Source organism: the organism of the source record quoted next, unplaced genomic scaffold (genome assembly GCF_019419815.1).
Source record: "Pyrus x bretschneideri cultivar Hongxiangsu unplaced genomic scaffold, Pyrus_bretschneideri_v1 Contig39, whole genome shotgun sequence".
Taxonomy (NCBI): domain Eukaryota; kingdom Viridiplantae; phylum Streptophyta; class Magnoliopsida; order Rosales; family Rosaceae; genus Pyrus; species Pyrus x bretschneideri.
The window spans coordinates 302,478-430,508 of NW_025999712.1; the positions used below are offsets into that span (position 1 = coordinate 302,478).

Consider the following 128,031-nt stretch of genomic DNA (forward strand, 5'->3'; position numbering starts at 1 on the left):
CTCAAAGTTTTCATTGATTAGGAGGTAGTGGAGTGGCCAGCCAATTTGATGGTCAGATTCTGTGGCATATTGCCATGACATCCCATCCTTTTTGTGCCCGAAGTGTCACATATTAACGGCTTGGGATTGTTTCATCGGTAGTTTGATTAGATGCTAACAGTTTAATATCACCATAGACCAGGAAAATGCTTTCCTTTCATCCCCGAAGCTCCACTGCTGCATGTTACAGGCAGTGTGTACTTCTTGTTTTTCCCAAAATTCCAAAGCATACAGGGTGAAATCGGAGTTGTGAATTGAACAAACGCATCTAAGCCTTGAAAGATGGTTAGTGCATAATAATACTTCCCCCATTTTTACAAGTTGCCAATTTACCACACCACTCTATACAAATAAGTTCATCGATCAAAGCTAGATTTCGTAGCAAAAAATACTATAACAGAAAGAAAACAAAACTCATAAACTCAATTATATATTATTTCACCTGGCGATTGTTGTCTTAAATATTTAACCTCTGATAGGTTTGTTTCTAAGATGATTCTTAAAGTGTTTTTTTTCTAATATTCAGTAGTATATTTTGCAATATTCAATCGAAAGGCAAAGGAAAAAAAAAATACAAATGGGCTACTTAATTCTACGATCTAGTGGTATTTCTCTTCACTTGTAACTTGTAAATGAGAGGTCATATGTTCGATTCTCGCCAAAACGAATTTGAACCATATTATTGATAGTCCATTGTGAAACTAAAGCATACATTCTTCTTATAGTGTAGATAATATCGTTTGTTAAAAAAAAAAAAAAAAAAACTTCTCTATCGTAACAGTCAATCAAATTACAATCGTATGATCAATGTCTCCATTCATATTCTATTAACTACATCGAATTTTAAATAAATAACTCCTTCAATTCACAGTCCGATTGAAATAAAAATGATAATATACTTAATATCTTATTTAATAATGTAATTATTTTGGTAAGGATAATATTTTGGTACAAAAGGGTCTGGACCGCACATCCTTATCCAATAGTATGAGTTAATACTAATACAACACATGTCATACCGGCTTTAAAAATAAATTAATAACATATTATTTAATTATTTTCAACCTAGTCATAGATATAGGGTTAGGACCCAAGTATAGTTCTCGTGGAGCAAAAAACGGTATAGTTCTTGTGATAATATAAGAAAAAAATATATCTAATGCAAGGATACACACTAAGAGAGTTTTTAGTATGCATCGATGTATACTACATTGAAATTTATCTGTTAAATTCCTGATTAATGTTTCTCTGGACACAAATTTAACCTTTTATTCATTAATGCACGAGATACACTATCTTACTAAGAGATAGAAGTTTGGTGCCAAAAATTTAAGAAGTGGAAAGAGATGAGGGCAGAGAATAAAAAACAAAGAAGATTTGGATCGGGGAAGTGAGGAGAGATTTTTCAGTATGATCATCACACGAGATGATATATTATGTGTTTTTATATAAATAATGGGTTATGTATGTTAAAAGGTTAATAACTAAAAATTAAAATTTTTTACCATTTAAATAAAAATAAATGATGTATTATTCATGTTCTCGTTCCAACTAAAAATTTCACGGGAAGGGAGTGAAAGTTTGCTGAGGAAAAAAAAAATGGAAAAAGAGGAGAGTGGATTGTGGAAAAAAGGAGGAGGTGCAGAAGGTAGCAGAGCAGTAGTTGTTTTTAGTTTTTTCATTTCTGTGTTTGGGAATTGTTGAAAGACAGTAGAGAAAAGCCTGCAAGAGTATCAAACAGCCAAACATGGCAGTGCTTAGGATGTGACGGCCCTCTTAGATTCACCCTTTCTTTTTCCCCTCTCTCTCTCTCTCTATCTCTCTCTCTCTCTCTCAAACTTGCTTAAATATACCATCCCTCTTTTTAAACCTCCAACACAACTACCCTCACTTAAGGGCTGAGATGACAGTTGCAACAAGGGAACCTAGTTAATCTGAAAAAGGTCCCAGAGAGAAAAATAGCCACAGAGAGAGAGAGAGAGAGCCCAGAAAATATCAGATAAAGTTGCTGTTTTCTTCTGCCATTGGTGGGTTTTTTGAGCTTCCATCTTGCTGTCCATGGAGTTGAAAAGACTTCACAGACTGATAAGGTTCACCACCATCGGCATTTTCTCAATTTATGCACTTTTCACCACCATCAGTTCCACTTCCACTACATGTCCAGGTGAGCTTTTCAACAATCAAATTAATTTCCCATTTTATATTATTTTTTTTAAGAAAAAATTGAATTTTTCACTGAATTAATATTTCATTTAAACAGAATTTAATTATCTACTTGTTTCCAAAATGCAGATAACAACTGTGCCTTCACGGCTAAACTGGATTCATATTTTCAGGTAGGTAGTTCCACAGTTCCACTATACCTATCATATTTTATGGTCCGTGATTTTAACACTCCTTTAGCTTCCTGCTGGCACTCACGAAGTGCCGGAATCTGAATATAGATGACTAACGAGGAGTGCCAAAATCTCTACCTTATTTGATACTTCAACATTCAATGAGCACTAATGCTTCTTTCTTATGTTATTTATTGTTCTCCACATGAATCACATCAATCACCACATATCATGACCTTACAGCAAGTCTCTAGTAGCTTTGACTAACTTTGACCCAAGCTGGGTTTTTGATAAAGACTGCATATGCTTGTATGAAATTGAAAAGACAAAAATAGAACCATATTATTATTGTTATTACTGATCAAGCCACCACCTACCATGGTGCTTTGATAAGTAGCACACACTGACTGAAGGACAGGGTGGTCCTGCTGCTGTTTACCCTGGTCCATACTAAGAAAAATGGTCTTGTAGTACGGCTCAGCCTGCCTAATTAAGAAGCACACAGCACCACAGGCGTAGTTTAGCACACAGCTTTGGCCTTGGAGGACACCTATTTTTATTTGGCTTTTCAGAAGCAAAAGAAAAGGCTTTTGTTGTTCATATTGTCGTCTTCTAAAAATTCTACTGCATCTTGGTAACTTGCGCCTGCTGTGCTCAGCGCCCTACCCGCTCAAACCATGTTGTATAGTGTACTCCCGTGAGCTAAAAATTGTTATCGGGGCCGGCGAACATTAGCATTGGTAGGCGCACTTTAGCACTAAGGATATATGTTGACAAGTCGGCAGACGTTAGCAAACTGTGTGCGCAGAAGGGTTGGTGGATAATTGTGTTATATATAATTGCTAATTTTTGGGAGATTAACTAACTGAAGTGGTGCAGGAATTTGGGAAGCACAGTGACAAAATGAGGGAGCAGAGGATGATGACTTTGAGCTTGGCTAGGAGGTACTTGAGTGGACCTGGATCGTCCCCCCCTCGGTGCACATCCAAGTGCGGCAGGTGCACCCCTTGCAAGCCGGTTCATGTGTCTGTGCCGCCTGGGACGCCGGTGATGTCGGAGTACTACCCGGAGGCTTGGAGGTGCAAATGTGGCAACAAGTTGTACATGCCATGAAATGAAATGAATATGATCATCATAAGCTTTATGATATTTATTTTATTTGTGTTAGTGTCGCGAAGACAAATTCTAGCTAGCTACTTTTCTAGCTTATTATGCTTATTAGTCAGAAAAAATGGATATTTACAGGACTTAAATTTCTGTCGAAATATATATATACACGTTAACATTGACGGAGAGTATCATATGATCAGTATGGAGAATATATGCTGTGTTAAATATTTGGAAATTTATGTTCATAGTAATTGAATGGTTGTTTCCTTCCCTGTAAATCTTCTTGTCAACGACTACTAAAATGAACTCATTCCTACCCCACACCTTTTTTTTAGGCCCAACTGGATAATCATGGAACTAGCTAAGCTAGGAAATAGTAGCACCTGAACTCGTCGAGGTTCTCTACACTTGGAAAGATTCTTACCTACAAATGGAGATATATCCCGATAAGTCAGGAAGAGAAACTCACATGCCACCGGCCGGTTCACTGTCTCGCCCTCCCTCCTCTGCCTCACTTGACTCTGATCACACAATGATTGTTGTAGACTCATCGATATATATATATATATACACACATATATATATACACACACACACACACATATATATATATATATATATATATATCTCTCTCTCTCTCTCTCTCTCTCTCTCTCTCTCTCTCTCTCTACAATAACATAGGAGAATCTCAAGCTAATCCATAAGGTATCGTTTGGTATGCAGACGGGACGGGACGGAACGGAATGGGACGGGACGGGACGAGACAGGACGGAACGGAACGGAGTGGGAGCAAAGATGCCCTCGGATGGAAACAAGGAGGAAGAAGAAGGAGACGGAGAGGTTATAATTTTGTGTTCCACGGATGTGGAACGAGTCGTTCCAGGGGGGTGAGGTGGAACGAAAATTCACCCAAAACTCGTCCCATGGAACAACTCGTTCCACCCGTTTTAGGCGCACCAAACGTGGGACGGAACGCCTTGTCCCAGTCTGTTCCGTCCCGTCCCACGTACCAAACGGTACCTAAAGAACGAAGAAAGTAATTGGCCTTTTTCTTTTTGGGTAGAGACAATGACAAATAGTGAACAATGAAACAGGCTCTGCCTCGCGTACAATTTGAAAACTAGTTTTCCATCAAACAGTGTTCTAAAAATTACCGCCTAGTGCCACCTAGGTCCCGCCTAGTGCCACCTAGGTCCCGCCTAGGCTCTAGACAGCTGGCCACCACTCCAATTAGTCCCTACGCATTTATAAATTAAGAAAGGGCGCCTAAACCCGCTTAAGCGTCTGCCTAGCTGTCCTAGGCCGCCTAAACCCATCTAGGTCGCAATTCCTAGTCAGACAGAAAATCGATAACTTTCATTTTTCATTTTATTTTTTCAATAAAATGTAATAAACTTATTGAATACTTGGATTAACACTCATTATATGTTTGTTCTCCATGTTTTCAATATGTTGTAATACTTTATATATATATGTGTGTGTGTGTGTGTGTGTGTGATTTTATTATGTAATTTATGTATCTCAATATAATTATGTGTTTGTTTCAAAAAAAAAAAAAAAAAAACTTATGTGTTTTTTTAAGTATAAATAGGCACTTATTGATACAATATGTAATGAGTTTACTTAAATCCTCCTAGGCCCCCGTCTAGTTCTCATCTAGCCATCTAGGCGCTAGGCCCTAACCCACCGCCCAACTAGCACCTAGCATCTTTAGAACCTTGCCATCAAGTACTATAAGAATACGAAAGAAAACGTGTAATTTGTTTTCTATGAATCAACAATTATTGTTTATGAAATCTGAACTCATGACGTCTTTTATAAAAGCAGAAATTATGTGCCACTAAATCAAACAGTTATTAGCAATTGTGCACATTGTCTAACTTGAAGCTTTTGCCACTACATTCCTTTTCGTAAATTGATCATGCCATTAGCATATAATAAATGAATTTGATTGTGAAAGAGATGTTGCATACATACGTTGCCTGCCTATACATTAATATTGGAGAGAATTGAACCATAAACGTATTTCAATTCTAACTTATTATCGCACCCTCGTCACTTAGACTTCTTAACAAAGTCAACATTACATTAAATGTCTTAACTTTTCAGTGAAGGAAGGCATCTAATTTCAAGGAAGAACATTGTGGGCTTTTCTTGTCACAAAAGGTCATTATGGGCCTTCTCTAATTTTATTTTGTGAGCTCAATATATAACAAGTTCTACTTAACTTTGGGATAATGCCAGAAGGCAATTTTAAACTAAATTTGTAAACCGATGTCACCAAATCCAGTTTATTTAATTAAAGACTTATTTTATAATACCAAGGTTAATATATAATCAAAATTATTATATTAATGCATAGAAAATGTTAGGGAGATTCTCTCTAAGTGAGACTCTTTATGGAGATTCTGTCATCTCATAATTTAACATTAAGTCTCGTGTAAACAATATAAAACATTGTACCAAAAACATAAGGTGGCAGAAAGTCTATAAAAAATCGCATTATGTAATGGTTAGTGATCATCATTGGTTTTGGAGTATGATTGAAGCCTCTGCCCCCTAACAGATGCTCCTAAACTCCTCTTTGTACTTGCTCCCACCACCTACCAAGGCATAGCCAAAAGCTTATATAATAATGCTTCATTAATATAATTTTTAGCATTTTTTTTTCATTAATAAAAAAAATCAAAGGCTTATATAATTCGTCCTTGATGCATGATTCCCTAGCTCTCAAGGCTTACAACTTCATTAATAAGGGCAAGACATCTGCCACCAAAGAAGAGGAAATGTGTTATATTTGTGGCTCCAATGACTATTGGCCTCACATTCGCTAATCTTCCGCTTAAGTTGTTGTTGAGTATCATTTACGTTGCAAAGCAGTACAGACTAACTTTGTTCAAGTGGATAATCTCTAAGATACAATTATGGAGATTTCTAATTTTTAAGAGGCATATGCACCGAAGATTAGAGTTTCTAGACATGAGCCTATATGTGGCCGAGTTCACCTAGTGGTCGAACCCCTTTAATTTTTTGTTTAAGTTTTGAATAATTTATTTTGTTTTTGGATTATTTGTTTGATGTTTGTTTTAACGTTGTAAGATTCCAAGAATTTATTATCGAAGAAAAGAAATATTTCAAAAAATATGTTGTGCTTATTTATTGAGAAGGTGTTCATGAGAAAAGAGTGGACGTCATTACGAGTTTGTAACATTTTTCGGATTACATTTTAGAACTCAGATGAATTTTTAAGGTGATTTACATGACTAATGAATAAGTGCCATGTGGCAGCCAATGAGTGGCTAGCTTGCCACGTGACAGCAGCTGGAACTAGACAGCCAATTGTGTTGGTGTCAAATGAGCCACACGGTAAGTGATGAAAGGAGGGAAAGAAAATAAGAAAAAAACAAAGGAAGACGAGAAGAGTAATGTTATTCATATCATGTTTTTATACTACATTTCTATACCACATTAGGTAGCATCTGATGTGGACAGCCATATCATTTGAAAAATTTGCAAAACCCAAGGAAATGAATAAGAAATACTCCTCGTATATCACAATTATCATTTAATCAACTAGTTTTTCTTAATTATTAGTTTATTAAATAATGAACTAAATTTAAAAACATGATTAATTCAAATGATGTGGCTGTCTACATCAAATTCCACCTAAGGTGATATGAAAATGTGGTACCAAAACATAATATGAATATCATTACTGAGAAGAGAAATCAAAGTTTTCTTATTACTTTGACACATGGCAGGATGCCATTGGATTAGAAAGCAAAGGGGCTGTGTATGTGTTTGGGAATATAAAGGCAGCGTGCCCTTATTTTTATCTTCTTCACCACAAGGGGTGGGCATGGTCAGATTCGATTTGGTTCTACCCTCAAAAAGAAATCGGAGTCGGAAAATTTCAACGGTTTGGTTCAGTGCGTTTCGGCTTAAATTAATTACTAAAATCGTACAGTTCAGTTCATAACGATTCTGGTTCGATTCATGCCGGTTTACGGTTCTAACCAAAATTATATATATATATATATATATTTTTTTTTTTCTTTCTAATTTTCTACTTCTAATACCAAACACATATTTCAACCACAAATTCAAGTAACTTTGGGTTTCCATTACTAGATCTACAAGATTTGCGATCGAAAGATAGAAAGTGTGCATATAAATATAAACCAAAAGATAAAAAGGCTCATATCAAGACCAAAGTGTAGATCTTAAACTAAAATTAAACTATACATAATGCATAATATACTGGAAAAGAATGGAGAAAAATAATGTAGGGGGAGAAAAATGATAAAACAACAAAGGAGGAGGAGAGAAGTGAAGAAAAATATTGGGCTTATGCACATGGTCTTCTTAAAAAATGTCTTATTTATATAAAAATAATAATAAAACAATCATTTATATTAAAAGCAGTTTGGTCTGGTTCATTCGATTCTAATATTTCCAAACCGGAACAGAAACCGTTTGAAATGGTTCGGTTAAGTTTTTGTTCCAGTTTTGACTTTTTTTGTCAATACCATTTTTTTTTTGTCACGGTTCGATTCAGATTTTCGGTTTGGTGGTTTTTATGTTCGCCCCTATTCACCACCATGAGTAGCTTTGGAGAAATGGAAAAGAGAATGCTCTCTTTTACTCAAAAACCCGAAACAATGTTCCACTGTAACTTTTGATTTACTACTCAGAATTCAACTTCGTTTCAGTTTATGAATTTCTGGAGAAGAGTACCACAAACCAAGGTATCAATTTATGGGTTTATTTCAGATTTCGGAAGTTGGCGTTTTTGGGATTATGTACTGCACATGCTTAATTTCTTGGATTAAACTGTTGTTTATTGTGGATTAGACCTATTGGAGGTTTAAGTGAATGAATTGAGAAAGATATGACTATGGGTTAGCTGTTGTAAACCCTAAACATGCTCATGCTTGTGAACTATAGGGAGTTTGATATTAATCGAATAAATTAAAGCTATACTTCAACTAATTGGATTGTAGAAGTGAGAAGATATGATTTGGGTATGCTTTGGATTCGAAGAACTGATGAATGAATCTGAAAGTAAAGAAAGAAATGTGGAAAAAGAAAAGGAACCTACTGTAATGTTTCTACACAAGGGGTGTTTCGTAGGCATAATGAAGTTTTGGGGGAGATTTACAATTTTCGGAAATATAGGGGACAATTGTAATCACTCTTAAAAGGTTTGGGGCAATTTGGTAATTACTGAAACTGTTGGACAGCTGCATGCTAATTGGACAGCAAGATACACAATTTATTTTTAAGATGTGGGGACCCTTGGAAGGAAACCAAACTGTGACGATGGAAATAAAGGACTATATATTGATTACTACATATGGATTATATAGTTACATGTTGATTTACTGGAGGAAAAGTTTAATGACGGTGTACTGCGACTTGGCGTTGGCATAAGCTTCACTTTGAAATCTCAGGTAGAGGAAATACGGCAAATTTTAAATTGATTTTATTAAATTTTGTGAATTGTTATATTATTGTTAATATTAGTTGACTGATTGAGATTGGATGATAATTGGTTATATGTGTATCATTGCTTGATTCGAGTGTTCATAGAGTTGTGATTGTGAACTGTTGTTGGAATGTTGTGATATACGTGGAATATGAAATCAGATTAATTGTGCATTATTCATGATGTATTATGTGGTTGGAGTTTCGGTGTTGAGAAAGAATTGGAAATGAGGATAGTTAGAAAGGATTTTTTGTGTAGTTGAGCCAAACTCTTAGTAGGTACCAGGTCTCAGGCGAGCCCACAGCGCACAGATTCTTTAAGGGTAATTCGGGAACGGCGACGAAGAATTTAGTCAAGATGACTAACAAAAGGGAAGATTAGGATGATTGAGTTACAGGGGGTTAATTTGTATATTAAACATTCGAACTACCACTGTAGAGGTAAAATGCACGATATGGGAGGTGCAGGTCCACGTGTTTTATTATATAAATTAATGGGTAGAGATGAAGAGTATCACATTGCATTCATGCATTGTTATTGATAATGATTTGGTACTTGATTACATGATTTTATAACACGTAATTTAGTATTGTCAATTTACTGTGGTAAGGTTATGTCCAAATTGAGTTTTTGAAGCTCGCCCCTCAATTGTTATGCAAATTTACGAACTAAACAGTTGAAAGGATAGGCGGAATGAGAATGAATTAGATGTGAGGCTAGAAGTTTAATTTATTCCTTTTCCTTGTAGCTTGGTAAAGAATTCTTGAATTTCTTTTAAATAAGAAGAATTTTTATTTTTCACCCCGTTTCAGTTTTATTTTATTTATTTAGTTTTTAGCTCACGCACTGGATTTAGAGTTATTTTCCACCAACTCCAGGTTCGGGGCAAGACCAAAGTTTTGGACAATTAAATTATGGATGTTATTTCTTCAATGACTAATTAATCAAATGAAATTCAAAATTTTCCTTATACATGTGACCGATTCAATTAGTTTACTTCTAGTTATGTCTTGTAGTGATGTTAGTTGTCTGGATTTGATCGTACAATTACACATATCATCTTTGCATGAACGCCAGTATTTACTAACTTTGTACATAAATGTTCACCTCTGACAACCTTTCAAGCCTATATAACTTGATTGAGGGACACGACACTACTAGTATAATGTGCTTAATGGTATTGAATTAACCATTAAAGAGACACTTTACTCATCTTGTTCCGAAAGAAGGTTGTTGAGCTTCAAAGATATTCAAGATAATAATCATCACGCTTAAACCACTAAAGAAAATGAAGTTGAATTCTTTTGCATCACTTTTTATGAATATGGTCAAAAGCTTATTCATAAGAAAATGGAGCGCTTATGAACATGGCTTTGTTTTGTTGAATAAGTTTGTATTATATGTAATGATAATGTTTTAATGATATTGATGCTCAAGTATATTCGTCAATTATTATATTAGTTTCTTGGAAGATATGTGTAAACCATATTTATGTGTTTGCAACAACTTGCAAGTGAAGATGAAAGAGTGTTTGATGGAAATTATTATTCTGCAAACTTTTGTGTTTTATAATTTCTAGTGACATATTTGTTTGGTACGGTTGTTATTACCTAGCCTGTCACATCCCGGCCCGGGGCGGACCACTTCCCAGGCCCGCTCCACCACCGTAGCATGATATTGTCCGCTTTGGGCTTACCATTCCCTCACGGTTTTGTTTTTGGGAACTCACGAGCAACTTCCCAGTGGGTCACCCATCATGGGATTCCTCTAGCCCCTTTCTCGCTTAACTTCGGAGTTCCTACGGAACCCGAAGCCAGTGAGCTCCCACAAGGCCTCGTGCTAGGTAGGGATGAGAATATACATTTAAGGATCACTCCCCTGGGCGATGTGGGATGTCACAATCCATCCCCCTTAGGGGCCCGACGTCCTCGTCGGCACACCACGGCCAGGGTTAGGCTCTGAGACCAAATTGTCACATCCCGGCCCGGGGCGGACCACTTCCCAGGCCCGCTCCACCACCGTTGCACGATATTGTCCGCTTTGGGCTTACCATTCCCTCACGGTTTTGTTTTTGGGAACTCACGAGCAACTTCCCAGGGGGTCACCCATCATGGGATTGCTCTAGCCCCTTTCTCGCTTAACTTCGGAGTTCCTACGGAACCCGAAGCCAATGAGCTCCCAAAAAGGCCTTGTGCTAGGTAGGGATGAGAATATACATTTAAGGATCACTCCCCTGGACGATGTGGGATGTCACATAGCCAGACAAACAAATTTGCAGCAACACATTTCCAACTTGGGCATTGGCCATTCATCATTTCTTCAGGACCAAAATAATTGACCCCTTCATATATTTTTTTTATATATATATATATTATGGTTGGTCTTACAATTATTATTTAATATGTGTCTCTTGTGTAAATTAACTTAATTAATTGATTGCTTGGTAACATTATTGATGCATAACTTGACCTCAAAAATGTCGTGTTTGTTCGACATGGAGTATATATTTAATTATTCGCCAAATTTTTATATTAATTTTCAAAATTCAGGAAAACTCTGGAAAAGTTTTGGGTAAATTATATTTTGCACTCACAACATTGGATCATAGACCAAACTCATAGCACGTTCTTTTGAAAATTACAATGTCATACCATAAGTTCAGTTAATTAGTGGTTATATATCTCTAAGTACGCATTTGATAGTGAGGAATATTGTTGTGGGATTGTTTCTCAAAAGTTACAATATTTGATGCACATATAAATCTTAGGGATTGGTATAATTCAAGTTCAGTTCATTGTATCCAAGTCTCGATCGACCACTTAGAAGTGCTAAGAATCTGAAGGCATACTTCTGGTTGTTATTAGGCAAAAATTGAGGCCCCAAAACAAAACCCAAGCCTCCTCCAGTTATGCAACAAAGAAGGGATGATATCATATCATTTTTATTAAAAAAAAAAAAATTGGTAAATTAAATCTTAGGGGTCACCATTGTATTAAATTGTATTACTTTGTAATACAATGATTATGGTTGGTGTTATCTAGCTACTGGCTCTTGTAATATAGATTATCCCAAATTATTGACCCCTTCATATATTTTATGGTTGGTGTTACAATTATTATTTAATAAGCATGTAGCTCTTAGAAAAGTGTCATGTTTATTGAACATGGAATATATAGTTAATTATGACCAAGTTTCTATATATTAATGTAACCAATTGTGCACCATGTCATGATTTACTGGTAGACTCTAGAAAAAGTCTTAATAACGTCATATGACAGCGAGCGTGTTAACCCGGTTCACAAAGCCGATAAAGCAACTTCCATGATCCTCATACGAAGACATATGCATGACGCACTACAAACTTGATCAGTACCTCACTTGAGAGTATCTATGAGCTTAATGGCTCACTCTGGCATAAGGCTTCGATCATCAAAAAGACATATTTGCCTGAAACAAGATATGACTGGTAACATTTACGCTTCCAATTCAAGTCTGTGAATGAATGCAATTCTGAAATTTGTTGTATCATATCACTTCTCATGTGCTGCTAAGATGATTTAACTGAACATGATCTCCTCGAGGAGACCTATTGAACTTTTATACCACCAATATTGTCTTGCAGTAACAATATCGAGCACATAAATTTAAGAAATTCTCATATTAGGTCTTTGTCTTACTAGTTGTTGAGAAGCAAAATCAATTTTTGCTGAAGAATCATCAAGTTAGACCTACTAGCACGAGCGTTGCTCCTGAAGCCATGCCAACACATCATGAGGCCAAAATCGGCCGCAACAAACATCATAGCTGTGATAAGGGTTCCAACCCTAAGCTAAAGTCCCAAGGTCAACAGTGTAGATGCTACCTAAGGGAGGAAATCTGTTCCTGAGACACGATTCCCTAGCTCCCAAGGCTTACAATTTCAATAAGGGCAAGACATCTGCCACCAAAGAAGTGAAAATATGTTACCGTTGTGGTTCTAATGACTACTGGTCTTGCACTTGTTGATCTTCTGCTTAAGCTGTTACTGAGTATCATTCATGTTGCAAGGTCGTAAAGATTAAATTTGTTCAAGTGGATAATCTCGAAGATACCATTATGGAGATTATGATTTTCAAGAGGCATATGCACCAATGGAAGATTAGAGTTATTAGACTTGGCCAATATGTGGCCGAGTTCACCCTAGTGGTCGAATCACCTTGATTTTTTGTTTGAGCAATTTCTTTTGTTTTTAGGTTATTTGTTTAATGTTTGTTTTAAGGGTAAATTACATTTTACCCCCCTCAGGTTTGGAGTCAATTTCAATTCCTTACAACATTTTAAAACATTTCAATTTCATACAGTTACACATCATTTTATTTCAATTTCATACATCCGTTAGAAAATCTGTTAAGTTAACCATTAAGTGATGACGTGGCAAATATGGGGTCCCCATTTGTACTGACGTGGCTGCTACATTTGTGCCACGTGGCTAAACACTTAATAAAAAATTTAAAATTATTATTATTATTATTATAAAAAAATATAAAAAAACCGGAAAGGCCTCCAAACACTCCCACACACAGAGAGAAGCAGCACCTTTCAACCTCGAGCTCCGCACTTTGATTCTTTGTAAAAGAACACAATCGAACAGAAGAATTTCAACCAAAGCTTCAAACTTTCCCATTAATTTCACAAATTTGAGAGCCAAAATCCATCGGAGCTTCGACAAAAACCTTGAAACTATCATTATTTACAAGCGTCTTCAATTGTAGAGAGCCAAATGTACGAACCCCACTGGCCATAGTCGAAAACCTAAACCCTAGAACTATGTCGTTGGGACTCGCAGTGACGGAACTTTCAAACCCTAGAAATGGCCAAGCATTGTGTTAGGTGGGTCGTGGCGCAGAAGCGATGGCTTTTAGCTTTCCTCGTCATGTTCTCCCTTTCTACCTTGGTCGCCTTCTTCATCAGAGTCACGTTTGACACCTGCGATCGTGGCGGCCTCGATGTCGTTGATGAGAAGGTTCCGCTGGAGGCGCCCATTGGGACCAGTCCTAGCCCACCGCCGTTGTCACTCTCGGGCCTAGAAGGCCCAACCCAAGCTCGTCGCCACCGTCCAACTAGGTCGCCATGGCCTGCAACAATCTCTCCCTTCTCACCTTCGTTCTTCACTTTCTCGACGACGGGAATGATGAAAATCTTCCATCGCCATTGGATTTGATAGGATGCAAATCGTGGAACAGAGAACGGAGTGGAGGATGGAAGGAAAGGGTTGATCTGGGGAGAGGGAAGGGAGGGGAGGTGAAGATAGTGGAGGAGAATGAGAAGGTGGGTCGGGGAGGTGAAGAGGGAGGAGTGGATCGGAGAAGGGTGGCTCGGGTGGGCAAAGGGTGGGTGATGAGGGATGAGACAAGGGGGTGCTCAGACGAAGGGGATGGAGGGGTGGAGCCGTGGAGGTGGTGGAAGGGATGGATGGGTGCTCGGTGGGGAAGACGAAGTCTGGGTTTTTTTTTTTTTTTAAAATTTAATTTTTATTTAATTTTATTTTAATATTTTAAACTTTTTATTAAGTGTTTAGCCACGTGGCAAAAATGTGGCAGTCACGTCAGCACAAATAGGGACTTCATATTTGTCATGTCATCACTTAACGGTTAACTTAACAGATTTTCTAACGAATGTATGAAATTGAAATAAAATGATAATTAAATGTATGAAATTGAAATGTTTTAAAAATGTTGTAAGGAATTTAAATTGACCCCAAACCTGTGGGGGTAAAATGTAATTTACCATGTTTTAAAGTTTTGGATAATTAACTTATGGATGTTATTTCTCTAATGATTAATTGAGTGAATGATTTGAATTTTTCCTTACACATGTGACTAATTCGATTAATTTACTTCTAGGTAAGTCTGGTCATGAAGTTGGTTGTCAAGAAGATAGTGCAATTAGGCATGCCATCTTTGCGTGAACTCCACTATTTGACTAACTTTTTACCTAAATATTCACCTCTGACAACCTTGCAAGTTCATCTAACGTGATTGAAGGGCATCGCACTACCAGTATAATGTTGTTCAATTGTGCTAAATTAACCATTAAAAAGATAATTTGCTCATCTTGTTTCGGAAAAAGGTTGTTGAGCTTCAAAGATGTTTGAGATAATAATTAACACTCTAAAACTACTAAAGAAAATAGAGTGGAATTCCTTTACATCACTTCCTATGAATATGGGCAAAAACATATTCGTAAAAAGATAAAAGCGCTTATGGACGTGGCTTTATTTTGTTGACCAAGTTTGAATTATATGTAACGATAATATTTGAATGATATTGATGTTTAAGTTTAGTAGTCAATTGTTACATTTTTTTCGGAAAATATATGTAAACGATATTTGTGTCTGCAACAACTTGCAAGTAAAGACGAACGAGTCGGTGGTGGACATTATTATTCCCCAAAATATTGTGTTTTATAGTTTGCTAGTGACATATTTGTTTGGTACGGTTGTTATTACCTGGCCGGACGAACAAATTTACAGCAACTCAAATTCCAACCTTGGCCATTCATCATTTCTTTAGGACCAAAATAATTGACCCCTTTATATATATATATATATATATATATATATATATATATATATATATTGGTTGGTCTTGCAATTATTATTTAATATGTGTCTTTTGTGTAAATTAACTTAATTAATTGATTGTTTGGTAACATTATTGATGCAACACTTGACCTAAAAAAATGTCGTGTTCGTTTGTCATGGAATATATATTTAATTATTGGTCAAAATTTTATATTAATTTTCAGAATTTAGGCAAACTCTAGAAAAGTCTTAAGTAAATTATATTTTGCATTCTTAACTTTGAATCATGTAAGAAACGCATGACACATCTTTTCAACATTGCAATGTCATAACGTTGGATTAAATAACAAACTCATAGCACATCCTTTGAACATTACAATGTCATAACATAACTTTAGTTAATTAGTGGTTATTATCTCTATGTACGTACACATTTTATAGCTGGCAATATTGTTGTGGGATTGTTGCTCAAAAGCTACAAAAAAGTTCAGTTGATTGTATAGAAGTCTCGATCGACCACTTAAAAGTGTTACGAGTCTGAAGGCATACTTGTGGTTGTTGTTAGCCAAAACTTGAGACCATAAACAAAACCTATCCTCCTTCAATTATGCAACAGAGAAGGATAAGAGTTTAACTACATAAAATAAGCAGCAGTAGTGAGATTTTATAGTTGGATTATTGCTTAAATGTTGATTAATGTGCTTATTTCTGTTGGGAATACATCATTTTGTTTGCAAATCTAATTTAAAATTTTAGTATCTCTAACATTTTTCATCAAATTGTATTACTTTATAATACAATAATTATGGATGGTGTTATCTTCTGGCTCTTGTATCATAGATTATCCCAAATAATTGACCCCTTCATATATTTTGGTGTTACAATTATTATTTAATAAGCATGTGGCTCGAGAAAAATGTCGTGTTTGTTGAACATGGAATATATGGTTAATTAAGCTGTTCACCATATCTTGATTTACTGGTAAAGTTTAGAAAAAAGTCTTAATAACTTCATATGCCAGCGAACACATTAACCCAGTTCACGAAGTTGACAAAACAATTGCCATGATCTTCGTACGAGACTTGTGAAGACGCACTACAAACTGAGTAACTCGCTTGAGAGTATCCATGAGCTTTATCACTCGCTCTGACAGAGCATTTCGACCATTAAAAAGATATATTTTTGCTGAAACAAGACCTGACAGCATTTACGCACTCAATATTTTCAAGAGTCATGGGCACTGATGGAAGATTAGAGTTTCTACATATGGGCCTATATGTGGCTGAGCTCACCCTACTGGTCGAAACCCCTTAATTTTTTGTTTGAGTTTTAAACAATTTCGTTTTGTTTTTGGATGATTTATTTTAAAGTTTTGGATAATTAACTTATGGATTTATTTCTCGGATGATTAATTGAATGAATGAAATTTGAATCTTTCCATACACATGTGACTGATTCAATTAATTTGCTTCTCAGTATGTCTTGTAGTGAAGTTAGTTGTCTAGAAAATAGTACAACCATGCATACTATCTTTGCTTAAATGCCACTATTTTACTAACTTTGCACCTAAATACTCACCTCTGACAACCTTTCAAGCCCATCTAACGTGATTGAGGGGCGTGGCACTGCTAGTGTAAGCAATTTACTCATCTCGTTTCTGGAAGAAGGTTGTTGAGCTTCAAAGATATTTGAGATAATAATCATTACGCTTAAACCACTAAAGAAAATGGAACGAAATTCCTTTACATCACTTCTTATGAATATGGCCAGAAACGTATTCATAAGAAGATAGAGCGCTTATGAATATGGCTGTCTTTTGTTGAACAAGTTTGAATTATATGTAACGATAATATTTTAATGATATTGATGTCCAAGTTTAGTCGTCAATTGTTACATTAATTTCTTTTGAAAGATATATGTAAACGATATTTGTGAGCATGCAACAACTTGGAAGTAAAGATGAACGAGTGGTTGGTGGACATTATTATTCTCCAAAATATTGTGTTTTATAGTTTGCTAGTGACATATTTGTTTGGTATGATTGTTATTACCTAGCCAGACGAACAAATTTGCAGCAACTCAAATTCCAACCTTGGCCATTGGCCATTCATCATTTCTTTAGGTCCCAAATAATTGACCCCTTTCATATGTGTATGGTTGGTCTTACAATTATCATTTAATACGTTGCTCTTGTGTAAATTAACTTAGTTAATTGATTGTTTGTTAAGATTATTTATGCAGCATTTGGCTTCAAAAATGTCGTGTTTGTTTGTCATGGAATATATATTTTAATTATTGGCCAAATTTCCATATTAGTATTTGAAATTTTGGACTATACTCAAAGTGTCACATCCCGACCCGAGCTCCACCACATCCCGAGCTCGACTCCGCCGTAGTATGATATTGTTCGCTTTGGGCCCCGACCACGCCCTTACGGTTTTGTTTCTGGGAACTCACACGAGAACTTCCCAGTGAGTCACCCATCCTGAGAATGCTCTCGCCCGAACTCACTTAACTTCGGAGTTCCGACGAACTCCGAAGCCAGTGAGCTCCCAAAATGCCTCGTCTTATAAGAGGTGAGCATACACATATAAGGCATAGAGGATCCTCTCCCCTGAATGATGTGGGACGTTACACAAAACCTCAATGTCATTATTTACCGGCAAACTCTAGAAAAAGTCTTAATAAGTTGACTATTGTATCATATGATTAAAAAGCCTTGGCATCCAACGTTAAGGCATAAAGGAGGTGAGCATGCACTTATAAGGCATCTCCCCTGGGCGATGTGGGATGTTACAGTCCACCCTCCTTAGGGGTCCAACGTCCTCGTCGACACACTTTCGGCTAGGGAGTGGCTTTGATACCAAATTGTCACATCTTGACCCGAGCTCGACTCCGTCGTAGCACGATATTGTCCGCTTTGGACCCCGACCACGCCCTCACGGTTTTGTTTCTGGGAACTCACACAAGAACTTCCCAGTGGATCACCCATCCTAGGAATGCTTACACCCGAACTCACTTAATTTCGGAGTTCCGACGAATTCCAAAGCCAATGAGCTCCCAAAATGCCTCGTCTTATAAGAGGTGAGCATACACATATAAGGCATAGAGAATCCTCTTCCCTGAATGACATGGGACGTTACACAAAGCCTCAATGTTATTATTTACCGGCAAACTCTAGAAAAAGTCTTAATAAGTTGACTATTGTGTCATATGATTAAAAAGCCTTGGCATCCAACGTTAACAAACGGTCCAATAAATTAACTATTGTGTGCAATGTTGCCAACTTGCCACGGGTAGTATTCGTTTCCCTCTAATTTTCGGCCTACTTTCCTTCTAACAGGCAATATATCTTGCTAGCTTAAGATTATTTATTTGATGTTTGTTTTAAAAGTTTTGGATAATTAATTTATGGACGTTATTTCTTAAATGATTAATTGAATGAATGAAATTCAAAATTTTCCTTACACATGTGACTGATTCAATTAATTTACTTCAAGATAAGTCTTTTAGTGAAGTTAGTTGTCTAGAAGATAGTGCAACTACACATACTATCTTTGCGTGAACGACACTATTTTACTTTGTACCTAAATATTCACCTCCAACAACCTTTCAAGCCCATTTAATGTGAATTGAGGAGCATGGCACTGCCAGTATAATATAATGGTACTAAATTAACCATTGAAGAGACAATTTATTCATCATGTTGCGGAAGAAGGTTGTTGAGCTTCAAAGATATTCGAGATAATAATCATCATGCTGAAATCACTAAAGAATAGGAAACGAAATTCCTCTAAATCACTTCTTATAAATAAATATGGCCAGCAGCGTAAGCGTATTCATAAGAAGATGGAGCACTTATGAACATGACTTTGTTTTATTGAACAAATTTGGATTATAGGTAAAGATAATATTTTAGTGATATTGATGTCCAAGATTAGTCGTCAATTGTTACATTAGTTTTTTGGAAGATATGTAAATTATATTTATGAGTCTGCAACAACTTGGAGGTAAAGACGAAAGAGTGGTTGGTGAACATTATTATTCTCCAAAATGTTGTGTTTTATGTTGAGAGTTGTCCCACATTTGTGAGAGACAAGGTTTGCTATGTGCTTATACGGTATTTGGCTACTCCTCATATTACCAATTGGTTTTATGGTAGAACCCCAATTTCATCATGGTATCAGAGTGGGTTGTCCTCGTGTGATGCCAAACGGCCACACGCGCTCCACGTCACCCAGTTGTTGTCCACGTGTAGGCTTGAAAATCTGCTACACATGCGGGGGCGTGTTGAGAGTTGTCCCACATCGGTGAGAGATAAGGTTTGCTATGTGCTTATATGGTCTTGAGTTACTCTTCATATTGACAATCGATTTTATGATGGAACCCTAATTTCATCATTTTATAGTTTGCTAGTGACAAATTTGTTTGGTACAGTTGTTATTACCTAGCCAGACGAACAAATTTGCAACAACTCAAATTCCAACCTTTGCTTGGCCATTCATTCAAATTCCAACCTTGGCCATTGGCCATTCATCATTTCTTTAGGTCCCAAGTAATTGACCCCTTCATATATATATATGGTTGGTCTTACAATTATCATTTAATATGCTGCTCTTGAGTAAATTAACTGTTTGGTAAGATTATTGATGCAGCACTTGACCTAAAAAATGTCAGTGTTTTTTTGTCATTGAATATATGTTTTAATTATTGGCCAAATTTCTATATTGATATTCGAAATTTTGGACTATACTCAAAGCCTCAATGTAACCATCTGTGCACTATGTCATTATTTACCGGCAAATTCTAAGGTCTTAATAAATTAGCTATTGTGTCATAGGATAGAAAAGCCTTCGCGTCCAACATTGACAATCAGTCTAATCACTTAACTATTGTGTGCAATGTTGCCAACTTGCCACGGGTAAGATTTTGTCCCCTCTTTTTCCCTTCTCTTTCCTCTCCTAAAGGGGAGCTCCTCTCATCTCACACTCTTCACTCTCTCTCTCTCTCTCTCTCTCTCTCTCTCTCTCTCTCTCTCTCTAAAAAGTCAACACAAGAGTTGATATGATTTAATCATGACCGTTTCAAATAAAAAAAGAGAGAAGTGAAGAAAAAAAAAAAAAGATGAAAGAATTCTACTCCGCAAGTTTTAAGTGATGGTAACAAGAATGGCAGACCTAGCTTTATTTTAAACAAAAAAAAAATGAAAGAAGTTGCACAATGAGGGCGACTTAAGATTTTTGGCCCCTGCTCCATAACAGGTAAGAAGTTTTCCTCCACTTCATTTAGGATAGCTTATGATTCCACCTTACGGAATTAGAAACCATACAAATTCGCTCAGACGACAACATAAACCCTAAGACTATATATATCTTGCTAGACTTAACAAAAACAAACGAATACAAAACACCTATGTGTAAAGAAAACCACAATAAACTCTAATACTGTTTGGGCCCAAAATAATATTGTTGGGCCGAGCAGCAGGATGTACTCAGCCCAAGGTTATGTCAAATACTATGGGCCGAATAATAAATCTCAGGCCAGTTGGCAAGATCGGTCAAGTCCTATCCTAAGTAGTCCGGATAAAGAGAAAAGGTCGAGGAAGTCCTGGTGCGACCAGGATTCCCGACCGGCAAAGAATAAAGCCTCGAAAAGAAGGAAAATTCAGAATCCCAATGGGAGTAGGTTTGTTCGAGTTAGAGTTGAAATGGGACAAGGATTCCCAATCTAGATCAGGATGCAAATCGGTCTCAAGGCATGGGGTGCTATAAATACAAGAAATCATGCGACAGAAAAGCCCCCTTCAATTCAGCATACAATTGTCCTGCGCAAAACCTCTCAAATACCTTGAGATTTTTCCTTTTCTTTTTCTGCCAACATACCTTCAGTTTGGATAAACAGCACTGCTGCCGCAGAATCAGCCGACCGAGAAGCACCTTCAGTTTGGATAAACAGCACTGCGTCGAGGCCGACCGGTTACCTATCTAAGTCTCGGCCGAGAAGGGTTTTCGAACCCTTGTTGGTAGAGGTCACCTTGCTAGCCTTCCCGACATAGTTAGGTGTTACGAATTGTGTTACTCGGCGTACTGGACGCCGAGTGATTTTATGATTGGATACTCGCAAGTAAGTTTCAGGGTTCGGCATTCCGACGGCCGAACTACATTTACCATCAAGACATACATCACATTTGAGTACCTATGCCCATATAGTTTGGTCTCCATTCGACGTGCTTATACTCTTACGAATATAATCACAGTGACCGAATCGGGCTCCGACGATTTGTGAACTCCGCAGAATTAGTAGCCTTGTCTTCAGGCTATAGAACCCAGATACCGAGAATGTTCATTCCTTGGTCGCAATCGCAAGATAGAGAAGTCAACGACGCGCTCAACGCGACATCAACAAATTTTACTCCTCGGCCAAGCTCGGCCGACGAGTTGGCACGTCCCGCATTCAACCGAAGGACGTAGTTAGCTTATTAGTTACTCGGCCTGCGCGCCATGTAGGTTTTGTAATTTTTAGAGTCAACAAATACTTAACGGGCAATAAATTCTGGAAAAAAAAATGTTACATGTATGATAATCCATATAGTTCACAAATCTAATAACTAACCGGCAATATATTCTAGAAAGAAGTGTTACATATATAATCCACATGGTTCACAAATCTAGCAGCCTTTGATTTGTCAAACATCAAAGGTTCCTCTAAGTGGGAATATGTCGAATACGTATATACATGTGGATGGTGTGTAATCGACTGTAACAAAATTTAAGCTCTCTGTATACACACCGTCCAATTGACGTCCATGTTGATTGTTAGTTTGCTAGTAATGTTATTGAAAAAAGTTGAGATTCTATCACAAAATCAATTAACAATATCGCAAGTAGCCCAACTACTTATAAGCATAAGCATTGTCCCTCCTCTCATCAATATATGATTCATTCCCAACACGTCATTCACATGTGGTGAATTTTTAAGCCTAACACGTGGACAACACAACTCGATTGTCGTGGAGGGCATGTGGCCGTTGGGCTTCACACTTTAGATAATCTGCTCTGATACCATGGAGAAAGTTGAGGTTCAACCATAAAATCAATTGGCTATATGAAAAGTAGCTCAACTACTTATAAGCAACCATTGGCTCTTCATCATTTCTTTAGGGCCTAAATAATTGACCCCTTCATATATTTTGAGGAAAACTAACGAAAAGTAAAAAAAAACTTCTCTTTTAATGAAAAACCCTTTTTAAAGGTATAGTGAATGATACTAGAGAAATGTATAAATGTGGTTTTTCGTTAAAAGTGAACAGTTGTTAAACCTCCCTATATTTTAAGGTTAGTGTTGCAATAATTTAATAAGCGTGTGGCTCTTGTGTAAACTTAATTAATTGATTGAATATATCACTCAATTATGAGAGTTTTAACGAAACATTTCCGATATTATTTACTTTTAACAAAAAAAATCATATTTTTACCTTTTCCTTTTACTATTCACTACATCTTTATTTGCCTTTTTTTCATTAAAACTAAAGCTTTTTTTTTTTTTTCTTTTACTTTTCGGTAGTTTTCTTTCAATTATCATGCACCCCCCTTTTCACGCTATAAAAAGTTAAACCTACCGACGCTTGTTATCTATCATACCATCCTCCATTTCACTTGTATTGTAATTTGTATCCAAGGGAAAAATTCAACACTGTGATTAGCTGAGTTGCAAGGAGTTGAAAGAATGGCATCTGAATTTGTGCTTACTTTTGGTGCGAAGGGAATACTGGAAAAGGTGCTTTCACTTGCTGAGGAAGAATTCAGTCTTGCATGGGGTTTCAAAGCTGAACTCCGAAAGCTTAAAGAGTCATTCACTACCATTGAACTTGTATTGAATGGTGTTGCCTACAAACCACAAGGTAGTATATATTTTTGAATTTGTCTTATAATCTCGCACACACATGCTACAATGACAAGGTATTTTAACTTGTTTTCATTCTCTAACAGCTCTGGCAATAGAGGAATGGGTGAAGAAACTCAAAGGCGTAGCTGAAGATGCTGAGGATGTCTTGGATGAATTCAAGTACGAAGTTGATCGGCGTAAAGTCGAAATCCAAAACCATATGAAGAGAAAGGTTCTGAACTTCTTTTCACTCTCTAATCCACTTGCATTTCGCCTTCAAATGGCGCATAAAATTCAGACGATCAATGCATCCTTGGTGGATCTCGAGAGGAAAGCATCTCCTCTTGGACTAGTTTCCAGGAATACAGATGCAACCCGTCAGAGAATTACATGGGACAGACGAAGCGACTCACTCATTGGCAAAGATGAAATAACCGTTGGAAGGGAAGGTGATGTGTCGAATATAGTTAAAACCTTGACCGACTCCAAATACGACCAAGAGAATATTGCGGTTATGCCATTGTGGGAATGGGAGGCCTCGGAAAAACAACTTTGGCCAAGGCGGTTTACAATGAGGGTTTGATACAAAATTCTTTTGAAGTTAGAATATGGATTTGTGTATCGAACCCTTTCGACGTCAATTTACTTCTGCACCATATGTTAGAACATCTCAATCCCCCACCAGTCCCTTCGAAAGATAACAAGAATGTTCTTCTTATGTCCCTTAAAAGAAAAGTTGAAAGATAAAAAATACTTACTCGTACTTGATGACGTTTGGAATGAAAATCAAGAAATATGGGATAGTTTAATGGAATGTTTGTCAAAGCTTAATTCTGTTGGGGGATCCAAAATTATTGTCACTACTCGCAGTAACAAAGTCGCATCAATCTCAGAAAAGCTACTTCCACGGCATGAATTGGGAGAACTTTCTGTGGATGAATGTTGGTCCATCATGAAAGATAAAGCTTTGCCCATTAGTAGTGCTCCTGAGTTGGAGGAAATTGGAAAAGAGATTGCTAAAAATTGTAATGGTGATCCATTGGCGGCAAAGGTGCGTACTATTATTATATATCATAACATACAAGTAACATCATTTTATTTTTACCTTTTTCACACGTTTTAATTTTTAAATTAGGACAATACTTTCATTTACCCCATGAGGTTCACCACCTTATAAATTAGGACAGGGCCTTATGACAAACGTATTTTGACCATACAAGTGTCTTAACCAAAACCATTCACTATCGTAATCATTAGTAAAAAAATTCATTTCAAATTATAGATATTAACTATATGATATATGTTGGAAAATAATAAGTTTAGAATTTGAACATAGCCCGTTAGAATGAGATTTTTGTCTAGAGATTAAGGTTTAGTTTATTATAAATAGGATGTTTGTTCTTCACTTATGTATAAAGCAGTCACAATGTAGTCTTTAAGCATAGTCGTCTCAACAATCTTTTTTTTTTTTTTTCTGCTAATCTAAATAATATTCGATGTTTGTAATTCGTTTGTTTGTTTGTTTGTTATGCGCACTCTAATATTCAATTTGGTATTAGAGCAGATTTAATCCTTGTTGGATTTGATCTGGTTTGGTTGGTATCTAGCTCCCTACCTATACTGCTATCTGTGGTTTATCATATTCTGAGCCCACTAGTTTGATTCATTAAATTGCTACCTCTCCCACCCCTCCCTCCAATGATCAGGAGAAGTAGCACAAAATACAATTTTGAGTGTTGTTAACTCATATGGATTTCCATTTGTACCTAAATATGCCACTGGCTTCTCACTCATGGCAAGGCGTTTGAATATGTCTTCTCTGTTTATTCGTTTGTCTGGGTTTAGATTGTTTGGATTTGTCGTTGGATAAATTAGATTTTTATCCTTCATTTTTCTTTCTTATTAATTGAAACTTTTTATTTTTCCATTTTTTTATCAAGGTCCTTGACTTTTCTCTATGTCATATTTGAATATATCATATTTGAATATTAAATTATTTACAAGTCAGCATATGTCTTTTAAAAGCGAAAAACTTATTAATCATTTCCCAATATATCTATTTAGTAATTTTTTTCATATGTTTTTATTTATAATTTGTATTTTTTTTCATTTGTAGTAATATTCCTTTAGTTTTAGTTTTAGTTTGTACACATAAATTTGACTTTTAACATGTATCTATTTTTTTTTATTTAATTGGTAACCCTATTTTAATGTACCCATACTAATTATATCTATCTATTTTATGTTTTAAATACATCAATAGTTATTTCTTATAATATATTAATAATTACGTGGGTACATTATTTTTTGGTACAGCTATGTGAAGACCAACATTACTCTATTATGAATTTTTAAGTAATTTTTATATTGTAAAATATTATTTGAATTGAGTTAAATTTTATAATTTGTGGGATGTTGAATACATTGATAAAGGAGTTAAAAACCTTAAATGATGCTAGAGATCTCCATCAAACTATTTAAACAATTAAGCTTTTATTCTAACAATTAGGCTGAGCCAAAATGAGTCTCTATCTAAACTACATTAATAAAGCCTTCTTTGTCAACCAAATAGAATAAAAAGACAATTTTATCTTCTCCTACAAAACAAAATCACAGCTAATAAAGTAAATTCACACAAACTAAATTTTACACTTTTTTTTTTCAAAGCCTCACCCAAAAATGATCTTAACATCATTTAATTTTGAAAAATAAAATATAAAAAAAAAACTTCTCTCTCTAATCCACATTTTTTTCTTTCCCCCTTTCTCATTGCCATTTTAAAATACAAATAAATGTTATTTTCACACACAAAATATGGGGCATATACTAGTCGTTTATTAAAAAAACTGTTTGACAACTGGAGCCGCTGAAATCTATTGGAAGGCTGAAGTCGGAGCCTTAGACCATCTTCAACCGAAGGCTGGCCAAATGGCTCATTTTAACCCTCTGGCCCTCCAAGATATTAATATTTTAATGAACAGTACAAGGCTATATTTGTCTCCGTCTCTAACCGAGGGCCAAAGGTCCAAACATAATTTATTATTTAAATTTAAAAAATACAATAACTTAAATTAAAATCCAACAACTTAAATTTTAAAAACTACAACTTAAATTTAAAAACGACGAATTAAATTTAAAAACTACAAATAAAATTTAAAAACAACATTAACTTGAATTTAAAAACTACAACAACTTAAATTTAATATTCATAATCAACATCATCTTCATCATCCGTCATTGTAGGAGTATAGGCCTTACTCATTGGAGTGTAATTCGAAGTGTTCATTTCCATATTCTTATCATCCATCTCTTCTTGTATTTGTTTGGCCCGTTCTTCATGCCTACTTTTCCTTTCTTCTGCCTCAAGGGCATTTTGATCCGCCATTAATCGCAATGAGGCTGCCACTTCATGTTGAGCGGCGTAATCATCATTTGCCTTGCCCTTTTCCTTCAACCTTCGCGTCTTGTTTCGTCCCATAGTCCTAGGTATGAAACCTTCACCCGAATACGGATTTTCTACCCTTGTTTGTTGAATGGTTGGAGATCCATCTTCATTCATATTTGTAGCTAATGATACAGTTCCGAACGCCGGTGTAGGAGCTCTATGTGGTGAATCTTCAAATAACACTCACCCTTTACAAATTTTCCAACAACTGTGAAACTGAAAGGGTTTCGAGTTGTTCTCCATATACAATTCCTCTGTTTGGCGTACCTAGAAAAAAAATTAAAGGAAATTAATTTATGAAATTAAATATAATATAATTAAATATTTAAAATAAATTATGAAAACACTTACTTCGTCGTAATAATTAGCGCTGCTTTTATGTATATCTGCGACTGCAAGCAATGTCTGATGCCATTTGTTCAAATTTGGCTGAAGATGTTTCTTCCATCTTCAAGAACAACTGTCGTGGTTTCAAATATTCACTGGAGTGGTGCCTTCGTAGAACTCTAAGTATTTTTTGAACACATGAGTCCAAAATCCTTCATTTGTTGGACAATTCTCCCTCACTATGTTTCTGACACTCATTTATAAGCCTTACAAAGAACTTCATTTTCTTTTTGGATCCAAACCCTACCTTTCTTTGTAGACGAGGTCATTTGAAAATTATTGAAAAAATTGAAGAATAGATTTTTGAAAGAAGAAAGAAAATATGATAATTGAAATGGTGTAGAAATAGTGAAGGAATGATTTAAGTATTTATAAGAAAAAAAATTAGAATTTTTTAGAATTCAAAAAAAAAAAAAGGCTAAAATAGAAAACGAATCTAATGGTATTTCACGCCAGCTAACCGTTGAATTCAAATTTCTTTTTAAGCATTTTGTTTATTATAAACTAGATGATTCATGTTTTTTATAGCCAGCCGGGCTGGCTGGATGGATGCAGCCCTTTGCCCTTTCAGATTTTGTGAGCTAGGCCTCGATTGAATACGATTTTCGGATTATTTTCGACCGTCTGGAATCGAAGATGGTTTTACCGGTCTGAAGCCGAGCAGGCCAAGCCGCCAGAGCCGTGAGGCGCTGGAGCCACGCTGCGCTTGCCTCTTGTTGTTGTTGTCTGAAATCGACTCCCACCACCGCATCGAACCACGAACCCGCTGCTGATGCTGCCTGATCATCTTGCCGTCCGCCTGAACCACCGCGAAGCATAGAATCATACCCGCCTGACCAGATCTGCTAAACCCATTAACCCGTACCATACCTGCGTCAGACCCGCCGCCATGCCCACCAGAATCCGCATCGCTACTGATTACCTGACCAACCCCGAACCATATTAGATTGAAACCCAGAAATCACTGCCATGGCCACCGTCTGCCTGAGCATCACGCCTACACCACTGCTCAATCGAACCCTGCTGCTTCACTGCCTGTGCTTGACCGCCTTTGAACCTCTATGTCCTGTCGAAGTCTGCTTGCTTCGCGCCAGCTACCGTGTCGTCGCCCAACCATCTACTGCCGCATGAGCCCACCTTCAGCCCCGATCCATCACCGTTTTGCTGACTGTCCTCAAACCCACATCGCACTACTGCTGCAAAACCCACTTTGTCTTCTGCCTGTAATGCTGCAACTATTATTTTTTAAGAAAGCCAGTATTGCTTCTATTAGAAAAGACAAAAGGACATTGAAACAGAAAGTTGAAAAAGTATTAATAAGTTGCTTTCCATTGGGCCACCTTCTTGGATTGGGCCGATAAAATGTTCCAAGTAATGAAGTTGCTTCTGTTTGAACCATTTGTTGCTGATGTTGGGCTGTACCTCTGTATGGAATCTATTGTGGTCTACCACAACGATTGCTCAAGTACTCAGATTAGGGTCATTCACGTGACGTTGTGTATATGATCATAAATTAGATCGTTTGCTTGTTTGTCTATTCGTGTTGCAGACTCTGCTTGTCTGTTCGACTAACAAATTTTGTATCCACTTTTGCTTATTGGCAAACTCATGTTGTTTAATGCTATGGCTTTGACAAGAGCGTTGGAAAATAATAAGTTAAGGATTTGGGCTCAACCCGTTAGAATTAAGCTTTTGTTTAGAGATTAAGATTTAGTTTACTATAATAGGATGCTTGTTATTCACTTATGTATCAGTCGGTCACAATAAAGACTCAACATGTAACCATCTCGGCAATCCAGTTTCTTTGTTTTTCCGTTAATCAAATAATATTCGTAGGTTGTAATCCGTATGTTTGTCTGTTTGTTATGTGCTCTCTAACGTTCAACATGGAAATTTTAATTGGTACCAACATCATCAATTTGTTTAATAGATATGGATGACCAAACAATCTTCAGTTTGATTGATTTTGATAACAAACAAATTGTTCCAAGCCCATTGAATTTTAGATATATTATTTGCAAAATGATTAAATTGTGTTCAAATTTGGAAACTTCAATTTACATAGATTGGTCTTCCAGAGGAAAAGCACATATATGGAATAGATTCACAACCATGTAGCTTTCCTTATCGAACAATCTATTGCCATGTGCAAGTGTTATGCACATGGTGATGTATTATTGGATCAGGTCACCACTTGGCAGCGAACCTCTCCAAAAGGAAGCAATCTAGTTATAATCATTAAATTAGTTAAGCGGCTTAAGTCAGTTGCATTAAGTTAATCTAGTTACAAACTATTCATTCTTTTTTTTTTTTTCATCTGATAAAAAGGATACGGTGGAGAACATTGTTGCACTTCACATTGATCCAAAAAATCATTGTAGTCATAAGTAATCTACTCAATGATATTTAACAAGAAACTCACTAATCCAATCAACAGGTTTTGGGAGGCATCTTGCAGACTAGAAAAAGTATTGAAGATTGGTCGTCATTTACAAACAATAGAATATGGGGCAACCTATCAAAAGAAGATAAAATTATGTCAATCTTGAAGTTGAGTTTTGACAACTTAGGATCATCATCATTAAAGCAATGTTTGAGAATGATTCAAAAATTCAAAGAAATAGCTTGATTCAACTTTGGATGGCTCAAGGACTACTCCACCCTTCGCCTGGTGAAAGTAAAGATATGAAGATCAAAGGCAATGACTCACCTGGTGAAAGTAAAAATACGGAGGACATAGGCAATGAATATTTTGATATTCTATTGCAGAGCTCCTTATTTCAAGATGCTATAATGGATGATTATGGCATTATTCAGGAATGCAAGATGCACGATCTTGTGCATGATCTTGCAGAACTTGTATACAAATCCGAAAGCTTGACAAGTTACTTAAGTGTCATAGATAATACACTTGAGGTTTGACATGTTGCTCGGGTTTCTATTTCTAAACTAGAATCAATTCCAAAAAAAAGTGCTGAAAAATTACGGTCATTGTTTTTGGACAACGATGAAGTTCCTGTTAACATTCATCTACGGTTCAAGGCTTTACATGTCTTAAAATTTAGTAATATTGAAGAATTTCCAGATTCAATTGGTAGGTTGAAGCATTTGAGGTATCTTGACATTTCCAAAACATTCTTTGAAGCACTCCCCAAGTCTATAGGCAAGCTCTATAACCTTCAGACGTTAAGAGCAACTAAATGTGCCCTTAAAGAGTTTCCAAAAGAACTACTAAACTTGATCAACCTAAGGCATATTCATTTTGGTGAGAGAACGAAACTCCCACAAGGGATAAGGCAGTTGACTTGCCTTCAAACATTATCTTACTTTTCATTGGGTAATGAGATTGGTCGTCAAATCGAAGAGTTGGCTAGCTTGAATCAATTGAGAGGTGAATTAATCATTTGTGATCTGGAGCACGTAGGGAACAGAGAAGAAGCAGAGAAAGCTAAGTTAGAGGAAAAGACGAAAGTATGCCATTTGACATTCCAATGGACGAGATATAGGTTAATAACTGACAACAATAAGGACAATGATGTATTGGAAGGCTTACGACCGCATCCTAAGTTACAGAGCTTAAGTATTGTAAACTTCATGGGCGATAAGTTTCCATTGTGGATGATACGTGGCTCACTATTGTTTGAGAATTTGAGGAAGATTATGTTACGTGGATGCAACAAATGTGACGAGGTCCCACCGCTCGGTCATCTACACAGTCTTACAGAGCTTAGTATTATCGAAATGGCTAACTTGAAATATGTTGGCGCTGAGTTCTGTAGTTCTCTTGAAAGATTGCTTATTGAAAATTGTCGGAAGCTAAGGCATTTGCCGGATGGGCTGCACGCATTCCCTCTCCTTAAGTACATGGATATATCAGAATGTTCTACTCTAGAGTTGATTCCAATTACACAGGGCCTTAAGTACATGCATATATCAAAATGTCCTAGTCTAAAGTCGATTCTGATTACACAGGACATGACATCTCTACAAACATTAAAGATTGAAGATTGTGAAAGATTGTCAGGCCTACCGAGTGGGTTAGACTACTGCACCTCTCTTTGCGAGTTGGATATTTCAGAATGCCATGGATGATCTGCCCCATTGAGTATATGTACCTCTCTTATGGAATTAAGTGTACAGCAGTGCGATAATCTGACATCAATTGAAATTAAAGGCGGCGTGTCCCTCACCTCCTCTAATGTACTTGGATCTTGTTGCTTTCTTATGAGAATAGTTGTTCGTATTTGTAGAAAGCTGAGACATTTGTTCGATGGGCTAGACACACTCCCTCTCCTTGAGGAACTGACTATTAATGGATGTCCTAGTCTAGAGTTGATTCCAATTCAACAGGGCATGGCATCTCTACAGAAATTAGAGATTGAAGATTGTGAACGATTATCACGCCTGCCAAGTGGGTTAAAGAACTGCACCTCTCTTCAGGAATTGAGTATAAAGGAATGCAATGGATTATCAGGCCCATTGAGTTTATGGGCCTCTCTCGTGGAAGTGAGTATAGGGAATTGCAATAATCTGACATCAATTGAAATTAAAGGCAGCGGGTCCCTCACCGACTCTTTTCAGAAATTGACAATCTTTGGGTGCCGTGAATTATCAAGCATACCTGCTCTTCCACAACAATGTCCCTATCTTCAGGAATTGGAGATATATAATTGCCCAAAGCTATCATCGTTTGGTGTCAAAAGTAGCAGAGCTGAGAAGGAGGAGGAGTGCATTAGCCTACAATCTACTTCAGACTTGCGCACCATGACCTCCCTTCGACTTCTGAGGATTGGAAATTGTGAAAGATTAGAAAGTTGGGTGAGCAGCCTACAATTCCCACTCTCTCTTGAGACTCTGTTAATACATGGTATGCCTAATTTACACATTCTTCCAAGTTTAGACAACCTCAGTTCTCTTCGTCATTTGACGATTGGTTCATTCTGGCAAGAGCTCGGTTCCTTCCCCTTCCCTGATTTTGAAGTTGGATCATTAATGCATCTTACACGGTTAGCCTTGTATGGTTGGCCTAAGCTCAAGTCTCTGCCTCAACAAATTCAATATAAAATGCTTGTATGAATATATTTTGTATATTATAGCAGCTGTACATAGGTAGAGATTTATACAAGGATGCGATGTTATTCTAGGTAAAAAGAAAGCTAATTACAATCAATCACTATAATTACTCTAATCCTCTTATTGTGTCCTACAATCACTCTAAGCCATATATGTTAGTTGACTATTTTATTTCCTTTAACACTCCCCCTCAAGTTGGAGTGTGGATATCAATAACACCCAACTTGCCAAGATGCGAATGGAAGATAGGTGCTCTCAATGGCTTTGTAAACATGTCTGCTATTTGACATCCCGTTTGCACATGAGAGGTCTTGACCTCTCCCCTCTGAATCCTTTCACGAACAGTATGACAATCCAGTTCTATGTGTTTGGTTCGTTCATGATACACAGGGTTCGCTGCAATATGTAGAGCAGCTTGATTATCGCAGAACAACCTTGCTGGCTCAGGATGGTTTACACGTAACTCGTTCAACAAATTCCTTAGCCAAGTAAGCTCACAAGTGGTTGCAGCCATGGAGCGATACTCGGCTTTTGCTGAAGATCTTGCCACCATGACTTGCTTTTTACTTTTCCACGACACAAGTGATTTACCAAGGAAGATACAAAAACCTGTCAATGATCGGCGTGTGATCGGACATCTAGCCCAATCCGCATCACAGTAGCCAATCAAATTAAGTTGATTCACCGTAGGAAATAGTAACCCTTGTCCTGGTGCTTCTTTCAGATATTGGAGAAGACGATGTGCTGCCTTAAGGTGATGAAGTGTCGGTTCTTGCATGAATTGACTGAGATTATTTACTGCATACGTAATATCTGGCCTTGTAATGGTAAGATAGATCAATTTTCCAACCAAACGTCGATATCGAGTTAGGTCCTTGAGGGCATCACCACCTGTTGTCGTCAATACTAAATCAGGTTTTATAGGTACCTTGGCAGGTCTTACGCCAAGCAAGCCAGCTTCCTCCAATATGTCCAGGGTATATTTTCGTTGGCAAATGGAGATCCCAGCTTTGGACCGTGCAACTTCGACACCAAGAAAATATTTTAATGGTCCGAGGTCTTTAATTCGAAAACATCCACTAAGAAATTGCTTGAGTTAACTAATGGTTTCCTCATCATTTCCTGCAATGATCATGTCATCGACGTAGAGCAACACCACAGTAATAGAGTGTCCACAAACCTGAGTGAATAACCAGTAATCCGCATGAGACTGTTGAAAGCCAATTTCTTGAATGGTAGATGAAAAACGTTGGAACCAGCTGCGAGATGCTTGTTTGAGTCCGTATAATGACTTGTGAAGTCGACAAACCATAGTCTCCCTCTGTCAACGATAACCAAGAGGTGGTAACATATAGACTTCCTCATGCAGTGCACCGTGAAGGAAAGTTGATTTGGGCTTGATATCTTTTGCAGATGGATGGGTTTGACCAGACAGTGAATGTTAAGGTTATTATGGCTACTAACCGAGCAGACACCTTGGATCCTGTACTTCTACGTCCTGGAAGGCTTGATCCAAAGATTGAGTTTCCTTTGTCCGATAGGAGGCAGAAAAGACTTGTTTTCCAGGTAAAATAACATATTTAAGTATCTTTCAACGAAAGAATTATTACTCGTAGAATGTTGTTTGTAAGCTGTGAAGTATTCCTTTTTCTCATTAGCATAAGATTTGTAGCTTCTGCGGTGTCCGTGCTGTGCCATCCATATCAGTTGACCAGTTACTTCCCTTTATATCTTAATTTTGGACTGAACAGGAGTTGGGCAGGTCAAAACACACCTGCACCCAATGTCTACATGAGATTATCCCATTTAATCCTATGTCAACCTTACGTCTTACCATAGTTATGAAACTTGGCATCAGATTTCTATTTACCATTTCGTCTATATTTTCTCTTGCAATTGTGATGTCTTACTCTTGTTGTCTTCTATATTTTCTCCTGAAATTGTGATGTCTTACTCATGTGGATTTTTTGCAAGCTATAGCAAACAATATAATGTTAATGTACCCGCTTGTCTTGCAGGTTTGCACTGCTAAAATGAACTTGAGTGATGAGGTAGACTTGGAAGATTATGTCTCTCGGCCAGACAAAATCAGTGCTGCTGAGGTGAGACATTAATTTCTTTTGGGAGAGAATATGCTTATAGTTTTAATTCTTCTACCAACGTTAAATCCTGTTACTGTTATGCTGTTGGGATTGTGCTATTATCTTGAAATACTAATATTTGCTTAAAGGTTAGAACAATTATGGCGATAGAAATATACATGTTCTTTTTAACAGTCAAGGTGTTAGACATACAGTTGTTTAGAAGAATTATGGTGTTAAGATTCTTAAGAATATACATGTTTTATATGGGACGGATCTGTATATGTTGCTAGCGTTGGAGACTTTACCATCGTCAAATGGGGTTGGATTTAGCCTTTTAATGGTTGATAACAAAGACCTCAATACGAATGGCCATAAATTTGAATATGAGTTCTCTTATTTGACTTCACCTGCAGTATTCTGTGTCCGAGCGTAAAGATATTGATGCTTTATGGTGGTCTCAGATCTCTAGTCTTTCCTTATAAAAATTGAGTCTTTAGTAACTGTTGTAAATGGTTCGATTTGTACAGATTTCTGCTATATGTCAAGAAGCAGGAATGCATGCAGTCCGGAAGAACCGGTATGACATACTCCCAAAGGACTTTGAGAAGGGTTACCAAACCAACGTGAAGAAGCCCGACACTGACTTTGAATTCTACAAATGATCGGTGCTGGAAGCTCATATGGTAGTTCTGTTTCTCTGGTTGATTAAAAAATGTTCTGTTATGTTTAATTTGGTCACAATCACCACGCAAGCCGCATCGGGAGGTATTGGTTCCTTTGAACAATTGCAGCTCAATGTAGGGATGCCTTTTACGACATTCCGAATTATTGCGGTGATGATGTATGATATCGAGCCATGGAATTGTTTTATTTTCTTTGTCTTTCGGATAATGTGGGTGATTTTTAGTTGGAGAATTGTTTAGGGAAAACTGTAACAAAGTATACTGAAATTTACGTTCCATTCTTACTGTTTGTAGAGATGGCACAGTTTGCAGCACTTTGCTATTCATATTTTCGGCACAGATGTTGGGGTATTATCCCTACCCAATTAAGCATTGCGATGTGTTTATTACTAGTCCACATGGTAGTGCTCGATTTATTTGGGATATCGACATAATGACATCTTAATTACAAGAAAGTTTCTCTCAACTCAATGACAGTGGGGATGTGTTAACCAGACATTTTTAGTCTTCAAGCCTTAAGCCAAAGTATTGCAGTATGGTTTTAAATTTATCTTTGATTATAGGAGAGCAAACTTACATGGAATGGAATAGGATTCTCTCACACGTGGTATCTCATTTAATAATGTAGTAGCATGTGTAAGTTTTTTTTGTTAGATATATAAGATATTATCTACATTAAAACCATTTCCACCCATCGGGCAAGGGCAGCCCAATGACAGTTATCATTTATTTTGAATAGTAATTGTCTTTGTCAACTCCACCTATTTTACCATTGCCAGCACGGTTACTCTTCACAAATATATATATATATATATATATATATTTTTTTTTTCTTTTTTAAATTCACGATTGCCAATTTATCAAGCAAGGATGTAGAAACTGCTGAAAATGAGGGCGAACTTAATCAAGACGGGAAGTTTTTTAGTGTATCAGAATCCAAACTGATAACAAAAAAAGGCTGAAAAATGCATACTACTATACTTTTATTATGTTACGTGGCTTACCGACTCGTATTTATTATGTTTATTAAAAGATGTTTACTAATCCAACACAATAGAGTCACTGAAGGAGGTGGAGCCACCTCTAAAGTAACTTTGTCCTCAATGACTTTTTATTACATGAAACTACCCCTCCATTATTGATTTGAACAAGAAAAAAAGTGTTGTGCGATCCAACTGTCCTACAGAGAAAAAGGGGTGAGAATATAAATTTAAAAAATGGGGGTATAGATAGAAATAGGAGTAATAGGGATTAAATTTATAGTGCATTTATGCGACGATAATGAAAATATAAGAAATTGAATTGAGAATGAATTGAATTGAAGAGGAATTAGAATGAGAAGAAGTCAGAATTAGATTTCTGTTGAAGCTTTTTACTTAAATATTTTAGAATCGAAATAGAATTCTATAAAATTATTTACTAATATACTGTTTAGTAATCGAACACAATCGAGTCACTGAAGGAGGTGGAGCCAGTCTAAAGTAAGTTAGTCCTCAATGACTTTTTATTACAGGTAACCACCCCTCCATTATTGATTTGATCAAGAAAAAAAGTGTTGTGCGATCCAACTGGCCTACAGAGAAAGAAAGGATGAGAATTTAAGTTTAAAAAATGGGGGTATAGATAGAAAAAGGAGTGTTAGGGTTTAAATTTATAGCGCATTTATGAAAATATAAGGAATTGAATTAAGGAGGAATTAAATTGAAGAAGAGTTAGATTAAGGAGAAGTCAGAATCGAATTTCTGTTGAAGTTATTTACTTAAATATTTTGAAATCGGAATAAAATTCTATAAAATTGTTTACTAATTCAACAGAATTGAAATATAAACTAGTATGTTTACTAAAAACTGTTTAGTAATCCAACATAATCGAGTCACGGAAGGAGGTGGAGCCACCTCTAAAGTAAGTTTGTCGTCAATGACTTTTTATTACAGGAAACTACCCCTCCATTATTGATTTGAACAATAAAAAAAGCGTTGTGCGATCCAACTGTCCTCACAAAGAAAGAAATGATGAGAATTTAAGTTTAAAAAATAAAATTTTAACAAAAATTTTACGGTATTGTTCAATTAAAAAAAAATTATATTTTTACATTAAAAAGTTAATTATAGTAATATTTACTTTATCATTTATTTTATCTTTATTATTAAAACTCAAAGTTTTCAAATTTTTTTCTTTAATTTAAAAAAAAATAGAAGTATAGATAGAAAAAGGAGTACTGGGGATTAAATTTAGAATTATTGATTGATATTATTTTTAACTATATGCATAGACTACGTGCTGTTGTTTTCTTATGAAAGCACAATTCCTTTTTCATGATTATTTAATATAAAAAAACGCAGCTTTACGTCGATAACGAAAAGATAAGGCACTACTTACTGTAAAGACAACAAGAAAAAAAAGTTAAAGAAAAAAAACAATTTAGTAAAAGACAAAATTTGAAAAGAAAAAATGAACCAGACACGTATCGATTCCAGCACTCAAAATGTTAAAAGTACTTTTGAGCACTCAAAAGCAACGGAAGGAGATAATTACTTTATAAGAAGTAATTTTTTCTGAAACGAATGTACCCCTCAATTATGGGAGGAATTGTTCATCTGGAATATAAATGGTACACTATATATTATTATATAAATAGTAAAAAATTTAATTTTTTAACATATATATTCTATTATTTATATAATAACACATGATATACCATCTCATATTTCAATCACAATGAAAAATCGTTTCAATTATTACATGCAGCACCATGTTTCTTACGTTAAATTTGTCACACAACCGAACCAGTGAACAAGGAAGAGCCACGTCTAAAGTAAATCTATCCTCAATTATTTGTTTCTGATAGGAATAATATCTCATTCAATTATTATCTATCATCAATTATTTGGACGATGCACAATCTTTTTCACGTCATAAAAAGTTAAACCCACCGGCATCTGTTGTCGATCATATCATTTTCCACTGCTCCTGAATTGTAATCGTAACTTGTATCGAAGAGAGAAGTTAAACACTCTGATTAGCTGAGCTGAGTTGAGTAGGGAGTTGAAGGAATGGCAGCTGAAGTTGTGCTTACTTTTGCTGCGGAGGGAATACTGAACAAGGTGCTTTCACTTGCTGCTCAACCATTCAGTCTTGCATGGGGTTTCAAAGCTGAACTCCGAAAGCTTCGAGACTCATTCACCAGCATTGAACGTTTGTTGAATAATGTTGCCGACAAACCACAAGGTAGTTTATACTTTTGAATTGTCGTATAATCTCGCACATACATGCCACAATGACAAGGTATATAACTAGTTTTCATTCTCCAACAGATCCGTTAATAGAGGCATGGGTGAAGAAACTCAAAGACGTAGCTCATGATGCTGAGGATGTCTTCGATGAACTCGAGTACGAAGGATATCGGCGTAAAGTCGAAATCCGAAACCATATGAAGAAAAAGGTTCTTAACTTCTTTTCAATCTCCAATCCACTTGCATTTCGTCTTCAAATGGCGCGTAAAATTCAGAAGATCAATGCATCCTTGGTGGATCTCAAGAGTGACGCATCTCTTCTTGGACTAGTTTCCAAGAATAAAGATGCAACCTCTCAGGGGATTAGATGGGACAGACAAACCAACGCATTCTTTGGCAAAGATGAAATACCCGTTGGACGGAAAGCTGATGTGTCAAAAATAGTCACAACCTTGACCGACTCCAAATACAGTAAAGAAAATCTTGCGGTCATGGCGATTGTGGGTATGGGAGGCCTCGGAAAGACAACATTGGCCAAGTCAGTTTACAATGAGGATTCGATAGACAAATTATACTTCAAATTTGATAGAAAGGTTATTAGCATGAGTTGAGTGTAATCCTTGCTAGTCATATATTTCAAATTTTTAGGCAATCAAATGATAAACACGATCCCTTCATCTCTTACAACTTCAATTTCAGGTACTCAGCTGAAGAAGAATTTCAAAAAGCAGATGCAGTCTTTGACTTCTTTGGAAATTCCTCGGAGGAGCGATTTGACTTGGGATTCCGCAGAAGCCTTTGTCAAACAGTAACAGTTTGTGACATAAATTTCATTCAATGCCGATCCTTCATTTACACCTTGGATGGTGATTAGGGTTTCAGCTAAGATAATAGACCAGCATGCATTCGGTTGAATATTGATATTCCGGTTGAAGTACAAGTTAGCTCTTCTTAAGCAGACTAAGTTTTCATCGGTGAATTGGTGAATCTCTGGATGGTGAATTATTACAAGGGCTTTCTTCTGCTTTGATCGTTTCTCTCTTGAGATTCAAAGTTGGTTTGAGCTGAGGTCATTGTTTCTCGCTCTTTCATTTTCATTTTTTATTAATATTTTCGAAACAATATTTCTCCATGATAGCAATGCTGGAATAGATATTATATTGTTGTTTGATTAAAAAAAAAAGGGATTCTTTATCTTCTGATGACATCTAACACTCGTAAATTGCAGTTTTGATGGGGCATGGAAGGAAGAGGAAGATAGAGGGGGAATTGGAGTGGTGCTAAGAAACGACACAGGTCAGTTTGTGGCGGCGCTGGCTATGAAACTGGACGGCATCTCTTCACCGTTGTTGGCAGAAATAGAGGTAGCACGTGCTGCAATCTTGCTTGTGCGAGAGTTAAACAAGGAACTGGTGGAACTTGAAGGAGATGCAGCGTTGGTCCTTGCTGCGCTAAATCTAAGATGACATGTCGTTGATGGATAGTATGGTAAATGAGGAGCGCTACTTCCTGCGCTCGACTCCACAAACCAAACTCAAGCATGCTTGCAGGGAGACAAACAAGGTTGCTCACAGATTGGCGCAATTGGGACTCACTCTAGAACAGCGACGAGTTTAGTTCGAGGAATCTCCTGATGTAATCACTGACCTTCTAATAGAGGATAGTTAAGTTTTATATTTCGTGGTGCGGGACGCTCTTTTTCCTGACGTTGGAACCAGCTACGAGATGCTTGTTTGAGTCCGTATAATGACTTGTGAAGTCGACGAACCATAGTCTCCCCCTGTCGACGATAACCAGGAGGTGGTAACATATAGACTTCCTCATGCAGTGCACCGTGAAGGAAAGCATTTTGGACATCCATTTGGTGAAGAGACCAGCTGCGAACAGCAGCAATGGTCAAGAGACATCGGACACGTGAAGAAGCCCGACACTGACTTTGAATTCTACAAATGATCGGTGCTGGAAGCTCATATAGTAGTTCTGTTGCTCTGGTTGATTAAAAATGTTCTGTTATGTTTAATTTGGTCACAATCACCACACAAGCCGCATCGGGAGGTATTGGTTCCTTTGAACAATTGCAGCTCAATGTAGGGATGCCTTTTACGACATTCCGAATTATTGCGGTGATGATGTATGATATCGAGCCATGGAATTGTTTTATTTTCTTTGTCTTTCGGATAATGTGGGTGATTTTTAGTTGGAGAACTGTTTAGGGAAAACTGTAACAAAGTATACTGAAATTTACGTTCCATTCTTACTGTTTGTAGAGATGGCACAGTTTGCAGCAATTTTGCCATTCATATTTTCTTCACAGATGTGGTGGTATTATCCCTACCCAATTAAGCATTGCGATGTGTTTATTACTAGTCCGCATGGTAGTGCTCGATTTACTTGGGATATTGACATAATGACAACTTAATTACAGGAAAGTTTCTCTCAACTCAATGACAGTGGGGATGTGTTAACCAGGCATTTTTAGTCTTCAAGCCTTAAGCCAGCCAAAGTATTGCAGGATGGTTTTAAATTTAAGGAAACTAATGAAAAAAATTTAAAAATTTTGAGTTTTAATAATAAGGATAAAATAAAGGGTAAAGTGAATAGTAATAAGATTGATTTTTTAATATAAAAATATAATTTTTTTGTTAAAATAAATAGTATAGTAAGTTTTTCGTTAAAACTTCTTTAAATTTACCTTTTATTATTATAGGAGGGCAGACTTAGACATCTCAGCAGATAATTTACTTATATCTCGATCATCAATTATTTGGACGGAAGGTGATAATTACTTTATAAAAAGTAATTTTGTGAAAAAGGATCTCTTCCGGATCCATTACATGGGGATATAAGAATCTTCATATTTCAACAGTTTCTCGTGTATTGTGAAGTTAAAAATTATTTGATTTTTAGTATTTGATAAAAATTGATTGCACGATACATAATAAACAGCTGAAAGATGAAAATCTCTAAATTCTCACGTAATGAATCCAGAGAGAATCCTTTTTAGGAATGAATTTGGATCCTCTCCTGAGCTAATGAAGAGGATCCTCCTCATCAATCATCTTGAACTGTTGAATTTTATCCAACGGCTACAATCATTATAACTTTAAAGAGACCCCTTGTTTATAACCATTAGATAAAAATTTAACGGTTCAGGATGATTGATGAGGAGAATCCTTTCCATTAGCTAGAAGAGGATCCAAATTCTTTTGGGAATGTACCCCTCAATTATTGCATGCAGCACCCTCTTTTTGACGTTAAATTTTTCGCACAACCGAACAAGTGAACAAGGAGGAGCCACGTCTAAAGTAACTCTATCCTCAATTATTTGTTTCTGATAGGAATAATATCTCATTCAATTATTATCTATCATCAATTATTTGGACGATGCACCACTTTTTCACCTTATACAAAGAACATAAACCTACCGGCATCTGTTGTCTATCATATCATTTTCCATTGCTCTTGAATTGTCATTGTAATTTAAGAGAGAAGATAAACACTGTGATTAGCTGAGCTGAGTGGAGTAGGGGAATTGTAGGAATGGCAGCTGAAGCTGTGCTTACTTTTGCTGCGAAGGGAATACTGGAAAAGGTGCTTTCACTTGCTGAGAAACAATTCTGTCTTGCATGGGGTTTCAAAGCTGAACTTCGAAAGCTTAGAGAGTCATTCACTACCATTGAACTTTTATTGAATGATGTTGCCCACAAACCACAAGGTAGTATATATTTTTGAATTCTCTTATAATCTCTCGCACAAATGCTACAATGATAAGGTATTTTAACTTGTTTTCATTCTCTAACAGCTCCGGCAATAGAGGAATGGGTGAAGAAACTCAAAGGCGTAGCTGAAGATGCTGAGGATGTCTTGGATGAATTCAAGTACGAAGTTGATCGGCGTAAAGTCGAAATCCAAAACCATATGAAGAGAAAGGTTCTGAACTTCTTTTCAATCTCCAATCCACTTGCATTTCGTCTTCAAATGGCGCGTAAAATCCAGAAGATCAATGCATCCTTGGTGGATCTCAGGAGTGAAGCATCTACTTTTGGACTAGTTTCCAGGAATACAGATGCAACCTCTCAGGGGATTAGATGGGATAGACAAACCAACGCATTCTTTGGCAAAGATGAAATACCCGTTGGAAGGAAAGCTGATGTGTCAAAAATAGTCACAACCTTGACCGACTCCAAATACAATCAAGAAAATCTTGCGGTCATGGCGATTGTGGGTATGGGAGGCCTCGGAAAAACAACATTGGCCAAGTCAGTTTACAATGAGGATTCGATACACAAGTTTTTTGAAAAAAAAATTTGGATTTGTGTATCCGACGCTTTTGACGTCAATTTCATCCTACATCAAATGTCAGAACAGCTTAATCGGGCAAAAGCCCCTTCTAAAGATAATCAGCATACTCTGCTTTTGTCCCTTGATGAAGAGTTGAAAGATAAAAAATACTTACTCGTACTTGATGACGTTTGGAACAAAAATTCCAAACTATGGGAGAGTTTCATGGAATGTTTGGCAAAGCTTAGTTCTACTAAAGGCTCCAAAATTATTGTCACCACTCGCGAAGATGAAGTCGCATCAATCTCAGAAAAGCTACTTCCGCGACATGAATTGGGAAAACTTTCTGTGGATGAATGTTGGTCCATCATGAAAAATAGAGCTTTCACCAATAACATTGATCCTAAGTTTGATACAATTGGAAGGGAGATTGCTGAAAATTGCGGTGGTGTTCCATTGGTGGCAAAGGTATGTATTATTATATATAACGTGAGATTTGCACCTATTTTATATTATTTGAAAATGGTTGAATTGAATTTGAATTTTTAAAGTACAATTGCGTAGAAAGACCTTTTAGATGGTGTGAAAATTTCACTAAAATTATTAATTGACATATCACCACATACACATCACTTATACATTATATAGTATACAAAATGTGGTGTCTCTAACCTTTTTTTTTTTTTTTTTTTCCAAAAACCAACAATAGCAACTTATTGATTTGAACGAGGCAGAAACTAGATAAAATTTGGGTGATTTGGTATAAAATCAATAAAAAGTTACAATATTAACAATATATCAATCATATTTTTGTTAATTATAAATACATCAATCATGTATTGTGATACTTAAATACATTTAAGATAAACAACAATTACAAAATGTGCTATTACAGCTGGCATCCACTTTAAATGACAATCATTTTCTCATATTTTCATATTTTGGAATAAGTCAATACGGATTTAGACACTGTAACGAAATGTCTATGTTCTGATTCTGGTTTTATTGGATTCAGGCATTGCGTTACAGTGTTAGTTTTCTGGTTTTTTTTTGTTTTTTTTTTATCACACACACCTCTTATTTTTCACACCTCACACAACTCCTAATTTTTACATTTGGATTTAGACACTATGTTCGTTTCTTGCTCTGTTTTTTATATTATTTTTACATTTAGACTCAAATACTACAATGCAATGTTCGTTTCCTGGTTCTGTTTTTTATATTTTTATTCAGACACTATAATGCAGTGTTTGTTTCCTGATTCTTTTTTTTTTCTTCTTTTCTTTTTACGTTGTGATTTAGACACTATGTTGCAGTGTCTGTTTTCTGGTTTTTTTTTTCATTTCCTATGCTTTGCACTTGTGCAACCTTTTATATTTAAATTTAAACACACGACGTGTCTGTTTCTTGATTTTGAATTGCAAACTGCAAAACTCTTTGCAAACGCACTTTTAATTCAAGAGGATTTTGATGGACACTACCCTTAAGACAATCTTCATGTCCAAAGCCTTTGAAGATTTGCTGGATATCTATTACATCACTTTTTTTATTTTTTTTTATTTTTTATTTTTTGCTTGCGTTTTGTTTTTGCTGCCGATTGTTGCACTTTTTTTGGAATTTCATTTTTTCCTCTCGCCATTGTGATTGTGTTTGGTAATGGGGAAGTTTCAGAGCACTGGGATTAATCGAACTATTTGTTCAGGTTTGATGGAAGAGAATGAAAGATAGAGAGGCATGGATAGGAGAGATAAACATGAGAGAGTGAAGAGAAAGAAGGGGAGATAGAGACATGATAGAAAATTGGGAGAAAATGAAGTAAATAAGGAGAGTGAAAGAGATAAGGAATGAAATAAAGTGAAGAGAGAAGGGTATAATAGTCAGTTTATAACTAGCTCGTGGCATGCTCTATTGACCTATGCATAATTACTATAAATATTTCATTAATTATGTCTAAAAATAAAATTATCCATTGATATATGGCTAATTAGTAAAGTTTTTATTGACCATTGGCCAAATATCCTATAAAATTAATTCATTATCCCAACAAATCAAGAATAAAACATGTTTTTAAGTTTTAACTACTTAATGGGTACTTTGGGAAATACGTCAAACACCAAAAATAATGGAAGCTAATATATAATTTTGCACATGGCTTAGATTTTGTCCTTTTAGGCAAGGGGATTCATAATTAAGGAAGCCAAAACTTCCAAATTTTATACAAGTCTCGATTTTCTACACTGTTTTCGGACACCTTTGAAACTCACTAATCCAATTAGCATGTTTTAGGAGGCATTTTGCACACCAAAAAAAGTATTGAAGAATGATTGTCATTTGAAAAACAGTATAATATGGAACCGTTCATTTTCATGGTTGTCGTTCAAATTCATTTGTTTGGTAGTAAACAAACAGGTCTAAGCCCCTTGAATTTTAGTTATATTATTTGCAAAATGATGAATTGTGTTCGAATTTGAAGATTCAATTTACATTGGTCTTCCTAGAGGGATAAAAACTTTAGAAAAAGGAACAAGTCTAGTAAAAATCAGTTAAATTAGTTGAAGCGGTTTAAAGCATTTGCATTGTTATTGGATGAATTATTTTGTTATGACTTAAATTGGTATTTTGTTAGGGCATCTCCAATCTAATAGTTTAAAGTTTAAAGTCAATTTAGATCTAAACTACTCCCAGTTTTTCTTGAAATTAAATGAAACTATTCCCTGTTTTTCTTTTTCTTTTCCATCAACTTCAGTTGAACTACTATACCCCGTAGATAATTATGTCATAGAAACTCTCTAATCCAATTAACAGGTTTTGGGAGGCATTTTGCAAACTAAAAGAAGTATTGAAGAATGGTCATCGTTGAAAAACAATAAAATATGGAACAACCTATTAAAAGAAGAAGATAGTAGTATTATGCCAGTCCTGAGGTTGAGTTTTGACAATTTAGAATCATCATCATTGAAGCAATGTTTTGCATATTGCTCAATATTCGAGAAAGACTTAGAAATTCAAAGAGACAACTTGATTCAACTTTGGATGGCTCAAGGACTACTCCGAGCTTCGCATGACGAAAGTAAAGATATGGAGGACACAGGCAATGAGTATTTTGATATTCTATTGCAGAGCTCCTTGTTTCAAGATGCTATGATGGGTGACAATGGCATTGTTACCAAATGCAAGATGCATGATCTTGTGCACGATTTGGCAGAACTTGTGTCCAAATCTGAAAGCTTGATGGGAGACTTATGTGGCAGAGATAATACACTTGAGATTCGACATGTTGCTTGGGTTTCTACTTCTACACTGGAAAATATTTCAGCAAGAAGTGCTTGGAAATTGCGGTCACTGTTTTCCAACAACAGTGAAGTTCCTGCTAACATTCTTCCACGGTTCAAAGCTTTACGCGTCTTGAATTTATGGAATGCTAATATTGAAGAACTTCCAGTTTCAGTTGGTAGGCTGAAACACTTAAGGTATCTTGACATTTCTAAAACAAGATTCAAAGCACTCCCCAAATCTCTAGGCAAGCTCTATAACCTTCAGACATTAAGAGCAGTGAATTGTGCCCTTGAAGAGTTTCCGAAAGAACTGCAAAACTTGATCAACCTGAGACATATCTATTTTGATGAGGATATCAAATTCCCACAAGGGATAGGACGGTTGACTTGCCTTCGAACATTACCTTACTTTCCGGTGGGTAATGAGATTGGTCGTCGAATTGAAGAGTTGGCTGGCTTGAAACAATTGAAGGGTGAATTAATTGTTTGTAATTTGAAGCACGTAAAGAATGGAGAAGAAGCAAAGAAAGCTAAGTTAGAGGATAAGACGAAAGTACGCCATGTGAGCTTCAATTGGACTGAAGATAGGTCAACAACTAACAACAACGTGGAGGAAGATGTCCTAGAAGGCCTTCGACCACATCTTGAGTTGGAAAGCTTAAGTATTGAAAACTTCATGGGCGATAAGTTTCCAACGTGGATGATGAGTGGGTTGCTCAACAACTTGAAGAAGATTAAGTTAAGTGAATGCAACAAATGTAAAGTAGTCCCACCGCTCGGTCATCTACCCAATCTTACGGAGCTTATTATTGGAGGAATGGCTAACTTGAAATGTGTTGGAGCTGAGTTCTATGGTTATGATCTTATCCACAATGTAGCCACGACAAGTGAGGAGATAATTACTTTATTTCCAGCGCTAAAAGTATTATATATTTTTGAGTGTGGTGATCTAAATGAATGGAAGCAAGCACCAACAATGTCAAGAAAAAAAGTTGTGGTTTTTCCTTGTCTTGAGAAGTTGACCGTCAAAAATTGTTGCAAATTGAGAAATGCTCCGAGTCATTTTCCATTTCTCCAAAAGTTGGAGATGTCTTCTTGTGATAGCAGAACACCAATAGAAGAAATGAGCAATGGATTAACAACTCTCACTTCTCTCGAAATAAGTGGTATTAAGGAGCTTACTTGTTTGCCGCCAGGGATTTTGAAGAAGAATAATAATCTCCATTCTTTGGTTATAAAGAATTGCGATGATTTAACTTGTATTACCCCAGATGTAGTTGGTTCTTGCGGTTCTCTTAAAGGATTAGTTATTTCGAATTGTAAAAACCTGAGGCATTTGGCGTATGGGCTAGACACCCTCCCTCTCCTTGAGGAACTGACTATCAAGGGATGTCCTAGTCTAGAGTTGATTCAAATTGAACAGGGCATGGCCTATTTACAGAAATTAGAGATTGAATATTGTGGACGATTGTCACACCTACCGAGTGGGTTAAAGAAGTGCACCTCTCTCCAGAAATTGAGAATATGGGAATGCAATGGATTATCAAGCCCATTGAGTTTATGGGCCTCTCTCGTGGAAGTGAGTATAGAGAATTGCAATAATCTCACATCAATTGAAATTAAAGGCAGCGGGTCCCTCACCGACTCTCTTCAGAAATTGACAATCATTGGGTGCCGTGATTTATCAAGCATACAATGTCCCTCTCTTCAGGAATTGGAGATATATAATTGCCCAAAGCTATCATCGTTTGGTGTCAAAAGTAGCAGAGCTGAGAAGGAGGAGGAGTGCATTAGCCTACAATCTACTTCAGACTTGCGCACCATGACCTCCCTTCGACTTCTGAGGATTGTAAATTGTGAAAGATTAGGAAGTTGGGTGAGCAGCCTACAATTCCCACTCTCTCTTGAGACTCTGTCAATAGGGGATATGCCTAATTTACACATTCTTCCAAGTTTAGACCACCTCCATTCTCTCCGTACTTTGGTGATTTTAAATTGGCGAAACCTAAAATATCTGCCAACGGGGCTACAGTGGCCCAATGGCTTGGAGACATTGACTATCGGTGGGTTCTGGGAGGAGCTCGATTCCTTCCCTGATTTTGAAGTTGGATCATTAATGCATCTTACAAGCTTAGTCTTGTATGGTTGGCCTAAGCTCAAGTCTCTGCCTCAACAAATTCAACACCTCACTTCTCTAACATATTTGTGGATATCTTCATTTGAGGGAGTGGAGACTTTGCCAGAATGGTTGGGTAGCCTTACATCCCTTACACACCTGAGGATTTATTATTGCAAGAATCTGAAGACTATGCAACGCCTCACCAAAATACAATCTCTCCATATTATTAGATGCCATCCCCTTCTAGAGGAAAGATGCAGGAGGGACAGCGGCACAGATTGGCCTAAGATTTCTCACATTCCAGATTTCAGAAGTAAGTTTTAAATTATTGAAATCAAATTAAAGAGCCAACGTTTCTTCTTTTATTTCGTGTCTCCACTAGTACTACACTCAAATTTAAACTAGTATAACATAATTTCTTTATCCTTCTCGCTCTCCTTTTATATCAGTTTGGGGCGGAGACAACTAGTATAAGCATACCTGTTCTTCCACAACAATGTCCATCTCTTCAGGAATTGTGGATAAGAGGATGCGCAAAGCTATTATCGTTTGGTGTCAAAAGTAGCACATATTGGCCTAAGATTTCTCACATTCCAAACTTCAGAAGTAAGTTTTTTAAATTATTGAAATCAAATTACAGAGCTGACGTTATATGTTTATATCCTTTGTTCTTTTATTCAGTGTCTCCCTCTTCTCTTAAATGATCAGTATTCTGAGACAATACTTGGATTGAAATTACGCAACTGGAACGATGTAGTGCAGTAGGTACAAGCAGAGTCCAGGTAATGATGCACAAGATATGTTTTTCCAGAAATATGGTGTTTGTTGTTTTAGATTTTGTTTCATGATTTCATCCTTTCAGCCATTGCATGCTAATAACTTTTTATCCTGATCACAATGGTAGTGGAAGATTTATCGCATTTGTTGCTTCCATCTCTTGCAGTTTGCTTATTCCATTGGTTCCAAACATTTTACCATCAGTTGAAAACTTGAAATTTGTTGTTTATATTTGTTCTTAAGTTGTTTTGGTGTTATCTTTGTACATGCAGAATTGGGATTTCTATCAAAACGCATGCATGGATCAATCTCATTTTTCAACTTCAACCATGTTTCCTTATCATCAAATCTTAATTTGGATACAAATTGGTAATCTTTTATCTTGTCGACTACAACCGTATCAATATTCTTTGTTTGATACTCGTCGCCAAATTGAAATGCATCCTTTCGAGTTTTCACAGAAATTTGAATTCAGTTGATTTTTGCTGTTGTGTGAATCTTTAGAAGCTTGGGCTTCCTAGCATCCTTTGTGCCCTGCATTGGTTCGGAAGGAGAGTGCAAGAAGCAGCCAGCTGTTGAATAGAGGGAGAGCTTGAGATTGGAAGTGAAAAAACCTTTGTACTACCCTAATTTGAAACTCTCTTTCTCTCTTCACTTGCTCTCTAAAAGACTCTCTCATGCTCCTTTTAAAATGTAACCTACATTATTATAGTAAAAATTCTGTACGGACTTAGTGCTGTCTTTAATGAACACAAGAAATTCTGTACGCTTTATTGGGGATGAGAGTCTGTAAAAATAACGTCTTTCCTTTTTCTGCAGTTGTGTTGTGGTGGAGGACATCAGCATAGGCTTTGCAGCAGCCAAAGCTGAAATGAAGTGTATCATAACCAAAAGTGGGTAAATTACTTTTTCTATATGAACAAAAGATTGACCATATATGTTAACTTTCCCGCACCTCCTCTTCCCTTCACTTCTAATTGATCAGTGCATTGTACTGTTGACTTCTGACTTACTATATATGTTGTGTTTTCTAGTGGCATCTATATTTCTTTTGGCATGCTGTGGTGTTTTTCAGGATGCTCAGTAAGTGCAAACTTGGTCCAGGTACTTATGCACAGTATATTAAATTTCTCGCTCTGCCTTCATTTTTTTAATCCTTACCAAGCTAGCCATCCTCTTTTTTTGGTACCATGTGGGCATTCTCCTTTACATATATCTTTCTTAGTTCTGGCAACATCAATTCGATATGTTAAGTTTCTTAGTTCATCTGTAGGATTGCTGAACCACTAGCTTAATAACCCGTTCATGGTATTCAAATCTTGTTAGAAACTTGGAAGAGTTATGCCAAGATTTGTGATCATGTAAAACCATTTTCATATAATATAATATAGATTTACTGCAATTGCTTTCCGTCTATTATTATTCTTACAAAGATTTTGGGCTGATATTTTTATGTTTACTTGTGATTTTTTAACATATTTTTTAATCGTATGAACAGTGATTTGAATTCAGTTGACAATTTAATCGTTATTTCATAACCCTTGGGTAACTTGATGAACTGTCAAATACCTGCATTATTGCAGAAATTGGGTAAAGAACATCAGATGCAATGCTAAGTTAGGGATTTTATAATTTGGCAAATTTAAGAAATCGTGGAAAGGTCTACAAACCCGAAATGGATAAACTTCACCTTCGGTGGGTTCTGGGAGGAGCTCAATTCCATTCCTGATGTTCAAGGTTGATCATGGTAGCTTGAATCGTTACATTTTAAAGGGTGGCCAAAGCTCAAGTCTCTGTCCCATCAAATTAAACACTTCACTTCTTTAACTGCTTTATGTATCAACCACTTGAGGGAGTGGAGGCTTAACACTTCACTTCTTACAAAGACTTGTTGGGTGACCTAACATCCCTTATCGAGCTGGGATTAGGAACTATAAGAATTTGATGAATCAACCCTCTGCCAAAGTTATGCAATGCGTCCGCAGTTTACTGTCGCAGTGAATTAAGCAATGTAAGTTTTTCAAACTCTTTATCTCCTTTGCTCTTCTAGTAATTAAGTTGACTTACTATATATGTTGTGTTTCCAATAGGCATATTTAACTCTTTTAGCATCCCTTGGCATTTTTCATGACGCTCTTACTCAACTGGAACAATGTAGTGCGGTAGGTGCAAACGGAGTCCAGGTACTGATGCACAAGATATGTTTTTCCCAAAAAGTAGTGTTTGTTGGTTTAGATATTGTTTCATCCTTACAATCCTTTTCAAGCTAGCATGTAAATTCTGAATTGCCAATCTAAGCGGATTTGGTTGTTCAACCATCAGTTGATCCATTTTAGTTACACAGGCCCATACTAGTTCTCATTCTGAATCACAATGTTTTGCTCCAAAACTTTTTAAGTGGAATTTTTCTTCTGGGCAGATTGTTATCTTAAAATTATCAGCTCTTGAAATTTAATCCTGATCACAACAGTAGTGGTAGATTTATCACATTTGTTGCATTAGTCTCTTGCAGTTCGCCTATTCTGTTGGTTCCTACACAATGAGCAAATCAAGACTTGTTTTCACGATAACAATGTTGATATAATATGTAGAACTGTTGTAATTGCTTTCTTATGAAGTTTGGACTAATAGTTTTGGGGCTACTTGTAAAATCTGAATTGTATGCACAGTGATTTGAATACTATTGATTTTGTGTCTGCAGTTGATATCGCTCAGTAACTTGATGCACTGTTGAGTACCCATATTATTGCTGAAATTATCGAGAATGATATTACTGTTGATTTTTGTGTCTTTCCTAGCAGAACATTCAAGATTTTGGGACTTTTTGGGGGATTCAGTGAAAATTATCGAGAGTGATATTGTTATTGGTGTGTTCAAATGAGATTAAAATTACGGATTAATGACTTTTTATCCTGATGAAAATTGTAGCACTTTCCTTATTCATCTGATTCTTGCATAACGAGGAAAGTGGGCAAAATAACTGGAATTGCTTTGTCTTTGAATCTTCCATAAAATAAATAGTTATTATTCTTATAAAGATTTTGGACTGAGATTTTTATGATTACAAATATTTAAATTGTATGCAGAGAGATTTGAATTCAGTTCACTTTTCTCTGTGATTGAAACCTCGAGTAACTTGACGAACAGAGTGTACCCACACTATTGATTAGGTAAATGAATCTTCAATTCCAAACATTTTACCATCAGTTGAAAACTTGACATTTGTTGCTTATATTTATTCTTAAGTTGTTTTGGTGTTATCTTTGTACATGCAGAATTGGGATTTCAACCAAAACTCATGCGTGGATCAGTATCATTCTTCAACTTCAATCATGTTTCCTTAGCATCAAATCTTAATTTGGATAGAAATTGGTAATCTTTTATCTTGTCGATTACAACTGGATCAATATCCTTTGTTTGATACTCGTCATCATATCAAAATGCATCCTTATGAGTTTGCACAAGATTTGAATTCAGTTTATTTTTGTGTTGTGTGGATCTTTAGAAGCTTGGGCTTCCTGGCGTCCTTTGTGCCCTGCATTACTGTGAAAGGAGAGTGCAAGAAGCAGCCAGCTGTTGAATGGAGGGAGAGCTTGAGATTTGAAACAACTATTTTACTACCCTAATTGTAACTTGTCTCTCTCTCTTCACTTGCTCTCTTAAAGACTCTCATGCTCCTTTTAAAATGTAACCTACATTATTACAGTAAAAACCACAGAAACTACTAAGCATGGACGTAGGCCAGCTTGCACATATGGAAGGTTCGTACAGTGCTATGGACTTATTACTGTCCTTAATGAAAGAAAGGAATTCTGGATGCTTTATTGGGATCAGAGTCTGTAATATCAGCTCCAGTGTATAAGGTGTGCTATTCTCCTTCTCTTTTACATTGAACAATCTAAGCACATCTGTATTTTTTTTAATTTTTCGGGTTTTCTCCGTTTCATATTCACCGTGAACTTATTAGTCATTATGCCTTGATGATAACGATGTCGTAAGAGTCATTTGTGTTGCGAAACAAGGTTTGCTCTGTTGTTTCTAAGATAGTAAATTATTTTACATGGAATGCCCTGATGATAACGATGTTGTTGTAGGTCCATACTGGGTACTTTGGGTCTCTTCCTGATGGTGTTTACTCACCATTGTCTCCACACCTTAGTATTTTACAGAGTTCTTCGAGCTGTGAAGGTAACACTGTCTTCTTTGAGACACTTTCTTATGCCATTATAAAGGATTAACATTTTTATAGCCGAGAATTAATCGTGTTTATAATAAAATGTGCACTGCAGATATGAAGGAAGTAGTCTCTATTTTAAGCAGAAAATTCAAGCTGAAAACAAGAAGTTACTTGCTCCTACAAACATATGTGCATTCTTTACCCCAAGGTTTATGAAGTGTATGGTAACCAAAAGCGGCATGGGCATGGGCCTTGCAGCAGCCAAAGTTGCTGGAATGAAGTGTTTCGTAACCAAAAGCAGGTAACTTACTTTTACTACATGCACAAAATAAGAGTGCTTCCATATTTCCAACCTTCTTGGTATCGCAGATTATACTTCAAATTTGATAGAAAGGGTATTAGCATGAGTTGAGTGTAATCCTTTCTAGTCATATATTTCAAATTTTTAGGCAATCAAATGATAAACACATTCCCTTCATCTCTTACAACTTCAATTTCAGGTACACAGCTGAAGAAGAATTTCAAAAAGTAGATGCAGTCCTTGACTTCTTTGGAAATTCCATGGAGGAGCGATTTGACTTGGGATTCCGCAGAAGCCTTTGTCAAACAGTAACAGTTTGTGACATAAATTTCATTCAATGCCGATCCTTCATTTACAACACCTTGGATGGTGATTAGGGTTTCAGCTAAGATAATAGACCAGTATGCATTCGGTAGAATATTGATATTCCGGTTGAAGTACAAGTTAGCTCTTCTCAAGCAGACCAAGTTTTCATCGGTGAATTGGTGAATCTCTGGATGGTGAATTATTACAAGGGCTTTCTTCTGCGTTGATCGTTTCTCTCTTGAGATTCAAAGTTGGTTTGAGCTGAGGTCATTGTTTCTCGCTCTTTCATTTTCATTTTTTATTAATATTTTCGAAACAATATTTCTCCATGATAGCAATGCTGGAATAGATATTATATTGTTGTTTGATTAAAAAGAAAAGGATTGTTTATCTTCTGATGACATCTAATACTCGTAAATTGCAGTTTTAATGGGGCATGGAAGGAACAGGAAGATAGGGGGAATTGGAGTGGTGCTAAGAAACGACACAAGTCAGTTTGTGGGGGGCGCTGGCGATGAAACTGGACGGCATCTCTTCACCGTTGTTGGCAGAAATAGAGGCAGCATGTGCTGCAATCTTGCTGGTGGGAGAGTTAAACAAGGAACTGGTGGAACTTGAAGGAGATGCAGCGTTGGTCCTTGCTGCGCTAAATCTAAGATGACATGTCGTTGATGAATAGTATAGTAAATGAGAAGCGCTACTTCCTGCGCTCCACTCCACAAACCAAACTTAAGCATGCTTGCAGGGAGACAAACAAGGTTGCTCACAGATTGGCGCAATTGGGACTCACTCTAGAACAGCGATGAGTTTGGTTCGAGGAATCTCTTGATGTAATCACTGATTTTCTGATAGAGGATAGTTAAGTTTTATATTTTCGTGGTGCGGGACGCTCTTTTTCCCTTCGACTGGGTTGAAATCCCCAGCAAGGTTTTTATCGAGGCCCTATAAAATGCACCCTATCCTACTATCTGTACATATTCTTTCTCGTATCAATGAATATCGTACCTCTTCTAAAAAAATACACAGTAAATTGTCCATGAATGTTCTAACAGCAGAGAAAGTACATGGCCCTTAAATTGTTAAGAGGCCACAAAAGAAAGGAATTTTTCCAAAAGCGTTTAGCTTCCTTCTACGCTGGGCCTTGCAAAAAATCCCTCCGAAAAGTTAATTTATCACAACAAATATTTTAAGTGCACAGCTAAGCTTAGCTGAAATTGAGAAAAAAGAAAAGTAAAAAAGCTCTTTTAAAATTAATTATTTAATAAAACCTAGGAATAATTGGCATGAAAATATAGGAAATAATTCATCTACCAACGTTTATAATATAAGTAGACAAAGCCGAATATGAGGACAAATAAGTTTCTTTACTTAAAACAATAATTCCTCGATTTTCTTCCTTCAAGTTGGATGCATTTATTTTGTTTCTTTCTTCAACATAATTTTAAATATAGTTGGTTATCTATTTCAATCCGTCATAGGGGGAGACCAAATAAGATAAATAAATATGTGCAGTATAGTACAAGATGATTGGATAACACTGTGTAGCGGTGTAAAAATATCTGACATTAGAGGATTGAGGCAGAAATGAGAGTTGAAGTTTGTTTTGCAAGACAAAGATAAAAGCTATAAAGAAAGGGATTGTAGTGCCAATGCCACACTCTCTATCAGACTATAATCACTTGGCTCTTGTAGCTTTGGAACATAAGCTAACTAAGTTTGCTTCCTGATCGGTCGTTGGTTTGGCTCCTGTCAATGGCAGCCATGCATTTCAAAACAAACTATAAATCTTTGGTTTAATTCTTAGCCATTCAATATTTTTGTTGGTCCCAATTAATTGACCCTTCGTATTACTTATGCCCATGCTGCTTTAGCCATTCAATATTTCTGCTAAATAGTCATATTATATTAGGTTAATTACTTGTTGATTTAGTAATCAATTTAGTAAACCCTGTCGTTGTTGCATATAACGTACGTGAAGGAAGCTTTAGCTGGTGGACTCAAACCTAACATTCCAATCAAGTAACGATTGGTTGTTAACACTTATACTGCCATGACTAAATCGTTTCTCATTTAACACCCCACTATTTCACAAGTAACACAATTTTAATGAAGTTTATAAATTTTTTAGCACTGATCGAATTGACAATTTGGCAGAGCTTAAACGAGCGGGATGTAGGTCCGCTGTCTCAAATTTTCTGTCTTCTTTCATGTCTCCTATCTATTTACTTGACACGTGTTATGCAGTTTAACAAAGAGTTAACAGTGTTAAGTATTATTATTTTGTGAGGCCAACCGTGCATGCCTTACATAGAACACTAATCAAATTCGAACATCCGTTAAAACTATTTGATAAGACACGACCAAATGTGCAAGCATAAATTTCACCGATCAAGGTTACATATGTTGGATGAACAAGTTTAAGAGCACTAAGAAATTTTGAGATGACGAATTTCAAATTGATGAAACTTAATGATATTGAATTTCTAAAAATATTTCTTTGACCAAATTGTAATGGTACATAAATGCAAAATTTAAAAATATGCTTTATGAAGACATGATATGTTTGTAAACGAGTGGTGGTGGTTGATGTATAGATGTGAATGGTTGGGACGGTAGAGTGCTAACGATGGTAGTGGCAGTGGTGGTGGAGGAGGGGAGTCACCAAGGATGATAATGGTGACGTTGTTGTTGCTAGGGAAAAGGTAGTAATATGGTGAGAATGGGGTTGGGGTTGGCAGAAGCATCGATGGCGATGGTGGTGGTCGTGGCAGAAGCAGTGAATATGAAAACTGATGGTGGTGGTTGGCAGCGAATTTGAAAACTGATGGTGATGGTGGTCGTTGGCAGCGAATTTGAAAACTGATGGTGGTGGTTGGCAGCAGCATCGATCAATCGTTTATGTACCACATATAGTTTCTGTCGTTTTATTTTTTGTGACATCAGACAAGGAAATTAGGACATTTTAATTTAAAAAAGGTTTGAAGGTTGTTTAAATTCCGAATTTATTTTCCACGCCGGATAATCACCTTTCACTTTTATTATACATGTGATTTATCCAAGAAAAAACAACCATCTGCACTCTATCCCGAGCGCAGAAGCATGATCACATTTTGGCTTCATAAACACACTAACAATTTTTGACACAAATTGTTGTCCCTGACCAATCGATATTCAAATATATTGTGTGTCATTTCAAATGATTATATACCCCATATGGCCAACACCTAAACCTTCATCCAAGATATGTCTTACGCCTTCAAACATTTATCGGATAAGATTGTCCTTCATGCATGCATACATAGTTCCGAAAATTTCAAGTGTGTTACGATGTATTTTATGTATTGAGATATTTGGAGGTTAGATTTTCCCTATTTTCCGTCATTAGGTTGTTTTTACTACATTGCATGCATACATGAATTTGATTTTGGTGATGGTAAATCATATAATGGTGACCAAGGGAGACTAAATGCTCTTGGAAGAGTGAAAAAGCTGAAAAGCTTTTATGAGTCATTTCGGCCTCCGAAAAAATAAATTATAGTGGCCAAGCCACCAACTAATCCTTTAAAAATAAATAAAAAAAAAACTTGGTAGTTTACAACATATTCTATGTACATTGAGATATTTGGTCATTAAAATTAATGCATGCATGCATTTTTTTGGTACCTCTAATATGTTTTAGTGTTACTTTATACATTGGAATATTTTATCATTATTGGTCGTTAAATGATTGATCAGGAATCAAATAACAAAAAATCTCAACTTAGTATACACTAGAACATACTAGAAAACTCTTGTATGATTTCTTATTTGAAAGTAGAAGAAGAATGTTAACGTTGCTATTCCTGTTTAAGCAACCTCTAATCTCAAATTAAATCTTCGCTCCTTGAGTCACTCCATATGGTAAGGGCAATAAAAACATATACAAGTAGGTAGGTAGGTAGGTTACCAACTTCGGAAACTTAAACCCAAGTCAAATGAAATACAAACAAAACAAAAGCATCCCAAAATAACAAATTAAAATGGGCGTTTTGATATAGGCGTCTCGTTTTTTAATTTTTTTAGATTAAACATACACTCCTTTTGAAAGTTTGATCAAATATTTTCCTAAAAATTTGGTTATTAATTTCAATTTTTCACATAAGTTCAATTTTTTTTTTTTAATTTTAGTTTTTCACAACTTCTCTTGGACATTTCATTTTTTTTTTCTTTTCCTATTATCCCTATATTTAAGCGTTTATTATCCATCTCTATGCATTTTTTTTATTGTTTGTTATAATTTTTACTTTTTTTGTGAATATAGTAGAATATTTATAAAAAAAATTGTAAGATTTTATTATTTAGAAGATCCAACACATAATAAAGGTTTGTTTGATTATTTAGCTACGTCTAGTTACCTATAATATGGACACATTTAGTTTTATAATGAATTTGATTTTTTGTATTTCTTGGTACATTTGGAATGTAAATGTACCAAAAAGGGTTATCTGATAGCTAGAGACATTTGGTTTTGTAGTACATTTTGGATTTTTTGTTCATTTGGTCTTTTGGTACATTTGAATTTTTGGTACATTTGGTTTCTCGGTACATTTGAAATCTAAACGTACCAAAAGTTGATACTTTTATTCTCAAATGTACCATAAGTTTTAAGTATATTTTTTATATATCTATACGTGAAAAAAATATGTATTGAAGACTTTTTATTGAGATTTTTTTAATAGAAAGAGATTTTTTTTTTAAATATTGATAATAAGGAAATGAGGAATTAGTTAATTAATTTTTTTATTTTATTTTATTACAAAAATATCATTTAATGCGTAGAAGCGGATTGACGAAATTAAATTCATATATTATACATAATTAGTTGCTAAGCTACCTTATGCTTCTATATAAATGCATTTAAATTAATGACATGAAAATTAAATAAATAAAAAATTATTGAGGTGGCAATTGATCAAAGCACCTTAACCAAATCTTTAAAATGGATGAATGTTTAATCTAATAACTATAGAAAAAATGTAGGGCATTTTAATTTTCCCACAAGAAATTCTAACAACATTTCTCAAAAGTGAAACCATCCAACAAGTAGATTTTTGTTTCTCTTCTTTTAAATAGTTTCATTTTTTAGAAAGAGTGTACATTTCTATGCGTAACTAACAGTATTTCTTTGTACATTTCTTCTAGTTTTCTCTTACGACATTTCATCCACACTTTTTGATTCCCACTAACACAAAAACATTAAACCATAAACTACAAACAAACTGGTTATCAAACGAGTCGTACAATTTAATAAATATACTTAGCTGACCTTATAATTTTTCTAATAACATTCATACCCTTTGTTTGCCTAGTTCTCATTATTCGAGGAGCCCTCGAGCAAAACTCGACCCCCTCTCTAAGAGTAACTCGATCTCATTGAGTGCTTGTCGAGCCATCGATCTCTTGTCTGTTGGGTGTTGTATTTACTTGCTTACATACAATTCAATGTGTGTCAAGATGAGCTTGAGTTGTTCTCGAAATGGCTCAAGTAATACAAATTAAGCAAACAATAGGTTTTGAATACAATTAGAACTACAAGGTCAAATTCATTTCACATATAAATTGAAAGTAGTTGCCAAATAAGAATTTATTTTTCAATTTTCAAAAAATGAAAAACAAAAACTGAAAATGAAATCATTATCAAACGGCCTCTTAATATTTTTCTTAGTAGAAGCTTAAATGTTTGTACAAGGGTTTGTAAGTACTAAAAAGGGTTTTGGCTAAATTAGCTAGAATGCATTACAAATAGACGAGCACTTGAAATGAGTAAATACAATGCATTTAGTCGTTTGCAAATCCCTTATTTATGTCGTCACAATGATCATGCATTGTATTTACTCATTTCAAGTTTTATAGTTCATTTCTTTCTAATTCAGCGTATATTTCTTTGCTCTTGCAAATTACTTGTCCAAATATAGCCTAGCACTATCTTTGAATGTTTGAATGAGAGAAATAAACTTGAAATATTAACAAAAGTCAGAATTTATAAATCGACATGCACCAATTCCCTTTTTTAGATTCATAAACATAGGAATTTAGAATATTCGAATAGAAAAAAAAAACTGAGAATTTGAGACCTTCAGTTCCCGAGTTTAAATTATAATGCAAATAAGTGTCATTTCTAAATTTATATGGGTGAGAGTTTAAAAATAAAAAAAATGTATTCAAGTTTTATTGTTCTTCTAGGTTAACTAAATAAGAAAATTTACAAATTCTAAAAAATAAAATTCCATCATTTCTATTTTCATAATTTTGAAATTCCTTAGTAAGGTTTCAACTAAAAACAGTGTAAGGACTAAGGAGGCTGAAATTGTAATGGTACATAAATGCAAAATTTAAAAATATGCTTTATGAAGACATGATATGTTTGTAAACGAGTGGTGGTGGTTGATGTATAGATGTGAATGGTTGTGATGGTAGAGTGCTAACGATGGTAGTGGCTAGTGGTGGTGGAGGAGGGGAGTCACCAAGGATGATAATGGTGACGTTGTTGTTGCTAGGGAAAAGGTAGTAATAGGGTGAGAATGGGGTTGGGGTTGGCAGAAGCATCGATGGCGAGGGTGGTGGTCGTGGTAGAAGCAGTGAATTTGAAAACTGATGGTGGTGGTTGGTAGCAGCATCGATCAATCGTTTATGTACCACATATAGTTTCTGTAGTTTTATTTTTTGTGACATCAGACAAGGAAATTAGGACATTTTAATTTAAAAAAGGTTTGAAGGTTGTTTAAATGCCGAATTTATTTTCCACGCCCGATAATCACCATTCACTTTTATTATACATGTGATTTATCCAAAAAAACAACCATCTGCACTCTATCCCGAGCGCAGAAGCATGATCACAGCGTATATTTCTTTGCTCTTGCAAATTACTTGTCCAAATATAGTCTAACACTATGTTTGAATGGTTGAACTGAGAGAAATAAATTTGAAATATTAACAAAAGTCATAATTTATAAATTGACATGCACCAACTTCCTTCTTTAGATTCATAAACATAGGATTAGAATATTCGAGTAGGAAAAAAAAAAACTGAGAATTTGAGACCTCCAGTTCCCGAGTTTAAATTCTAATGCAAATAAGTGTCATTTCTAAATTTATATGGGTGAGAGTTTAAAAATAAAAAAAATTGTATTCAAGTTTTATTGTTCTTCTAGATTAACTAAATAAGAAAATTTACAAATTCTAAAAAATAAAATTCCGTCATTTCTATTTTCATAATTTTGAAATTCCTTAGTAATGTTTCATCCAAAAACAGTGTAAGGAGGCTGAAAACGAAATTTATAAACAGATGACCTGTTAGATAACTATTTTGTTTTATGATGTTTTTGTTTCACCCTTTATAATTTCCTACATTTTGAACACAAAAAATAAAAATAAAAACGACAAAAAAAAAAAAAGTTCAAACAAAAAACCGTCTTTTGCTATTTTTTTAATTTTGGTCTCGCAAAACCCAAACAAAAACAAAATAAAACAAAACAAAACTATTCTCTCCCACGTATAGGAAGATATCCCCTTAAAACCCTACAACAGAAAAACTCATCCTCCACCGCAGCTTCCACCGAAAACCTTTCCGTACTTTTCTCTCCTCCTCCTCCCAATTAAAACTCCCGACATTCCTCCTCTGACAAAAACACAAAATCCCCAAATCTTCTCTCCCGTTTTTATTTATCATCTCTCACTCTCTTTTCAACCAATCAAAACCCACAACCCGGACCGACCCGATTCCCCCCGGTTCGGTCTCATCTCGGCATCCCATGATGCCGGAGAGCGAACAACGACAGCCGCTGCTGGCTCCACAGCAGCCGCGCGTCCCTGACAATGCCCTGTTCGGGAAGTACGAGCTCGGCAAGCTCCTCGGGTGCGGCGCCTTCGCCAAAGTCTACCACGCCCGCGACGTCCGCACCGGCCAGAGTGTCGCCGTCAAAGTCATCAACAAGAAGAAGCTCGCCGGCACCAGCCTCATGTCCAACATCAAGCGCGAGATCACCATCATGCGCCGCCTCCGCCACCCCAACATCGTCAAGCTCTACGAGGTCCTCGCCTCGAAGACCAAGATTTACTTCGTCATGGAGTTCGTGAAAGGCGGGGAGCTTTTCGCCAAGGTGTCGAAGGCGCGTTTCTCGGAGAATCTCAGCCGGAAGTACTTCCAGCAGCTCATCTCCGCCGTCGGGTACTGCCACTCTCGCGGCGTCTACCACCGGGATTTGAAGCCCGAGAATTTGCTCGTTGACGAGAACGGGGATTTGAAGGTTTCGGATTTCGGTCTCAGCGCCGTGACCAACCAGATCCGACCCGACGGGCTCCTCCACACGCTATGCGGGACCCCCGCTTACGTGGCCCCGGAGATTTTGACGAAGAAGGGATACGACGGCGCCAAGGTGGATGTGTGGTCGTGCGGCGTGATACTGTACGTTTTGAATGCCGGCTTCCTGCCGTTCAACGACCCAAATCTGATGGCCATGTATAAGAAGATTTACAAGGGAGAATTTCGGTGCCCGAAATGGATGTCGTCGGATCTGAAGCGGTTTTTGGGTCGGCTCATGGATACAAACCCAGCGACCCGGATCACGATCGACGAGATTTTGAAGGATCCGTGGTTTAGAAAAGGCGGGTGCAAGGAGATCAAATTCTACGACGATGATTATTCGATGGACGACGCCAAAATTGGCGGCGGCGAGGAGGAGCAGAAGGGCGTGACGAGCCTGAACGCGTTCGATTTGATTTCGTTCTCGGCCGGGCTGGACCTGTCCGGGTTGTTCGAGCCATCGAGCAGCAGCCCGGCGGAAGACGGCGAGCGATTTATCTCGGAAGATACAGTGGAGAACGTGGTGGATAGAGTGGCGGAGTTTGCAAAGGCGGAGAAGCTGAGGGTGAGGAGGAAGAAGGATTGGGGGCTGGAGATGGAAGGGCAGAATGGGAATTTAACAATCGGGGTGGAGGTTTCCAGATTGACGGAAAATCTAGTGGTGGTGGAGGCCAAGAGGACGGGCGGCGACGCCGGGCCGTACAAGGAGCTGTGGAAGAACAAGCTCAGGCCTTACCTGATTTGCCCAGATGATCAAAGTCCCTCATCGTCAATATCAACTCCTTCCTCCTCCTCGCTCGCTTGCCCAGTCGACGAATGTTGATTGTGGGTGTCGAACGACATGTCGCTTTTTGGAATGGTAATTAAAATTAATCAAGTAATTAATTAATAAAAATTAAAAAAAGAAGAAGATAATGGGTTGTTGTGTTTGTACTGGCAAATGGGATTAATAAAAGATTACTAAACCGATTTTGTAATCTGGGATTAAGACTGGGATTAGGGAAAAGAGATATATGTGCATGTATAATTTATCTATATATAGCCTTTGATAGGGCAATGTACAAGTTAAGTTGTACAGATTATATGAGTAAGTTGATGAGGGCAACAGAGGATGAAGGGTTAGATTTAAATCTAATCAAAACTCTGACTCTTTTGCAATGCATCTTGTATAATTGTATTGATTCTTTCTTCTTTCAATTTTGGTGTTTGTATTTAAAATCTTTGGTCTAATGACGTTTATTTATCTAGAATAAGGGTTAGAAGTGTTTTGATTTCTAACTTTTGTATGTAATTAGAATTTAGAAGTATGTGAGTCTCAGTAATTAGGGTTAGAAGTGTCATATCCCTTATCTTAACCAATGTTCTAAAAAATGGCCTAGGCGCTGAGCAGTGGTGACCCGATGCGTTTTCTTGCAAATCAATTGGAAAAATTAGTTGGGCTCTAGGCCCTATCTAAGTCTAAGTGGTTTAAAATTGTGAACTTGTTGTTCGTGTGTCATCCTACAATACTTCTCACTATGGTTATATGACATATATGCTTAATGGATTTTAAACTTTTGGACTTGTTGGATACTCTTTTTGCATTTTATTGTTCTTTTATTATCTTATCCATGGATTTCATACAAGTATAATTTTTTGTAAGTGTCAATATGCATTTATTTACAAGATATACAAGAAATTTACCTAAATCCGCCTATGCGCCAACCCGTTGCCCGACTAGCGTCTAACGTTTTTTAGAACATTGATCTTAACATATCATGTCGTGGCAAACTCGCTATGTTAACGGGTTTTTATTAGGTGAGCCGATAACGACCCGATTCGTCAACAGATCGTGTTATTTCTTGTCGGGTTAACGAGTATTGTCCAGATTTGAAAAATGATATCTTATGAGGTTCTTAATGGATGACTTGATAACAATCCGACTCGTTAACAGTGACCCGATAAGACCTACATTGATAACAGGTTGATTCGAAACTTATTATGTTTGTGTCAAGTTAATTGATCGTCCAAAAAATTACCAGGCCAAGCCTACTCACAATACAAACTGCGATTGAACACCAATAAACTGATAATTGGTTAAGATAACTAAATATTTTGATTTCCGACTTCTTATATGGAGTAGAAAGTTTGTGAGTCTGACAATTCAAACTGTAATTCAAATTTCAGAACCAAGTATTTCGGTGGGTTATGGGTCGTTGATTCCATACCTTTTCATTATGTTCCTCGTTCATGGCTTTTTCAATTCAAGACTGTATCCATTACAAATAAATAAACACATCAAAATTATATTTTATTCGTCAAAATTATGTTTTATTCTTTCATATTAAAAAGATCTCAAATTTGAATCTTTCGTCCACTAGTGCATCTCAAAAATTTAATTTGACAACTGTAATTTGGTTGCTGTTCACATACTGGGTTGACACGGACCCAAAGAATGGAGTATTTTATACTTATCAATTATGAACTTGCTGCCATTTGCCTACCCATATACATTTTTTTATTTTTTTATATTGAATGGATTAGACACAAGGCATCATAATCATATAATAAATAATGAATGTGACCATATAACAAACTGGTTTAAATTGCTAGCCGACCTCTATATCATGGGCAAAATTATTAAAAATACACATTTAGTGCTCAGACCAAACCAATTATTAACAAGACCTTTCTCTCTACGTTTGGAATCTGCGGACTCGAAAATCTGAGTCGTCTAAGGAAGAAAGAGAGATTCAAACTCTTAATTTGCATGAGATAGGATAATGAACGGATAATTGGGGGTTATGAGATTGGAATAATTGCCAATTTGCAAGATTTTAGGAACCGATTTCAGGTGATAGAGTGCTCTACATCATTTATTTTAGCGAGCTTTAATAAAAAGAGCTTAGATGAAGATTATTTTAACCATAAATCAGCTTAAAATATTGTTTAACAAAAAACTCTTCAAATTTAAATATAGGGAACTTTAACGAAAAAATTTCAGTACTGTTCATTTTAACGGAAAAAAAACCACATTTTTACATTAAAAAATCAATCATGATATTATTTAATTTACTCTTTATTTTATCTTTATCGTTAAAATTCAAAGTTTTCAAATATTTTTTATTATTTTTCCTTTAAATAGAAGGACAAAAACTCTAAATTATAAACGGGCTGAATTACAAAGCCCATCACGCTCAAATGTAACTTTTCAAAATTGCTTTAACAGAAAGAGAAGAAGAAAAGTGTCTCTCACTTCACTCCGACCCCACGTGGCCTCACCCTTTCATATTTAGTTTTTTATTAAATTGTTTTTCAATGAAATTGGAACAGCTAGCATCCCAACATGTTTTAAGAAATTATGTGGTGCCCCACCTCCAACCTTTTATGCGTCACATCCCTTAGCTCTCTCCTTTCTTTTTTTTATTTTATTTTTTATTTTTATAAATTGTTGTTCAAATGCTTTTTACATCATATGTTTTACACTTTTATTTTGTTTTAAATTTACAATAAATTCATATGATTTCTATAAAATATTTCTTAAAGTACTATGGAGTTGTAATTATTTAAATTTTCATTTCATTTTATCAAATAATAAATTTACTTACATTTGTCTAATTCTCCGTCCGACTAGCACCTAACGTCTTTTAGAATCATGAGAAAAAATGTGTGTTCTTCAGTTTTTTAATAAATAATGTATAATTTTGCGATAGTTCTAGCGTGCGTTATTTTTTTTGTTTAAATTCAGAATTAGTGTGGATTATTGTGTTATAGTTCCAGAAATAGTGTTTATTTTATTACCTTTCATAAATAGTATGAGTGATTTTGAACAACTTTCGGAAATAGTGTGGCTTATTATGTTATAGTTATAGTAATAGTATGAGTTATTTTGGGTCACTTTTAGAAATAATGTGAGTTATTATTCTATAGTTCCAGAAATAGTGTGGGTTATGTTTGTTCACTTTCAAAAATAGTGTGTTTTTTTTGCTCACTTTCATAAATAGTGTGGTTTATTATGTTATAGATCCACAAATAGTATGGGTTATTTTGGTGTAGTTTCAGAAATAGTGTGAGTTAATTTGTTATAGTTCTAGAAAAAACGTGAGTTATTTCAGTTCATTTTCAGAAATAGTGTGTAATTTTGTTGTAGTTCCACAAATATGTGGATTATTTTAGTTTAGTTTCAGAAGTAGTATTTGTTATTTTGCTATAGTTTCAGAAATACTGTTTATTTTGTTCCATTTTAGAAATAGTGTGGGTTATTTTGTTGTTGACACACCCCAACCAAGATCAGGGCATGCTGGCCGTCACGTGGAAGTGACGTAGCCATGTGCACAGTGCGGAAGCTAAAAACAGCAATATAAAAGTACGAATAATTTAAAACTAGCAAATATAGTGTGATAAAATATGTGCTAGCGTAATTGAGTTGCTGAGCTCAGAGCCTAAGGCCTACAGCAGTCCAAAAGAAACGATACGACAATAGTGCACCCGAAGGTGTCCCTACATAGGTGAGTGTCTGTTAGAATGCCGGGACGTCCTCTGGGAAAACCACCGAACCCGCTAAGCTACTAGAACCTGGAGGGGCGCAAAACAAAAGCGTGAGTGGGCAAAAACAAATTCTTTGAAAACCAATTCATAAAATACATTCTAACCCCTCGCCGTAAAACCTGTATACTTCCCAGAAAATAAACACATATACGTAGATATGCCAAGTCATACTCAAGGATATGCCAATCATGCTCACAGGTATACCATCACAAAACCTTATAATATCATGCACGTGCTCAGGTATAAATCACATCAATAGCATAATAAACTGGCAGCCGGAGTCCCCTAAGTGACCTGTACGGCTGAATCTAGAGCTCAAATCTCAACTAAATCACTAAACCTGCCCACGAGTCGGAACCACCTATAGTGGTCTGTACGACAGGCCTGGGTGTAATACATATGAACGCTCTAGTGCTACGATCACGTGAAGGCTGTGCGAATAATCGCGGGTCACCTACGAGTCGGAACCACCGATAGTGGTCTGTACGACAGGACTGTGCACCTAACTTGGATTCAAGCTGAGCGTGTGGTGCGGGAGGTGAACAACACGTGAAGGACTGTGCCCTACTCTGGGCGGGAGCACTAACACCGGGGGTGCAGGTTATGAGCTCTCTAAGCATCTCTAACCGCTATTTAATGCAATCGTTAAATAATGCTTACCTGGCTACTTACCTACGCCTCCACAGCACCAACATATATAATGCAATCATAAATGAATATGTACTTAAACGTATATGCCACTAATCATGCATAACCATCAATCATATAAAAAGAATGGCATAAAACAAAGCATTTATACTAATTTCTGGGAATTTATATGTATATAGGTGTATACGGAAAACAAAAGCCCACTCACTGGTATGTGGAAGGGTCGTAGCCCCCCTGCCTCGAATGTGCACGCTCGTCCTCGGGATACGTGTCACCTATATGCGAATTAACTATAAAAACGTTAACTTTAAAGCACATAACCGTCCGTTCAAAATAACTTTTCATACATTGCTCAAAATGGACAAATGAATATACCAACGTGATCTACACAACCTCACGATCACACCCATATTTTTAAAATAATTGTTGGACTTCCCACGCGCCCTCACGTGCCAAGACAGACACGGACCCACGCGCCCCCACGCACGGCCACGTGCCATGCACACTGACGGCGTCAAGTGACGCCGTCAGGAATATTCCGTTAACCCTAAACTGACGCCGTCAACGTCCGTTAGGAATATTCCGTTAAACTTAACGGAATATTCCCCTTTCTTCTCCGGCCAGTCCCCCTCGCCGGCGCCGTCGCCGGAAAACCTGCAACTCGTCATATCTCGCTCGTTTTTCAACCCTTTTTCAAGATTTTTTGCACCATTTTAACCCTTAGGACTAGTAGAACACGATCCTACAAGTTTTAAGGCCTAAAACTACGAGAAAATACCTGTCCAAGTTTCCAAAACTCGGCCAACTTCGAACCAAGCTTTCCCGACGTCCAAATTTGTCCAACGAAGCACTCCCAAGCTCCTGGGAACCTCACAAACACAACTACAAGCTTCAAAAGTCCAAAAACAAGCTAAATTAAGTTTGCATGAATAGTAACCAAAACTGAGCTCGTGAAATCGACGTGAAAACGTCGGAGTTCCTACCTGAAAATGGTACCACTGGACTCCCCTCAGCCTCACGAGTTCGATGGTGAAGTTGGTTCCCCCGATCTGTGCTGGTTTGAGTGAGTTTGGTGTTTGTCCGTACACTCGGAGGAAGAAGAAGAAATAAGGAAGGGAGCTCGGGGGGGGGGGGGGAGAGAGAGAATGTCAGAGGGAGAGGGAGAGAAAGTCAGTGTGGATGTGTGTGTGTGGCCCAACACATGTCCACACCACACAAAACACCAAAAACATAACAAGACAAACTAGGGGTAAAACGGTCAAATCACATGTACGTTTCGATATTTCCGGGACGGGATGTCACAGTTGTAGTTTTAGAAATAATATAGGTTATTTTGGAGTAGTTCCAGAAATTGGATGGATTATTTTGCTTCTAGAAATAGGGAGGATTAATTTGACTCAGTTTTAAAAATAATGTGAATTATTTTGGTTTAATTTTTAAAAGTTCTATAAATAATACAAGATTACTCCACCAAAAAACAAAAAAGAATATGTAATCACACTTTTAGACTTATGTTAAACAAATACTTTATAAAGATTCACTTTTAATTTTAACATTTGACAACAAAAAAAAAATATTTAGTTTGTTTTATTTGTTTTTTAATTTTAAGTTGGCGCAAAGTCACAAGAACCCTACTTGAAAAGATGACTTCAAATTCCAGTAGCAGTGTCTTTGACAGCATGATAACGACGATGACCATGAAATATGACATTTTGGGCTCTCATGCTCTCTCCCTCTCTCTCTCTCTGTATCAAAATCTAAGTAAAATGCATTTCATACATTCGTTAGTTATCAATTTGATCATTAAGTGATGATGTGATAAATATAAAACTTACATATATTTATGATGAGGTAAAAAAATTAATTAAATATTAAAAAACCATTTTAAAAACAAAACTAAATTAAAAGTTATAAGGGACCCACCCACCTACCTTCTTCTCCAAGGAGAGAGATGGCGTCCATCAAACTTTCATTGCAATTTCAAAAATTGCAGCGGGCAGCGAGGTTTCTATCTCATCTTTTCTCGGTCTCTCTCTGCGGGGAGTGCATCCTCTATCTCATCTTCTCTCGATCTCTCTCTCCGCGGGAAGCACATCCTCTATCTCCTCTATCTCATCTTCTCTCGATCTCTCTCTCCGCTGGGAGCGCGGCTTCAATTCCACCATGCGTAACCATGAAATGTAAAGCTTAACAAAAAAAACAACTTTTGTCATTTTTATATGAATGGAGGAAATGCAGCAGAGGTAGGAGGAGGGAGGGACTAAGGAGTCGAGTATTGAGTCATCAAGTTGCTTAGATGTTTATTATAATTCTTTTTTTTTGTAAATTGGTAGATTAGACAAGGGCATAATTGTAATTCTAAGAGTAGTATTTTGCTCATGTATATACTGAAGCACCATTGTAATTTTATCAACATTGAATGAAATGACGGAAGTATATTCGGAAACTGTGTATTCTTAGATTCTACAGGGACAACGTGTTGTGTTGTTGTCAGGGGCAAAAATAGAAACTCAAATTTTGGATTATTTTAATTGGATTGATTTAGAATTGGGCTTTATCCTAATCATTAAATAAAGTTAGTGCATGACTTTTGGTTAAAATTCGAAGTTTTGAAACTCTTTTTATTAATTTTTTTTTAAATTTATTGGAGTAACGTTTTGATGCATTGTTTTGTGTTAATTACTTCAATAATTCATCAAGAAAGTGATTAGGTCAGCCAGCAATTATAGGCAATGATACAACAAGGGACAAAAGCAAAATTATGGGCATCAATCATGAAACGGATAGGTTCAAGTAAAGAATATGAGTAATTGAGAGAAGGGAGAATGGAGTTGGGAGGAAGCTAGCTCTATATTCCATGACGAGAGAATGAGGTTTATGACTCGTTTGAAAATATTTTAAAAATGATTAAAAGTACGTTTGATAAGAAAAATTCATTTTTAATTTAAAAAAAATGTCATTTTTTATAAAAACTTTCAATTGTATTTAACATCTCATTTAAATAGACACAAATGTTCTCAATATATGTGCATAGTTGTTGATTAAAAAATTTCAATACTATAATCAAATGTTGCTCTCACCAATATTTTTATCATTTTTTTTATTTTCTTTGTCAATTGAAGACCGTAGGTTTCTCTCAATTTTATATTTTTAATAAATAGACAAAGAAAGGAGTATCAACATCTTACTTGGCCAGATAGCTTGTTCTTATCCAGCTAGGAATTAACATAATATATATATATATATATATAGCAACAAGTGAACTACCAGAATGAACAAATAAAAATAAATTAAATTTTACTTGTCTCAAATTTAAAGGATTAATGTATAACCAAAATAAACAATACAACAATCCAAATAAAAATTTATTCATTACAGTTCAAATTTAAAAGAGTTCAACAAAGTAGGATGAAGTTGAATCGGATTCCCATCAGTTTTTTTATAATGGTCATTTGAACCACACTTTGAACATTTTCGAGTTGATTTTTCTTCTTCACGTGATGGGAATCTTTTTTTTTTTTTTTTTTTCTCCTATCAGGTCTTCTTCGCGTAATTGGTGGGTAGGACAATTCTTTGCACACAAAAGCAATTTGCAAACAAATGATTTGTATGAGAAGTGTATACTGGTCTGCTACATAACTACGAAGGCAATTTGCATAAAAACTACGGAAGCAATTTGGATAAAAACTACATAAGCAATGATGTTAAAGTTACATTAGGCAATTTACATAAAAACTACATTGCATAAACACTTGAGAACAAATAAAAATGTACCCAAATACATACAGACCAATAGCAAAGAACCACAAAACCGCGAAACCACATTTAAGTACTATCCATTTCTCTCCCAGAATCATCGAAACCAAAGAACCAAAAAAAGATACCGACCAAAACATCGAATGAATCAAAAAATAAAAAGAAATCGTAGATGAGGAAAAATGAAAAAACCATCTATAGTTCTATACCATCGTTTAGGGCTACACAACCAACAATGATGCCTTCAATATGTCTCCACTATTTCTTAGGTTTTGACGTCAGAAATTTATCATATAGGGTTTTTATTTTTTTAGTTTATTTGATTTTAAAATTTAGGGTATTTGTGTCTATTTAAGTGAGATTTTGGATATATTTGAAAATATTATAAAAATTGACATTTTTAAAATTAAGAACTAATATTTGGCTATATTTGATAAATACTGGTTTTTGAAACCAATCATTAATAAAAATTCAAGTAAATTATGAAAAGGAACTTGAAATGCTTTTAAAATGACTAAACATTTTTTATATGAGAGTGCTTTTCAAACCAATTATTAGTAAAAATGTAATTAAATCCTTAAAAAAAAAGCACTTGAAATGCTTACAAAATGACTAAACACTTTTGATGGGAATGCTTTTGGAACCAATCCTTAGTGAAATTGCAAGTGAATCCTAAAAAAAATTTGAAGTGCTTCTTGAATTAACTGATGATTCTTGCAGAAAGTGTTTTCAGTCATTTTAAAACCACTTCCAAACGAGTTCTTAATGAGAAGAGAATTTGTGTGTGCAGGAGTCTCTGTAGGGTACCACACTTAATCAAGCCCAAATAGAGTAAGTTGAGTCCTTTGATGAGAGGTAGCATGAATGACGTGACCCAAAACACCACAAGAATTTCTCCTTAACAAAAGAACAAATGCATAATGTAGTATATCCTTCTCTTACTTTTATCCTGTCTATGGGAATATGGAGTTGTGTCTGTCTAAAATGAAGCAATGAAATCTCTAGTCCCTTATCGTGGAGAAAAGTATAGATTTGTCTGTTCGAGGACCACGCAATTCCAACCTAATTCATATTCTCAGGTCTCAACGATCAGTGCTTCAATTTCCATGTTGGGTTCGCGGATAAGGTAGGAGAATGCTCATGTGATGCAATTTCCATGGTAGGTAAGATCAGCGCTCAGATTATGACAAGTTACCAGACCGGTTTATCAAATTTGTGATGGGGAGAATCTCGTACTCTTGGTCACTCTTAGAAAGTTCATGCAACGGGCAATGCAATGGTATCCTAAATGTGGAAACAAGGAAAAACGATACCTTTTCTTTTGTTTTCTTTTTTCTTTTTTCCAATGATTTTAAGTACGAGAATGAAAGTCTTTCATTTGCGTACTTTAGGAATGAGTATGCGAATTTCCTAAGTGAGACAATAAGTAAGGTTGTTAGCTTCTGTTTGCTTTTTCAGGGAGGTCAAACGTCGGGAAATCATCACTACTTAATGCACTTATCAGACAATGGGGAGTTGTACGAACGTCAGACAAGCCTGGTCTTACTCAGGTCATTAAATAGGCTTCGTTGCAATGATTTCATCAGCTATTCAGCTTGTTGACGATGAATGTGCTTCTTCCGCAGACCATTAATTTCTTCAATCTGGGATCAAAGCTCTGCTTGATTGATTTGCCCGGGTGTGGCTTTGCTTATGCTAAGAAGAAGTTAAGGACGCTTGGGTGGAGCTTGTGAGTATACAACTTTATGTTCTCCTTTTCATTTCTAAAGTGGAATTTGGTGAATAAAACTGTATACTTGCGACTGAATCCAAATATCTAAATCGTATATGTGCCAATATAATTGTTTTTTTGGGCGCTTCGAATTTTGTAGGTGAAGGAGTATGTTTCGACAAGAGTTGGTCTAAAGCGAGTGTGTTTACTTACTGGTACAAAATGGGGAATGAAGCCAAGGGATCATGAGCTCATTGACTTGATGGAAAGGTAGACAACTGATTTTATTAAACCAATGTCAGGATTAACTCATCGGTTACACTGATTCTATGTGGTAAAAGATACCACACATTCCTCTATTGTCTTCGATTGGTGTATACGCACATATGTATCAGATTTTATTAACTAATACGGATTCGGTTTACAGAGCTGAAACTAAATATCAGGTTTTATTGACCAAGACGGATACGGTTTTCCCAATTGATGCGGCACGTCGTGCAATGCAAATTGAAGAGGTCATTATGGCTTATTTATACTGGCATTTCACAATATATAAGCAGCATTTTCTCAGTAAGACTATCTTTTTTAATCAATATATCTGATTTTGCATAGTCTGAAAGCAAATAAGTCTTTGGTCCAACCCGTGGCATGGAGTATGCTGTTATCTGATCAGTTGATAATCACAAGCATACTATTTACGCGTATCAGTGTTGAAAATAATGTAATCACTCCAGATTTGGTTCTTATTTCGGGTGATGGTGAGCTCGAAATCTGGAGCTGGTATTCGAAGTTTAAGAACAGCGCTAGCGAAGATTGCCCGTCTTGCCAAAGTCTAATATGCAGCATCAGGTAAATGTAAACTCTTAATCCAGGGTGCATTTAAGCTCTTTTTTCTTAATGTGAACTCATCTATATTGTTATGTACTTCTAGGCTGTGGCGTGCTGCTTGTACTAATGTTTTGGCTTGGAAGCCAAATTTCTCAAACTCGTAGAGTTGCCGGATGCGTTTGACGCAGATTGTTCGCCTATACAGATTGAGCAGGGCGCGCCGAAATGGTTTGGCAATGCCTGTCTCGATTAGCAGGACGACATTGAGTTGACATTTGGCGAGTTACATGAGAATTAGTTTTGTAGATTCTAGTTTATTTCTTACATCTTAAGTTTTTAAATTGAAGGTTACATTTGATTGCAGACATTTTAAGATAGTGAATGGCTTTTATCGGCTGATTGGCGCAAAATGCAGCCATTGCCGAAGTATTCTCAAGTTATTCCCTTAACACTGCTGTATTAGTGGTTTACGCTAGCGTCAGTCGCCGGCCGTGATGGCCGCCATTGATGATCGTGAGTGCCGCGCTATTGTCGGTCATTTAAAAAGGATAGTGGAAAACCAGTACAAATGCAACATGGTGGACTTTCCATTGTATAATTTTATACTTCCTTGGGATATATAGGGAAGAAAAGCCTTTATACTATTGGTTCGACGATCTCAGTCGAAGAAGCACTTATACACGACGGACACACTAGGGACAGAAGACATGGCAAAGCAGCCCAAGAAGCACTTTCCATACATAATTACTTTTCAATTTGTTGGTTTACATTATGCCAAAGCACTTTAGTAAAGCAAGTAAAACAACAAAAAGCAAAACAAAGATAGAATTCTTGAACACGCAGTTGATTTTTATTGCTAGATTCTACAATGTGGGGTAGGTATTTAAGTTGGTGATTAGGGTAGGGAAGGGGAGACTAATCTAACATTAGGACTATTAAATGAGTTATCATGTCAGTATTACAATCTAATGATATTATTTTCGTAAGTAAGAAGTCTTCAGTTAAATTCTTTTATATGACGAGTTTGATTCCAAGGTAGAACTGACTCAATGTGTGATTTAGTCTAAATCACCTATTCCAATGTTGTATAAAAAAACAATCTCTCCCCATCTTCAATCTATAATCGAGCATCTTCAGATCATATGTCCACGTAAGCATTATAACTTCTAGAGTCAACAAAACTCGATAAACTCAACTAAAACCATTAAGTATAATCTATATCACAAATGTTTGGCAGATTGTGATGCAAATGCTAATCTCCATACGTAAGTTCATAAATGGGAAAAAAACTTTGTGCTTCTTGCCTTTGCAATATATTATGACCATATTATTTAATAACTTTTTTTACTACAAACGATAATCCATCACTTGCATATTTTTTCGTAATATAAATAGAAATTATAAACAATGTTTTATAATTTTCATGATGTATAATTTTTTCTAACAAGGGTGTTGTATAAGGCCTATTTTATATATTAATACTACAACTAAAGTATACAAAAGTCGTCCGTCTATATTATCACATGTTCATTAATAATGACAACACAACATGGCATTGTGACTGGTGCACATGAAAAAAAACAAAATTTAAGCCAAAATAAATTCCCACTCAAAGAGACTCAATTCTTTGTATCAAGGAAAAAAAAAAAACCTTCGAATTCTAGATGCAGACTTGCAAATCAATTTAATTTAAAACATCCATTCTTGCACTCGAGATTTCTAGTTCAATTATCCATTCTCAACATTTGATGCAATTTAATTAAAAACATGCATTCATGCACTCGAGACCTCTAATTCAATTACCCTTCATTCTTTCACCCGAGGTCTCTAGCTCGATTACCCGTCCCTCAACATTAAAGTCATGTTCAAGCAATTGGACAACTAATTTGAGACGTGTGTGTGGATGTGTGTTTGGTTAGGCCAAATGCAATTATCGCAATACTTTGAATTAGTTTAAGTCATGACCTCATTTCCATAACCAAAACAGAATAAAATTGACCATTCCCTCTCCCATTGTCATGCTTCAACCGCACTCCCTCCATTTTCATAACCAACACATTTGTCAATCCTCTCTCTCTCCTCCTCTCTTTCTCTCTCCTCTCCTCTCCTCTCTTTCTCTGTGCATGCTTGAGAGATTGAGAAGGAGAAATGTGTCCCCTGCGGCTGATTCTCATATTCCTCTCCGCCACCCTCGCCGGCTTCTTTGTCCTCAGAAACCTCAAATCCGACGGCCCCCAATTGGAAATGCCGCAAGATGAACAAGAAACCCACCAACTGCAAAACCCCAACAAATCTCCCCACCAATTTTCCAAGGTTCCCAATCCATTTTCTCACTTCAATTCCTGCACCATTTCTGCTTTTCTCTTCTGGGTTTCTCTCCGTTTTAACAAATTTCGCTTCTTTTGTGTCCTTTTGCAGGTTCGCTCCGCCTTGGAATCGGGGTTCTGGACCGTCGTGGACATGGCCAGCGGACGCTACCTCTGGAGGCATTTGGCGTCGTCGACGGCGGCGAAGCAGTCGGATTGATGCTATAATTGCTGGGAATCTGACACGAGTCCAGGTTTGAGATTGACTACTAAGAATCTAAGATGTTGTAATTTTGAAAGGACCCAATTGAAAAGAAATCCGAAATGTTGTATGATGTTTGCAAATGGTGTGCTGTAGCTGTAATTACTACCATTCAGCAACAATATCAATCCAATTTGTATTGTAATTTTGCTATTTTACACTATCTGGTTCTGGTTTCTGTATTAACTAATCAAGTGTGGTGTGGAGAAATTTCACCAAGACATAATCCACCTCTATCTCATGCTATTCCCTGTGCTATGTATAAAGCTAAGGCTTGCGAACTTCGGTGGTTTTCATACATTATACTTTACCTTGCTAATGCTATTTATAAAGAGAGCATGTTGTCAGTTATATAAGAAAGTCTCCTACTTTAACCCGTTTGAGTGTTCATTAATCGATTAGCATAGGTACTATTCTTGATGTTAATGAGAAGGCCGAGAAAGGATTTTATGAAATGCTTGTTTAGAACATCAAAGGCTGGGATACACCAATATTCATGCTTATGCTTGCATTCACAAACATAAGGATAAATTGTCTGTTTATGGTGAGGGATTTTCTGTGTTTTCGTGGTTAGGGATAATGGAAATTGTTGTTTGTCATGGCTGCTGGTTTATGGTTAATTGAGTTTGCAATTTGCAGCCCAATATAGAGATTTTTTCTCTTACATGCCCACATGCGAATGTGTAATCTATGCTGCTGAATGCTGCTGTCGTATCCTATGAGCTAATGTTTGTTGACGATGTTAGGGCATTTGGAAGGGGAGTGTTGTGATGCCATTCGTGTTACCGCTATTTGAGATGTGGATTCTTTGTCTATAGTAATGGTAGTTTGTTTTGCTGGCTTTCTATGTGACTATTGAGGCAAGATTCTACATTTCTGGTATTCTGGCTGTGAACTGTTGATGCTCTCTGCTTGTAATGTGTAATTTTTTTTTTCGTCAAACGAATTGGAATATGATGCTTTTGTAGAGTGGTAATTGCTCCTCGTTAATGCTTCTCTCCTTGTATCTTCCCCTGTCTCAAATCTGTTAGCTATTGTTTCCTTAGTTGATGTCTTCTATGTTGAAAACAGTAATGTCTTGACAAGTCAGAAATGAATTTGATGCATTTTAAGAACATGAACCAACTAGCCAAGTGTAAACGACAAACTTAAGGATAATGTTAGACCTAGGGGTGGTATTGGTACGATTACCGTACCAAAATCCATGTACTAATTACTATACCAAACTTTTGATATGACAAAATCTATTACCATATTACCCTGTCAAATTTTTGATATACCGAATTTTGACATGTAAAATAATTCAGTTGGTATGATATAGTAATTGTAAGTGCCACTTTTTTCGGGCCAAATAGTCAGAGTTGAGTAGCCTAGTTTTTGTGCTTAAATTGTGGTAGGTTTTCTGACTTGGTGATTTGGATTTATTGTTTTGTTGTACTTTTGGGTTCATTATTTCTCTTGATTGGCCAACCTTTTGACTACATGTGGGGCTGGTATTGCTAACTGATTGATCAGTTGGTGGGAGAATGTGACATATTCTAATTATCCAGACATCCACAACTTGATTGATTCAACTCCCTCCCTTCAAAAAGTCAGAATAATGCTCGATAGAAATGGAAAAGGATTTTCGTTGGATTCTTTTCGAATACTTTGCGAACAGTTTTCGTTAAGTGTTATTTATATTTAATTTTAAATTTTTAAATGATTTATGACCGTACGATATATGATGAACGATTTCGATCACAGAATCTTTAAAATTTCTAGAAAAATGATACCTTTTCGTTAGAAATCGAGGTAAACTTATATCAAGATAAACTCCACCTGTATCAAAATAAAGTTAATTTCTATTAGGACATTATTATTTGCATACTTATTTTTACTTCTCACATATTTTTGTTGATTTTCTTCACTTCACTAGATCCGACGATCGAAAATTAAGACGCGTGTGTAAGAAGTAAAAATAGTGTGTGAATAACACTACTCTTTCTATTGTTGAGAGGGATTCAAAATCAATGTTATAACATGAGTGAATAGATTATAATACGGGTCAGTCACAATTAAAAAGGTATTTAAATGAAAGAAAATCAGTCAAACCCCTTCCAAAACTAAAGTAAGAGAATTGCAGAGTGAGGGATTTTTCTGGTTCAAAATGAGAGTGAGGTCAATTTATAGTGGACTTGGTGTTGTAACTCGTACCGCTTCTTGAAGATTTTTTATGGAGTTTTATGGTATAAGATACTTTGGTAATTTTAACGGTTAAAATTTAATTTAAAAATATAAAAATTAAGATCTAATGGTTAAACAATTACACTGGATTTATAGAAGTTTTACTCATCAAATACGTAAAAAATATAAACGGCAAAAACTAAGAGCTTCGATAGCCAAAAATGAAAAAGTATGTAAAAATCAGTCTATTCTTTTTGGGTCCCGTTCTTTTCTTCTAATCCATTAAATTAGGAGATTTTTATTATTAAAATTTGATCTAACGGTTGAAGTTATTATAACTTGTAGGCTCCTTTTTATGACAGTTGAATCAAATTTCAATGATACAGATTTTCTAATTTGATGAATTAAGAATAAAGAATCCGGAGTAGATTAGAAAGAAGGGACCTTGGAGAGGATCCCTTTCGCTTGGTTTCGCTTTCAGCACCACCGACAGATCACGACCGTCGAATGGCGTGGTTTTCAAACAGTCAATAAGGATAAAATATTCCAACGGTCGAATCGTATTCATTCCAATTTCAGTATACCTCTCTGTGTCTGCTTGTGTTCGCAGAGACGAGAGAGAGATGAGGCAGAAGAAAAAGGCAGGATCAGAAATCCCAGAAACCCTAACAGCGATGCCAGAGGAAGAAGAAGAAGGAGATGGTCGATTCTTTGCTTGCTATCTGTTGACCTCTCGCAGCCCTCGCTACAAGGGCCACACTTATATTGGGTAATTTCCCAATTTCCTTAGTTACTTTTATTAATTTTTAATCTCCAATCAGTTCAGAATAATCAGATCATTCTTGATTCAATCATTTTTCCATCTGAATTTCTTTAAATTTTGGAACTTTCTTTTAGAACTGCGATCAATAATTCTGCCCAATTTCACTGTTTGTTCATTTGGCACTATCTGATTTGAATTTATTTGAAATTTGAGACTTTATGTTGCTTTCTTTTATAAATTGGATTAGCAAGTGTCCCCAGTTTGACTGTTTGTTTATCTGGGTGATGCTGAATACAGGTTCACAGTGAATCCGCGGCGGCGAATAAGGCAGCACAACGGAGAAATATCGCAAGGAGCCTGGAGAACGAAGCGAAAACGGCCTTGGGAGATGGTCTTGTGCATCTATGGTTTCCCAACAAACGTTTCTGCTCTCCAGGTCTCTACATTTTTGTCTTTATTTCCTTCCAAATATAGTTAATTTATCAATTATGATTGATTAGGATCAACTTAGATGCAAATTTCTTGAGAATTATATCTTAATTATGTGTCAATTGTGGATATTTCCGATTTGATTGGGACCTACATTGAGTTTGTACTAATTTAGCATCCATTTGGTTCTATTTTTTTTAATTTATTTTATTTATTTGTTGGATTCAAATTTATATGAAGATTTATTAATTGGAATTTGGGAACTTTCAAACTCCAATTTCTTGAGAATTATGTCGTTTTTCTGTTTCATTTGAGGATATCTCCAGTTTTATTGGAACCCGCATTGGGTTGGAACCAATTTTCAAATCAGTTATGTATTAATATTTGGTTGGGATCATGTTAGCTTGGGGATTTCCGATTTATATCGACTGGATTTGGAAATTGCAGTTTGAATGGGCCTGGCAGAATCCAACCGTATCAAAGGCAGTTAGGCAGGCTGCTGCAAGCTTTAAAACCCTTGGAGGACTTGTCAGCAAGATCAAGCTTGCATACACAATGCTTACTCTTCCGCCATGGAACAGGTATCGTTTTATTTGTTAATGCGTGAATTGTGAGTGAATGAGCACACATGCTTTTTTTATAGTACTAATGGGATGTGAAATTTTGTTTGTTTGGATCATCAGCTTGAACCTCACTGTGAACTTCTTTTCGAGCCAGTACACCAAGCATTCTGCTGGCTGTCCACGCCTGCCGGAGCAGGTGAAGGTCAAAGTTTGCTCCATGGATGATCTTCCTTCCTCAACCAAACTATCTGATGACATTTTTGAAAATGAAGATGATTGGTGCAATGAAAGGGAATGTGATCAAGATATGTGTACCAATAGTTCGCCACAGGAAAACACATTATTGGACGTCATGGTTCATAATTCAGCAGGCGATCAGCATAATGATATCGGCAATAAAGTAGGAAGCTATGAGCACTACAATGAAAAAGAATATGATGAATTCTTGTATGACGGCACTCTAGAGCAAGAGCCATTGTCAGATTTTATAGTTCATAGTTCAGAAGATGATCAGAAGGATGATACAGAAAAGACAATTAACAAAGTATATGGAGACAGTCAGCAAGTAAAGGAAGATTGCACAGAGCAATTTGGTTTTATCACATCACCGGTGAGAATGCCATCTTCAAAGCGGCTACCACATCTTCTGATGACAGTAGTGTTGAACTGAGGCATCCTGCAAGGGAACAATTGACAATTACAGTTGCAGACAATGATCAGTCACCGGGTGAAAGCTATCTCAGGCCTTGTGGAGCCGAGGTAATAGATTTGACTACTCCAGCTCCTCAATGTAGAAGCGGTTTATGCAGCGGGAAGAGTAGAGTTGTCACCACTTATCCTCAGATTATTGACTTGACTATGTCTCCAAATTTCATCCAATTATAGTGCTTGACGATCTTGTGGATTTGGTTGAATAATTTAGAGGAACTATTGTCATCTTTACCTGATGGCATATTGTTGTAACACTTCAGTTCTTACAGTTTTAACTGGAATAAAAATCTTCTTTTTACCCACTTGCTACTTTTATTGCTTTTCTTTGATGGCTTGATGAAGATTGTATTTATTCCCCTGCTTTTCACATTTTATCTTTACAAACTGGTTTGGACTACCTTGCATATCAAGGAAGGTTTTCTTTCTTCCTCAAAAGCCTGCTGATGCTTAAACATTTCGAGTTAATCCAGCTTTGTGCTCGAAAAGTTTACGCTTGTTTCTGCAATGCGATTAATTAAGTTGATTTTCAGTTAGACTGTCGACGAGAACTTGCTCTTTTCGTGCAAATTAAAAGGAAACAGTAAACATATAAAACAGAGTAAATATTTGATCAAATTAGCTAATTGAAGAGTAAACTACTATAGTGGAAAGACAAAGTACTTTGATATGGTGCAGATAAATTTTTTGCACCAATGTTGTAAGAAACACTAACTAAACCTGTTCACTAAATCCGATAAAAATTCCGGTACCAAATCTTCGGTACCAACTAAGGCCGATCGCTTCTACAATCCTTAAACATTAAGGTGCTCATCCATAAAAGTGCTTGACCAGAAGTTGTCGCCGTCTAATGACTGCAGTTGGAGACGATCCCAGCAATCATCCATACTTGGATGCAACACTTCTTTGAGTTCAGCATATAATTCCTCAACTCTTCATCACCAGCGACCTCAGAAGCAGTTGGCATAAGCACTTCCTCGGGTTCAGAAAGTAAAAATTGCTTTAAGGCAAAAGCTGTTGGGGAAAGCACTTCCTCTGCTACTGCTCCATCGGTCGGCGCTCTATCTACTATTTCGTTTGATTCGGCAACCGTGATGGTCAATCTCGGATCATTACTTGTTAGACAAGAATTGCCTTGTCCTTCTTCCTCCTCAACAACATCGATCAGATTTATGTTTTGTTTTGATCCTGCTTCTTGATCATCATCACTTTTGATCTCTTCGTTTGCACGCTGCTTCTTCTTCCTCTTGTTTGAAGTGGTCACTTGATCCTCGAATGATGGTGAAGTCGGACACTTTCTCTTGTTAATGCCGTTCTTCGTTGAAGCGGTCACTTGATCATCCTCTGATGATGATGAACTCGGGCACGTCTTCCTCAACCGGCAAAGCACGTAATCAAAATCGTAACTTGTATGGCTCTTGCGCTTCCTTGGAGCCGCAAAGAGACTGTATTCATCTAGTAACCACGCGCCATGGTCCTCTGAGCCTACATTCTTGTAGGAGAAGGTTCTTTTTAGTCCAATACAGGTAGAAGTTCCGTCAGTCCCCTCAACCCATGCGGGGACTGCCTTGCCGTCCCAGTTACCTCCGCTTCTTCCCATCTTTCGCATGATGTTCGAACCCTTGGGGTTTTTCTTCGTGAGCTCAGAGAAGAAGTACAAGGCGGGTTGATCAGCAGCAGCAAGTTGAAGTGCTCCTCCTCCTCCGAAGGCCTCCCAAATCTCAGAGGGTTCTGAGTGGTTGCCGAAGAGGTTGCACTTGTGCATGAAGGTGTGGTGCGGTGGCGGGGGCAGTAGCCGCCGCGTCTCCACCAAAAAGTAGCGAAGGAAGCGACCGATGAGTTCTTGATCGGTGGGTTTGAAGCGGAAACCGGTTGGGACAAGGGAATGATTGATCTCCATTAACACCACACGAGAAGATGAAGTGCAGTACTGGAATAGTTAACTAGGTTCTGTGCGGTGTTGTTGATGGGACAGACAATTAGAGATGGCGCGGTTTGGTTTGGTATTTATAAAGGGATTCAATACAATTTCCTCAAGCAATTAGGATTGATCACAGCTACAGCTACAATTACAACTACGGGTGGAAAGGGGGGGGGGGGGGGGGGGGGAGGAGAGAGTTGCTTGGAGGGTAAGTAAGAAATTAGAAACCCTAACTCTAGGACGTCCTGATTGTATTAGTAAATAGAGAAAATCCCAATTTTAGTAGGACTCTCTTCACATTTATGTCAAAGTTTCATAGCCGTTGTCATTTTAATAAACCACGTGTTTAATTTGTTAAATTCAAGTTTTTGTTCTTTTTTACCCTTATTTTTGGTCGGTTAAAAAAATTGGATTTTGTAAAAAAAAATGCAGACACTAATAAACTGGAAAAAAGGGAAAATTAAAGAAACCAATGATCCATGGAATTTTGTTTGGATAAAAACAAGAGGAGTAATTCAAGAATTTCAAGTTTTGGTATTTACCCAAACCAAAATTGAACTTGGTTTTTTTTTTTTTTTTTTAAAAGAGGACAACTAGTGGCAAGTCACGGTTATCGTCAAAAAACTCAGGCACTTCGTTTTTTTTTTTTTTTAACTTGGCTTCTCGCCACTCCAATTTCTCCAGTGGTTGTTCAGCAGCGCCGCGCCATACAAGGATGAGGACGGACCTGGAAGTTGGAAAGACGGGGCCGGGTCAGTGCTGTGGTATTAATTTAATTTGTGTACGTGATTTGGATTGTGTTGGGTTTTGTTTGTTTTGCATCTCCAGCAGTCCAGATTATGAAGCAAGAGCCATGAATTGGAAGAATACTGCAAATAACTTAGATGTCTTGTACTTGGTATGCATTCTATTATATTTTTATTCCCTTTTACATGTAGTTCAAGGAGATGAATGTCATAGTTACCGCACTGTCGTGTTTGGAAAGCGCGGTAGGTACATTCGTTTTCTCTTCAGGAATTGAGCATCCATTAAACTTAAGACCCCATAAAGTTTTTTAGCCCATGCTATCATCCTTGATTGAACGTTTTCAATCCAATCTTGTTTTAACTTTGAGACTTTCTTTTGCTTTCTTTCAGAACTTGGATTAGTAAGTGAGCCCAATTTGACTGTTCGTTTCTTTGAGTGGTGTTGATGCAGATTCTATGTGAATCCTCGGCGTTCAGTTAAATAGCACAATGGAAAATAGCAAGTAGCTTGGAAAACAAAGCGAAAGAGGAAGAGCGATACAATGAAAAACAAGAAACATTATCGGATTTATTGTTAATGGTTTGACAGATGATAAGCAGGGTGATGCTGGCAAGGTGATCAACAAAGTATATGGTTGCAGTCATAGAGTAAGACAGAATTGTACACAGAAATTTGGTTTTCTCACATCGCTGGTGAATTGCGTCTTCGAACCTGCTGCCTCATTTGATACAGAAGTAACTAAAAATTTAGGCTTGTGTGGATCTTCTAATGTCAGTATGGTTGAATTGTGGCAACCTGCAAGGCAACAATTGACAACTAGAGTTGTGAATGATGAACAATCACCTGGAAGAAGCCACCTTGGGCCTTATACAGCTGAGGTAATAGGCTTGACGATTCCAGCTCCCCCGTGCAGAAGCGATTTATGCGGCTAGAAGAGCAGCGTTACTAGTGCTTACTGTTGGATTATTGACTTGACTGTGTCTCCCAGTTTCATCCAATTGTAGTATGTTCTATGTTGGACATGTCTGGTGATCTTATTGTAATTTGCAAGCAAACGAGTGTGAGCAATCTTTGTTCAAATTTTACAGTTTTTACTGAATCAAAAATCCTTTTTGCCCCACTTGCTTAATTTTATTACCCTGCTTTGATGGCTTGTCTACATTTACTGCACACTGGCTTAAGGTGCCTTGCATCTCAAGTTAGTTTTACTTTCTTTCTCCCAAAACCCGCTTATGCTTTATGCTTAATCGTTAAATCACGTGGTAATTAATTAAGGGCACGGGTTGTGAAGGGCAGTCTGGAGATCCAAATGTTTAAGCTTTGTGTTCGATGATGATTAATTAAAGACAAGAAAATATTTATTTTGTGTAAATTAAAAAGAAAATCCATTATTTGACATCAAATTAACAAATCTAAGAGTACATTGACTGGAAAATCAGACTCAGATCATTGATAACTTTATATATATGATCACCGGGAACAAAACGGACTAAAGCCGATCAAATTTGTATATAGATGTTCAAAACTAAGTTGTACTGGCAGTGGAAAATTAGACAGAACTATTACAATATCTCTTGTGCAATGTTAATGGGTGGCATGAACTGATCTTCCAAACAAGCATTATTCGGGTAGCTGCTGCCGTAATATGATTGGTCGAGGACATTCTCGTAGGCATTTGGATGATAAGCTTCTTGTACTCCTCCATCTGCACCGATCCATTCCTTGTAGAAACTTGGATTCAAAGGCTCCTCTTCATGGGTTTCAAGCAAATATTTCTCTAATAAACTTGGATCCCAAACATTCTCTTCTACTGCTCCATCTGCAGCAATTCCAGAATCTGCTGGCAGTAGCAATTCTTGATCATTATCACCTTCGATCTCTTCGTTTGCGCTCTTCTTCTTCGTCCTCTTGTTCGAAGTGGTCACTTGATCCTCTGATGATGATGAAGTCGGACACTTTCTCTTGTTAATGCTGTTCTTCGTGGAAGCGGTCACTTGATCATCCTCTGATGATGATGTTCTCGGGCACTTTCTGTTGTTATTGTCGGACGTCTTCCTTAACCGACAAAGCACATAATCAAAATCGTAACTTGTATGGCTCTTGCGATTCCTTGGAGCCGCAAAGAGACTGTATTCGTCTAGTAACCACGCGCCATGGTCCTCTGAGCATACATTCTTGTAGCAGAAGGTTCTTTTTAGTCCAATGCAGGTAGAAGTTCCGTCAGTTCCCTCAACTCATGCAGGGACTGCCTTGCCGTCCCATTTACCTCCGTTTCTTCCCATCTTCCGAACGATGTTCGAACCATTGGGGGTTTTCTTCGTGAGCTCAGAGAAGAAATACAAGGCGGGTTGGTCAGGAGCAGCGAGTTGAAGTGCTCCTCCTCCTCCAAAGGCCTCCCAAATCTCAGAGGGTTCTGAGTGGTTGCCGAAGAGGTTGCACTTGTGCATGAAGGTGTGGTGTGGTGGCGGGGGCAGTAGCTGCGGCGTCTCCACCAAAAAGTAGCGGAGGAAGCGACCGATGAGTTCTTGATCGGTGGGTTTGAAGCGGAAACAACTCGGTACAAGGGAATGATTGATCTCCATTAACAATACACGAGAAGATGAAGTGCAGTAGCCGATAGAGTGGTGAACTAGTGCGTTGTTGTTGATGGGACAGACAAAAGCAAGAGAGCAAATAGTGAGTGGTATTATTTATAGATATAGAGAGGGGGAGTGCCAATGGGGCGGTGAGGGTATTGGTTTAGGGTTAATTAGTTGCTTGGAGGGTAAGTAAGAAATAGAAACCCTAAATTAGCCTGACCTATTTGTATTAGGAAATAGAGAAATCTCACTTTTAGTAGGACTCCTACTCTCTTCATTTATGTTAAGTTTCATAGCGGTTGATCATTTTAACCATCTTAATTAGGAAACAATTAAAACCAAATTTTTCTATGCTATTATTATTTTTTAATTCCAAAAAAATTGAAAAAAAAAAATGCAGACACTCGCTAAATTGGAAAAAAAAAAAAGGAAAAGAAAAATTAATTTAATATTAGTCCACTTTTATACCCTAGTATTAGGATTAGCACACTTTTTAGTTATTTTATAATTAGGTCCAATGATTGTAATTCCACAACATTGTCGTTCCTATTTTTTTGGATCATTTTTTATCATCCCAATGTTACCCGTGATCTTAGCATTACTGATAATAATCCTTAATATTAGTCCACTTTTACACCCTAGTATCAGGATAAGTTTATGATAATCCTTAATTTCATGAAAGACTAAAAGATAATTCTCCTGCAAGTGGCCTTTTACCATAGTAGTGAAAATGTGTTGTGCTTTTGCATGATGGAATGAATTTGAACCCTGTCGGTGACTAATCTAACATTTAACTTACTAACGCTATCGTTTCACTAAAAAAAAAAAAAAAGAAGATAATTCTCCTAAATGTTAGCTTATTAAACCATATGCACGTTCGTCTTCTCCACTTTCTTTAATCCGTTTTCCTCCTCTTCTTTAGGTCCATGTCCATTATTTGGAGTACCTGAATAATAGATACTCACTAGTACAAAAAAACACTTTGCGCAACGCAGGTCCTTCGTCGCGCAAAGTCAAAAAACGTCGCGCACAAACCGTCACGGCAAGGCAGTGATAGAAGGCTTTGCGCGACGCAAGTAACCCCATCGTCGCGCAAAGACACTTTGCGCGACGTATTTTGCGCGACTCAACATCCGTCGCGCAAGTTTCTTTGCACGACGCATGTAAAGGCTTCGTCGCGCAAAGTGTCTTTGCGCGACGTATTTTGTGCGACTCAACCTACGTCACCCAAGATCCTTGCGCGACGTATTTTGCGCGACTCAACCTACGTCACTCAGGATCTTGCGCGACGTATTTTGCGCGACCCAACCTACGTCACTTAAGATCCTTGCGCGACGTAGACTATAGTCGCTCAAAGTGTCTTTGCGCAACGCATGTTCCCAAGTTGCGCAAAGATACTTTGCGCGACGCAGTCTACGTCACGCAAAGATACTTTGCGCAACTTGGGAACATGCTTTGCACGACGTATTGTATGTCGCGCAAAGTGGAAATTTGGTTTTGGTAAAAAATATTACTTTCTTAATTTTTAATAATATTGTAATTAAATTCTAAATAATAATTAATTAACCAAAGAAAAGTATTTAATTATACAATATATGAAAATGTACATACAAGATGTCCAAATAAAAAAGAAAAAACTACAAGTAATCTTGTAGGTGAAGTGGCTACTGGGTATCGGCAGGGTGAAGTGGCTCGGAGGTTGAAGGTGTAGCAAGATCAGGTATTGATAGTGAGATTTGGAGGCCGGTCATCTGTATGGCTCGTATAAGATCTCTCATCTGTCCGTCATAAGTATGCAGCTGCTCGCCCTGGGCCCTTATCTGCTCCTTCATCTGCTCACCCTGGGCCCTCATCTGCTCGCCCTGGACCTCAAGCTGACCCTTTAGGGTTATCACTTCCTCCTTCAATGAATCGACCTCTGTGGTGTTTGATCTGGAAGAAGAGGCACCAATCTCACGAAGTCGTGCTTTCCCCATGCACCGAACAACCTTGCCGTGACGACGACCGAAGTTCTGATCTAGGACATCAGTCAAAATCTGAAAACCTGCATCATCAGATACTGTGACGTCCTCAATTGGGGTCTCCGGGGGAAGTTGCGATGTTGCTTCTTGGAGAACAGTAGTGCTCTTTTCCACCATAAGAGCCTGTAATAATAAAGAAAAAACATATATATAAATAATATTTGAACGATTCATACATATAAGAATAATAACAATTACATATACTTACATGAAGCTGCCCAGCGGACTCATCTCCAGGTCGAACGTAAACGTCCTCGAACATGTCGATCTCTGGGAATTTAGAACCCTCCTGAAGAAAGAAAAAAAAACATTAAGAAAATTTTATTAATCAATAATAATAAATAAATTGTATAAAATTTCTAAATTAATATACTTTTACCTGACGTCGTGTCTGAAGCCTATATGAAAAGGGCTTCGAACCAGAATGGTGGAGAAGTGTCTTTGACTCCCGAGCTATCTTGCCAGCAACAGATTTCTTCTGTTAAACACACAATATACATGTTAATGCGACTATTTGAAATAAATTAATAAAAAAAGCTTTAAAAAAATAACTAAAACAATAATAAATTATTATTCAAATATTATGTACATACCACAAATTTTGGGTCCGTAAAATGTTTGCAAAGCCATTCTCAATCCTCTGGCCGGTCCTTCAACTCGCTTGGGCAACCATGTAGGCGAGCAATCTCCGGAGTATCCCATAGCTTAAAATGCGTGTGAAGATAGTTCTTCCAATGTTTGTACCGGATTGCTAAGGTCTCATCTAAGTAGGCCTTGACCTCGGGAAATATATCATCAAGATCGAAAATTACCTACGAATATGAAAAACAATAAAATAATAGTAAGAAATATAATAATATTAAGATAATATATTTTGGTTTTTAATATTTGTAAACAAAACTAAAAAAATGATATTGAATCCGAATTTGTTTATTTAGATGAAGAAAAGAATGCAAGATGACTACTCGAGAGCAACGCTAGGTAAGCAACCAGGGAATAGATTCCAGGTAGTCGGTTCCAGATCGGAAGACTGACTCCAAGTGCCGGCTGATTGCTCTCTTTCACTTTGCCATGCAAGTAATAACAAGGACAAAGGAAAAGACAGGGAAAGAGCATGATATGAGATACCTTTGATTTCGCCCTTGACGATATGAGATACTTTTACTTTTGAAGAAGCAGCGAATGAATCAGCACATATATTTGTTGCACTTGTCTCCACATGCTTCGATCTACCGTTTCCTCCTGCCTCATCTGTACTCCAGGCATCTGGTATCTTCTTTGGGGGTACATCAATGGTTGAATAGGTGTTCTTAAGGGAAGAAGAAAACTGAGCATGTTGAGAGGTTTGGTTGTAGCTACATTCTCGGCCGAGAAGAAAAGTCATGCGTTTTTGGATGTATAAGCTGGTGTAGCAGCTGCATCTGTCATTTGAAAAAACCCTAGCTATTCTTGAACACGCTTTGGATTCCCTTGCACTCGCCTCGAGCCCAGAGCCAAACGGCTCTCTTCTGTCCATTATCATCCCCTGTGCAGAAGGATAATAATATTATTTGTTGTTAACCCCGAAGCCCTTTGTTCTCTCTAGTAAAATGAGAGACATCTCTCACTACTCTCATTTCAAACCTCCACGCGTCTTCAACTTTGTCAGAGATCTTTTGACAAAGTTGCACGCTTTATCTGAAAAGCCGAGATTGCGGCTTTGTCACCCACGCTTGTCGGCAAAAGTGTGCAGCTGGGATAATGACCTCCACGCAAACAAAATAGGAAAGAGAAACAAGAAAATAAAATAAAATAAAACAGAAAACAAGAAAGAAAAGAAAAGGAAAAAGAAACTAACACACCAGAGATTTGAATAGGGAAACTGTGAATTTGCCAAGGTGTGCTGACCAAAAATGTGGAGAACAAAAACACTGGGAAACTATGAATTTGCCAAGGTGTGCTGACCAAAAATGTGGAGAACAAAAACAGTACTGGACACTTCGGGGATTCGAAAGCAAGACCTGGTAGTTGGGACTAGTGAAGGCGCGCTGACCAACACGTACAACTCCACACTTGTGTCAAAACCTAACAACAGCTAGAATATAAGCTGGTGTAGCAGCTGCATCTGTCATTTGAAAAAACCCTAGCTATTCTTGAACACGCTTTGGATTCCCTTGCACTCGCCTCGAGCCCAGAGCCAAACGGCTCTCTTCTGTCCATTCCCATCCCCTGTGCAGAAGGATAATAATATTATTTGTTGTAAACCCCGAAGCCCTTTGTTCTCTCTAGAAAAATGAGAGACATCTCTCACTACTCTCATTTCAAACCTCCACACGTCTTCAACTTTGTCAGAGATCTGAAAAGCCGAGATTGTGTCTGAAGAGTGTTGACGAAATTTACGCAGGAAAATCCGGCTTTTAAGATTTGAAGAGTGGTGTCTCTTCAATTTGAATCGGTGGTTGTGTCACAAAGTCTTTATAGAGGTGATCGATCACCTCTAACATGCACACTTTGAAGATTGGCCATCCGTGAAAATCGTCTCCGGCCCTTTGAGATTTTACTCCATCCAACCCTTCTCTTTTAACATCTTTGAAAATGGCTAACCCATCTAACATTTGCTTAGATTTGAGTCTCAGCAGTGATCCGGTTGCGCCGCGTCAAGGTAATGTATGGTGCCCGTCTTTCTTATCTTCTAATGGCCCTCTTACAGGTGAAGACTCCGTGATGACGGATGCAACAACAGCTACGATAGTAGCTAGGAACCTCCTCACTCCTAAAGACAGTAGGCTGCTTTCAGGACGGTCCGATGAGTTGGCCGTTCAAGAGTCCCTAGCTCTCAGTGTTCAGTGTGCGGGCTCTGTTTCCAACATGGGCCAACGCCTACTTGCTCGATCCCGTCAGGTTGAATCATTGATGGCGGAGGTGGAGAATCTCAAGCAAGAGATCAAACAACTTAAGCACGAGAATAGAAGTTTGCACGTGCTTGCAAATAATTATTCGACAGGCATGAAGAGGAAGCTTGATGAGATGCAAGAATCTCAAGGTTGAATTCAAAGTGACCGTCAAAGGCTTGCGACTTTCTTCCAGAGACACCTTTTTCCTGCGTCATCTAGCGTTCCACCAATTCCAGAGGCACCTCTTGCTCCGATGCCTCCCGCTCCGATGCCTCTTGCTCCTAGAGTTTTGCCACGTAGTGGGGCTTCACGTAAACAAAAACAACCTTTGTGAAGGCTCCATCTTTCTCTCTTTTTTTTTTTTTTTTTTTTTTTTTTTGGAACTTGTAATTTCTCGGAGATCAATGAACATGCTTTGTTTTATTTGTACCCGTTTTGCTTATAAGTACAAAATAAATAAATTAAAATCTACTCAGTAAATACATATATGAAAACAATGAATTGATTCGATCGTCAATTTAAAACATTTACACAAGTGGATACCACAAAAGAAAAAGGCAATGCAAGAACCCCAAAAGAAAAGCAAAAGGCCAAAACCAAAAAAAAAAAAAAAAAAGGGACTTTGCGTGACGTAGGTACATTTACGTCGCGCAAACCTGTTTTGCGCGACGCAGTTGTACATACGTCGCGCAAAGTCTTTTTTTTTTTTTTTTTTTTTTTAAAAAACCGTTTTGCTTATAAGTACAAAATAAATAAATTAAAATTTACATTGTAAATGCATATACCATTGAATTTGATAGGAAATGCATTGTACGAAACTAATTTCAACGATCCAACCATCAAACTTGTTTGTATATACTTGGAGATCTTATATGTCAAAAATCGAAAAAAACAAACATGCACAGATTAAGTAACGGGACAAACCTTTTCGACGGCTATAAACGAAAAATCACGATTTAACGGTTATATTAACTCTGATTTTGATGATTTTTTACAGCTATACTGTTTAACCCTATATGAATACAATGAACAGATTCGATCGTCAATTTAAAAAATTTACACAAGTGGATACCACCAAATAGTATATTATACTTAATGGAAGTATAAATAAACTCTAAGTGTTAGTGAATCTAATGTTTTGATGGGATACGCATTGTACGAAACTAGTTTCAACGATCCAACCATCAAACTTGTTCGTATATGCTTTGAGATCGCATACGCCAAAAATTGTAAAAAACAAACGTGCAAAGATCAAACAACGGGACAAACCTTTTCGACGGCTATAAACGAAAAATCACGATTTAACGGTTATATTAACTCCGATTTTGATGATTTTTTACAACTACACTCCTTGATCTTGTATGAATGCAAGAAACTCATTTGATCGTCGATTTCAAATATTTACACAAGTGGATACCACAAAATCTTATGTTATACTTGATGAAAGCATAAATATACTCCAAGTGTTAGTGAATCTAATGTTTTGACGGGATACGCATTGTACGAAACTAGTTTCAACGATCCAACCGTCAAACTTGTTTGTATATGTTTTGAGATCGCATACGCCAAAAATCGCAAAAAAAAAAAAAACTTGTAGAGATCAAATTTTGATGATTTTTTTTACAGGTACACTCCTTAAGCCTACGTCACGCAAAGTTGGAAAAATAAGGGTAAAGTATTCTTTGTTTGGTGCCAAGATCTTGCGCGACGGAACTTTGCGCGACTAAGGCTAACGTTGCGCAAAATACCTTTGCGCGGCACAGGAGCTAATGCGTCGTGTAAAGCTGTTTTGCGCGATGCTACTCTTTGTTGCGCAAAGTTTCGTCGCGCAAAGTCCTTTTGCGCGACGTTTTGTGTTTTTGGTCGCGCAAACATACTTTGCGCAACGAAATGTTATGCGTCGCGCAAAATTCGGTCGCACAAACATGTTTTTCTACTAGTGACTCAAACAATATAATAATAATAATATCGGCTCAACGGGAAGACCAATAAAATTCAAGCAAATTTTAGACTAGAATTTCCACAATTTTAGGTAGACAAACATTAACATTAACAGGAAGGTAATTTATTTTCCCAAATCTAAATCACTTTTATTTTTGGATGAGTTGTGTTAAAACATACAATGACAATTGATGTAATTTATTTTAAAAACATGGACACTTGCTGACGTCTACTTACTGAACTCCACTTATAAGAACGTAATAGTAATGGATTCCATTCAAAATAGGCATATAAAATTGGACCCATATTTAAAAACCCCCTGTGTGGTAACTTCAAATTAAGTCGGAAGTATAGTTTCTTTTAGTCCTTTTTTTGTTTTCAAATTTTATGAAAATGGTATTTCTTATGTTCAAAATAGCTTAATATAAAGTGAATTGCTCTGTCCGGAGTTTGCACAATTGCACTGTTGGCACTTGAGTAGGAGATATGTGTCTCATTCATGCTTTGCAACTAGCTCTGGAACAATGTTGCAAATAAACGGCAATAATTGACACTGAAATTTCCTGATGCTGCTAAGTGCTTTCGGATCTTCTCTTGTGCTAGGGATTAGTTTCCTCTGTGATTAGTGCTAGGACTAATATCCTGATGCTGCTTTGTAATTGTATCTTTCATGACTCCTAATCCTAAACCCTATATGGCATTTGATGCATATGCAATGTAAGTGGTTTAGAATATTGCTTGCACCCGTTATCAAACTTTTTTTCTTTTCGATAGTACATGAAATTTGAACTTCTAACAATGTGGATTCCATGACATGAAAAGCTAGAGGTACAGGAGATTGGTAAATTTGCGGATTTTTCTTTTCAAACAAGGCCACTATTACCAATGACAAGCTCAGCTTGAGAAGGTAAGAGGCTGAGAGATTGTAAAGGAGGCAGAGAGGTACAAACCTGAAGGTGAGGAGGTTAAAACCAAGTTGGATGCCAAGAACTCACTCGCTCAAGAACTACACCTACAGCATGAGGAACACCGTGAAGGATGAGAAGGTTGCCGGGATATTGGACCCTGCAGACAAGCAGAAGATTGAGCTATTGACGAGACAGTTCGAGACGTTCCAACTATATTGTGATTTAGGGTTCTGGCTAATTGTAAAGTTCCAACAATCACTGTATCAGTTTTTGTTTGAATTGTCAGTGAAAATGAGCACTAGTCCTCCAATGTATCACTGTATCAAGGTATCACCGGTGAGAATGCTTCTTCGAACCTTGCTGTCTCATTTGATGCAGAAGTAAATACAAATTTTGGGTTGTGTCGATCTTCTAAGGCAGTACTCATGAATTGAAGCAACCCGCAGGGCAACAATTGACAACTAGAGTTGCATATGACAAACAATCACCGGAAGAAGCTACCTTGGGCCTTTTACAGCTGAAGTAATAGGCTTGACGACTCCACTCCCCAATGCAGAAACGATTTATGCAGCAAGAAGAGCAACGCTACTAGTGATCTTATTGTTGGATTGTTGACTTGATTGTCTCCCAATTTCATCCAATTATAGTATGTTTTATGTTAGACATGTTTGCTGATCTTATTGTAATTGTAAGCACACGGGCGCGAGCAATGTTTGTTCAAATTTTACAATTTGTAGTGAAATAAAAATCTTTTTACCCACTTGCTTAATTGTATTACCCTGCTTTGATGGCTTGTCTACGTTTACTCCAAACTGGTTTGAGGTGCCTTGCATCTCAAGTTAGTTTTACTTTCTTTCTCCCAAAACCTGCTTATGCTTTATGCTTAAACGTCATGTGGTAACTAATTAAGCGCACGGATTGTGAACTCTTATAATCCGGAGATCAAAATGTTTAAGCCTTGTATTCACAGACGATTAATTAAAGACAAGAAAATATTCGTTTTGTGTAAATTAAAAGGAAAATCTATTAGCAAGTTGTGTTTAAGAGAGCAGCTCCATTATTTTGTCATCAAATTAACAAATTTTAGAGTAAACTTACGGGAAAATCAGACTCAGATAATTCATAATTTCATACATATGTAATCATCGGAAACAAAACAGACTAAAGCCGACAGAATTTGTATACGTACAGATGTTCAAAACCAAGTTGTACTGGTAGTGGAAAATTACACAGAACTATTACAATATCTCTTATACAATTGGTGGCACGAACTGATCTTCCAAAAAACAACTATCCAAGCAGCTGTTGCCGTAAAATGATTGGTCGAGCGCATTCTCGTAGGCATTTGGATGATAAGCTTATTGTACTCCTCCATCTGCAGCAATCCATTCGTTGTAGAAACTTGGATTCAAAGGTTCCTCTTCATGGGTTTCAAGCAAATATTTCTCTAATAAACTTGGATCCCAAGCATTCTCTTCTACAGCTCCACGTGCAGCAATTCCAGAATCTGCTGGCTGAGGTAATTCTTTATCATCATCACTTTTGATCTCTTCGTTTGCGCGCATCTTCTTATTCCTCTCGTTCGAAGTGGTCACTTGATCCTCTGATGATGATGAAGTCGGACAATTTCTCTTGTTAATGCCGTTCTTCTTCAAAGCGGTGACTTGATCATCCTCTGATGATGATGATGTCGGGCACTTTCTCTTGTTAATGTCGGACGTCTTCCTCAATCGACAAAGCACGTAATCAAAATCGTAACTTGTATGGCTCTTGCGCTTCCTTGGGGCCGCAAAGAGACTGTATTCGTCTAGTAACCACGCGCCATGGTCCTCCGAGCCTTCATTCTTGTAGCAGAAGGTTCTTTTTAGTCCAATAGAGGTAGATGTCGCGTCAGTCCCCTCAACCCATGCGGGGACTGCCTTGCCGTCCCATTTACCTCCGTATCTTCCCATCTTCCGAACGATTTTCGAACCATTGGGGGTTTTTTTCATGAGCTCAGAGAAGAAATACAAGGCGGGTTGATCCGGAGCAGCAAGTTGAAGTGCTCCTCCTCCTCCAAAGGCCTCCCAAATCTCAGAGGGTTCTGAGTGGTTGCCAAAGAGGTTGCACTTGTGCATGAAGGTGTGGTGCGGCGGCGGGGGCAGTAGCCGCGGGGTCTCCACCAAGAAGTAGCGGAGGAAGCGACCGATGAGTTCCTTATCGGTGGGTTTGAAGCGGAAACAACTCGGTACAAGGGAATGATTGATCTCCATTAACAACACACGAGAAGATGAAGTGCAGTAGCCGATAGAGTGGTGAACTAGGTTTCTGTGCGTTGTTGTTGATGAGACAGACAAAAGTAAGAGAGCAAAGAGTGAGTGGTATTATTTATAGATATAGAGAGGGGGAGTGCCAATGGGGCGGTGAGGGTATTGGTTTAGGGTTAATTATTTGCTTGGAGGGTAAGTAAGAAATAGAAACCCTAAATTAGCCTGTCCTGATTGTATTAGGAAATAGAGAAATCTCACTTTTAGTAGGAATCCGACTCTCTTCATTTATGTTAAGTTTCATAGCGGTTGATCATTTTAACCACGTCCTTAATTTGGAAACAATTAAAACCAAATTTTTCTTTGCTTTTCGTTTTTTTGCCATTATTATTTTTTGATTCCAAAAAAATTGAAACAAAAAAAAATGCAGACACTCGCTATATTGGAAAGAAAAAAAAAGGAATAATTAATTTAATATTAGTCCACTTTTGTACCCTAGTATTTGGATTAGCCCGCTTTTTAGTTATTTTATAATTAGGTCCAATGATTGTAATTCCACATCATTGTCGTTCCTATTTTTTGGATCATTTTTTATCATCCCAATGTTACCCGTGATCTTAATTAGCATTACTGATAATAATCCTTAATATTAGTCCACTTTTATACCCTAGTATCAGGATAAGTTTATGATAATCCTTAATTTTAAAAGATAATTCTCCTAAATTATTTTAGCTTATTAAACCATATGCACGTTGACCTTCTCCTCTTTCTTAAATCCTCGTCGTTTTCCTCCTATTCTTTAGGTACATGTCCATTATTTGGAGTACCAGAATAATAGATACTCAAACAATATAATAATAATATCGGCTCAACGGGAAGACCAATAAAATTCAAGCAAATTTTAGACTAGAATTTCCACTATTTCAGGTAGACAAACATTAACATTAACAGAAAGGTAATTTATTTTCCCAAATCTAAATCACTTTAATTTTTGATGAGTTGTGTTAAAACATACAATGACAATTGATGTAATTTATTTTAAAAACATGGACACTTTAGTTACTGACGTCTACTTACAGGATCCTACTTATAAGAATGTAATACTAGTGGATTCTATTCAAAATAGGCATATAAAATTGGATCCATATTTAAAAACGCCTTTGTATGATAACTTCAAATTAAGTCGGAAGTATAGTTTCTTTTAGTCCATTTTTTTGTTTTCAAATTTTATGAAAATGGTATTTCTTATGTTCAAAATAGCTTAATTAATATGATCATAAAGTGAATTGCACTGTTGGTACTTGAGTAGGAGATATGTGTCTCATTCATGCTTTGCAACTAGCTCTGGAACAATGTTGCAAATAAACGGCAATAATTGGCACTGAAATTTCCTGATGCTGCTTAGTGCATTCGGATCTTCTCTTGTGCTAGGGATTAGTTTCCTCGAGTGATTAGTGCTTGGACTAATATCCTGATGCTGCTTTGTAATTGTATCTTTCATGACTCCAAATCCTATATGGCATTTGATGTGTTGGGTGCGAGAGCACAATGGAAAAGTGCCCATGCGAACGCTATGGTCTCACAACTAACGTGTTGCTCTCCAGGTCTCTTCGTTTCTTTTCTTTCCCTCTAAAATTAATTAATTCTTTTTAATTTTGATGAATAGCCAATTATTTGTTGGATTTTTGGTAAGGAGGTTAAGACCAAGTTGGATTTTTGCTGAGAGACTGTACAAGAGACAGAGAGGTACAAACCTGAAGGTGAGGAGGTTAAGAACATGTTGGATGCCAAGAACTTGCTCGCTCGAGAACTACACCTACAACATGAGGAACACCCTGAAGGATGAGAAGGTTGCTAGGATATGGACCCTGCAGACATGTAGAAGATTGAGCTATTGACGAGACAGTTCGAGACCTTCCAAATATATTGCGATTTACGGTTCTGGCCAATTGTAAAGTTCCAACAATCACTGTATCAGTTTTTGTTTGAATTGTCAGTGAAAAGGAGCACAAGCCCAATGTACCATTCTATCAAGGTATCACCGGTGAGAATGCATCTTCGAACCTTGCTGCCTCATTTGATACAGAAGTAAATAAAAATTTTGGGTTGTGTGGATCTACTAATGCCAGTGGTCTTGAATTGAGGCAATCCACAGGGCAACAATTGACAACTACAGTTGCAGATGATAAACAATCACCGGAAGAAGCATCCTCGGGCCATTACAGCTAAGGTAATAGGCTTGACGACTCCACTCCCAATGCAGAAACGGTTTATGCAGCAAGAAGAGCAGCGTTACTAGTGATCTTATTGTTGGATTGTTGACTTGATTGTCTCCTAATTTCATCCAATTATAGTATGTTCTCTGTTAAACATGTTTGATGATCTTATTGTAATTGTAAGCACATGAGTGCGAGCAATGTTTGTTCAAATTTTATAATTTCTAGTGAAATAAAAATCTCTTTTACCCACTTTCTTAATTGTATTACCCTGCTTTTATGGCTTGCCTACGTTTACTCCAAACTGGTTTGAGGTGCTGCGTCTCAAGTTAGTCTTACTTTCTTTCTCCAAAAACCTGCTTATGCTTTAGGCTTAAACGTCATGTGGTATTAATTAAGCGCACGGATTGTGAACTCTTATAATCTGAGATCAAAATGTTTAAGCTTCGTATTCACAGACGATTAATTAGAGACAAGAAAATATTTGTTTTCTGTGAATTAAAAAGAAAATCTACTAGCAAGTTGTGTATAAAGAGCAGCTCCATTATTTTGTCATCAAATTAACAAATTTGAGTAAACTTACTGGAAAATCAGACTCAGATAATTCATAATTTCATACATACATAATCATCGGAAACAAAGCATACTAAAGCCGACAGAATTTGTATACAGATGTTCAGAACCAAGTTGTACTGGTAGTGGAAAATTACACAGAACTATTACAATATCTGTTAAACAATGTTAATAGGTGGCACGAACTGATCTTCCAAAAAACAACTATCCAAGTAGCTGCTGCCGTAAAATGATTGGTCCAGCACTTTCTCGCTGGCATTTGGATGATAAGCTTCTTGTACTCCTTCTCCATCCGCAGCGATCCATTCGTTGTAGAAACTTGGATTCAACGGTTCCTCTTCATGGGTTTCAAGCAAATATTTCTCTAATAAACTTGGATCCCAATCATTCTCTTCTACACCTCCAACTGCAGCAATTCCAGAATCTGCTGGCAGAAGTAATTCTTGATCATCATCACTTTCGATCTCTTCGTCTGCTTGCATCTTCTTCTTCCTCTTGTTCGAAGTGGTCATTTGATCCTCTGATGATGATGAAGTCGGAAATTTTCTCTTGTTAATGCTGTTCTTCTTCAAAGCGGCCACTTGATCATCCTCTGATGATGATGAAGTCGGGCACTTTCTCTTGTTAATGTCGGACGTCTTCCTCAATCGACAAAGCACGTAATCAAAATCGTAACTTGTATGGCTCTTGCGCTTCCTTGGGGCCGCAAAGAGACTGTATTCGTCTAGTAACCACGCGCCATGGTCCTCTGAGCATACATTCTTGTAGCAGAAGGTCCTTTTTAGTCCAATGCAGGTAGAAGTTCCGTCAGTTCCCTCAACCCATGCAGGGACTGCCTTGCCGTCCCATTTACCTCCGTTTCTTCCCATCTTCCGAACGATGTTCGAACCCTTGGGGGTTTTCTTCGTGAGCTCAGAGAAGAAATACAAGGCGGGTTGATCAGCAGCAGTAAGTTGAAGTGCTCCTCCTCCAAAGGCCTCCCAAATCTCAGAGGGTTCTGAGTGGTTGCCAAAGAGGTTGCACTTGTGCATGAAGGTGTGGTGCGGCGGTGGGGGCAGTAGCCGTGGGGTCTCCACCAAAAAGTAGCGGAGGAAGCGACCTGATGAGTTCCTGATCGGTGGGTTTGAAGCGGAAACAACTCGGTACAAGGGAATGATTGATCTCCATTAACAACACACGAGAAGATGAAGTGCAGCAGCCGATCGAGTGGTGAACTAGGTTTCTGTGCGTTGTTGTTGATGGGACAGACAAAAGCAAGAGAGCAAAGAGTGAGTGGTATTATTTATAGATATAGAGAGGGGGAGTGCCAATGGGGCGGTGAGGGTATTGGTTTAGGGTTAATTAGTTGCTTGGAGGGTAAGTAAGAAATAGAAACCCTAAATTAGCCTATCCTGATTGTATTAGGAAATAGAGAAATCTCATTTTTAGTAGGACTCTGACTCTTTTCATTTATGTTAAATTTCATTGCCGTTAATCATTTAACCACGCGTTTAATTTGGAAACAATTAGATCCAAATTTTTCTCTGTTTTTCCTTTTTTTGCTATTAATTTTTCAAATTCCAAATTGTAAAAAACAATGCAGACACTTGCTAAATTGGAAAAAATGGAATAATTAAAATTAAACCACTCCATGGAATTTTGCTTGGAGAAAAACCGAAGGGAAATATTAAAGAATTTCTAGTTAAATGGAAGTTTAATCCTTCGTGGAGTATGATAAATAATGTTATGCTGTACATTAGTAATTGTTTTTTTATGGTATATATTAGTGAGTGGTCTAAATCTTGCACATAGAGATTATGCAATAAAAACCGGTGTGAGTTCTTAGGTAATTAGGAAACTCTATTTGGTAATTAGTAAAACCATACTGCGAATAACCTAACTACCAAGTCTTTATCGCTCAACCTTAAACGTCAGATCGTATAACATTTTGCTGCGAATTTGTTTTATATTCATTGTTAAACTCGAAAAAGTTAAATTTTTGCTAAATTCAAACATTAAAATGAAAATTGAATAAACTACAAAAGTATTTAAGAAACAAAAGGGAATAAGCTTTGGAAAAAAATTTAACCTTTGTAAATTGGCTATAAAAAATGGTCAACTCCTTTTTGTTTTCTTTAAAAAGAAAAGCACAATACACAATAAGAGGCTCAACTTTAAGCCCAACTCTAATGCGGTTGAAAACAATCTTATTATAGTTTTGTTTTTTTTTTAATAGATATTTCCTGCATTTTGTATATGAAGTCTCATTCGAAGCTTTAGAGAAAGCTACCATTGAGATATTGGGACCTTATGGTATCTTGTACACATGCCAATCCTTTGTCAAGAATTTCACAATATCTCATGGGCATTAAGTCTTCTAAAAAGAAAACTTTGTTGCTGATGTCTTCACTAATTCAGGATATGATGTTAGTACTCGTGATAGAGAATTCTCTTATCTAATATCATTTACTTGTACAAAATTTTTTTTTCCGTGTATGATGCAAGAGTTAACGTCCTTAACCATTTTAACGGCACAATCTCCTTTACTGCTAAACATCCTCGTCTGTACAAGTTGGTGTTCGTAGCATTGTACTCTTTTTCTAAATCGTTGTCCTATAAAACTCTCACAAACTGAAGTGAAGCTAGAAAATCTCCAGCATCCTTTGACTAGGAAAGAGGCAGAACCTAGTTATATATGGGCCTAAAACAGAAACAAATGTAAAGCAGCCCATTACCCATTCCTGTGGGCCTTAAAACCAGAAACATAACTTTTGAAAAATCTTAATTACCCTCCACGAATTCGGGAGAAAAATCTATTTTCTTTCTTTTTTACTAAATTAATAAATAAATAAATAAAACCCTAAATCCCAATTCTTTGGAACCCTAATTACCCAATCACCTAATTTATATTGTATCCCAACTGGACTTTTCCCTGTCGTTGACTATTTCAATCCACACCCTCCCCTTCAGCTCTCAGACACTATTAAATAATTTAAATCCAAAAGATGCAACCTTCAACCTCTCTTCTTTGATTCAGAAACCCCAGTTTATGAAGATAAAATCCCAATCCACTCCAACCCAACACCGAATCAATCAAATCATCCGAATCCGACCCGAACCCATCTCCAAAACCCAACTTCTCGACGACCCATCTCGCCGCCCGCCGCCCGCTCCCTCCCCATGGCCACCGACGCCACCGCCAAGTTCCAAAACCAGGACTTTCACCCGGTTCCGAAGCCCCCGGATTACCTCCCAACCCCCACAGTCTCGCCCCACGACGGTCTCCACTTTTGGCAGTTCATGATCGCCGGTTCAATTGCTGGCATGGTCGAACACATGGCTATGTTCCCGGTGGACACCGTTAAAACCCATATGCAAGCTCTCGGGTCGTGCCCGATTAAGTCCGTCGGACTCCGGCAGGCCCTTCGGTCAATTTTGAAGTCCGAGGGCCCTGCCGGGCTCTACCGCGGGATTGGAGCTATGGGACTCGGCGCGGGCCCGGCACACGCCGTCTACTTCTCGGTGTACGAGACGAGCAAGAAGTTTTTCTCGGGCGGGAACCCGAACAACCCGGTTGCCCACGCGATCTCCGGCGTGTTCGCAACGGTGGCGAGTGACGCTGTTTTTACCCCAATGGATATGGTGAAGCAGCGGTTGCAGCTGGGGACTAGTTTGCACAGCCCGTACAAGGGGGTGTGGGATTGTGTGCGGAAGGTGTTCAAGGAAGATGGGTTTAGGGCGTTTTACGCTTCCTACAGGACGACTGTGGTGATGAATGCGCCGTACACGGCGGTGCATTTCGCGACGTACGAGGCGGCGAAGAGGGCTTTGAATGAGATTTCGCCCGAGCATGCGGATGACGAGCGGTTGATTGTTCATGCCACTGCTGGTGCTGCAGCTGGGGGGTTGGCTGCGGTGGTCACTACGCCGCTTGATGTGGTGAAAACGCAATTACAGTGTCAGGTATAGTAACTTCTTGCTTTCCCATACTCAGATTAACTTATTGGTGTTAGTTTAGTTTGATTTAAATACAGTCTGATGCAACTAATAACCTTTCAATTTTGTCATACAATTAATCACTTTAATACCGCTTAGTTACACGTCCACGCTACTAGGTTCAACGATGCAATTGATACCCTTTAGTTCTAGACACTGATTGTTCTACCCTGTAATCTTTCCGATTCCCGGCATCTACTAATGATGTTGCATAGCGATAAGGTGATAATTCTGTCTGTTGGTTTCCGCAAAGTTTGTCTCCGATGGAATCCTAGGTTATTGTTACTTGGACTGGCTGTTTGTGCTTGTGTTTTTCGTTTTCTTATGTAAAGAAATAATATGGGGTAGAGAGACCAAAAAAAAAATCGATAGGTTTTTTTTGCGTTTGACAGAGTAATGGAGCAGAAAGAAGTAATAAGTGTGGTACTTGGTTTTTGTAAGTGTCGTCCTTCTTTTCTGTGGGTCAGTGATTGTCTCTCTTGAAAGCGGGATTCTGTGTCATACTCAAGTTTAGTTAGTCTGGTTGGACAATCTATTAAGAGTCGGAATGTAAGTTTTTATGTAAGCAGATTGGTGTGGGACTAGATCCTCTGCTAGAGTAACAAACAATCCATCTTTCTCGCTCTCGCTCTTTCTCCCATTCAATCATGAGGGGCAGTTCTGGTCTACGATTTATGGGTGGTCATTTTAGTGCTTTGTCGTAGGATAAGGAAGGTCCTCGCTCAGGACTTTACGAATGACTGATAAACCATAGGATTTAGTTGTAATGAAATTACTATGTCCGATGATATATATACCTGGTTGTAATGGTATTACTATATCCGATGATTCACACACCTTTAGTTATAATGGTATTACTAGGCATTGGATGATTTGAGTGAAGGTTTAAATACTCATCTGAATGCAAACCTGCCTGAAGCTTTGCTGCTTTTCTTAACATGGATTTGTTGTACAGGGTATTTGTGGATGTGACAGATTTAAAAGTGGTTCGATTACTGATGTTATTCAAACAATTGTGAGAAAGGATGGGTACAAAGGTCTTCTTAGGGGATGGGCTCCAAGAATGCTTTTCCATGCCCCCGCTGCTGCCATCTGCTGGTCCACATATGAAGCCTCAAAAACCTTCTTCCAAGATCTCAATGGCAGTCGTAACAGCGGAACTATAACCTGAAGAGACTTTCAAAGACAAATGAGATTTTTTTCGTTTCAATTGCGATACATCTTCAGCCTGTATAACTGACGATCGGAGTTGCTTCACACGAAGGATAGTAAGCAAGTCAATCAGAAGTTTTCAGACCTGACTCCTGTCTATTTAATGGGCAGTAGTAGTCGGTAAGTTGGAATCATTGGTGTGGGTTAAATTTATTTGTACTTTTACCATTGTTGTTTGTTTCAAGTAGGTTTTTTTTCCCGTCTCGGATTTTGTTCTAATAAACGTAGAAATCAAATGTTTTTGTTCATTCGTCAGATTCTGTGTTACATGAATGAGACCCTTTGGAATCCCTTTCATCATTGGGTTTCTTGGTGATGTATGAATCAATCAATCAGTCATAAAGTTTTGAATTATATTCCATCTCTCGCAAATAATTTTCGCGCATGTTGTTGATTTCTGCTTCGGTACCTAGGATTTATCTTGCAAAATAACGGAGAGTTGGATGGAGACCTCAATCATAGAATACAAGCTGGATGGATGAAGTGGAAGAATGCATTTGGCGTGTTGTGTGATCGTCGTATGCCACTGAAGCTCAAGAGAAAATTTTATAGGATGGCAATAAGGCCGGCAATGCTTTATGGCACGGAATGTTGGGCGATGAAGCATCAACACGTACATAAAATGGGTGTAGCACACGAGAAAGGATAAGATTATGAATGAGGATATCTGTAGTAAAGTAGGAGTAGCTGAAATTGAAGGAAATATGAGAGAATCAGTTACGGTGGTTTGAACATGTGAAACAAAGGCCTACTGACGCGCCGGTTAGAAGATGCGATTACGAGACAAAGGTTCAGGGCCAAAGGAAGGGGTAGAGAAAGACATAAGAAGACTTTGGAAGAGACTCTAAGAGTACTTGGATTTAATTGAAGATGTGACACAGAATCGAGCACAATAACGTTCTAAGATTCATATGGCTGACCCCATTTGGTGGGAAGAGGCTTTGTTGTTGTTGTTGATTTCTGCTTTGTATTAGAGCCGTGTTGGTCTTGCGTTTCAAGACACATTCTCCTTAGAAATTCAAGTTTTTCTCGGAAAAGTAGTTTTAACTCTTTAAATAACCCAGAAGTACTTTTGAGTATTTGAAGCTTCTAGTCATTTGAAAAGTATTTCCAAACAAACGTTGACACAAAAGTTTCACTTGGACTGTTGATCTTTATTTTGAAGAATCCATGGCATTGTACTCTTAAAACAGATAAGAAATTCAGACAACAGCTAGAACTTAATAGCAGTGAGGACTTTTGTACACAAATATGAAGAGATGACTTTCAATCAGTTGCCGTAAAACCGGATGAAAATTGCCGAAAAACTATAGCCCGGCTACCCGGAAAAGGGAATGTTTGTATTTGAAGTTTAAATCTCTTGGAGAAGACTAAAATGCTTCATAAGCTTACAACCTGACCAACAATCACAGTGATATCATCTGGCTTTCCACCTGCACAACAGAAAACTCAGGTCAGCCAAGAGATCAACGAATAACGGGGCCTTGTCGTCATAGTATAAAATCGGATAGGCCGTGCCTGTAAGCTTCATTCCGAGAATCTTCTTCCACAAGGGAGGCTCGAAACCCTGAAAGGTGTTACGGAGGAAGGAAATCAATACGTAATTATGTTTTCGTTGAGGAAGAGTATTATGATTTCGAAGTTGGTTAAGTCAGATCGATGATTGTACCCTTGATCTAGCCTCCATGGAGTAGGGAGAATCGAAGTTTGAATCCAACGAATGATTGTTTGCCAAATTAGCTAATGCCTTTGCTAACATTAAGATCAATTTCAGTTAGCAATAACATAAATCCTGAGCTGGATTAGTTACTATTTAATTCCCCATCACGTTTGTTTGATTTCGAAAACACATACCAGCCTCAGCAACGTCTCTGTATCCGGCCACTGTCAAAGCAATTTCATGGTCGAAAACATTGTCAAAAAGTCCGTCTGAGCCCATAACTATGGTGTCTCCTTCCATCAACTCAACATTGGAAACCTGCAATCGGAGTGGAGCACTTGAAAGTCTTACGACCGTTGTGTTTCAATGCAGAAAGCAACTAGAGGAGATATAAAAACCCGCGAGACATTTGTGCACGTGTGTGTGCAGTTGATTCGAAGCAGGACTCTTGGACTGAAAGTTTAGAAAGACTAGAAATGCAGACAGTAATTGCGTAAGGTTGGATCAGTGTAAATACCATCGCATCCTGATACGTTTGGCCAACAATCTCTGAACTAAGTTGGTATGGACAATCGAAATAGTGTTCTTGTGGAGATGTGGAAAATTTGATTTTACCTGCAAGTCAGGTCACAGCTACATGTCACTTGAAAATAAACTGAGAGTTGATCAGAACTGGTGCAAAGAAAGCCTGAACTATTACCTTCACGAATAACCCTTAATCCGCAATCGCCAACATTCGCGATTTTCAGAATCCCGTCCCTCTCCAGCATGGCAATCATTCTAATCAGCAAAGGAAAGCTAAAGTAAGAATCTCTTGAACAAATATGGCAACTATAGCGAAGTTCTCTTGAACGAAATGATGATCTTACACCGTAGCAGAACCTATCGAAGAGGTATAAGCATGTGCTTTTCCTATCAGAATTTGAGGATCGTTGTTCACCTGCTACGTAGGAGACATTCATGGTTCTTAGCAAACACGAAATATGCAGAGACTCGAAAATCTACTTAACAATAGTGAAAATGCTACTTGGTTTAGAGAGAAACTACCACCACATCTCCCACAAAATTTGAGGCATTGGCCATCAATTCTTTCGGGAACAATGAAGGATCTACATCCTGTTCAGCCCAACTGCCAAGCCAAATAACAAGAAGATCACAAATTCCGAAATCAAGAAACGACTTACAGCATCGGTACAGAAAAACATCTGAATTATGTGTCCACTCCTTTGAGTTTATTAAACCAGTTTCCGTGGATTCCTTGTTCTTTTTTTTTTTTTACTCGTAAAACGCTGTTTGAGAACTTTACCCGGATACACCATCAGCAACAGCAAGAACTCCTCCATTGTAGCTGCTCACGAAGAAAGCATCTTCCCCGCCTTTTTCAATCTTTTTCACGCACACAGACTTGCAAATGTTAAAAAAAAAAAAAAGGGAGAAATTTCTTAAAGAAACTTGATGCTTACCACAAATAAACTTATAAAGCATGAGTTGACATGCGTGCCTTATTTGGTGTCTATGATTGAAATGAATTTGGTAACTAGACTAGACTCGATGTACGTTTGAAGGTAGAAGATAGATTAGACAAGAAGGCAGGCTTACCCCTTACAATCACCACAAAAACAGTAGAATTGTGAGGGATAAGTTTCCTTCATGACGAATCCATTTCTGCCTTCAAAGTAAGTAAAATTTGGAAGTAGAACCATTCCATACTTCAATCCAATCCAATCCTAGACACCAAGCGAGGCCACATGTTTTGCGAGCTTGCACTAACCTTGTTGGGATGTGGAATAAGATAAGTTCCAACAGAGAAACACAGCTCTGGCCTACATAATTTTATCAGAAGCTCAAACAGTTAACTCGAAGAATTTGACTGAAACGATAAGGAAAATCTCGGGATTGGGCTCACCGAAATGGTTTGAGTTCCGACGAAGCAGCACAGCAGGATAGCAATCTTTTCCTCTTCCAAGTTTCATCAGTGAGTGATAGAGCTGAGGAAATGGAGTGAATGAGAGGGTGAGACTTCGGAATTGAGGCCCGGAATATGGGAACTGCCATTTTCCCGCTCCCCCTCCCTCCCTCACTCACCTGCCAGGCAAGCTTGTAGGAGAGCTCAAATGTGTGGCTTAAAGTTGATACTTCAGCCACAACCACAAAGCTTCTTTATTTGCACTTCCACAAGTGAGCAATCAGGGCCCATATGTGGCTGTTTCTAGTAAGCGCTTCTCAGCAAAAGTGCTTTTATGAACTTACCTCTCCAATTAAAATCCAAGTGGAAAAGAAATTACTTTTTATAGGACAATACATGTATCCGTCGTGTAGGTGCATCTCATTGTCCATCTAGTTGTGATTAATGTATTTTTTAAATGTATACGTATTATTATCTTTTCTTTGCTGGGTATAAATTTTAAAAGCATAATTGTTCTTATGTCATTTGTCATTTAAAAATCATGTCTAGCAAAAATACAAAATAATAATAATAATAATTTGAAGATTTTTGGTCATTCTTATGTATTAGGTAAATAAAGGATCATTGTGAGGATACTAGTTATTATCAAAACCGTTTATTTGTTTCATACTTCTTTCACGAAGTATTGAAAGTGTTTTTTCAGGATTTACTTGCATTTTTATTAAGGATTGGTTCTAAAAATATTTTTACCAAAAATGCGTTTAATCGTACTAAAAACACTTCCAAACGAATCCACGATAAAAGGAATTGGTTACAAAATTTCAGTCATAGACTAAAAGCCTTGGTTATAAAAGAACACACCGAGAAAGCAGCTAAAACAATTATATTTGAAGACTTTTCCTCTCAAATTCCAACAAGGCACCAGTGGTCTAGTGGTAGAATAGTACCCTGCCACGGTACAGACCCGGGTTCGATTCCCGGCTGGTGCATCCCTTTTTCTTTTTTCTTTTTTCTTTTGTTCTTTACCTATATAAAAGGGATGTGATAACCGGACGCATTTTTTTACTTCTCACACATCTTTTTAATTTTTGATCATCGGATCGAATGAATTAAAGAAGATTAACAGACAAAAATTAACAAAGAGTGTGAGAAGTAAAAAGGGGTGTGTGGATAGCACACCCCATATAAAAATGTATAGAGTAAACTGTAGCAATGGTCCCTCAACTTTAATCAAATTGAAGTAATGATCCCTCAACTTATCAAAATGTGTAGTTATGACCATTTTCGTCAATTTCGTCAGAATTTTGTCAAAATAAGTTATGTTGAAATGACCATTACTACAATTAAGGTCCTTCAACTCATGAAAATATGTAGCTATGATTCTTAAATGGATAATTGGTACAATTTACTCCAAATGTATATATAGAGTTTCCCCAAAACGAGCCTCTCACACTTGTCGGGTGTTTGGTTCTCTCCACCACTGAAACGACGATGAACGCCGCAGCTCCTCCTGATTTCATCCAAGGTTTCGTATTTCCCACATTTCTCTTCCTTTTTTTTTCAATTTTCTCTACTCATCGATTATTGATATGTGCATAGTAATTTCAGTCGCAGACTACCAGAACGGAAGCGATTCCGACACCAACATCGACGACGATGATGCAGCCGCCGCCGAGTTCTACCAGCCAGTCTCCGCCGTCGATTTCGAAGATGACGAAGACCAGATCGGAAACGACGCCGCTACGATCCACTCCCAGCTGCACTCCAACGGCGTCACTGTCAATCAGGTCGAGGGGGGAATCTCGTTTCTCCAGCTAAACGACGACGTCGGGCGCAATGATCACTTGAACAGCAGTAGGGATGGCGAAGCGGAAGAAGAAGAAGTGGAGGAGGAGGAGGAGGAGGCTTCCGATTCGGCGATCATGAGGGCGTTCAGAGAAGACGAGAGTCGCAGAAACGCGCCGCTGACAGGCGGAGAACGCGACGAGGGTCAGAGAGGCCATGCGTGGAATTTCCTTCGCCGGAACTCCTCCGCATTGGGCGGGCCTGATCGCCGAGAACAACTGGATGGACCGCCTTCGCGGGCTCGGACAATCTTCGTCCCGGAGCTAAAACAGTTTAATTGTATTCTCTCTTTTTTATCTGATTGGAGTGGACTGCAAATTTTCAAATATGTTCGGGTGTAAAATATAATTTCAATAATATTAATATCCAGCAATTCACATAATTATGCACTACTAATTCTGATTAATTAAAAAGAAGGTTACAATTAGGAAGCAACAAACTTTATTATACCAAAAACAGGATTTCTAATCGCCTAACATAACTCTAAACAGTAGTAAATTCCGGGAAAGTTGGGAAGTAGAACCGTGACTGCTGCCCCTGCTCTCCGCTGCCGCCAACAGCCGCCAGGTGCCGCCATTAGCAAATGTATTACAATAAATGGTAACGGGATGCTGCCGGTGTAGAAGTGCAGTGGCGATGGCCTTTCTCAAGCGGCAATGTTCTCAATGTCTGCACTTCTCTCCATTCTCTTCACAATGCCGGCTATAACCTGATACATGATCCAACCACAAACTTAGAAGCGAAGAAATTGAGCACCCTACGATGAAACTGAAATTCTATTGGTGTTCTGTATGGTCTTGTGTACCTTTCCGGGACCCAATTCGTAACTCTTCTTCAGCCCCTTGCTGAGCAGAGTCTTGACGGTTGTTTCCCATTGAACAGGAGAAGTTACCTGTCAATTTGAGTTTAGGTCTAGATCTGTAATCTTGCTCGTGTGACGTGATAGGGAGGAGAAAGTTCTAGATAGCTTACCTGACGAGCCAATATCTTCTTAATTGTCTCAGGATCTGAATGTGGCTGTGCGTCAACGTTGGAGATAACTGGTATTCTTGGTGTTCTGATCTGTGTTTCTGCCAACTTAGCTTCCAATCTTGACACGGCTGGTTCCATAAAACTAGTGTGGAAAGCGCCAGCAACAGCTAGACGCACCTGTGCGTAATGGAACAGGGGAGAAGTGGGTTCGTCATCAATCGTTAATAGAAGAAGGATGGAACTGCATCTAAGTAGGAAATGAAGAACGGTACCGTCATTCGGGCCTTGAATGACTTTGCCTTAGCCTCTACTGCTTCAATTCCTTTCACACCACCAGAAACAGCATAATTTCCCTACCACAACAAAATCGTGCTGTGGTCAAAACTACGTTAAAAAGCGCTTAAGATGCAATCACCTTAGGGTTACTAAGTTGAAGTTCTTACAGTGCATAGATAATTTGCAATCTGAACTTTGTCAGCATCATCAACTTCTGCATTGGCTGCATCACACAACTGTTGCACCTTGTCTGAGTCCAACCCGATGACACTGACCATGGCACTTTTGGCAGCATCGGCAGCTGCCTGAAGTAAGTTGTAAAAAGGAAGCATGTTAGTGTAACAGACTATGAGCCTAGTCCCTCCAGTAACATGAACCGACACACAACCAAAAATTTACCTGCATAGCTTCTCCCCTCAGTTTGACCAGCTTGAGCCCATCCTCAAAGCTTACATATTGAATCAAGTCAACAAAAAAAGGAAAGATTAGTACAATAAGATAGCCACCACTGAACATCAGACAAATGTACTAAATCTGCTTTCATGTATTTACGACTACATTAACAATAATCTCCTATCTTAAACCAAGTACTAGGTGAACAATGAAGGTGATGCTTCCTCTCCCTCATATTACAAACACGGAAATGCGGCATAAAAGTTAAATTCATGTATAAACTCTTCCTCGCACCCCCATAACAGGAGATTGCAAAATTAAACAGATTTTTCAGTTAGGTATGTATTCGTCAATACAATTGCAATTACAGCATATGCTGCTCAGTTGGATGACTCACCTGAATGACTCAGCAAATGCTAGGGCAGTATATTCTCCCAAACTTAGGCCGCACGTGACATCAACTGAATCAATGATCAGCTGACCTCCATCACGTGCACGTAGTAACTCAACAGCAGCTAGACTTGTGACGTAAATAGCAGGCTGCAAATTAGTAGTGGTGCATACTTATCAATGAGTCACAAGAAAAACTCATTCTAGAACATTTGACATAGAAGAGCATAAATGTTGTATTCCGACCCCGAAAATCACTGACTATAAGGTGCACATTCAAAACATTTCATGGAGGAACAACACTCCTATTTCTGTGGAACTAAACTACCGAACAAGCAATACAGCACATACCTGGCTTATAACAGTTGAATCTAGCTTCTCTTTTGGTCCATTGATACAAACATCCAAAAGATCAAACCTGCACACAACGTAGACATTAAATCACTCCCAAAAGCCAATTTTCCGTTAAATGAAAGAAGATAACTACATCTGATTCTGAGCTAAGCTAAAATTAACAAACAACTCTATTTAAAGTTACCCTAAAATATCATTTGCTTTCTTGTATAACTCTGCTGCAGCAGGAACACTTTGAGCTTCCTTTCCCATTCCAACCGCCTGTGCACCCTGAGTTGCAAACACAGTAGAACATTACAATCTAACATAATGAAGCTCAACCCGAAATTCAAAGTCGCTATCTTTAGCACCATAACATGATGAATTTCCAATCAAACACATAGGGCTCGTTTGGGACTGCTTATGCAGGAAGTACTTCTACTGGTAAGCTCTTTTGTAACAAGTGAATATATTAAAAGCATGTCAAGAAGTTTATCAAAAATCCAAGTGCTTACTAAAATACTTTCATGTCCACAAGCACTTTTGAGTTTTTCTGCAAAACATTGTTAAAAGCACTTTTGGCTCTTTTTTAAGTAACCAGTCCCTTCAACTATAGCCCAAATTGCAAACTTTTTACTTTTCATGTCAAATTAGCATTCAAATTTTGAATTCAATCCTAAAGTTTCATGGAGAAATTCAGAACTCTCTATCTTTAGCACCATAACATGATGAAACTCCAAACGAACAAACACGCATGGCCTGTCCGGGTAGGAAATACTTCTACTCATAAGCGCTTCTGCAAGAAGCACTTCTAGCAGAAACATGTCAAAATATATATATAATTCCAAGTCCTCCTTGCAAAAGCCCTGCACTAAAAAGTACTTTTATGATCCATAAGCACTTTTGAACTATTCAATTACTAACCCAAATTACAATTTTTCCAAAATTACAAAGTTTTCATATCAAACTAGCATTCAAAATTTGAATTCAATTCCCAAATTAGACTGACTATTGAGCAGCAAAGTAACGACATTGTTCACATTAAACAAATTAAATGGCAGCGGAGCAACGAACTCACTTGGCCAGGGAAGAGGAAAGCAGAGGAGGGCTTGTAATCGGCGAACAAGGCGTCGCTTTGCAGAGTCTGCGATCCGACGGAGGCGGCCGTGGAAACTCTAGATCGCCCGAGGTTTCGGACGCCGAGCTGGGCTCCGGCGCCATTCGGAGCCCCGAGAAGGAGGAGGAGTTGAGAGAAATGGAAGAGGGGAGGGCGATGTAGGCGGCCATGGTGGCGAGTGAGGTGCGTAGGATAAGAGGGTGGTGGAGGTTAAGCCTGAGGCAGGTGTGCATATAAGAAAGTGTAGGCGGATTGAGTGATATAGTGCGCAGAGGGCGTTGAGGTTAGCGGAGTTTACAAAGGTAGACGTTGGAGATGGCCATCAAAACCAAGAAAACAACCGTCCAACTGCTTTTTTTGTCTTGTTTTCGACATCAGAAATTTATTTAATTGTCGAATCACAATATCTTATATTTTTAACATTGCAATATCATATATCGTTTTATTAATTCATTGCTATATCAGACATTCAGTTAAATTTTATGTTAAGCTTGTTGTTAAATGATGAAGTGACAGGTGTGGGCCCACATCCTCAACTATTCAAATATTTTGCGCTCAGTTTTGAGTTAAATCTTCCTTTAGCTTCAAATATTCTATGTTTTTTCTTAAAGTCTGTCAAATACCAACCCAATGATTTAACATTTGCAATTACAATTCCCAACTCTTGGCACAGTTAAAAAAGAGTCTACAACAACAACCAAACCTTATCCCACCAAGTAAACCCACGACATGAATCTTAAACATCACCGTGCTCGATTTAGTAAATCTAAAAGTAAATTTATTAATAATGAAAATTACAATTACATCTTCATTCCATGGTAACTATATAGTATAAACTACATCTGCAGTTCCCGTTCAAATTGAATGAATAGTAAAAACCAAGTTCAACTAGATTAAATTAAAGTAAGAATCTTGAATGCTTTTGGGTATATATGATACAGTGGCATCTTCTCTCTATTCTTCTGCTATTCTGCTTCTGCTCTTAAGATGGTCAAAAAATGGCGTTACTCCTTTGTCGACGTTGAAGCTATTCTTCTTCTGTACAAACAATTCGAGCCATGGAAAGCAACTTGTTTGCTCATCTCTATATATAATCGACAACCGTCAATTCACTGGATGGATCCTTCTTGCTTCTTATAACTCTTGCTTTATTGTCTTTTATTTCTAGAACCTGTAAAACGTAGTTAAAATTACATTTTCAACGAACTTAATCCCCGTTAAATGTTCAAGAAATTAGCATCCGGCAGTGATGCATGAAAGTAGCTAAACTTAAGTTTACCTCGGGTCTTGAATTGAGAACTCCACTGGACATCCCCACGTCAATCCGCCATATGCTGCAGTCGTATTCACTGCAAAGAAGAATCCATAATTTAAGAACTGAATCTACAACAAAAGTACATTCGTTTGACATAAATGATCCGAACTGGACAGAAGAAAGCTTGGCATCGTACCAGTTTACCCCGGTAGGTTGAGGAGTATGCCCCACCACCATTCCCTTGGCACCAACTGCTTGTAGCGTCTGTTGAAGAACGTAATTTATCTGAAAGATGATTTCAATTTCAAAAGCCAAAGAAGTCAGTAGGAGACAACATTCATGGAGGACAAGAACTCAATCATGATTCCCAATCTCGCTAGAAGAATGACTGATTTATATGCTAGTGAATAATAATCAATCAGACTACCAAAACAATTGCAGAAAACCCCTATCGCTAGAACAATGATCGATTTATATGCTAGTGAATATTCTGAAACTAGTCCGGCTTTTCCCATTTCCAAGATAATCCCCTATCAGCTCCATAATTAAGCAATTTGAAACCAGTAGTCAAACACAGCAGCGATTCTTTTCATTTTAAGTCGCCCCAATTACCAAAACAACTGAATATGGAAAGGGAACCAAAATATAGCTATTTACTTGCCTGGTTAATCTGATAGTCATCTAAATCTGAAGTGTCTCTCGAGTACAATCGGTTCCAAACCACACTGTCATAGCCCCTGGTGGCTACAAAAGGTAAGTGAGGGTTGTCATCAATCTCAACGAGACCTCTCATCCAGTCAGATACTTCCCTGTTCATCCTCTCCACTCCGTACGTAACTGTGGAAGGAGCAATACTCCTATCAGGCGATGGAACAAGAAATATATACACTTCTCTAAAAGTTTGAATGGCACCAGAAAACCGCTTTGTTCAGATTGTAGTACTGTTTTTACCATGTTGAGGAACAAGACCACCGTGACAGAAGACCCAGTCATTAACCTTAAGAACAACAGCATGACGTGCTAACTCGCGTGCCAATGGACCCCCTGGCCTTAATAGGATTGATCTGGCAATCACACCTTTTTGCTTCTGTCCTAATGTTCGGAAAACATTATCAGAAGAAAAATTAAAAAGTAGTAATGGCCGAATGGGAAAAGAATAAAAAGTGAAACAGTGGATTCAGTACCCTCACTAGATTCCATGGATCCCAATAATTTTGGGGCATTTTCCTCTCTTCCTTCATCCTTTTAGAGACACCAACCCAGCTAACAAAAGCTTCTTCCCAGTCATCTCGATTGTCATCCAAGTATTCCAGGAAATCAAGACACTCATCAAATCCTCCAGTATCCACGTATCGGAAATCCCCTTCCACATTGATAGTCTCATGATTCCCATTGACCTACATCGTTACAGAGAAGACCATCAACAATATTAATTAGGAAACAATCTACATATAACTTTCTCAAATTTGCACCAGAGGGTAATGGATTCTCATCTTTCGAACCAACCTTCATGAAATCAGTGTATCAGAATGGTTAACACATTCTTCAACAATCAAATCGGGATGGAAAATACAGTGTAATTAAAGCATCAAATAAGTTTATCTAGCAGTGAGACATTCCAATTACTGCACAAACCTGAAAAACTGCTCCGCCTTCAGCTTTTGCCTGCATATCCAAAGATCTAAGCAAGGACAAAATCGCTATTTCATCTTCACCTCGATCAAGTATATCTCCAAGCTGAATCAACACCTAAGTAACACAAGGAAACAGCTTTATCCCCATGTTCTTCAAAAGTTACTAGCTTTCAAAACAGAAAGACAAAATTTGTGCCTGGTGAAGACAATAGCAAGAACCTTAAGTGTTCAGAATTATGTCAATGAAAGGTATACCGTTTCTCCACCAGTCCATACATCTTCACCATCAGAACTCAACACGCCAGCTGTCTCTAGTGCACATCTTGTTTGGCCAAGGTCTCCATGAAGATCCCCAACTGTATACACACAAATCACAAAGCCATAAATATATGTGAATAATGGTAAGTAAGTGCAATGGAAAGAAAGGTTGCTCCTTTGTGACCGAAAGGTCACAGGTTCAAGTCGTGGAAACAGCCTCTTTGCAAAAAAGCAAGGGTTTTGGAATGGTAAGGCTGCGTATGATAGACTTCTCCCCCACCCTTGCAAAGCGGGGAGCCTTGTAGGCTAGGGGTCGCCCCTTTTTTAATGCTATAATGGAAAGTAAGCCTGCAAGCGGAACCTGATATCGAAAACGCTAAAGATAGTGCTGATCACACCAGACATGTTAGCAAGAATGTGTTCATAATTTCAGATATTCAATTCCAACATTTGCATAGCTTCAAGCCAATACATACCAAATTACAATGGACAGTTAAAAACTCAAAATGTGCAGAATTACAACTGCTACCGCGAGTTTTGACACAGTGAAAAACACGGCTTAATGGATACACAAGCATCAAATCGTCAGGTATTCAGCAGAAACTAAAAAACTGGTCCTTTGACTAGTTAGCTAGGATTGATCATACAAATTCTAATGCATTCTACACTTTGAATATGCAAATTCAACCACAAAACTGAACAAAAATTAAATATTAATCCAACAACATAGAGCAGATACTGAGTCACTGACAAACCCAACTGCTAAAATCTTAAATTCAACTGAAACAGTTAAATAAACAACAACAAAGAAGAGAAATAAAACCAAATAAACATCTTTCATCACTAATAAATTAATATTCATACGAAAGTATATGTAAAACGGAAGACAAATGAAACGAACCGGCGACAATTCGGCGGCCGGGGGCGGAAACAAAGGTGGGCGGGCTGCCACTGACGACAATGGGCTTTAAAGCTTCTCCTCTGCTGCCATAACTATTAACATTCAGAGAGTTGGAAGACAAAGAAGAAGAAGAGGAAGAAGAAGGAGGAGGAAGAGGAGATTCTGAGAGTTTGCGGGGTTGGGAAGGCGGAGGAAGAGGCAGCGAGTTGAGACAGAGCGAAGCCATTGCTGTTGGGAAGAGCAGTGACTCAGGGGCCATTCATATTGGTCTGCTTTTTTTACTTTATTTTTGTTGGTATTTCTATGTAGGCTATGTATTTATTTGGGCTTCAAGGGACATGAAAAAGAAATCTCAGCCAAGTATTTGCCATTTGGTATATCTTCTGTCATATTGATTTTTAATTTTGCAAATTTGCAATTGTATTTTTCTTTTTAACAAACGTATTCTCAAAATCTTTCATGAAACTTTGTATAATATAACGCAAACAATTAATAGTGTGTTTACGTATTGATAATTAGAATAAATATAGGGAGTTGAATTTTGATTACAAAATGGTTTACTAACTTTGAATGAATCAAAAGAGTGGTGGAGCCCACACGAAATAAAGAATTAGACTCCCTAGATTGATGAAGTATTTGGATTCAAGAGGATGAGGAAATGGGGAATGCAAAATTTCAATCTGCCATTCAAATAGGTAAGTAATGTCAATCTCGAGGTTTCAATATCGTAAGTATCTTAGAAATCAAGTATTGAGATGTTATATATCGTAAGTATATTAGATATATGACCTCCCTTAAGTTATGTGTGGTCATTTACATGGTGCGGGCTGTATTTTAAACAATGCGCTTACTTTGGCCAAGTCAAGTTTTTTCCACACAATTTGAATCATGACGTTCTACATCTACCACCAGTGCAAAAGGTCGAGTAGTACTTATATGAACCTAATCATAGTAGAACTCGCCAAGTAGTAGTTGGTACTACAAGGAACAATATCTAAACATGAGGATGCTCCAAAATCATTTTGATTGCTCGTTCGAGAACTACAATATTCGGCTCTAGAACTAAATCATTTCCTTGTATATGAGAAGAACTTCCAAATTAATAGGAAGGAAGCTTAATCAAAATGAAACAAATTAGAATTTTTCTTGTATGATCGATCACTATAAATATCAACAACTTCAAATTGGATTAGTTTCTCTGCACCAAATAAGAGCTTGGGCCAAAAAAAACCTTACCTAAGTGGTTTAGGTATCACCAACAATGGTGAAGATTAAAAAAAATGATTAAATTAACTAATTTTCTTTTAATCTAATCCTTTTTTCTTTTGTCGAGAAATTAGATAAGAGTACATAGCAGATTTATATTAAACGAATATCTGAATAATACGGACAGTATGGTGGCAAAAGCTTCATGTGGATCGAAAATAGTTGAGTTAGGTTTGGCCCAATATTGTGTTCTGGACTTCATCCATAGCAAACAGCTCGCCTCCCTTCTATTTTCAAAACAGCCTGTTGGGCTTTAACGGTTGAGATTGCCCAATTCACTAAACCTAATGGCTACTTTCAAAATTTCACCCAAGTCAAGAGTAAAAAAGTAGGGTGTCCATAATATAAGGGAGTACATATATTACTTTTGGATGTAAACAGAACTCTCCAATTTAGAAATGGACTCTAAACTGTGAGTTTAGAATTGGTCTTTAAATTAAATTTTGTTAATGAAGATCTTTTAATTTAACAAAATATATTATTACTTGGTACTACGATCTAGTGGTATTCCTCTTCACTTGTAAGTGAGAGGTCTTAGGTTTGATTCTTGCCAAAGGCGAATTTGAATCGAGTTAATTCAAGCATATTGTGAGGCTAAGCTCATCCCCTCCCGATTAGTGTAGATAATATCGTTTGTTTAAAAAATTAAAAAATAATTAATAAATAAACAAAATGTCTTTTATTTAATTATGAAGACAATAAAAGAGATAAAGATGCAAGTTGCCTTTGATGTCTTGATCTGATTCAAAAGGATTGCTAGTTAATGTACTTTCTTGCACTTTTGTTAGATATAATTAGCACACTAAGGCCTCGTTTGATAGAGAGACTTGACTCGGGTATGACTATTCACTATATTGAAGACATTCTAACGAAGAAATAGATGAGAACTTTCATATTTTGTCTAAGTTAAAAGTTACTCATGAAGTGAATACATGAGTCATCATGTCATTCTCATGTAAGTAAATTCCATAGTAATTGACATTTTTTGGGAAGTCATGGCCAAGATTGTCCACACAAAATCATCATATACTATTTATTTCAAGACTAAGACACTTTAATATTAATCCCAAAATAATCCAAGGCGTAAACAATGTCAACTTTCATACATGGTTGAACCACGTGAGACTGGAGACCAAAACTCAAGATAACTCATATTTTGTGAGAAGTACATTATGAAAATAAATGCTAAGGAAACTCTTTAAAAGTGAACTTTCTGTTACTTTACAATTTTATGTCAATTCTCGCCCCAACATTAGGAAATATTGTGACAAAAACATGAGGTGTCAGAAAGTCCATAAAAAGTTCCACTTTTAAGAATCTCCTGAACATTTCCCGTTGTAAGAATGTCGTGTGGCCAGACACCTTCATTTCCCTTCCGACTCCAAGTATATGCTATGGGGAGTAGTACATAAGTAAAACTTCCAACTAGAAGATGACAATTGAATTGATGAAAAATGTGAAAGAACAATGGAAGCTGGAAAAGAGGGCGTGAAAGAAGGGCTGCCACAATGTCTAGTCACTGCAGAGGAAACATATACAAGGTGATAGACGATGGGTCAGCTTTTGTTGCCAAAAATGGATTGGGAATAATATTATTGGTGAAGACTAAAGATAGATATATGCATGTGATATTATGAGACATTAAGCCACACCACACACCACCCCCCCCACCTCTCGTCCTACAGCATAACACGGACCGATATGTATATGTCCAGTCACATTCAGTCAATTCAAGTACGTACGTACGTACGCGTGCATACGCAGTCTAGGGTTTCAGAAATTGTTATCAGGGCCAGTCCCGACATTGATCCAGCTCTATATACTTACCTGTATTGTATATATTGTGAGGAACCCTTAATGCAACTGGACCCTTGGTTATAGCAAAAGATTGAGTTGGGAAGGCAAAGCATACGATAAAAGAGATCTGACCTCAAAAATAAATAGAAAAAAAGAAATTTTTTGCTGCACAATTTTCTTCATGAGTGAACTGTTGAGATTGAACTAATTGAGATTTAGTTAAATCTCTTCACAAGTGAAAAAAAAATGTGTGGGTGAGCAAAGTACAAGATAGCTTTGCTCTCATGCACATCAAAGGACAAAGTTAAGGATAATGGTTGGGACTCCCACTTACGACTCACGAATCTTTACAATTCGAGCATCATAATCGAAACAATTCATTCTCTTTATCATCGTTTAAAGATCATATCTGCAAAAAATTATTCAATTTGGAGATCATTTAGTCATCCATACTTGTTAAGCCAATCAACGGTTTCGGTAACAAGTAACATCCTTATAATGAACCATCCATCTGTTTTATGCATATAAATGGTTAAAAGATCTCCAAATTGAATAATTTGTTGTATATATAATCTAATAAAGAGAATGAAGAATTTCGATTATGATGTTCAGATGATAATGGTTCGTTAATCGGAAGTGGGGAGACAAATCCACCATGATGGGACACAAACATTATCCTTTAGTTAAATCCCTACAATCACTCATGGAGAATTTTCGGGACATCCCTAACCAAATGGATCATATAATTAGTAAAGAAGTGCAAGAATATAAGAGTGTAAACTTTCTCTAATACAGTTTTTTATTTATGAGGATTTGATGTTTAATTATTAGGGATCTTGGTTTTTATAAATTTTTAGACACATAACATCGTTACGATATCTCATAGTTATAGCTAAGATCTTAAATTCAAATTCATCGAAAAATACATAATAAGGGATTTACAAACGTCTAGTTCCAAAAACTTTCATCAATATTTCGAAGTTCACCAGAATAACAAAAAGATCTCCAAAATTTTATTAAATATTATTAAACTGATGAGTACAAATCCACAAAGTTGTTTAAATAATAAACTGAAACCCTAATTTATAGAAAAACACTGAAGTCCATATTACGTACGTCAATATTTCGAGACATCCTTCTTCCCTTTTTGCATGTATTCTTGCTAAACTTTATTCTTATTTGGAGGAATTGACCCATATACTGTCTTCTACCGTTATATCGCTTTTCTAAGAACATGTTATGCAATTACTTAATACTACGGTCTAGTAGTGTTCATTTTCACTTGTAAGTGAAACGTTGTATGTTCAATTCTTGCCAAAGACGAATTTGAACCACACTATTGTTAGTCAATTGTGAGGCTCAGTCCACCACCTCCGTCTTAGTATAAATAATATCATTTGTTAAAAAAAATCAAACATGTTATGCAACATTTTCAAACAAATGTACCAACATTACTCACGTGTTATGAGGTGTTAGGTATTGATATTTTGTATTTTTTTTTTTTCCAAACGGTTTGTAGTTAGATATAGTGTACGAATGTTAAATAAGATTTTCCAAGTCGGAATAATTTTATATTGGTATGAGAAGCTAGCTTTTGCTTGTCGGCTACCACTTAACATGGTTTACATGTTAACCTTAATTATTATATTATAAGATTAGTCTCTTATTTTTTAAATTCTAAATCTATTTTTTAAAATGTCGTCCGAAGATCTTAGTGACAAATTAAAGATCCATTTCAAGAAAGACGGCTCTCTAATCATGGGAAAAATAGTCAAATAATGCCATCGAAAGAGATGTTACATATTTATATTATTCTTTGGAATATTGTACAATGTTAGAATTATTGAAAGAGAAAATTAGAATACCCCACTTTGTTTCTACAATTTTTTTTATTAAACAATTGTGTCTTTTAAAAATTTGATTAAGACGCTTTGATTAGTGGTCACCTAAGCATTTTTAAATTTATTTTAATTAGTTTTTTTTTTCTAAATGAAAATTGTTATATTTTGATTTTCCACTTAATATTTTTAGTTAATAGAGGCTTTTTGGCGTGTCAGAATCTATGCCCCTATGTTGGATAATTAATAGATATTAACTATTAAATCATCAATATTATTTCTTAATTTTTGAATTTTTAACATTTATTTTTCTATAATAAAACTTCATTGATCACAGAAAAAACTTATGAAAATAGCCAATCCAACATGATGAAAACACCATGGACGCTACATTTATCTTGTTGAGTTTTAGTTTGATTGCATGGTTGTGTAGTATGCAACAGAAAACAAGTGCTTTTAAAATATTGTAGCACAATATAATTTGCATAAAAGTTGTTGACGAAGGGGATTAGTTCGAGTGAGATTAATGTCATTTGGCATGAGATATATGAATGTGAATTTTAAATTGAAACCAAATTTAAATATATTAATTTCTAGTTTGAATTGTACTCATCCCATGTTGAAATGTACTAATATGACTTGGAACGTACCGATGTCAAACTGAAACATACCAATGCTGATAGGATATGTACCCATGCCAACTTAAAACGTACCAACATATCGTCTAGAAATGTACCCATGCCAAATTGAAACATACCAATGTTCATATGAAATGTACCCATGCCAATTGAAAACGTGACAACATATCGGCTAGAAACGTACCAATACTAAATGGAAACATACCCCATATCATCTACCACTAGAATCTATTTTCCAAATGTACCATGGTATGAATACTCAAATCAAGAGGTTTGCATAAAATGAAAATAGAAAGAGAATGAACATGACTCACAAAGGATGACAGAAGAGTATCGACTGATAGAAAAGAAATGGCACAAAAAGATTGTAGAATGGTCGTGAAAGAGGAACATAAATATAGATCACGTTAGAAGCATAAATAAATCTAATTTGAAATGTTTTAGATTTTTAAAACATACGTCTACTAGATTTTCGGAGATTTGAATAATTATTAGCTAATTGGTACATTATATATATGGAAAATTGTGTAATTTTGCATTAAAAATGCTACTTATAAAATATTTGGCACCTAAAATGTAAGAAAATGTTTAATATAAATTCTAAAAAGAATAGATGCTAACAAATTAAACAACGAGGCATTTAAATCTAAACACCCTTGTTGGAAAATCTAATTATTATTATGTGGTACGAATTGAGAAAAAAAAAAAAAAGTATAGAATATAAGAATGCGAGCTGTGAGTGTCTTGACTCTTGAGATGCATGGGGTACTGCATTACTCCAGCAAGGCCCCAACCATGAATTTGAGGGCAGAGAAGGTGGGGGACCCGGTGCCTGATCCGGATCCGGCGGTGGATGTATTCGAGTAGGAGAGCACAAATGTAAAGAGATTGACAGGACGGAGCCCCTCCACTTCACCTAATTTACCAATACAAAATTTATAATCTATTTTTAAAGAAAATGATAAGGCTACTCTCTTAAAAAAATAAGACTTTATATTTTAGCATAATATTTTATAATATTGACATAAAAATTAACGTTAAACTGTGAGCTGGCAGAAATTTCATAAAGAGACTCACTTTAAGAGAGTTTCTTTAATATTTATCTTAGTTTTAATCACTGAAGTTGTTATATAGAACTAGGGTCACTTGTTGATAGGAATAACACCGTTTAGGTAATTACAAATTAGATATAACCATTCTAGACTTCAGCTCTAGGTTTTATATTTGATGTGGAAGTTTACTATACTTTGTCCTTATAAAGAGTTGAGCTATTCTGATGGTAAAACATCAATTTTCTTTATAATATTCAAAGAGTTTACAATCTTATGAAACCCAACTGCTACACTTACTTCACATCACCAATTACCCACACAATTTTTAACTATTAAGTTCAAACCATGAACCGATAATAATTTCTTTGACACACCCCAACCGAGATCAGGGCATGCTGGCCGTCACGTGGAAGTAACGTAGCCATGTGCACAGTGCGGAAGCTAAAAACAGTAATATAAAAGTGCGAATAATTTAAAAACTAGCAAATATAGAGTGATAGAATATGTGCTAGCGTAATTAAGACACTGAATTCAGAGCCTAAGGCCTACAGCAGTCCAAAAGAAACAATACAACAAAAGTACACCCGAAGGTGACTCTACGTAGGTGAGTATCTGTCAGAATGCCGGGACGTCCTCCGGGAAAACCACCAAACCCGCTAAGCTACTAGAACCTGGAGGGGCGCAAAAACAAAAGCGTGAGTGGGCAAAACAAATCTCTTAGAAAACCATTTCATAAAACATATTATAACCCCTCGCCGTAAAACCTGTATACTTCCCAGAAATAAACATATATACGTAGATATGCCAAGTCATGCTCAAAGGTATGCCATCTCAAAACTTCATAACAACATGCAAGTGCTCAGGTATAAATCACATCGATATCATAACATCTGACAGCCGGAGTCCCCTAAGTGACCTGTACGGCTGAATCTAGAGCTCAAATCTCAATTTCCATAACTAACCTGCCCACGAGTCGGAACCACCTAAAGTGGTCTGTACGACAGGCCTGGGTGTAAAACATATAAACGCTCTAGTGTTACGATCACGTGAAGGCTGTGCGAATAATCACGGGTCACCTACGAGTCGGAACCACCTATAGTGGTCTGTACGACAGGACTGTGCACCTAACTTGGATTCAAGCTGAGCGTGTGGTGCGGGAGGTGAACAACACGTGAAGGACTGTGCCCTACTCTGGGCGGAAGCACTAACACCGGGGGTGCAGGTTATGAGCTCTCTAAGCATCTCTAACCGTTATTTAATGCAATCGTTAAATAATGCTTACCTGGCTACTTACCTACGCCTCCACAGCACCAACATATATAATGCAATCATAAATGTATATGTACTTAAACGTATATGCCACTAATCATGCATAACCATCAATCGTATAAAAATAATGGCGTAAAACGAAGCATTTATACTAATTTCTGGGAAATAACATGTATATAGGTATATACGGAAAACAAAAGCCCACTCACTGGTATGTAGAAGGGTCGTAGCCCCCCTGCCTCGAATGTGCACGCTCGTCCTCGGGATACGTGTCACCTATATGCGAATTAACTATAAAAACGTTAACTTTAGAGCACATAACCGTCCGTTCAAAATAACTTCTCATACATTGCTCAAAATGGACAAATGAATATACCAACGTGATCTACACAACCTCACGATCACACCCATTATTTTAAAATAATTTTTGGACATGCCACGCCCCCCCACGCGCCAGCACAGACACAGACCCACGCGCCCCCACACGCGGCCACGTGCCATGCACGCTGACGGCGTCAAGTGACGCCGTCAGGAATATTCCCTGGAACTGACGGAATATTCTGTTAACCCTGACTGACACCGTTAACGTCCGTTAGGAATATTCCGTTAAACCCTAACGGAATATTCCTCCTCCTTCTCCGACCAACCCTCTCGCCGGCGCCGTCGCCATCGCCGGCGCCGTCGCCGGAAAACCTGCAACTTAGGTTTTCTCGCTCGTTTTTCAACCGTTTTTCAAGATTTTTGCACCATTTTAACCCTTAGGACTAGTAGAACACGATCCTACAAGTTTTAAGGCCTAAAACTACGAGAAAATACCTATCCAAGTTCCCAAAACTCGGCCAACTTCGAACCAAGCTTTCCCGACGTCCAAACTTGTCCAACGAAGCACTCCCAAGCTCCTGGGAACCTCACAAACACAACTACAAGCTTCAAAAGTCCAAAAACAAGCTAGATTAAGTTTGCATGAACAGTGCTCAAAACGGAAAACCTCGAATCAACGTGAAAATGGTGGTTTCCCTACCTGAAAATGGTACCACCGTGCTCCCCTCGACCTCACGATCACAACTACACCCTTGGTTTCCTCGATCTGTGTGAAATATGGTGGATGTGTGTGTGTCCGTACCAGTTTAAGGAAGAGGAAGAAGAAGAATAAGGGCTCGGGGGAGAGAGAGAAAAGTCAGAGGGAGAGGGAGAGAAAGCAAGTGTGGATGTGTGTGTGTGGCCCAACACATGTCCACACCACACAAAACACCAAAAACGTAATAAGACAATCTAGGGGTAAAACGGTAAATTTACATGTACGGTTCGATACTTCCGGGACGGGATGTCACATTCTCCCAACTTAATCACCTATATTGGGGTTTAGGCATGATGGATCTCAAGTATGAGTTTATCTTAAAGCACTTGGCAATTAGTAGTGGACTATCTACCTACTTAAATTGTAGATAAGTGTTGTACTCTCTCTTCATATTTCCTTAGCTTGCATCGACTATCGAGTAATTGTTGTACTCTACTTTTGATATTTTTCTTAGCGTGTATTGAGTCAACTTTCATCAACACATATCTATAGATGGGTAAGGAAATTAGGTCTTAACTAGTTAGGACCAAAATGTTGTCCGTGAAACAACTATAATCTTAAAACTTTCTAATATTTATTATTCATAGATTTTGAGTTGAATTCTCACATTCTCACACAGCCATCAATGTTGTTCTCATAGAAGGAACGGGCCACACAAAATGTATATGTATTGAGGGATGTTGACCTAAGTATTCAAAACATTATTGTTAGTTTCTTTCCTTCATTTAAAAGGAGGAGAACTCGAAATTTTTTCTTTTCATCAAAGTATTGTAACAAATTAAATATGAATAATTCAGTAACTATATAATATTGATTTTTTTTTTTTTTTTCTAAATAATTTTGGTTTAATGTAGTATTGTAATTAGACTAAAAACGATTGCAATCAACAAAATATTGGTCAATTGCAAGCATCCACTAGTGGGTGACAAATATAATCAAATTGAAAAAAGATATTAGTCTCGGCTATAGAGGAAAGCGGGGGAGTGGGTCAACACTAGTGATGAACCCATTACCCCACACATGGCTCGATATAGTTGAGTTCTTCTGATAAAAAAAAAGAATCATTGCCGAATCTTCTTTATAACAAACACACACAAATACATACAGGCAGGGCGAGGGGAACCGGGGGAGAGGGCCAACACTAGTGATGAACCCATTACCCACACGTGGCTTGATATAGTTGAGTTCTTTTGATATTCAGATATCAGAAATATGCAGAATATCTAGCAAACTTTGATGTGACAAACGCGCACAAATACAAATGGGCAGGGTCTGCCGACTGAAGTCGGTCAACCCCTTTTAAGAACAAAATGCGTTGCTAATTCACTGGATTCTGTATACAATGCATGCCATCCTGCTGCTGATTGTCGGTCCAGCCTCCAGCCAGCCGTTTCCAGATTTGCTGCCGATCTGCACCATGAACGATAGGTCGTCCAATCTTGAATCTAAAGTTGACGATGCTTCCATGTAGTGACCAAGATGAACTAATTCATATAAACATTGACATGTCAACGGATGTGATAAGTGTGTCGTGCCATTTGCCAAAAAGTGAAGTTTGACAAGTTTAACTTGGATGCGTAACTATTTTGTCTTTAATTTATTTTGCATATTAAGGAGAAATACATGGATGACAGATATAAAATAAATGTATAAAGAAAATACACAAAAAAAAATACTATGTTAAATTGATTTTACTTACAAATATTTTTTTAGGATTTTTAATGGTCCTTGAAATTGATTCTCACCATCAAGATGATCCCTGAAATTGAAAATCAATCAATGTAGTTCCTAAAAATAGGTGTCACAAATCAATGTGGTCCTTCTATCATTATTCTGTTAAATTTTTTTGTTAAGTACTGATGTGGCACATAAATAAGTCTCATAAGTCTTTTTTTTTCTCACAAATGGTCCTTGAAATTACCAACGACATCAAAATGGTCCCTAAAATTGAAAATTGATCAATGTAATCCCACAGGTAAGTATCTCAAATCAATGTAGTCATTCCGTCACAATTCTGTCAAAAATTATGTTATGTGTTGATGTGACACATAAATGGGTCAGACGAGTCTAATTCAATTAAAAAAAATTACAAACAAGGTTAAATAATTTAATAATTAATAAAAAATTTGTCAACCCAAAAGCCCAGTCCTACAATCACCTTCGATCCCAGTCCAAATTTTTCTACCTCATTCGTTCTTAATTCTCTATAAAAAATTTCAATACACCCACCTGTACACACTTCAACACCCTTCACCGAATTGAACCTGGATTGAGATCACCTTTGGTGACGGCTTGGCCCATTGCAACGACTACTGGGACACCACCGTTAACATTTAAGCGCTCAACGTCCTCACAACTTTAATCTTGGAGAGC

General features: G+C 37.1%; 17 protein-coding genes, 1 long non-coding RNA gene and 1 other non-coding gene across 36 annotated transcripts; 13 read left to right on the top strand and 6 right to left on the bottom strand.

Annotated features, from left to right (window-relative positions):
* Positions 1-1,742: 1,742 nt before the first annotated feature.
* LOC103963288 (EPIDERMAL PATTERNING FACTOR-like protein 6) lies at positions 1,743-3,660 on the top strand. The gene is made up of 3 exons (XM_009376085.3): positions 1,743-2,203; positions 2,332-2,375; positions 3,255-3,660. The coding sequence occupies exons 1-3, from the start codon at positions 2,098-2,100 to the stop codon at positions 3,486-3,488; spliced, it is 384 nt and encodes a 127-aa protein (XP_009374360.2). The 5' UTR covers positions 1,743-2,097; the 3' UTR covers positions 3,489-3,660.
* A 19,561-nt stretch (positions 3,661-23,221) lies between these two features.
* On the top strand, positions 23,222-24,333 carry LOC103963356 (putative disease resistance protein RGA1). The gene is made up of 2 exons (XM_048564784.1): positions 23,222-23,435; positions 23,524-24,333. Exons 1-2 carry the CDS (start codon positions 23,261-23,263, stop codon positions 24,000-24,002), a joined length of 654 nt encoding a protein of 217 aa, XP_048420741.1. The 5' UTR covers positions 23,222-23,260; the 3' UTR covers positions 24,003-24,333.
* Positions 24,334-29,840: 5,507 nt separating this feature from the next.
* On the top strand, positions 29,841-31,343 carry LOC125468500 (putative disease resistance protein RGA3). Its single transcript, XM_048564318.1, has 2 exons — positions 29,841-30,167; positions 30,294-31,343. Exons 1-2 carry the CDS (start codon positions 29,841-29,843, stop codon positions 31,341-31,343), a joined length of 1,377 nt encoding a protein of 458 aa, XP_048420275.1.
* Positions 31,344-32,514: 1,171 nt separating this feature from the next.
* Positions 32,515-33,689, bottom strand: LOC108867976 (uncharacterized mitochondrial protein AtMg00810-like). The gene is made up of 2 exons (XM_048564319.1): positions 33,505-33,689; positions 32,515-33,403 (listed from the first exon to the last, which is right to left on the bottom strand). Exons 1-2 carry the CDS (start codon positions 33,687-33,689, stop codon positions 32,515-32,517), a joined length of 1,074 nt encoding a protein of 357 aa, XP_048420276.1.
* Positions 33,690-33,737: 48 nt separating this feature from the next.
* Positions 33,738-40,612, top strand: LOC103963287 (26S proteasome regulatory subunit 6B homolog). Its single transcript, XM_048564320.1, has 4 exons — positions 33,738-33,890; positions 34,343-34,426; positions 34,936-35,066; positions 40,274-40,612. Exons 1-4 carry the CDS (start codon positions 33,738-33,740, stop codon positions 40,275-40,277), a joined length of 372 nt encoding a protein of 123 aa, XP_048420277.1. The 3' UTR covers positions 40,278-40,612.
* LOC125468532 (putative disease resistance protein RGA4) lies at positions 37,978-40,612 on the top strand. Of its 3 annotated transcripts, none has more exons than XM_048564376.1 (4): positions 37,978-38,319; positions 38,406-38,930; positions 39,024-39,393; positions 39,553-40,612. In XM_048564376.1, exons 1-3 carry the CDS (start codon positions 38,145-38,147, stop codon positions 39,134-39,136), a joined length of 813 nt encoding a protein of 270 aa, XP_048420333.1. In that variant the 5' UTR covers positions 37,978-38,144; the 3' UTR covers positions 39,137-39,393; positions 39,553-40,612. The 3 variants fall into 3 exon arrangements, with proteins under 3 accessions (XP_048420333.1, XP_048420334.1, XP_048420335.1); XM_048564377.1 differs by having other exon boundaries at positions 39,024-39,377; XM_048564378.1 differs by having other exon boundaries at positions 37,979-38,319; positions 38,406-38,917.
* A 1,089-nt stretch (positions 40,613-41,701) lies between these two features.
* Positions 41,702-54,529, top strand: LOC103935278 (putative disease resistance protein RGA4). 13 transcript variants are annotated; one of them, XR_007250927.1, is made up of 16 exons: positions 48,376-48,605; positions 48,708-48,781; positions 49,049-49,145; positions 49,281-49,394; positions 49,596-49,669; positions 49,811-49,880; positions 50,360-50,787; positions 50,867-50,959; positions 51,863-51,946; positions 52,052-52,148; positions 52,282-52,404; positions 52,483-52,639; positions 52,871-52,964; positions 53,066-53,254; positions 53,454-53,826; positions 53,985-54,529. XR_007250927.1 is itself a non-coding variant. In XM_048564374.1 (15 exons), exons 1-5 carry the CDS (start codon positions 41,865-41,867, stop codon positions 48,466-48,468), a joined length of 3,618 nt encoding a protein of 1,205 aa, XP_048420331.1. In that variant the 5' UTR covers positions 41,702-41,864; the 3' UTR covers positions 48,469-48,605; positions 48,708-48,781; positions 49,049-49,145; positions 49,281-49,394; positions 49,596-49,669; positions 49,811-49,880; positions 50,360-50,787; positions 50,867-50,959; positions 51,863-51,946; positions 52,052-52,148; positions 52,282-52,404. The 13 variants fall into 13 exon arrangements, 12 of the variants coding, with proteins under 12 accessions (XP_048420331.1, XP_048420322.1, XP_048420321.1 ...); XM_048564374.1 differs by lacking the exons at positions 52,483-52,639; positions 52,871-52,964; positions 53,066-53,254; positions 53,454-53,826; positions 53,985-54,529 and adding exons at positions 41,702-42,039; positions 42,127-43,073; positions 45,411-46,897; positions 47,324-48,312 and having other exon boundaries at positions 48,449-48,605; XM_048564365.1 differs by lacking the exons at positions 52,483-52,639; positions 52,871-52,964; positions 53,066-53,254; positions 53,454-53,826; positions 53,985-54,529 and adding exons at positions 41,703-42,039; positions 42,127-43,073; positions 45,411-48,312; positions 51,575-51,643 and having other exon boundaries at positions 48,449-48,605.
* Positions 54,530-61,315: 6,786 nt separating this feature from the next.
* On the top strand, positions 61,316-63,098 carry LOC103935281 (CBL-interacting serine/threonine-protein kinase 11). Its single transcript, XM_048564375.1, has one exon. It carries the CDS (start codon positions 61,351-61,353, stop codon positions 62,722-62,724), a length of 1,374 nt encoding a protein of 457 aa, XP_048420332.1. The 5' UTR covers positions 61,316-61,350; the 3' UTR covers positions 62,725-63,098.
* Positions 63,099-73,132: 10,034 nt separating this feature from the next.
* LOC125468492 lies at positions 73,133-73,748 on the top strand. The gene is made up of 2 exons (XR_007250909.1): positions 73,133-73,392; positions 73,560-73,748. It is a non-coding gene; the product is annotated as an uncharacterized LOC125468492 (long non-coding RNA).
* A 1,726-nt stretch (positions 73,749-75,474) lies between these two features.
* Positions 75,475-76,220, top strand: LOC125468541. Its single transcript, XM_048564444.1, has 2 exons — positions 75,475-75,684; positions 75,790-76,220. Exons 1-2 carry the CDS (start codon positions 75,520-75,522, stop codon positions 75,895-75,897), a joined length of 273 nt encoding a protein of 90 aa, XP_048420401.1. The 5' UTR covers positions 75,475-75,519; the 3' UTR covers positions 75,898-76,220.
* Positions 76,221-78,551: 2,331 nt separating this feature from the next.
* LOC103935260 (structure-specific endonuclease subunit SLX1) lies at positions 78,552-80,873 on the top strand. Its single transcript, XM_009345024.3, has 4 exons — positions 78,552-78,874; positions 79,166-79,304; positions 79,745-79,878; positions 79,981-80,873. Exons 1-4 carry the CDS (start codon positions 78,729-78,731, stop codon positions 80,528-80,530), a joined length of 969 nt encoding a protein of 322 aa, XP_009343299.2. The 5' UTR covers positions 78,552-78,728; the 3' UTR covers positions 80,531-80,873.
* A 542-nt stretch (positions 80,874-81,415) lies between these two features.
* LOC125468501 (NAC domain-containing protein 102-like) lies at positions 81,416-82,468 on the bottom strand. Its single transcript, XM_048564321.1, has one exon. The coding sequence runs from the start codon at positions 82,466-82,468 to the stop codon at positions 81,416-81,418; it is 1,053 nt and encodes a 350-aa protein (XP_048420278.1).
* A 12,448-nt stretch (positions 82,469-94,916) lies between these two features.
* On the bottom strand, positions 94,917-95,810 carry LOC103935283. The gene has a single exon (XM_009345045.2). It carries the CDS (start codon positions 95,808-95,810, stop codon positions 94,917-94,919), a length of 894 nt encoding a protein of 297 aa, XP_009343320.2.
* Positions 95,811-101,591: 5,781 nt separating this feature from the next.
* LOC103935262 (mitoferrin) lies at positions 101,592-104,134 on the top strand. The gene is made up of 2 exons (XM_009345025.3): positions 101,592-102,535; positions 103,524-104,134. The coding sequence occupies exons 1-2, from the start codon at positions 101,753-101,755 to the stop codon at positions 103,737-103,739; spliced, it is 999 nt and encodes a 332-aa protein (XP_009343300.2). The 5' UTR covers positions 101,592-101,752; the 3' UTR covers positions 103,740-104,134.
* A 779-nt stretch (positions 104,135-104,913) lies between these two features.
* On the bottom strand, positions 104,914-107,595 carry LOC103935265 (probable protein phosphatase 2C 26). Of its 3 annotated transcripts, none has more exons than XM_009345028.3 (11): positions 107,347-107,595; positions 107,212-107,263; positions 106,747-106,826; positions 106,488-106,569; positions 106,310-106,380; positions 106,141-106,220; positions 105,958-106,055; positions 105,635-105,758; positions 105,450-105,532; positions 105,299-105,347; positions 104,914-105,213 (listed from the first exon to the last, which is right to left on the bottom strand). In XM_009345028.3, the coding sequence occupies exons 1-11, from the start codon at positions 107,493-107,495 to the stop codon at positions 105,161-105,163; spliced, it is 921 nt and encodes a 306-aa protein (XP_009343303.2). In that variant the 5' UTR covers positions 107,496-107,595; the 3' UTR covers positions 104,914-105,160. The 3 variants fall into 3 exon arrangements, 2 of the variants coding, with proteins under 2 accessions (XP_009343303.2, XP_048420711.1); XM_048564754.1 differs by having other exon boundaries at positions 106,310-106,383; positions 106,491-106,569; positions 107,347-107,594; XR_007251020.1 differs by having other exon boundaries at positions 105,191-105,213; positions 105,450-105,527; positions 106,310-106,383; positions 106,491-106,569; positions 107,347-107,594.
* Positions 107,596-108,264: 669 nt separating this feature from the next.
* Positions 108,265-108,335, top strand: TRNAG-GCC. The gene has a single exon. It is a non-coding gene; the product is annotated as a tRNA-Gly (tRNA).
* Positions 108,336-108,742: 407 nt separating this feature from the next.
* Positions 108,743-109,573, top strand: LOC103935264. 2 transcript variants are annotated; one of them, XM_009345027.3, is made up of 2 exons: positions 108,743-108,871; positions 108,955-109,573. In XM_009345027.3, the coding sequence occupies exons 1-2, from the start codon at positions 108,838-108,840 to the stop codon at positions 109,530-109,532; spliced, it is 612 nt and encodes a 203-aa protein (XP_009343302.2). In that variant the 5' UTR covers positions 108,743-108,837; the 3' UTR covers positions 109,533-109,573. The 2 variants fall into 2 exon arrangements, with proteins under 2 accessions (XP_009343302.2, XP_048420742.1); XM_048564785.1 differs by having other exon boundaries at positions 108,763-108,871; positions 108,946-109,573.
* On the bottom strand, positions 109,522-113,000 carry LOC103935263 (malonyl CoA-acyl carrier protein transacylase). Its single transcript, XM_009345026.3, is given in 11 exon segments — positions 109,522-109,900; positions 109,997-110,083; positions 110,164-110,340; positions 110,436-110,516; positions 110,607-110,744; positions 110,839-110,887; positions 111,230-111,372; positions 111,574-111,640; positions 111,761-111,846; positions 112,634-112,779; positions 112,782-113,000. Coding segments are annotated over 11 exon segments (1,161 nt in total). The 5' UTR covers positions 112,906-113,000; the 3' UTR covers positions 109,522-109,837.
* Positions 113,001-113,433: 433 nt separating this feature from the next.
* Positions 113,434-117,016, bottom strand: LOC103935266 (shewanella-like protein phosphatase 1). The gene is made up of 9 exons (XM_009345029.2): positions 116,721-117,016; positions 115,817-115,917; positions 115,563-115,676; positions 115,112-115,324; positions 114,879-115,014; positions 114,589-114,764; positions 114,124-114,212; positions 113,952-114,021; positions 113,434-113,843 (listed from the first exon to the last, which is right to left on the bottom strand). Exons 1-9 carry the CDS (start codon positions 116,977-116,979, stop codon positions 113,757-113,759), a joined length of 1,245 nt encoding a protein of 414 aa, XP_009343304.2. The 5' UTR covers positions 116,980-117,016; the 3' UTR covers positions 113,434-113,756.
* Positions 117,017-128,031: the final 11,015 nt, after the last annotated feature.

Coding starts and splice junctions, on each gene's coding strand:
- LOC103963288 (XM_009376085.3), top strand. CDS start 2,098: ATGGAGTTGAAAAGACTTCACAGACTGATAAGGTTCACCACCATCGGC. Junction 2,204..2,331: donor CACTTCCACTACATGTCCAG/GTGAGCTTTTCA, acceptor TCCAAAATGCAG/ATAACAACTGTGCCTTCACG. Junction 2,376..3,254: donor AACTGGATTCATATTTTCAG/GTAGGTAGTTCC, acceptor GAAGTGGTGCAG/GAATTTGGGAAGCACAGTGA.
- LOC103963356 (XM_048564784.1), top strand. CDS start 23,261: ATGGCATCTGAATTTGTGCTTACTTTTGGTGCGAAGGGAATACTGGAA. Junction 23,436..23,523: donor TGTTGCCTACAAACCACAAG/GTAGTATATATT, acceptor ATTCTCTAACAG/CTCTGGCAATAGAGGAATGG.
- LOC125468500 (XM_048564318.1), top strand. CDS start 29,841: ATGTTTGAGAATGATTCAAAAATTCAAAGAAATAGCTTGATTCAACTT. Junction 30,168..30,293: donor TCATAGATAATACACTTGAG/GTTTGACATGTT, acceptor CTACGGTTCAAG/GCTTTACATGTCTTAAAATT.
- LOC108867976 (XM_048564319.1), bottom strand. CDS start 33,689: ATGAGGAAGTCTATATGTTACCACCTCTTGGTTATCGTTGACAGAGGG. Junction 33,404..33,504: donor ATTACTGGTTATTCACTCAG/GTTTGTGGACAC, acceptor GCAATTTCTTAG/TGGATGTTTTCGAATTAAAG.
- LOC103963287 (XM_048564320.1), top strand. CDS start 33,738: ATGGATGGGTTTGACCAGACAGTGAATGTTAAGGTTATTATGGCTACT. Junction 33,891..34,342: donor AGAAAAGACTTGTTTTCCAG/GTAAAATAACAT, acceptor CTTGTCTTGCAG/GTTTGCACTGCTAAAATGAA. Junction 34,427..34,935: donor ACAAAATCAGTGCTGCTGAG/GTGAGACATTAA, acceptor CGATTTGTACAG/ATTTCTGCTATATGTCAAGA.
- LOC125468532 (XM_048564376.1), top strand. CDS start 38,145: ATGGCAGCTGAAGTTGTGCTTACTTTTGCTGCGGAGGGAATACTGAAC. Junction 38,320..38,405: donor TGTTGCCGACAAACCACAAG/GTAGTTTATACT, acceptor ATTCTCCAACAG/ATCCGTTAATAGAGGCATGG. Junction 38,931..39,023: donor TAGAAAGGTTATTAGCATGA/GTTGAGTGTAAT, acceptor CTTCAATTTCAG/GTACTCAGCTGAAGAAGAAT.
- LOC103935278 (XM_048564366.1), top strand. CDS start 41,865: ATGGCAGCTGAAGCTGTGCTTACTTTTGCTGCGAAGGGAATACTGGAA. Junction 43,074..45,410: donor GTGTTCCATTGGTGGCAAAG/GTATGTATTATT, acceptor TCCAATTAACAG/GTTTTGGGAGGCATTTTGCA. Junction 48,313..48,448: donor TCACATTCCAGATTTCAGAA/GTAAGTTTTAAA, acceptor CTTTTATATCAG/TTTGGGGCGGAGACAACTAG.
- LOC103935281 (XM_048564375.1), top strand. CDS start 61,351: ATGATGCCGGAGAGCGAACAACGACAGCCGCTGCTGGCTCCACAGCAG.
- LOC125468541 (XM_048564444.1), top strand. CDS start 75,520: ATGTGTCCCCTGCGGCTGATTCTCATATTCCTCTCCGCCACCCTCGCC. Junction 75,685..75,789: donor CTCCCCACCAATTTTCCAAG/GTTCCCAATCCA, acceptor GTCCTTTTGCAG/GTTCGCTCCGCCTTGGAATC.
- LOC103935260 (XM_009345024.3), top strand. CDS start 78,729: ATGAGGCAGAAGAAAAAGGCAGGATCAGAAATCCCAGAAACCCTAACA. Junction 78,875..79,165: donor AAGGGCCACACTTATATTGG/GTAATTTCCCAA, acceptor TGCTGAATACAG/GTTCACAGTGAATCCGCGGC. Junction 79,305..79,744: donor CAAACGTTTCTGCTCTCCAG/GTCTCTACATTT, acceptor TGGAAATTGCAG/TTTGAATGGGCCTGGCAGAA.
- LOC125468501 (XM_048564321.1), bottom strand. CDS start 82,468: ATGGAGATCAATCATTCCCTTGTCCCAACCGGTTTCCGCTTCAAACCC.
- LOC103935283 (XM_009345045.2), bottom strand. CDS start 95,810: ATGGAGATCAATCATTCCCTTGTACCGAGTTGTTTCCGCTTCAAACCC.
- LOC103935262 (XM_009345025.3), top strand. CDS start 101,753: ATGGCCACCGACGCCACCGCCAAGTTCCAAAACCAGGACTTTCACCCG. Junction 102,536..103,523: donor AAACGCAATTACAGTGTCAG/GTATAGTAACTT, acceptor TTTGTTGTACAG/GGTATTTGTGGATGTGACAG.
- LOC103935265 (XM_009345028.3), bottom strand. CDS start 107,495: ATGGCAGTTCCCATATTCCGGGCCTCAATTCCGAAGTCTCACCCTCTC. Junction 106,381..106,487: donor ATTTTGTGGGAGATGTGGTG/GTAGTTTCTCTC, acceptor CCTACGTAGCAG/GTGAACAACGATCCTCAAAT. Junction 106,056..106,140: donor ATTAAGGGTTATTCGTGAAG/GTAATAGTTCAG, acceptor CCTGACTTGCAG/GTAAAATCAAATTTTCCACA.
- LOC103935264 (XM_048564785.1), top strand. CDS start 108,838: ATGAACGCCGCAGCTCCTCCTGATTTCATCCAAG. Junction 108,872..108,945: donor TCCTCCTGATTTCATCCAAG/GTTTCGTATTTC, acceptor ATATGTGCATAG/TAATTTCAGTCGCAGACTAC.
- LOC103935266 (XM_009345029.2), bottom strand. CDS start 116,979: ATGGCCCCTGAGTCACTGCTCTTCCCAACAGCAATGGCTTCGCTCTGT. Junction 115,918..116,720: donor CGGCCGCCGAATTGTCGCCG/GTTCGTTTCATT, acceptor GTGTGTATACAG/TTGGGGATCTTCATGGAGAC. Junction 113,844..113,951: donor TTCTCAATTCAAGACCCGAG/GTAAACTTAAGT, acceptor TACGTTTTACAG/GTTCTAGAAATAAAAGACAA.